This window comes from Corythoichthys intestinalis, chromosome 5, assembly GCF_030265065.1.
Source record: "Corythoichthys intestinalis isolate RoL2023-P3 chromosome 5, ASM3026506v1, whole genome shotgun sequence".
NCBI lineage: Eukaryota > Metazoa > Chordata > Actinopteri > Syngnathiformes > Syngnathidae > Corythoichthys > Corythoichthys intestinalis.
In genome coordinates, this window is record NC_080399.1 from 60,433,992 (window position 1) to 60,555,562 (window position 121,571).

General features: G+C 40.2%; 1 protein-coding gene across 2 annotated transcripts; it reads right to left on the bottom strand.

Annotated features, from left to right (window-relative positions):
• Window positions 1-5,055: 5,055 nt before the first annotated feature.
• On the bottom strand, window positions 5,056-105,226 carry plcg2 (phospholipase C, gamma 2). 2 transcript variants are annotated; one of them, XM_057836918.1, is made up of 34 exons: window positions 105,083-105,195; window positions 104,577-104,625; window positions 85,177-85,369; window positions 81,477-81,626; window positions 79,678-79,771; window positions 79,543-79,590; window positions 76,545-76,629; window positions 72,816-72,896; window positions 66,154-66,194; window positions 65,961-66,033; window positions 62,321-62,422; window positions 62,093-62,211; window positions 59,279-59,364; window positions 58,851-58,968; window positions 55,965-56,133; window positions 55,783-55,878; window positions 54,579-54,665; window positions 48,995-49,164; window positions 40,349-40,549; window positions 37,176-37,298; window positions 36,919-37,099; window positions 31,457-31,525; window positions 31,259-31,368; window positions 31,076-31,172; window positions 30,919-30,985; window positions 26,210-26,382; window positions 23,406-23,508; window positions 23,006-23,209; window positions 15,910-16,049; window positions 13,746-13,854; window positions 13,498-13,665; window positions 11,025-11,113; window positions 10,812-10,945; window positions 5,056-8,128 (listed from the first exon to the last, which is right to left on the bottom strand). In XM_057836918.1, the coding sequence occupies exons 3-34, from the start codon at window positions 85,358-85,360 to the stop codon at window positions 8,086-8,088; spliced, it is 3,714 nt and encodes a 1,237-aa protein (XP_057692901.1). In that variant the 5' UTR covers window positions 85,361-85,369; window positions 104,577-104,625; window positions 105,083-105,195; the 3' UTR covers window positions 5,056-8,085. The 2 variants fall into 2 exon arrangements, with proteins under 2 accessions (XP_057692901.1, XP_057692900.1); XM_057836917.1 differs by lacking the exon at window positions 104,577-104,625 and having other exon boundaries at window positions 105,083-105,226.
• Between the last annotated feature and the right edge of the window lie 16,345 nt (window positions 105,227-121,571).

A 121,571-nucleotide genomic window follows, 5' to 3' on the forward strand; every position in this document is an offset into this window, starting at 1 on the left:
ACGACCCGCGACGGAGCACAGGGCGGATACCCAGTCAGAGAAGAGAGGGGAAGGCGGAGGCAGGAGGACGCCGAGGAGCCGCCACGGGGCAACGCGAGATCGGAGCCCCGAACTCCCCCCACTCCCGCGGCTGGCAAGCAGGGGGGGAGGCTATGCCCCAGGAGCCGTGCCATAGAGAAAAAGTGTGGGACCCACCTACCACCCTATTACTGTGGCTGCCAGGTTCCCGGCTGGCAGCCATTACCCAGCTCCGTGATGGGATTGTGAGGGGAGGGTAGTGCAATGTATGCATTAAAATAGGAGAGCTTGGCTTGGGGCAGTGGGACCGCAGCATGGAATACTTTGTACTTGCTTTCTTGTGTAGCATCTTCAGAAGACGCTTCCTCCTGGGGTGACAGCCATGCCGACCAATTTGATCAAGAGTGCGGCATATGGTCTTTGCACTAACAGGCTTACCCCCCACCTCTTTAATCTCTGCAGCAATGCTGACAGCAATCCTGAAACCAGTCCCATGACACTTTGGAGGGAAAATGACAAGCAGTACTCAATTTGGACATTTAGGGATGTACGTAGTTACTATGCGGTGTACTCACTTTTGTTGCCAGGGGTTTAGATATTAATGGCTATATTTTGAGTTATTTTGAGGGGAAAATAAATTAACTCTATTATATAAGCTGCACACAGACTACTTTTCATTGTGTCAAAGTGTCATTTTGTTAGTGTTGTCCTATGAAAAGATATACTTAAATATCTGCAGAAATACAAGGGGTGTACTTACTTATGTGTTACACTGTATAACCATAGTTATGAGTGAGTTGTGTCAATTTTTCTCACCATGACCAAACCATAAAAATGGATGTGAACCGAAACCACCTCATCCAGGTGCTCTTGGCTCGACTGTTGTGTTCCGCATCCGAACATGGTTGCTGTGTTCAAATATGTTCAAACTAATCGATCTTTGGGTTTGTTTTAGAGCAAAAAAGAAAGGCAATGAAAGCACCCTTAAAATTTGTTCAGACCTGTCCAGTTTGGAGCAATTGTTTCAAAACAGGCAGTGTTTCCTCCTAAAATCGGTCCTTTGGGCTTAGGTGAACACAACAATTGCGCTCAGATATGGAAAAAAACAACAGCAGAAATCGCTTATAAGTCAGTGGTCTCTGGAACAGTTTGTTTCCGATAAAAGCAAAACCGACTCACCTGAAGTAACATGTTGGGAAGTGCGGACTGTGGAAATGACAGAAATGGGCACGTCTTCCTTTCATGAAGATCAGTTGGACACTATTTTCCTAGTGTGATTTGGATTGGCGAGAGAATTAGATTTTTTTTTTTTTTTTTTTTTTGACAAATCTTGTATGGTAGCCACAAAAACAGTGACGACACACTTACTTACAATGATCTTTTTTTCCCCCTAGACCTTTCCGTCACCAAAGAGAGTGCAGTTGGTTCGTGCATGGCATTTGTTTGCATTTTTAAGCCGGTACAGACAGCTGCCTTTTGGACAAAAATGCTCCAAATGAAAAAGGGGAATAACTGTATTGATTGAGCCCCAGAATCAGAACAAAACGAACGGACCACATATCTTCAAGCAGTTTTTCAGTCAAGTACAGTACCACTCCAACATACTACTTTGACACAAATTACTACTTTTATGTTACACAGAGCTTTCCGGCCATCTTGTGGCCGTTACAGAATGAGAACAAACCAATAGATAATAGTCTTGTTGATAGGGTCTGCAGGGAAAAAAATATATATATACAGTGGTATGAAAAAGTGAAGCTTTTGGAATTTCTCACATTTCTGCATAAAATCACCATCAAATGTGATCTGATCTTTGTCAGAATCACACAGATGTAAAAACAGTGTCTGCTTTAACTAAAACCACCCAACCAGAAACAGGTTTTCATATTTTTTATCAGGATAGTATGCAAACAATTACAAAAGGGGGGAAAATAAGTAAGTGAACCCTCTGCCTACGGAGACTTAAAGTGCCAATGACAGCAAAAAGCATGTTTTTTTCATATTTTCTGCGGTATTTTATGCTCCGGAATGAAGTGGACAGCTTGGATGTGTGTGGGCGCTGTGACGTGTACGGTAGAAGGAGTCCTCTTCACAGTCCAGTCACTGTTGTATGAGAAGGAATAAGGATTCAGCTGATTTTGCGGATTAATTCGTTTATTTTTCGCATCACGCTAGCCAAACGGCTGCAGAACATTTTGTCTGCACCAGGGAGAGGCGTGTGAGCCTTTTCGGGGTTTTAAAAGGTTCCCATTCACCAGTGGATATTGGCCAAAACAAGTCCTACTACTGTGGGACCATTGGACTTATGAGGAAGTGAGTAAACATCATGTTTTTTATTATGTCAAATACTGGGATCATTTTAATACGTAGGTGGCTTGCATTTTGTGGCTGACATGCTCCTTGTTGAATCGGCCGACGAAACCGGCGGCCTGTCGCACATCCCCCCGCCGGGAGAGCACTACACTGGGTTTAATGCCCTCTTCATGTGCCCGATGTTCTGTCAAATTTTTAACCCCATCAGAAATTGCAACTTTGTGTTAAAATGGCACCGAATACAGCGATTGCAAAGTAAACACTACAAATTTTTCTTTAAATATATTTGCTTACGTTTCATCATGGATGAGCAAGTAGAAAAGATCTCCTAAGACACAGTCTGTCTGTCATGTTAGCTGCACACAACAACTGCACGCCGCTCTTTGTTTACGTCATTGCCGTGTAGTAAAGCATTATTTTTCATTATATTCGTGTTGACCATGTGCCAGCTACGCGTTCCTTCGATGTCGGCTGGTTTGTCCGGTGGTACTCTCCAGCAGCTTCCCCGGCAAGCTCTCCTGTCCGTAGTAGCAGGGGAACGAGCTGTAACTTGCTCTCCGCCGGGCAGGTTGCCGATCGGCGAAGACAATCGACAACCCCGCGGCTGTGTGACATGAACAGGGCTAGTTTTGTGTGATTTTTCGCTTAGAAAGCGAAAATAAGATTTTGAGACATCACTCGGTTCGGGTTAGCATGTCGGCTAGCTGTCACACCTCTTGGTTTGTTTACATTCTCGGAAGCTGGGGGGCAGGTAAATGTAAAAAGCCTAACTACAGCGGCATAAAATAGTGTTCTGGAGGTGCGACAGTAAAGGTGAGGCGACATTTTTGACTATTATGGAGTAATTTTGCCATGTCGTATTGAATAAATGCATTTTTATTATTTCATATTCCATTTAGCACAAGATTGTTATTTGTCATTACCATACCATTTATTTAGCAGTTGGGAAAAATACTTCGATAAAAAGAATATCCATTAAAAATATTGGAGTACAGAGACTGAAACAATGACATTTTGCGGCTCTCTTCGTCGCATTTTCCTCGTTATGAAAAATTCCCCCTCAATAGGCTGCATACTAAATCAGATGAAACCATTCTCTTGCTGACGTCACCCACCTGTTGGGGACGCTAGAGCCCTATAATGGCAGGCATGGCTAGACGGCGGATTAAAACACTAATTTCTCCTCATCTGCACTTTGCCAAATTGTTGTATATAGTGGAATCGTCGCAAAATATGATTCTAATTCACATAATAATGCTATTTAAGACTTTTTTTATCCTGGCGTACGTATTTTTAAAAGGCAAATGAAACCATTTTTTACCAAACAATTTAAGTCAGGTGTGTGTGCCCAATCACTGATGAGTGGTTTAAAGCCGCCCTGCCCACTATAAAACACACAAATGTTAAGAATTGTCTTTATGAAAAGCATTGTCCGATGTGCATCATGGCTCAGTCAAAAGAGCTGTCTGAAGACCTGCGATCAAGGATTGTTGATTTGTATAAAGCTGGGAAAGGATGCAAAATCATCTCTAAAAGTCTGGATGTTCATCAGTCGACAGTCAGAGAAGTTGTTTACAAATGGAGAGAGTTTGGCTCTGTCGCTTCTCTCCCAAGGAGTGGCCTTCCACTACAGATGACGCTAAGAGTTCAACGCAGAATACTCAAAGAGATCAAAAAGAACCCTAGCGTCTGCTAAAGGCTTAAAGAGTACCTTGGATAGAATGACATGTAGTTCTTAAAAGATGTGTTAGTACGAGTTACAATAATTTGATATTAAAACCTCTCTTAATGTTTTCGTTTTAATAGAATTTGTAAAATTTTAAATTAAAAAATAAACTAGTAGCTCGCCATTGTTGTTGATGTCGCACGGCGGTTACGTCACATGGCCCCGCGGCCATACATCACAGTGTCACTTTAACTATGTAAGGTAGTGATTTAAATACACCACAAGGTGTCATTGGCGAGTTTTAAATTAATAAGAGCTCAAGACAATGACTGTTTTTTGACCTTCGACTGACGCTGTAGTAGTGAGTCACAACAAACAAAACTTCTGATAATGGCGCCCAGCATCATAGTTTGTATATTGTGACTAAATATTGCCATCCAGCGTATTTGTTGAGCTAAACGAGTTGGTAAAATGTTTAAATAGAATTTGACCGATCTCTGAGTAAGTTTTATGTGTATTATGCATATATATTTTGATTCTGAATTTGTGAATGCCAGTTCTCTGTGTATTGTTGTTTAGCTGTCTGAGAATAGGGCCTCATTAATACAGATTGAAGCACTTTTCTTTTTGTGAACATTATTTTTTGACAGATATGTATTATTTTTGTTGTATTTTCATTATATGATACTTATGTTTGTTGCGAAGGAGTTGTTGAAGCTTCTGCAAATAAAGGGGGCGGTCCGAGCGACAAATCTGAACGCCTGTGTACACTCTCCCTTCTCCTTGCCTCACACCCCCTTGTGCATTAAAGGAAAACTACAGCGTCAGTCAAGGGACATAACGCACTCATTGGCTTGATCTCTAATTAATTTAAAGCTTGTCATTGACACCTTGTGACGTATTTTAATCACTACCTTACATTATTAAAAAGTGATACGTTTTTTGTTTTGTGTGAAAAACATCAGCGTGGCGCAGTGACGTCACTGGCCCAGCGACGTTAACAACAATGGCGACCAACTGGTTAAAATAATTTTACAAATACTATTGAAACGAAAACATTAAGAGGGGTTTTCATATCATATTATTATAACTTGTGCTGACATTTATTTATTTACATGTCTTTCTATCCTTGGATCCCTTTAAAGAAATCACTGGCATAATCCAGTATCTCTGTGCACCCATCAACTATATGTAAAACTATTGCCAAGAATGGTTTTCATGGGTTGACTCCACGGAGGAAGCCACTGCTGTCTAAATATTAAAAAAAAAAAAAAAAAAATGTTGCTCGTTTAATGTTCGTAAAAAGGCACTTGGACACTCCACAGAGGTTTTGGCAAAATATTTTGTGGACTGATGAAACCAAAGTTGAATTGTTTGGGAGTAACACACAACGTCATGTGTGGAGGAAAAATAGAACAGCTCAGCAACATCAACATCTCATCCCCCCTGCGAAATTTTGTGTAGGGAGCATCATGATTTGGGGCTGTTTCGCTACCTCAGGGCCTTGACAACTTGCAATCATTAATGGAAGAATGAATTCAAAAGTTTATCAAGATGTTTTGCAGGAAAACCCTCTGTCAGACAGTTGAAGCTAAGAAGAGGATGGATGCTGCTACAAGACAATGATCCAAAACACAGAAGTAAATGAACTTCAGAACGGTTTCATAAGTACAATATACACGTTCCGGAGTGGTCAAGTCAAAATCCAGACGTGAACCTCATTGAGATGCTGTGCCATGACCTAAAGACAGCGACTCATGCCAGACACCCCAGGAATCTGACTGAACTACAGCAGTTTTGTAGAGAAGAATGGGCCAAGATTAGTCCTGATCAATGTGCCAGACTGATCTGCAGATAAAGGAAGTGTCTGGTTGAAGTTATTGCTGCCAAGAGAGGAGACACAAAATATCAAATGTGATAGTTCACTTTTTTTTTTTTTTTTACTTTTTACTTATTTTTTAGTTTGCATACTATTCTCATTAAAATATGAAAACCTATAAATGTTTGGGTGGTTTTAGTTAAAGCAGACACCTTTTTCATCTCAATATAATTTGTAAAGAAATGCACAGTGGACCCTCCTGATAGGAGCATCTCACCACAGGACTTTTTCACGATACGTCAATCGTTGAGCGAAAATGAGTCGCGTTATGCAAGAAACTTTTCAATATATTAGCGACGGGCAAAATTCAGTTGGCCTGTCCAAGTGCCTCGACATCCCACAAGGTGACCTGCCAGCTCTCTCTTGTGCTTGGACTCAACAATTGTGGCCTGCTAGAGAGTACACAAGCATCTCTCATCAACAGAATCCACCATCTGCCCCTCATCCTTGTTGTCTCCGGTGATAGAATTTCTTATCAAAGTGCCTCCAAATCATTTGTGCTTACAAGTGAACATTAACAATGGCCCCCAATTTACTGACACCTAAAATTTTGTTTGGTTCATGTTATGCTATCGTTTCCTTTAATGTTACGACATATGTACGGCCGCCGCCTGCTCCCTTTCCTCCTGGCTTGCACTTTCGTCACGTCGCTAAGCTTCAGCCCTCATAGTACCGTAATTTTCGGACTATAAGCCGCTACTTTTTTCCTTCATTTTGAATCCTCCATCTTATAGTCCAGTGCAGCTTATTTGTTGATTTATTTGGGTTCTTGTGACACTTTATTTCACAGTGGCGTCATAAGACCGTCATAAATGTGTCATGACATTATCATGGGCATTCAGTCATTAAGTGTCATCCGTCAAATTATGTCACTAACTCCATTTATGTCCAGCTCGGATCTTTTACACCCATTCAAAAGTGAGATAATTTGCCAGATAACACTAAATGACATGTTATAAGCATTCATTAATGCTCATGACTGTGTCATGTCATAATTATGATTGTCTAATGACAGTCTTATGGCGCCACTGTCAAATAAGGTGTTACCAAATACCATAACTAGCAATTAATGAAACAACTGGAACAGTAACTGAAGAAATAATTCGTACAGAACATGAATTTTGATAGTTATTTCCATCTGTAGCGCTGCAATGCATGCTCGGAGGCATGTTGGACAACAACAGTGTTGACAACAGGTGGCAGCAGAGGTTGACTGTCTCCCCCAAGGGAGCAATGATGGCCAAATGAAGCTTCTGTAAGCAATGAAGCTTTGCAGCCAGTTGGTTCAAAGCTTCATGATGGTTCATTTGGTCTTATGACAGTTGTATGATGCCGCTGTCAAATAAAGTGTTACCGGTTAATATCTTTTGGTGTAAATATCCCATAATACAGTGAAGACAGCTCCGGTTTATAGTCCAGTGCGGCTTATCAATGGACAAATATCGTTTTCGTGTCAAATTTGGTGGGTTGCGGCTTAAATAGTCAGGTGTGCCTTATAGTGCGAAAACTACGGTAAGTGCTTGTATATAAATAACTTTTTTTTTTTTTAACTTAATTTCATTTCCAGTTTATTTAGCCTTAAAATGATGTCTTGAATTGTTATTTGGGGGTAATATGTGTGGTCATGGAAAGTGTTGCATGTATTAACTGTACAGTTATTTCTAATGGAGAATATCTATTAATGATGCACATATTCATGTTAGCAGCCTGGTCGTGGACCAGTTTGTGCTCATATCATGAGGGTCCACATTAATTCACAATGGTGGCTTGATCATTTTGAGTGAAACTCTCTGAATATTGGCTGATAAACACATTTAATGAGATATTACAATTTCACCTTATTAAAAAAAAAAAATCTCCAGTGTCTTGTCTGCAACATGCTACAGTCAGAATGCACACAATACAAGCCAGAGTGAATGCAGATTGACCATCTTCTCTCAGTAACTAAAATCTAAAGATAAAATAAAAACGAAACAAGAAGTAACAAGAAAAAGTACACTTTAAGAGTTCTTGCAAGAAATTGCATTTAAAAAAAAAAAAAAAAAAAAAAAACTGACAGTTTGCCTGAGGCTTTTGAAAGTAAAGACAGGAGGCATTTTAAAAAAGTGTTTCCATTGAGATTTCTTGGAACTCAGACATCACAATTCTTTTTATTGTCAGTGTTTTTCCGGAAGTAACGTAGAAGGAGGAGGTGAGGTTCATCCACTCCTCAGGAATAGGATGCACTGTTTTTTACCTTCTTTTGTTTTGTGCTAAAAGATAAAAACAAAGAAGGGAGATCACGATAATGTCTTTACCCACTTGAGCAGGTAAAAGTGCTATAAACAATTACTATCATTATTGCATATTCATCCGATCTCAATGTTTTAGATCGAACCAGTTTTAATACTTCACAATAATAAGACTGGCCAATATACTAGTATTTTCTTTTTCTGTAACATGAGTGTTTTTTTTTTAAGTGATTCACACAATTTGTGGTTACTTCTCTGTATGCTTTAGTTTTTGTGTACATTTTTGTAATATTCTTATGTTATTGGTATTTTGTACTGATCCCTCATATATTTTTACTCAATACCAGTTTAATTATATTTATATGTTATATTTAATTACACTGCTGGCTAAAACTAGTGGCACCCCTTCAATTCTGTCAGACAATGCTCAATTCCTCCCAGAAAATTATTGCAATTACAAATGCTTTGGTTGTAATATCTTCATTTATTTTGCATGCAATGAAAAAACAAAAAAGAGAATGGATTTTTAAGAAATCTTTACCATTTTACACTAAACTCCAAAAATGGGCCGGACAAAAGTATTGGCACCCTCAGTGCTAATACTTGGTAGCACAACCTTTAGACAAAATAACTGCGCACAACCGCTTAAGGTATCCATCAATGAGTTTCTTACAATGCTCTGCTGGAATTTTAGACATTTCTTCTTTAGCCAACTGCTCCAGGTCTCAGATTTGAAGGGTGCCTTCACAAAACACTAAAAAAGGCACAAATAGCATTCAGTGTCAGGTCGTCAGCGTTCCAGCATACGCTAGCATGTTAACTGTCCATTACCGCTTGACCTGATTGTTTCCTTTGCCTGTCAACATCAATAAAGTACCGTGTATGCGATACGCAACTGGTTCCTCCGTCCCTTCGTGACACTTAGTGTGAGAAAGCTGGGTCTCCCTCAGAGGTCATGGGTCTTCCAGTAGGACAATGACCCAAAACACACTTTTAAAAAAACTAGAAAATGGTTTGAGAGAAAGCACTGGAGATTTCTAAAGTGGCCAGCAATTAGTCCAGAACTGAATCCCTTTGAGCGCCTGTGGAGAGATCTGAAAATGGCAGTTCTCAGTTGTTCTTTGTGACATATTAGGGAGCGCACAGTCCTTATGATGGAAACCTTTGTGATGCATGAGTGTGATGCGATATACTATCACATGAGCGCACGTTTAGCGCACGTGACACTAGGCCCTACAATATGCTGCAAATTTGTTGGTAGTCTTCAGACTTCATAATGCCATGCACACGGTCAAGCAATCCAGTGCCAGAGGCAGCAAAGCAACCCCAAAACATCAGGGAACCTCCGCCATGTTTTACTGTGGGGACCGTGTTCTTTTCTTTGAAGGCCTCGTTTTTTTCCCTGTAAACTCTATGTTGATGCCTTTTCCCAAAAAGCTCTACTTTTTTCTCATCTGACCAGATAACATAGGTTTTGGCAAACTCCAGCCTGGCTTTTTTTATGTCTCTGGGTAAGACGTGGGGTCTACCATAGAGTCCCTTTTCATTCAGACGCCAACAGATAGTACGTGTTGACACTGTTATACCCTCGGACTGCAGGACAGCTAGAACTTGTTTGGATGTTAGTTTAGGTTCTTTATCCACCATTCGCACAATCTTTCATTGAAATCTCTCGTCAATTTTTCTCTTCTGTCCACATCTAGGGAGGTTAGCTTAGGTTACTTATTGATGACACTGGACACGGTAGAAACAGGAGCATTCAGGTCTTTGGAGATGGACTTGTAACCTTGAGATTGCCCATGCTTCCTCACAATTTTGCTTCTCAAGTCCTCAGACAGTTCTTTGGTCTTTTTTCTTTTCTCCATGCTCAATGTGGTACACACAAGGACACGGGACAGAGGTTGCATCAACTTTAATCCACGTCACCTGGCTGCACGATTGATTTAGTTATTGCCACCACCTGTTATGTGCAACATGTCAGTAACAAGTGCAATTATTCATTCATTCATGCATTTTCCATGCCGCTTTTCCTCACGAGGAAAACAGAAACAGGAGCATTCAGGTCTTTGGAGATGGACTTGTAACCTTGAGATTGCCCATGCTTCCTCACAATTTTGCTTCTCAAGTCCTCAGACAGTTCTTTGGTCTTTTTTCTTTTCTCCATGCTCAATGTGGTACACACAAGGACACGGGACAGAGGTTGCGTCAACTTTAATCCACGCCACCTGGCTGCACGATTGATTTAGTTATTGCCACCACCTGTTATGTGCAACATGTCAGTAACAAGTGCAATTATTCATTCATTCATTCATTTTCCATGCCGCTTTTCCTCACGAGGGTGAGTGCAATTAATTACAGAAATTACAGAAGCATCACATGATTTTTCAAAGGGTGCCAATACTTTTGTCCAGCCCATTTTTGGAGTTTTGTGTAAAATGATAATGATTTTATTTTTTTTCCACTGTTTTGTGTTTTTTCATTGCAAGCAAAATAAATGAAGATATTACTACCAAAGCATTTGTAATGCAATCATTTTCTGGGAGAAATTGAGCATTATCTGACAGAATTGCAGGGGTGCCAATACTTTTGGCCAGCACTGTACATATTGACTGTAATACATTTGAGTGTGGTAAACTGAACACAGTACGAAGAGGGGAAACTACTTGGAACTACTGTACTTTTCTTCAATATGCGGAAGACTTACCTGTATTCACTTGTGTTTGTGGGTTCTTTAACAGACTGATTTAATGTGGAGGTGTACAGGAGTCCTTCACTGCTGTGCTCGACTTTATTCTTCTTCAGTTGACTGGAGGAAGAATAAAGCTCTTCTTCTGTGTTCTAAGACACAGGACATGAAAGCCAGTATTATAGGAAACAAATACACTCTTTGCATTACACTGTGATTCATTGTCCTCACCTCCGGCTGTAGTACTTTTATATCAACCAACAGAGAGGCTAATTCTAAGTTTTCATTGTAGCCGTTCTTCAAAGGCACAGAGCGGTAACCTTAAAAAGAAACCATTTAACGGTCAGACAAACACATGAAAACAAAGAATTCTTAAGCTTCATGACATCTACTAGTTTTTGATAAGGCGGAAAACACAGACAAGACTGAAAAAGCAGTTTCTGTTCTTGCACTCCTCTTTAAAATAAACTGCTGTATTTTAAGCCTAAAGAACTGCTGTGTTTGATAGAACAATATGTCTATATACTGCCATAGCAGATTCATGGCGCATTAAGCTCCTGAACTATTTTTAATTTGTCCGTTTTACCCCGGAAACCCCCGTTTACAGACGTCGCGCAACCACTTTTGTTTCAACCCAGCCATAAAACGAAGGTAATTAATTATATTTATTATTCAGAATGTCTGTTGTTTTTAGCTTAGAATCATCAAGTGATGCCTAATATTTTGTTAAAAAAATGACTTTAAAAAATTATTCACTCGCACATTTTAAACTTTTAAACAAATTACATCACAATGGAAAAAAATGGCGTCTGTAAAAAAGCCACGGATATCTACCTCATAACTATCGCTTAATTGTATTTTTTTTGGTACTGTCGCATTTTCTCCGATATGTTAAATGATAAATAAAATATATGCGTAACTGCCCGGTTTTTGGCTCTTTAAAGAAAGAATCGAGACAGCTTTACGTCCATATCTATAAAGAATTCAGTGATTGAAGCATTTACTTGCAAGAATTTTCTTCTTTGTTTACACATGGAGGCGGCTAAAAGAGGAGCAGCACATTAGCCATAATTACGTAAGATAAATGCTACCTGCATGGTTTCTTTTGCTTTTAACCAAGAATCAAGACTGTTTTACGTCCATATCTATGAAAAATTCAGGGATTTAAGCATTTATTAACAAGAATTTTAACCAGAAGAGCTCCTTTTACGCCAGGTGGCCGCTAGCCTCATTCGCTAATAGAGTAGGGTGACCAAACGTCCTCTTTTGCCCCGACAAGTCCTACTTTCACGCAGTATCCTCGTTGTCCGGGCGGGTTTTATAAATTCATAAAAATGTCCGGTTTTTATGATTTTTTTTACAGGACCAACTTGAAGAGAATTCCTCCGGCCGCTAGGGGGCAGCGCTTGCCTGCGTTGACGTTGCTCCTACTAGTAGGGGCGGGAGAAGGAGTACATCTTTTTCTTCTTTTTTGTTGGCAGTTCACCCTTTGTTTCATGGGGAATTACCACCATCTACTGACGGTTTGGCGAGAGCTCAGACTACAGTAAGGAGTTCAATAAGAAGTTCTAAAAGACGTGGCTCCATACACCTTTCTGTAAGTTTCTCCTGTTAATGTCGATCACGTGTCTTCTGTTGTACATAGGGTTATATGTGTACACAGAGATGCAGTATATTGTATGAGTCTTGTAATTGTTCTGCGTTAGTTAGTGGTTGAATGCCAGTATAGCTAAATAGCTGTGTTGCTTATGAGGTTTTTTTTTTACGATAAATACGTATATAATGGCAACTGTTGACTTCTGTCGGAGATTTGTACTGGTGTAATCTGTAAAATCCCATTTGTTGTCGCATCTTTGCGCTGCCGATGGTAGTAAACTTTTATAGCAAAGTCTTGATTTTGCCTTGGCTCCCGTATTCGCTAATAGGGTAGCAATCAGTGACCTCAGCTGCGCTAGGCATTATGGGCAATGTAGTTTTGAATTTGAACTGCTGCGTTTGGAAACATGCTGGTTGAATCGCTTGTCAGTTTATTTCAGTTACTGTTTGCGTACAATTTAGAACATTGTATGAGAATAAAAATTGAGTGGGAATAACATTTTGTCAACGACAATTGTCGTGATCGTAATTTTAAAAAATGTTGAGTTGGCACATAGCCAACTGTGTGTGTGTGTGTGTGTGTGTATTAACTGGACTACATTTCCATGAGTCTGCATTGTATTATTTTTTTAACAATTATTCTTTTTTTTTTTTTTTTTTTTTTTTTTTTTTTGTTTGTTTTTTATTTTTTATTTTTTGGAAGAATAAAGCCTGTTGAGTAAAAAAAAGTGGGAGATATACGCATCTTTGAGTGATCTTCGAGTAAAATTCAAGTATCTCGAGGCCGGGCCGAGTGTCCTCTTTTTTGGAAATCAAAATATGGTCACTCTATAATAGAGCAGCATTGTACTTCAACAACATACGTAAAATAAACACTAACTGCACGGTTTCTTTGCTTTTAACCAAGAATCCAGACTGATTTACGTCCACATCTATAAAGAATTTGGGAATTTAAGCATTTCTTTTTCGCCAGAAAAGCTGTTTCCGCTAGACTCATTCGGTAACAGTATATAGTATAATGTATATAATGTATAATGACATGTCTATATTGAATTTAGATGTTGAGAGAGAGGGGGAGAAAAAAAACAGGTGTACAGCTTGTTCTCACCTGAACAGATACCTTTAACTGGAAAGGTAGCTTGAGCAAGGAAGTTGGGATCTGAAAACATGTCTTCTTCATTGACCACAAAGCGCAGGAAAGTGAGTTCAGGTTCGTACACTTTAAAGCACACGGGCCGTGTCGTCGCTTTCCACACTGGATTCAGACCATTATCCCCTACAAATATCGGAAATACAAGTCGTCGTGTCACATTTTGTATGTCCTAATAGTAAGATATCCAATTTATTTTTGCCTACGATAGACCGTCGTCTTGGACTTTGCTTCGGTGTGACCACATAGTTCAATCTCCACAAAAGGACTAGAAATCGAGCGGCCAAGCTTCGGTAGGTGTCTGGCAGCAATGACCTGCAAAATACAGAGTAAAAGTCCAGGTGAAATGTTAAGTTAAACCGAGCTCAGTTGAACTTAATTTGAAAACAGCAAAAAATTAAAAAAAAGATTAATGCATTTTCTACACAACAGCTTTTAAATATAAGTCTACACGCCTCTATTCAAGTGCCTGGTTTTTGTGATGTGTGAAGAAAAACAAAGGCAAAGGTAAGTTTTTTTTTTTTTTTTTAAATCACTATGTGAGGCTGTAAAATTGTATTTGAATAAAAATAAATGTTTCTTGTGTAAAAGTCTAAATGAACCACTGAAATGACAAATGTGTGCATGTCCTCTTAAAACTAGGGATGTGCCAGTTTTCAGAATAAACGAATCCAACATCTAATACGTTTCAAAGTTCCTCTGGTTAACCCCAAATAAAGTTCAGATTTTCTAGTAGGCCTTTTCTGATATTTTTGTAGTCACAATTTATAGCACATTTCACTGTTCAAGTACACCATACATACAGTGGTATGAAAAAGTATCTGAACCTTTTGGAATTTCTCACATTTCTGCATAAAATAACCCTCAAATGTGATCTGATCTTTGTCAAAATCGCACAGATGAAAATACAGTGTCTACTTTAACTAAAACCACCCAAACATTTATAGGTTTTGATATTTTAATGAGGATAGCATGCATACAATGACAGAAGGGGGGAAAAAAATAAAATAGTGAACCCTCCACCTAAAGAGCAAATTTCAATTGCCTTAAAGAGCAACTGAAACCAAATTTTACCAAACATTTTAAGTCCGGTGTATGCCCAATCCCTGATGACTGGTTTAAAGCTGCCCTGCCTGCTATAAAACACACACCTGGTAAGAAATGTCTTGATGAGAAGCGTTGTCTGATGTGCATCATGGCTCGGTCAAAAGAGCTGTCTGAAGAGCTGCGATCAAGGATTGTTGATTTGTATAAAGCTAGGAAATGATACAAAACCATTTCTAAAAGTCTGGATGCTCATCAATCGACAGTCAGAAAAGTATACAAATGGAGAGAGTTTGGCACTGTTGCTTTCTCACAAGAAGTGGCCATCCACCAACAATGCCACCAAGAGTTCAGCGCAGAATACTCAGACAGGTAAAAAAAGAACCCTAGAGTGTCTGCTATAGACTTTCAGAAATCACTGGCACAGTCCAATATCTCTGTGCACACATCAAGTATATGTCAAACTATGGCCAAGAATGGTGTTCATGGGGGGACTCCACGAAGTAAATCAACTTCACAATGGTTTCAGGAGAACAAAATACACGTTCCCGAGTGGCCAAGTCAAAGTCCAGACTTGAAACCCCATTGAGAAGCTGTGGCATGGCCTAAAGACAGGGATTCATGCGAGACATCAGGAATCTGACTGAACTACAGCAGTTTTGTAGAGAAGAATGGCCCAAGATTAGTCCTGATTGATGTGCCAGACTGATCTGCAGCTACAGGAAGCGTCTGGTTGAAGTTATTGCTGCCAAAGGTGTGGCCACAAAATATTAAATGTGAAGGTTCACTTACTTATTTTCCCCCTTCTGTCATTGTTTGCATACTATTCTCATAAAAAATATAAAAAAACCTATAAATATTTGGGTGGTTTTAGTTAAAGCAGACAGTTTTTTCATCTGTGTGATTTTGGAAAAGATCAGATCACATTTGATGGTGATTTTATGCAGAAATGTGAAAAATTCCAAAAGGTTCAGATAAATTTCCATACCACAATATAGCATGACCATTAGCCCAACCCAAAGTATACATAAATCATCAAAAGGAGTGGTAAAATTACTCTTAGAAGTACATTTTTCTAAAAAAAAAAAACAACAACAACAAAAAAAATGTAACGGAGTAAATCTAGTGTGTTACTATCCACCTCTGCAAAATACCAATCAGCAATAGCGCAAAACCTGAAAGTTCCTATTCAAAAAGTCTATATGAGGAAAGCCTACTAAACATGCCAAAACCCATTATTTGGGGTGATTGGGTGCACAGAAATCTTTTTTGCATGAGTACGGAATTCTGTTGAAAGCATGTATTTGAGTATGTGACCAAACGTACCCTAATCACAATGTTGTACTTGACGTCTTTCTTCTGCTGGTGAGGGTCATAGCAATCAGAGCGCATAAGTTCTGGTTGCAAAACGTAGCCAGTACGTCCATTCATACTGAACAGGGCATGATTCAGCTGGGTGTATTTATCTGCAGGTAGTCAAAAAATACATTCATTTGTTTCCATTATAAATATGATTTTACATAGAGTATGTTTTGAATATACAGGAACAATTGTAGATATAATTCTCAATAAAACAAAAAGTTACGAAAATGATTCGAAACTTCTGTTTGGGAGAGTAAACTGTTGCTCTTGCGTAACAATATTTCTTAGCAATAGATCTTTTACTAATTGGAAACTTGTTTGATTCCCCTTTGGAACATGGTGTTACATTTGTGAGGAACATGTACTCGTTCCGAGGAGCCACAAAGCTCATGATGGGAATTTTTGTGTAAAATTGACCTTTCACAAAACCTCCACCCCTCCAGAGTTACTGTTATGGTCAGCTTTTCTACTCCAGCGGCACACGCCATTGCAGGCATACATACAGTATAACGAAGTGTTTTAGGTGATTGAATTTGGAGTAATACCAGTGCCACATCCCCCAGATTGAGGAAAAACTATTTACAATATGCAGCGGAGGGTTTATATTGAAAATAAATGTAGCAAGCTACTGAGGCAAAAGTATTCAAGTTTAACACTTACAGCAGAGCAAAGGGTGTGGATACCTACAGTGTATCTCAAACGTGAGTACACCCCTCGCATATCTGCAGACATTTAAGTATATCTTTTCTTGGGACAACACTGACAAAATGACCCTTTGACACCATGAAAAGTAGTCTGTGTTCAGCTTATATAATATAGAGTTAATTTACCGTATTGGCCCGAATATAAGACGGTGTTTTTTGCATTGAAATTAGACTGAAAAAGAGGGGGTCGTCTTATATTCTAGACATTATACCCATTCACGACACTAGATGGCGCCAGATATCAGTGAAGCGATGTTCTGTCATGACAGATCTCAGCTACTCTCAAGTTTAACCAGTTTGCATTATTTTATTGCATTGTTTTTCCTTATTCAGATTTGTTTCAAGACTACAGTTACAGTTAGACTTCACTTTGATGGTTAATGCAGTTATGGCAATTTTGTTGTTTTATCACAATAGATTGGTTTATTTACTTTTCAAAAACCAGAAGCCATTCATTTACGAATGTGATTGCACTTTAGTTTACATATTTAAATGTTCAGATATTAAGATTTGAATGAGGCAAAATAACATGCTTTTTCTCTCAAATGTATTGTTATAATCATTTGTTTCGGATGTACTGTAATTATTTACTGTATAAAAAATTAATTTGGTGTTCAAAAAGTATTTTTTCAAACTTGAGTCTTGAAAAAGAAGGGGTCGTCTTATATCCGGGCCAATACGGTATTTTCCCCTCAAAATAACTCAAAATATAACCACTAATATCCAAACCCCTGGCAACATAAGTGAGGACACCCCTTAGAAACTACATCTCTAAATGTCCAAATTGAGTACTGCTTGTCATTTTCCCTCCAAAATGTAATGTGACTCGTTAGTGTTACTAGGTCCAGGTGTGCATAGGGAGCAGGAGTGTTCAAATTTGTAGTGCAGCTCTCAAACTCTCTCATACTGGTCACTGAAAGTTCCAACACGGCACCACATGGCAAAGAACTCTCTGAGGATCTTAAAAGATTGAATTGTTGCGCACATGAAGATAGTCGAGGCTACAAGATTGCCAACACCCTGAAACTGAGCTGCAGCACAGTGGCTAAGATCATCCAGCGTTTTAAAAGAGCAGGGTCTACTCAGAACAGGCCTCGGGTTGGTCGTCCAAAGAAGCTGAGCGCACGTGCCGAGCATCACATCCGAATGCTTTCTTTGAAAGATCGTCGCAGGAGTGCTGTGCAGAAATTGAAGAAGTGGGGGGGGGGGGGTCAGCCTGTTAGTGCTCAGATCATACGCCGCACTCTACATCAAATTGGTGTGCATGGCTGTCACCCCAGGAGGAAGCCTCTTCTGAAGACGGTACACAAGAAAGCCCGCAAACAATTTGCTGAAGACATGTCAACAAAGCACATGGATTACTGGAACCATGTCCTATGGTCTGATGAGATGAAGATTAACTTATTTGGTTCCAATGGTCTCAAGCATGTGTGGCGGCAACCAGGTGAGGAGTACAAAGATAAGTGTGTCATGTCTACAGTCAAGCACGGTGGTGGAAATGTCATGGTCTAGGGCTGCATGAGTGCCGCAGGTGCTGGAGAGTTACATTCCATTGAGGGAAACATGAACTCCAACATGTACTGGGAAATACTGCAGCAGAGCATGATCCCCTAACTCTAGAAACTGGGTCACAGGGCAGTGTTCCAACACGACAATGACCCCAAACACAAACCCAAGATGACCACTGCTTTACTGAAGACGCTGAGGGTAAAGGTGATGGACTAGCCGAGCATGTCTCCAGACCTGAACCCAATAGAATATCTTTCTGGAATCCTCAAGCGGAAGGTGAAGGTGTGCAAAGTCTCAAATATCTGGCACCTCCGCAATGTTGTCATGGAGGAGTGGAAGAGCGTTCCAGTGGCAACCTGTGAAGCTCTGGTGAACTCCATGCCCCGGAGAGTAAAGGCAGTTCTGGATAATAGTGGTGGCCACACAAAATATTGACAATTGTCAAGTTGTGTATTAATATCATCAATTTTCACTAAGGAGTGTACTCACTTTTGTTGCCAGGGGTTTGGATATTAGTGGCTATATTTTGAGTTATTTTGAGGGGAAAATAAATTATATAAGCTGCACACAGAATACTTTTCACTGTGTCAAAGTGTCATTTTGTCAGTGTTGTCCCATGAAAAGATATACTTAAATATCTGCAGAAAGATGATGGGTGTACCCACTTTGTGATACACTGTAGGTGTCCATTCACACAAGTTTACAAGGAAAAATAATAATAATAATAATAATAATAAGTTGTATGTGCTTATTAGGCTGTTAAGTTTACATAAAGAGGAAGAATGGCTTTAATGTTAGTTCACTCATACCCCTTTCCCACTGGCCAAAAAACCCGTGTCAACCCACTAACAATCGGCTTTTGGTGGCAGTGGGAAAGGTGCAGCGACCCGCCTCGACCCATGTCAATCAACCCGCCAAGCGACCCGCATTAAAATCACCTCGGCTCTGATCGTCATGCAGTTTGAAAGCAAAACCCCGGGTCAACAGTCAACACGCTAATCTACGTGGTGACGTAGGCTCTTACGTGATGCGTCATAGCAACGTTCCAGTCGCCTCCCATTTAACACGCCTGTTACGGATGGAGAGTAATTTATCCTTTTGTTCAGGTATGTATGTTTTTTCCTTTCACTTTATACTGGTTTATGTTGGTTTTCACCTGTATTTTTCCTTTGCAGTAGTTTCCACCTGTGTGATCTCAGAAGGCCTCCACAGCTGGAACCACTTTCTCATTAGTTAATCATCCAATCATCTGTTCGTCCTGCCACTATATAAATTGAATTGTTTGCTTGGTTCAGGGGAGGCGGTGGCAGCTCTCAATTTTGGTTGTCTTGGTTTGTTGAAGCGTTATGTTTTGACTTTGATTTTGTTTGTGAAGTTTGCTTTCTGCCACTTGTTTATTAATGATCTCTTTTGTCTTTTTCTTTAGGTTGGCACAGAGCACAGAGGTAGGGACTTTAGTTAGACACCTGCAGGTATACATCGTGTCTCCCACCTCACGTAGGTACTAACTCTCTTTATTAGTCCATTAGATAGAGCAGCAACACCACCCATGTATTTTGGGGTACACTGGTGCCTGCCACGGTAGTGATTTAGTTTGGCAGTTGTTTTGGGTTCTAGGTTTAGTTGGGGGTTTTTGGAACTTTTATTTGGTGTTTGCTGCATCGTGCAGGGGGTTGGGTAAATGTTTGTGTGCTCTGTGTCCATTGCCTTTTTTTCCTGTTAAATAAACTTTTTATTTGCAATTTTGATTTGTCACTGCCTCCTCCTTGCACACCTGCCGTCTTATGTTACTCGCGGCCCCTGACCACCAGGGGTACTTGTAACAACGCCCCACAACCGTAGTTACGTCGATGCTCACAGCAAAGCTAGTAGAAGAATTCACGTCGCTTACGTTGCCTCAGCATAGAAGAGTGTTGATCCTTTGCTGCATTTCAACCATTTTGAGGGCAGTAAAATGCATGCAAACAGAGAAAACAAACGGAAAAGAGGCTTCCATTTTGCTCTGCATTGTTTACTTCCTTGAACTGAATGAATTCGGTCGCATTTGTCGACGCGCATCTTTGCGTGGTGACGTCACGTAACCTTACGCACGGCTGAGGGGTGGGTAGACGGGTGAAAAAAAAAAAAAAAAAAACACTGCTTTTTTTGTCAATGGGAAAGGTGCCAAATGCCAATTGCTTGTGGGTGCATTGGCTTGGAAAAAACGAGCGTTGACCCACTAGTTTCAGTGGGAAATGGGTATCATAGAAGTGACTGCAAACAAAGACTTAACAAAACAACTACTGTATTTAGACGTTATAGCGATGAGATCCTAGTAAGATATAATATTCCATAACAGTACGACTTTGATATCCAATTTTGATTCCTCTTGCCGCTATGTGCAAGTTCGGCAAGACAGCCAGCTAGTTAGCCTCTACCATTAGCTTAATCTTGCTTTAAGAGAGCACGTATATTTGCTTGTTTAGTTTGGAGAAATTTAGCTGGGAGTGACATCATACGTCCAAATTGATTAATCCATTGGAATCCAGTTTTTCTGCTTTAGGGAAGGGAAAGAACCACATTCATATTGTAATGTCTGTAACTAAGCGCCGGCCCTTTAAGAGGCGATCAGACTGGGAGCGGTGACGTAGCGGGACGCGAGTAGGGAGAATGGGGAGAAAGCGAAAGTTAGAGGTCATCCGTTAATGTTCATTCGAAATACTTGGAAACATTTATTTATTTTGGGTGTATTTTTTATTTTATTTTTAGAGAAAACATTTTTAGTAAAAGTCAACTAAAACTAGACTAAATTAGTCTTGAGTTTTCGTCAAAAAATCTAGACGAAGACAAACAGATTTTGTGATGACTAAAATATGACTCAGATTAATTATGATTAATTACTAACACTAAGACGAAATTTAAAAGGGCTACCAAAAACAACATTGGACTCCATAGGTCATATTTCAGCTCTCACCCTCCCTCTGATTGTCTGAGGGTGAGATCTTGTGTTGTCTTGCAATCAGCCAGTGGAACTATACTACGAAGCCGGTTTTCTGGCTTAGCAGGGTAACTTCGAGAGTAACTTTATCACGTGCGACGTAAGTTCGCGGCTATGCGAGACTACGAAAGGTGGATATGTTGGAACCGAGAAGTGTTGCCATGGCAACACACGCCACACGCCAAACCTGGTCGTGTCAGAGTTAGATCTTGCTTAACATCAGGATTCCAATTAACCACAAACAAACAGCACTCCTCCGCGGACGTGTCCTCCTGACAATGACAGCGTACTTGGACGACCCATACGACATTGGCGCGCGGATTGTGAGGGGCTCTCTCCGGAGGGCACGGGTATTTCGGGACCGCCAGAATCCGCTGGCGTACCCGGAAGATGTTCTCCATGAAAGATATAGATTTTCAGCTGAGGGAATTCTTTACCTGTGCCAACTGATCTAGGCAGACGTCACTAATGTAACCCGCCGAGTCAGGCCCTCACAACCGCGCAGATTGTGTGTGCCTGTCCGTGCGCTCTTTCGCCAGGGACAATATATGTATTCCATCGGTGATGCTGAATATCTGCGTAAGAACACTGTATGCCGTGCGATTCGGAGTGGGGTATGGAAACGCTTCAAATTGATGCATTTATAATAATCATAGAAATATGTAGACTATTTAAACATTGAGAAAACTTGCGTTTTTTTCTGCCAACTCGAGGAGATTAAATTAAATGTCAAATCCACTGATAGGACAGACGCACAGATATAAAAGATATAAATGTTTATTGAATATGCATCTTACAGTCTTGTTTAACTGTGAAAAATCGTTACAAAAGACGGGCTTTTATTTACGCAACAACGCATGGCATCCCCGCATTTCCTTCTTCTTCTGAGTCCTCACAAATATAACATAATTTTTGGGGGGGGGGGGCGGGGGGTGTTGTCGGGCTCGGGCCTGCAAATCAAGTTTATTGATCGGACTCGGGTCGGGTCGGGCTGGATTTTTTAGGCCCAAACTAAAAAAAGAACATACGTATTCGTACAGTCAAGGGGACTAAACATACAATCATCATGTTTCGTGTGGTGATGCGTGACAATTATTTCTTATTGTTAATGTACCAAATCTTATTTTATTGTCCTGACAGCAGGCTTTATTTCTTTTCATGGACATAAGAAACTGGCATATTGACGCATTCACAAATCACACGATCTGTAAATCCGCTGTCAACAGACCCGTTGCGCTCTACTCGCCGAAGCGGTGTTGGATTTCGCAGTGGGGGTGGATTTTAATTCCTCATAATTCCGCATGATCATCGCGCATTCCTCCTCCGTGAAGTAAGGTGCCCGTGCCATCGTCACAAGTAGTGTTTGACTCTGGTCACCGCCCCCTTTTATGTGAACGCGCAGTAACTCTGACTGGGTTGACACAGGTTCGACTAATCAACCTCATAATCAGCGTCGTAGCACCGATTGACCACAAACTAGACAACCAGGTTTTGTCAACTCCGGTTACCCGATGGTAAACTGGATCACTTCTGGGGAGGTTGAACTCGGTTCGTAGTATAGGCCACAGCTCTCCTATGATGAGTGTGCGTCTGGTAAGCATGAATTGTGCGCTTAGTGTATAATATGGGGATACATCTACATAGCTTCAAACCGTCGTCAAATATGCTCATTTTCTTAGACGTTTGACACGAAAAGGCAACGGCAATTAATTGACAAACCACACAGACACATACCTACAGTATATTTTGCATGCAACAGTGGAAAATCTAATCATTTTCATGGGCTTAATCAACATTCTAAATCATAAGGTTGGTGACCATTGCTTCTAAAATGAATCAATTTTCAGATAAACCGAGATACTATAATCACCTGCTGTCTGAAAGTTAAGAGCCACCATGTGACAGCCATTTGCCCAAAGAGGGTAGGGGTCATAGTTGGAGGACTCCACACGCTGGCCTTTAGGGTAAATCCGACTAAGAGCCTTGTGATTGTACTGCAGGAAACTCAAGGAAAGGCTCTTTCCTGGTGTCTTATTCTCTACAAAAGAACGAACTTCTTTGCAGTTGTAGTAGTCTGGAAAGACAGAGGGAAGTTTATGATCTTCACAAAGTACAGCAGTCTCATGAAAGAATACATTTTAATAAGTTGTTGTGCTTATTAACTGTTGTTTGTACTTTCCTACCTTGGTACGGCTGTATAATTTTCTAAAGCTACTAGACTAAGATGATTCACTATGTAATGAGTGACCACTTTAACAGCACGTATTTACCAAAACGGTCCTTGTCCTTGCTGCGTGGCTGACAGTATACCACAAGGTCTGACATCTCCATAGCAACCTCTGCTTTCTTCTCCACTTCCTCTTGCGCCTTCATCTGAGGTTGGACAAATATGTCACTACTTGTAGTGATGGTTGGATATCATCATTTGCAAAAGCTTCAATAAAAACACGTAAAAAGGAACGTTTCTTTAATCTGTAAATGCAAACTTAGTATACGAGTGTTATATTGTGGCTGTAAAATCTATTCAACTCACTTCAACATAAGAGGCATTTCAGCAAACTGATGCACTCGGATATACTGTACGACCCCAGTCTCGGACGAGCACTCACTCAGACATTTTATTATGTAGAACAAACTCAGATAAAAAGCTTGAAAAAAATAATGAATTAGTTCAAAAGTGCAACTCTTTAGCATTCAGAAACGCTAAAAGAAATGAATAAAAACATTGTGGTGGTGAGTAAATGTTACATTTATAGGGCAAGTGCCGGGAAATAAATGTAGACTCACTCCCTTCTGAAGAAAATATATGGAATCACTCCATTTTGAGTAGAAAATACAGACACACCCAGTCAATTTCCTTTCCTTAATTGGGCCCCGCCTCAGATTAGATGTGCTCGTTAGTCAGCAGTTAAAAACAGTGCAGTTATCAAACCTTGGAGGGCAGCTGGACCAAGTGGACTCACAAGAATCATGGCTCCAACAAGAGAGATGTCTCTTGAGACCAAGGAGAGGATTATCAAACTTCTTGAAGGTAACGCTACACGTATGGTTGCCGAAGATGTGGCCTCTTCACAGTCAGCTGTATCAAAAATCTGGACCAAGTACAAACAGCCTGGCAAGGCTGTTAAAGTTAAGCGTATTGGTAGTCCGAGGAAGACATCCAAACGTCATGACAAATAACTAAAGGCCATATGTCTTGAAAACAGAAGATGTACAACAAGACAAATGAAGAAGAAATGGGAGGAAGCTGGAGTCAAGGTATAGGACAGAACTGTGCAAAATCGCCAAAAGGAAATGGGATTTTCATACTTGAAAGCTAAAAGGAAACCATCATTGGTACTTAAACAGAAAAGAACAAGACTGCAATGGGCTAAGGAGAGTCAATCGTGGATTGTGAATGACTGGATAATGATCATTTTCAGTGATGAGTCAATCTACAAAGTGATGATGCTGGAACTTTTGTTTGGTGCCGTTCCAGTGAGATTTACAAAGATGACTGCATGAAGCGATCCTCAGTCCTTGATAATATGGGGCTGCATGTCAGGCAAAGGCACTGTGGTTAAATCTTCAATAAATGCACAAGTTTACATTGAAATTTTAGACAGCTTTCTTATCCCTTCAATTGAAAATATGTCATTTTCTAAGATGACAACTCATCATGCCACAGAGCTAAAGGTGTTAAAGCATTCCTTGGAGAAAGATTCATCTGGTCAATGTCATGGCCTGCAAATAGCCCACATCTCAATCCTATTGAAAACCTGTGGTGGAAATTGAAAAAAATGGTCCACAGCAAGGCTCCGACCTGCAAGGATGATCTGGCAACTGCAATCAAAGAGAGGTGGCACTCATCAAGTCCATGCCTCTGAGATTGCAAGCTGTCATAAAAGCCAGAGGTGGTACTACTAAATACTAGAGATGTATTTTGATTGTTATTTCTTTGTTTCTCATGATTCCATATATTATTCCTCAGAACGGAGTGATTCTATATTTATTTCCCTGTACTTGCTCTATAAAAGTAACATTTACTGACCACCACAATGTTTTTTATTAATTTCTTTTAGTGTTTCTGAATGCTGGAGTTGCACTTTTGGAAAATTTTCATTATTTTTTCAAGCTTTTTATCTGAGTTTGTTCTACATAATAAAAGGTCTGAGTGAGAGCTCATCCGAGAATGGTGATTCCATACTTTTTGCTCGTGGTTGTATAACGGCCATACGGTCCCGACCCCTATTGTCGAGGTTATCAAGAATATACTGCAAGCCTTTCCTGGAAGTAACACTACTGACTGTGTTTAGCTACTTGGCGAAGACAAATCGCACATGACACACATTTTCCCCCCAAATTATGATTTATAATAATAATTTTTTTCTTCATTATGATATATTTTTCAACAAGTGCGATTTATACTCCGGAGTAATTTATGGTCCGGAAAATACATTCAAAGTGCTAAGACATGGAGACTTTGTCAAAAAATGAAAACAAGTGCACTAACGTAATTTTACATGAAGAAAGAAAATTTGGAAAGAAAATTCTGCTTGTAACATCACAACCGGAATTGATGATCATGTCTTGTCTTCTAATGCTGCGCTAGACATATTGACAGAATTATAGAACGGTCACATGGCAACAAGAGAATAAAGGTAGCCTGCTAGCTGGCTTCATACAGCTGCAGTTTATTCTGGGTGTGATATCGTCTTTTGTTTGGAGATTTTTTTGTGGGAAGGGCCAAGGCAGCTGAGAAAGGAAGACTAATTAGGATCCAATTATTAAGCCTTATTCGGCCCATTTTGAATGTGTGTGTAGATTTGCTTGGTTTTAGTTAAAGCAGTCACTGTTTTTTTCATCTGTGTGATTTTGACAAAGATCAGATCACATTTGATGGTAATTTTATGCAGAAATGTGAGAAATTCCAAAAGGTTCAGATACTTTTACATATCACTGTATACATCTACCTTCCAGTATATGAGAAGCCTTGTGAGGAACGAAATTGCAATGCGGCTGAGGGGGCTAAGATTAAAACTAACAAAGAATATTTAACATTTCTCATCGAAATATTTAAGATGGAAATACTTGCCCCTTGCTGAATATTGAATTGCTTGCTCATCTCTCTTTGAGTGATGTTCCACAACACCATATACCATTCATAATACTCCTCCAAAGACTCTGCAGCCAAGTCAAAATACAGATTGTCGTCCTCCATGTTCTGCAGTGTCAGAACATTAAGCTTTCCATTTTTACAATTTTTCACTGAAAATAGAGAAGAATTAACAATGTTTGTTTTTATTTTATCTTACAAATTCATTTCCACAGTTGACCTTTCGCAAAAGCTCAGCCCTCCTTACTTACAGTTGCTGAGCCGACACTACAACGGAACAAGCCATTGCAAGCAGACGTATAAAGGAGTGTTTTACATGATTTATTTTGGGGCTATACCAGTGCAGATTGAGGCAAAAATCATTTGCGATATGCAGCGGAGAGTTATATTGAAAATATTAAAAAATGTAGCAAGCTATCAAGGCAAAAGCATATAAGTTCAACCAAGGGCGTAGGTTTGGTCTCAATATTGGTAGGGACGATATAACAGCATACCCTCCATGTACACCTTTTGTTTGAGATGGGACATTAATAAAACCAAGCAGATTGGGTGAACAGCAGTCAGGGCTACACTTCTCACCAATGTGAACCAAACTAATGGATAGGCTAAATTATCAATGCAAAATAAATCAATACAAATGTATTTAACTTCCGCACTGCAAATTTATAACGTCTTAATCTGACAATTTTTCTTAAATCTAGTCGAATAATTTTCTCGATCTTGTTGTGAGTGTTAAAGGCTGGTTAACAGATTAATGCGTCAGATTCTTCCGCTTACTTTAAGTAAATATTACAACAGTATTTGTTCTTATTAGGGCCATACAACTACAAGTTGGTCATTTTTCACCTAAATCAAGAAAAAAATGCTTTCAAATAATGTTTTGAACAATATCTATTCTTGAATTAAGAACATTTCTGACAAGGTTTTTTTTTTTTTTTTTTTTTTTTTTTTAAATATTAAATAATATAATTCGATTCAAACCTTTTTTTTTTAAATACTAAAGAAACATTTTAAATACTTCCAGAATATTAGCAAATTTAAATTGCAATATTTAAACGCATAGGTGGGTAGAGTAGCCAAAACTTTTTCTCAAGTAAGAGTAGCGTTACTTCGAAATAATATTGCTCAAGTAAGAGTAAAAGTAGCTGTGAACACGTGTCTGAATGTAGGGGGAGCCAAGTCATCAGCCAATCAAACTTGCGTTTGAGGGGGGAAACATTCAGCAAGGGAAGAGGGGTCAATGTAAGTCTGAACATATTAAAAGTACTGTAATTCACTTAATAATGGTAGGGTTAATTCTATCCTTACAACATGGGAAGATGAAGTCATTTCATATATAATTGAAGTCTTTATATAATGCAAATACGGTTGCGTAAAAGTTGGTGGGGACATTTTAAGCATCCTGAAAAGTTAGAAGTGTTATGTCCCTACAGTCCCTATGCAAACCGACGCCCTTGGGTTCAACACTGACAGCAAATAAAAAAAGGGTTGGGAAAACAAAGGTGTCCGTTCACAAAATGTTGTATGAAGGCGCTTATTAAGACGGTATGTTTATTTTGAAGGAGGAAACTTTGTTTTAATTATTCATGCATTGATAGAGTGGAATGTAAACGAAGACATAAAACTAACTGACTAGTTCATTAAACAGCTATACTAAGACATTATAGCTAGGACATCCTAGTAAGATATCATATTGGAAATCAGTAACTAGAACTTTGATATACACTTTAATAAATGTTTTTGACTCGACTAAACCATGTCATGCAAGGCAGCTCGCTAGTTAGCCTCTGGCGTTAACTTAATCTTACTTTAAGGCAACTCGTATGTTTGCTTGTTTAATTTTGAAGACATTTAGCTGGAAGTGAAACTGTTTAATCCATTAGAATTAAGTTTTTTTGGTTTTTTTTTTTGTTTTTTACACTGATAAATTCCTGGGTAAGTCGCAATGTTGTTTTCGTCAAAGATGACGATAAAGAAAATATTTCGTCAACGAACACTGTTATCATGACATGACAATCACAATAAAATGCTCCATCCCAACTCAATAACCACCTAATTACCAATGACATTTACGAGCAGTTTCAATCCGGTTTCCGCCCCCTCCATAGCACTGAAACAGCCTTACTTAAAATTGCAAACAACCTCCTCATAGCATCCGACTCTGGTCTATTATCAATCCTTGTCCTCCTCGATCTTACTAACGCCTTCGACACCATTTCCCACACAATCCTACTTGACCGACTCTCCTCTGTTGGTATCACCCACACACCCCTTTCCTGGTTCACTTCCCACCTGTCCGACAGCACACAATTTGTCAAATTCAGACCCCATTAATCCAATTCCCTCCCTATCTCGGCTGGTGTGCCCCAGGGTTCTGTCCTGGGGCCGCTCTTCTTTATCATTTAAATTCTCCCCCTAAATTCTATCTTTAGCAAACACAACATTCACTTCCACTGTTACGCGGATGACACCCAGCTCTACATTTCCTTAAAACCAACCGCCTTCCTTCCACCTTCCTCCCTCACCCTCTGCTTAGGTGACATTAACTCTTGGTTCTCCTCTAACTTCCTCCTACTCAACAGCTCAAAATTAGAAGCCCTCCTAATTGGAACCATTACCATCATCTATTACCATCAACAATGGACAGATCTCTCCTTCTGCTCAGGTTAAGAGTCTGGGTGTCATCCTCGACAGCACGCTCTCCTTCCGGTCAGATTTCAACGTATCACCAGATTAGCCTATTTCCACCTTCGCAATATTTCTTGTCTCCTCCCTTCTCTCACCCGCTATACCGCTTCCACCCTGGTCAGTAGTCTAAAAACCTCTCGGCTTGATTACTGTAACTCACTGCTCTTCGGTCTCCCAAACAAGTCCCTCCAAAAACAGCAGCTCAGACCCCCGCCACACACCACATCACCCCCATCCTCTATCAACTTCACTGGCTTCCCGTCAAACAAAGAATCAGTTACAAGATCCTCATCATTACCTTGAAAGCACTCCATGGCTTGGCCCCTCCCTACCTTTGCAATCTACTCTTTTTAAACAATTCACCCCGTCCACTTCGCTCTTCCACTATCCTCCCCCTTTCCGTCCCTTGAGTCCGTCTCTCCACCTTTAGTTCCAGAGCTTTTAAGCAGTGTGCCCCCCAGCTCTGGAAATCCCTGCCCCCTGATCTTTGCAGTATATCTACCCTTTCACTTTCCAAATCCAGACTCAAAACACACCTGTTCACTCTTTCTTACCCACCATTTTCCCCAGCTCTGTTATATCTTTACTTCTCTTTATTGTGCTTTTAACCATTTATCTTTTTAATATCGCCATCTCTCTTGTGAAGTGTCTTTGTGTGGCTTGAAAAGCGCTCAAGAAAATGTATTATCAGTATTATTATTATCATTATTATCATCGTAGCCTGTGTCTGGTTGTGTCACTCATGAGATGTGCTGCTGCTCTCCAGTTCCAACACATGCACACATGGTAATATTTGTTTGCTTATCTTTGCCAGAGAGAATATGCAATATTGCTTTAGCCTTTACAAGTCTGTGCTGAGTGATAATCACACACAAAATGTAACTCGTAGCATAGACTTCATAATGGTACTAACGGGACACGGGGCGCGGGCCAATTAATAGGGAGCCTGCATTGTTGGCATGGCCGTCAAAGCTGACCGAGTGGAATCACAGACAAAGAGCTTTTTTCGTTGAAAATTCTTGTGAATAAATGACTGATTGATTCCTGGTTAAAAGCAAAAAAAATTATGCAGTTAGCATTTATTTTTCATAAATATGTCGAAGTAAGATGCTAGACCGTCAGTCAATGTGGCGGCCGCCATATGTAAACAGAGCTTTTCCGGTGAAAATTATTGTGAATAAATGCTTAAAGCCCTGAATTCTTAATTGATATGGACGTAAAACAGTCTCGATTGTTGACAATGTGGCGGCAGCCTTGTAACAAAAAGTTTTTTACGTTAAAAATCCTTGTGAGAAAACCGAAAAATATAATAATTACATTGAATCCTCGAACAAATCATTCCTGAGACAATCCTTCCTGTTTGTATGCGGTACAGCTTTCGTACTTTTTCAACATAAATTCGGCATTGGATGGCTGCCTGTGTCGCTGGGACCGACTGCGAATAACAAACGGATGGTGGGATGGCCCCCTACTTGACGGTGTGGCGCAGTGACATTCAAATCTAAGCCGTCAATATGATTATGAAGTCTATGCTCGTAGCATTAGCGTTAGCATTAGGCTAATGCTAATGGCGAGCATCCTCTTAAACTCTTGGACAACTTTTTTTACATACAGTCCGCAGTGGTAAAATGTAGCGAAGTAAAAGTAATTCTATTACTACTACTACTACTACTACTACTACTACTACTACTTTTTTGAACGTGCGCGGCTTTGTGAGCTTTTTTGTCTTCAGCTGTAAAAATTTACGGTAGTTGATACAAAATCAATTCATTATGACAATGGGGCATCCGAGAGTTTGTCGGATCATGCTTTCTTAACAACGGTCTCGAAGGCATTCGATTGTTTGATTGCTGTTTAGGAGGCAGCGTTTGCGAAGGGTCAATTGATTACATTGGGTTTTAAACTCAGGTTTGATACAGTTTGTTTGTCTTCCACCATATTTATAAATTATTCCACATTAACGTGGTAAGGTATGAGACGGGAAAATAAATTCTACTCACAGATGTTGCACTTAGAGATATCCACCACGCCTTTACATAGTTCACCCAAAGGATTGTCTTCTATGTCCTGTTTTAATTTAGGTTACAAATGCATGTGACATTTTCATCTTTATACCTTCAAGCACTCACAGAAATAATTATGTTAAATGCCTTTCACCTGTTGTCCAAAATCAAGTTTTGGGTTGTAAGACACCTCCTCAACATAATTGGATGGGAAAAAGAGCTGTACATTTCCACCATGGTCCCCTTTCCACCTGGAATATTAGACGAATGTGAACATTTTTTTCTTTCTGGGTATATTTGCAATTGGTTATGTCAACCAAAAATAATGCAGACTCACCATCCATCATTGTCTTTTGATACATTATGTATCAGAGCCCCTTTACTGAAGGTGAGTTCATCGGGTCTCTCAGCTTGGTAGCGGTAAACAGCCCTAACAGTACTCTTTGGCTGAAAGAAGACAGACAAAAAAATGAAAATACAGTGACCCTACAGTGCACAAATCATGACACGCAATACGAGATATTAGCGTACTCACCAGTGATGATTCAATCTCGTTGGGTTCAACATACGTTTTCATTTGATAGAGTGAGGCAGCATCTTTATCCTGTCAAACAAAGGCCAAAGTCCAATCCAACTCATCTCAGTTTTTTTCCGACACAACCTTTTTGACCGAGAGAGCCAAAACACCCAACATATTCAACAATAGTGCCTAGGCCTGTCGCGGTAACAAATTTTATAAGTTGGTGCAAAAGATGAAATAGGTGAGAAACCCACCGTCATATTTTTTTTTTGTCAATTAGAGCCCATTAAACGTGTTAAATTGATTCATAATGACTATCATCTTGTCCAGCAAAGTGCGCATGCAACAAATTTGAAGCCAAATTATTATCATTTATGACATCATATTATCATTGCCAAACAGATTTTTCATAATAGGTATCATTTTAGATTTATTCTTAGTGTAGAATCTGAAGTATATGCGATTGCCTCCAGAAATCTGAACATGATATGCTTTTATTTTGAAATGTTCACCGGAAGTACGTTTGCGAAGCCACTAGCCGTAAGCTTTACACTCAGTCAAACGAAAAACAAAATGCACTTCTCTTTCGTCATGCATGTTGTATTAGTAATAGATTTTTTTTTCCTTTTGTTTGCTGTTGTTGCAAATTCTTTTAATCCAGCGAGTTTTCATGTTTGATGCGTCACCTTTTAACCGCTATTTTGCGTTGTGGAGAAGACTGTCAACCTTTTATAGCAGACTAAAATGGTTCGTATATTGTCTTTTTTCCATTACCCTCAATATAGCAATGCTAACATTTTACAGTGTTTAATATAGAAATATTACCTTATTTTGTATGTCTTGAACTTAGATGAACTTTAATTCGACGGCGTGTTGATGGCCAATAAACATCTGTGAAAGCTACTGGAGTCTCATATGGAAACAACATGCACGTGTGCCGAGTGCACGTAGCACACGAACGCACACATGTATGTACACACGCACGCGGCGATAAATCGCAGCCGGAAAATAACCGCCCTCATTTTTACTAACTGTGCGATAATTTGACTTACTGCATATCGCGACAGGCATAGTCAGGCGTAGTGCCTATAGTCATAAGAGCACTGGGGCCCGTGTCTCCCACACTGGAGAAGTGGCTCCAGCAAATACATAGAGAAACAACAGACACCTACATCCAGAAGAGCGCAGTCCGAGGAACAGCAAAAAATACTGCACAGGACCCTTAAACTCCCAGGCCTCTGGTAGAGGACCCGAGCTTGAGATGAACAGCCACCCAGCATACGAGGGGAAGGTTGAGGGAAGTTTTATTTATTTTGCTTTAGCTTGTCTGAGTCTGTTTTATGATTAGTTTTTTTTCCCCATGCGCTCATGGGAACGCATCATGCAGGAGCGAGAGTGAGGGCCCACTCGGCTTTTATGAGCAGTTGCCGAGTTGTGATTGAAATAAATCTTTAGAAAACCACAACTAACGTCTGACATCGTTACTTGGGATGTTACTATCGTTGCTCAGTTGCGCACTTACCACTTGGAAAATTTACAGTGTATCACAAAAGTGAGTACACCCCTCGCATTTCTGCAGATATTTTAAGTATATTTAAGACATTTAAGTATATATTTATATGGGACAACACTCACAAAATGACACTTTCACACACAATGAAAAGTAGTCTGTGTGCAGCTTATATAAGAGAGTTAATTTATTTTCCCCTCAAAATAACTCAAAATAAAGCCATTAATATCTAAACCCCTGGCAACAAAAGTGAGTGCTTTTGTGGTACACTGTATCTTGTTTCGAGTTGTAAAGGCTAGTTAACAGCTCAATGTGTCAGATTCTTCCACTTATTTTAAGTAAATATTACTACAGTACTGTATTTGTTCTTATTAAGGCCGTACATCTAAAAGCAGCAGGGCCGAGAACCAAAATTGGTATTTGTCATGTGGCAAAATGGATTTTGCCATGTGGCGTTTTTTTTTTTTTTTTTTTTTTTGCCGTGTGGCATTTTTTCTTTGCCAAGTGGCAAAATCAAAATGAATTTTGCCACACGGCAAAATCAGTTTTGCCACAAGGCAAATAACACTTTTGGTTCTCGATGTCTCTCTCTAAAAGCCATTTTTCACCTAAATCAAGAAAAAATGCTTTCAAATAATGTTTTGAACAATATTGTTGTATTAAGAACATTTCTGACAAACAAGTCTTTTAAGATGAAATTTAGGCCTACACACTTTTTGCTTAAAATAAGTGTGAAGCTTATTTTCAGCTTGCTATTTTTCTCATTTTAAGAAATCTAAGTTAGGAAAATTTACTTGAAGCACTAGAAGATAATTTCACTTATTTTTAGTAGATTTACACTGAAAACAAGGGAATTTAAGGTTTTTTTCTTTCTTTTTTCAGAAAAAGGAAAAAGAAAACTTGTTAATAATCTCTTAAGTATCTAGGAATGCAAAAAAAATAAACAGTTCTGCGCATAAGCGTAATGTTAAAAATGGCTGCGAATGCAGCGATTCCAAAGTGAACACTACAAACTTTCGATAAAAAACATATCTACTTACATTTGATCATGGACGGACATGTAGAAAAGTTCTCCTTTGACACATCCTGCCATTTGGCTGCACACAACTCAACTTCACGCCGCTCTCTTACTGTTAACATCTTCGCGGTGTCTTTAAGCATTTATTTATGCCAGATTCATGTTGCACGTGTATGTTTACGATGTACGATTATATTTATTTAGCACCTTTGAATAACATTGAGAGTCCAACTGAATGTAAAAGAGTGCTTATTCACTACCACAAAAGCTTCGGGAGCCAAATATTATCAGGGCAAAAATTTTGACAGGCTGTGTTCTGTCAAACGTGTGTGTGTGTGTGTGTGTGTGTGTGTGTGTGTGTGTGTGTGTGTGTGTGTGTGTGTGTGTGTGTGTGTGTGTGTGTGTGTGTGTGTGTGTGTGTGTGTGCGTGTAGGGAGCGAAGGGGTCAAGTCATCAGCCAATCAAACTTGCGTTTGAGGGCAAAAAAATGGACTAGCACATTCAGCAAGGGAAAAGGGGTCAATGTAAGTCTGAACATATTGAAAGTACTGAAATTCACTTAATAATGGTAGGGTTAATTCAATCCTTATAACATGGGAAGACAAGCTGAATTACCTATTTAATTGAAGTCATTATATAATGTAAATAAGGTTGCGTAAAAGTTGGTGGGGACAATTTGAGCATCCTAAAAAGTTATTAGTGTTATGTCCCTACAGTCCCTATGCAAACCTACGCCCTTAGGTACCACGCAGTTCACTTTCATGGTTTAATCTTTCCTCTACGCATTTTTAATATCATCCTGCACGGCATGTGTTGGAAGGGGCCAGCTTCGCTGCTGGCTGAGCAGAGTCTTGACACACGTGATGAGCTCTGTACCAACTCCCATCTCCTTGCCATCCGCGACGGGAGGGCCACCAATGGGCACTGAATTGAAGCATATTATTGCGACGTACATTTGAAGGTTCATGAAAAATGTGTGAATGGACCATCAGCTAATCACAGCCTGTTTACGGTTGTATGAAAAAGTATCTGAACATTTTGGAATTACATTTCTGCATAAAATCCCCATCAAATGTGATCTGATCTTTGTCAAAATCACACAGATGAAAAAAGAGTGTCTGCTTTAACTAAAACCAAGCAAATATTATAGGTTTTCATATTTTAATGAGGATAGTATGCAAACAATAACAGAAGGGGGAAAATAAGTAACTGAGCCATCACATTTAATATTTTGTGCCCCCCTCCCATCCCTTGTGGCAGCAATAACTTCAACCAGTAGCTGTAGCTTTCCTGTAGCTGCAGATCAGTCTGGCACATCGATCAGGAATAATCTTGGCCCATTCTTCTTTACAAAACTGTTGTAGTTCAGTTAGATTCCTGGGATGTCTGTCATGAATCGCTGTCTTTAAGTCTTGCCACAGCATCTCAATGGGGTTCAAGTCTGAACTTGAACCCCACTTGAAGCCACTCCAGAATGTGTAATTTGATCTTCTGAAACCATTCTGAAGTTGGATTACTTCTGTGTTTTGGATCATTGTCTTGTTGCAGCATTCATCCTCTTTTTAGCTTCAACTGTCTGATAGACGGCCTCAGGTTTTCCTGCAAAACATCCTGATAACTTTTGAAATCATTCTTCCATTACTGTATGCAAGTTGTCCAGGCCCTGAGGCAGCAAACAGCCCCAAATCATGATGCTCCCTCAATCATGCGAGTGGGGATGAGGTGTTGGTGTTGGTGAGCTGTTCCATTTTTCCTCCCCACATGACGTTGTGTGTTACTCCCAAACCAACTTTGGTTTCATCAGCCCACAAAATATTTTGCCAAAACTTCTGTGGAGTGTCCAAGTGCCTTTTTGCGAACATTAAACAAGCAATATTGTTTTTTTTAGAGGGCAGTGGCTTCCTCCGTGGAGTTCTCCCATGAACACCATTCTTGGCAATAGTTTTACATATAGCTGATGTGTGCACAGAGATATTGGACTGTGCCAGTAATTTCTTTTAAGTCTTTAGCAGACACGCTTAGCTTCTTTTTTACCTCTCTTGGTGTCATCTTTGGTGGACTGCCACTCCTTGGGGGAGAAGTAACAGTGCCAAAATCTCTCCATTTGAAGATAACTTCTCTGACTGTTGATTGATGAACATCCAGACTTTTAGAGATGGTTGTGTATCCTTTCATAGCTATATACAAATCAGCTATCCTTGATCGCAGGTCTTCAGACAGCTCTTTTGACCCAGCCATGAAGCACATCTGACAATGCTTCTCATCAAGACAATTCTTGCCAGGTGTGAGTTTTATAGTCGGCATGGCAGCTTTAAACCATTCATCAGTCGTTGGGCACACACCTGACTTAAATATTTTGGTAAAAATTGGTTTCAATTGCTCAAAGTCTCCTTAGGCAGAGGGTTCACTTACCTATTTTTCCCCATTCTGGCATTGTTTGCATACTGTATCCTCATTAAAATCTGAAAACCTATAAATGTTTGGGTGGTTTTAGTTAAAGCAGGCACTGTTTTTACATCTGTCTGATTTTGACAAAGATCAAGTCACATTTGATGGGGAGTTTATGCAGAAATGTGAGAAATTCCAAAAGGTTCAGACACTTTTTCATACCAATGTATGTCAAACAAGCTGGCCGGTTCCACATTTAAAATCACGGGTTGGGGAGAGCCAGATGGACTCTTCAAAAGAGCCAGATATAGCTTGTGAGACATAGGTTCCCTACTTCTGCTTTAAGGGTTATGATTATTTAGATTATTTAGAAATACATTTTATCTTAAGAAACGACTCTCCATTTTCTGGGCAAATATTAGGAAAATGTAACGATTCTCAGAATCTCAGAAAAAAATGGCATACTCCTGTGACTTATTCCCTACATACTGTGCAGCTGTACTGTAATCTTTGAAAATGTGTCTACAGACAGTATTTTTACCCATTTCCTTTTTAACTCACTGTGCTGAAGCGAGCCACAAGGTCAGGAGTGACTGGGTAGCGTAGCTTGGTCTTGCGATATAGTGGTTTCTTCTTAAAGTAGTTTACCATCTCCACGAGGCTTTCAAATTCGGTTGTTGTACCGAGCAGATAAACATTGCCTTCCTTCTGAATCCGACAGTGTTTCACCTTACCGTCGCCTCTGAAAGATGGAGAATTGGTATTTTTGTACAAAATCAATTCAATGAAGCAACCTAGGTATAAACACGCTGCTCGACCTGAACGTGATAGCAAAGGATTCAGGTTCTCCCTCCCTCTGTCGGATGAGGAATGCTCCATCTCTAGGGATTTTGAGCAAATATTCTTCAGCTTCACCTCTGCTCAGGTTTGGGTAGAACCACCTAAAACAAATACAATACAATCTTCAACCAATTGTTGATGTAAAACAAACAGTGCAGGCTTTTCACACCCTAATACAGGGAGTCATCAAGTTATGAATGAGTTCCGCTTCTACACCGTAACGTAACCCGAATTTCCGCCTTCGTTGGAGTTCACTGTTTAAGTCGAAATTAATGTGAAACTACTTCATAGAAAAAATACTGTAACAATTCAGATTGCATGTATTCTTCAGGTTGCAAAGTTGATGAATGGAGTTTTGTGTTTTCTAAGCTGTCCCTAAACGCACCACGTCACTGACTGAAGAGAGGAAGGGGTGGAAGGCTGTTGTTTTGTTTTCGTTTTTGATGGCGTTGGCTACAGGTAACAGTAGTCGTGCTCTGTGCTTCCGGTTGCAGATAAACCTTTGAAAACTCTCACAAAATTGGCGTTGTTCCTGTTGACGCTACAATTAAATAAAATGAATAAATAAGATGTACTTGACATTACTGCTGAGAGGTGAATGGAGAAGGAGGGGAAGCTGTGAGAGCTATTGGTGAGCAAGTGAGCAAGCATTTGTACCGACTTTTGACAACGCAAGGTCTGTGTGAACACAAACCTGGTTTTAGTGACAGGTTAGCATAGCGCGAGCAAGGCATTTTCTAGCGATGGCTTAACTTTGGTCTGAAGGCTGCATATCTTTAATGATGTTTTTATGATGTTAAAAGGAACCACGAATTTAAAGACTTGTAGGCTCTAATATTTTCCAGGAATGCAAAAATTAGATAAATAAATACGCAAATAAATAATTAAAAGTGTCATTAAAATGGAGGACCAGCAGTTCAAAAATTAATTAAATACGCAATTAAAATAATAATTAAAAGTGTCATTAAAATGCTTCTATTTCAATATTTATTTTATTTTAACATTTATTTCAATATTTGCTTATTTATTTTAATTTTTAAATATATTTATTTCAATTTTTATTTATCCATTTCAATTTTTATTTGTTTCACTTTATATTCATTTTTAACATATATTTCCATTTTTATTAATTTATTTCAACATTTATTTATTCATTCCAATATATATATATTTATTTCATTTTGTATTTATTTAAATTTGTATTTATTTATTTCCTTATTTATTTATTTATTTCAACATTTATGTATTTCACTTTTTATCTATTTCATTCTTGCACTCTTGTTCCCCCAGTGGCCGCATGAAATAATTTTATCTGTCATTGGCTCATCAAACTCGGTAGGCGGGCGTGAACTCGGCGGGGTTTGAGTTGAGCGAGTCAAGCTACATGGCTCTGGAGTCAAGATAGTGCTCCTTCCTTCCCAACATGGCAGCATGGCAGCCATTGCTGAGGTTTTGCATGAGCGCTCTCTCGCTATAAACCACTGTGTTTTCTAAGCCACGTGCTCAGGGTCCGAATTTCCTGCGTCAACGTGTTCTGCTAAGTCTAACATGTCCGTTATTAAATCCCGAGAAAGCCCATTTACAAATGATACTATTTATTACTGATGCACCGATACCGATAACAGTATCGCCGGGGGAGGACCGATCCGGTACTAAATGGCGGTATCGGTATCGGCAAGTACCAACAAACAGGGCGCCGATACCATTACCCGGTCCAGTATTATAACACTTGACCGCAGCCTTTTTCCTCCTGACGCTCATTACACTCTGTTTCTGTGTTGTGTGATGATACGTGATCACTTTGCATGCCAAGTAGCTATCATTATTGGCCTGCTCCAGACCAATGAGAGCGAGCCAATAGCCGCTCTTAACCGATGTCGGGACAGCTTTTTCATATGGAGGGAAAACAAACCAGGAGAAATGGCAGTGGTCTGGAAATATTTCTGCACAGAAATTCCGTTGATTACATTCAATGACTGCATGCAAGATTTGTGGCCTGAAAGTTTCGAGAGGTGGATTAAGATTGGCAACAGCAAGACTGCTGCCCAGAGGAAGGAGGCTGGACCGCAGCAACAATCCCTGGTCAGTTCACCGTCTACTTTACTTTTATTGTCTTTTACAGAAACAAATGCCGCAGTAATTTGAGACCTGTTCCCAAAGTAGGGTTACCACCTTTCAGAAAAGAAATAAGGGACGCCCCTTCCTGCCCAAAGCCCAACAGTCGACAAAAAAAGGCACATCCCCAAAACTCATAAAATGCATAGAAATGTATCTATTTATATATATTCTGTATTGGTTCAATACAGAACGCAACTTTTTAATTCCCAATTCGGAACGATTCCTTATTTCAAAGGACGGATGGCAAGCTTATTTAAAAGTGCTGTAGAAGTAAGCTAAGCTAAGGGGATAAGGTGATGAACAGAGAGGGAGGCTAACAGAGAGACAGGATGCTGTGGTCAAATATTATTACTTATAATTTCATGAAAGTTGCACTGTTTAGCCTTTGAGAGCAAAAACTCAGGGTTTAAAAAAAAAAAAATTCAGTTCATTTATTGTATTTCTTCTTTGTTTTACTGTTGGACTAGTATTATACATGTTTTAATTTCACAAATTTAGCATTATTTTGGCCTTTGAGAGCCAAAGGTTTATTCAACTATTGTTATCCATACCAGGTATGCAGTAAGAGGTTCTTTCAAAAGAGGTGGTATCGGTATGGTATCGGATGATACTGCACAGCCAGGTATCGGCATTGGGGCCAAAAAATGGTATCTATTTATAGTGGCGACAGAGTGTTGGGGAGGGCATGAAATGTTTACGTCTTCCTGGGGGGGTGGCGTAACAGAAAACAATTGAGAAGCACTGCTTTACACAATGAGTTTTCTTATGAAACAAGCAGTACCTGACTGCAATCAACTGATTACGTTTGTAAAACAGCAGATTGGTGAAAAGGTGTCCACTTGATCAGTTGAAATGAAAACCTTTACCCACTGCGCCCTTCGTGAAATCATTTTTGTCTTGCATTCTGTCTTTGCGCAATAACGATTACATAAGTTAGCCTGGAGAGTATCTTCAAAATGAGAGCTAAAAATAGGCAAAGTAATTCATGAATCATATTTTGGTTTTACTGAAATATGAGTTGACAGGGACAAACCGTTGTTGGAGATGTGGGTTGGGATGAGGTACAGCATCGGTGAGACGCAATTCAAAGTCTTGACAACGCAGTGGGTTCTCCCTATAGTGCTGTATAAGTGCATACACACTGGGAAACTGGAGGTTTGCAGTCAGGTAGTAGTATGTGCCTTGTCCCTCTGTACAAGAACGAATGCGACAATGCTGGACTCTCCCATTGCGCCTGATAAGATTAAAGACAATAGGTTAAAATATTTAACACCATAAAAGAAAAAAAGAGAGAACAAACATACATATTACACGTCCTTCTCAAAAAATTAGCATATTGTGATGAAGTTTATTATTTTCTGTAATGTACTGATAAACATTAGACTTTCACATATTTTAGATTTATTACACACAACTGAAGTAGTTCAAGCCTTTTATTGTTTTAATATTGATGATTTTGGCAAAAAAATTAAGAAAAACCAAAAACCCCAATCTCAAAAAATGTGCATACTGTATTTCATCCGACCAATACAAAAAAGTGTTTTTTAATACAAAAAAAGTCAACCTTCAATAAATTATATCAGCTATGCACTCTATACTTGGTCAGGAATCCTTTTGCAGAAAATACTGCTTCTTTGCAGCGTGGCATGGAGGCAATCAGCCTGTGGCACTGCTGAGGTCCTAAGGCCCAGAATGCTTCGATAGCGGCCTTAAGCTCATCCACAGTGTTGGATCTGGTGTCTCTCAACTTCCTCTTCACAATATCTCACAGATTCTCTATGGGGTTCAGGTCAGGAGAGTTGGCAGGCCAATTGAGCACAGTAATGCCTTGGTCAGTAAACCATTTACCAGTGGTTTTGGCACTGTGAGCAGGTGCCAGGTCGTGCTGAAAAATAAAATCTTAATCTCCATAAAGCTTTTCAGCAGATGGAAGCATGGAGTGCTCCAAAATCTCCTGATAGCTAGCTGCAATGACCCTGCCCTTGATAAAACACAGTAGACTAACACCAGTAACTGACACGGCACCCCAGATCATCACTGACTGTGGGTACTTGACACTGGACTACAGGCATTTTGGCATTTCCTTCTCCCCAGTCTTCCTCCAAACTCTGGCACCTTGATGTCCGAATGACATGCAAAATTTGCTTTCATCTGAAAAAAAGTACTTTGGACCACTGAGCAACAGTCCAGTGCTGCTTCTCTGTAGCCCAGGTCAGGCACTTCTGCCGCTGTTTCAGGTTCAATTCAAAAGTGGCTTGACCTGGGGAATGCGGCACCTGCAGCCCATTTCCAGCACACACCTGTGCACGGTGGCTCTGGATGTTTCTACTCCAAACTCAGTCCACTGTTTCTGCAGGTCCCCCAAGGTCTGGATTCTTCTCCACAATCTTTCTCAGGGTGCGGTCACCTCTTCTGGTTGTGCAGCATTTCCTGCCACACTTTTTCCTTCCCACAGACTTCCCACTGAGGTGCCTTGATACAGCACTCTGGGAACAGCCTATTCACTCAGAAATGTCTTTCTGTGTCTTAGCCTCTTGCTTGAGGGTGTCAATGATGGCCTTCTGGACAGCAGTCAGGTCAGCAGTCTTGCCCATGATTGCGGTTTTGAGTAATGAACCAGGCTGGGAGTTTTTAAAAGCCTCAGGAATCTTTCGCAGGTGTTTTGTGTTAACCCATTGATTCAGATGATTAGGTTAGTAGCTTTTTTAGAGTACCTTTTCATGATATGCTAATTTTTTGAGAAAGGGATTTTTGTTTTTTCTTAACTTTTTTGCCAAAATCATCAATATTAAAACAATAAAAGGCTTGAACTACTTCAGTTGTGTGTAATGAATCTAAAATATATGAAAGTCCTTTGTTTATCAGTACATTAGAGAAAATAATGAACTTTATCACAATATGCTAATTTTTAAGAAAGGGCCTATACAGTGGACACTAGTGATACGAGCACCTAATCAGGTTTTCAGGATACGAGCATCGCCACCAGAGAAATTGAGCCTCATCATGCGAGCCAATTTGTACTATACGGGTGACAAGCGGTATCCAGAAAAAGCCTCTCTTTCGCTTGGCGTGTCCGAGTGCTACGGCATCCCGCCAGGAGACATGCGAGCTCTCTCTTTCACTTTGTCTCTTCCAGTGTCTCTCTAGGTGGCGTATGAGCATCTCACATAAACAGAATCCCCCCTATCTTTGTTGTCTCCGGTGATAGAATTTTTGTAACAATATGCATCCGAATCATTTGTGCTGATGTTGTACATTGATGATGTACATTAACCATGTCTCCCAGTTTACTTACACCAAAAATGTTGTTTTGTCCATCTTATGCTATCATTTCCTTTAATGTTACGGAGTATGTATGGCTGCTAGGGTCCCACTCTTGTTACATCATTAGAAGACTTTGTAAGTAAGTAGTAAGTGTTTGTATATAAATACTAGAGCTGAAAAGAATACTCGAGCAACTCGAGTAACTTGAGTTTAAAAACTAGTCCGAGTAATTTTATTCACCTCGAGGAATCGTTTAATTTTGCCAGCTCTAAGCATCACGTTTTGCTCGGACTACTTTTAATGCCGGACAACACGCTGACGTCACGTGCGTAGAGGAAGAAGCAATTAAAAACAAAAAAAAACCTTATCGCAGCCGACAGCCGCTACAAACTACTCCGACGTTGCTAAAAACTACGCCCGCATGATGCTACGGTAGTAGAAGGTAGCGTGTGATGCATCTCATAGATATCACATCTATGTAGAACTAGATGCGAAAGGACAGACTGGGCGGCGTTAGTAAACAGCCGCCATCTTAAAGCAGCAGACTTCTCAGCGCTAATAAATAAGATGTCGCTCGCTGTTACTCGCTCACGTAACGTTAGCCCTACGGAGGGCTAGGTGTCTTTGGAGGTAGGTTTGTGTCTTTATTATTGAATCCAAAAAAAAGTTGCTTCAATCAAAAAAAGAAAAAAGTCGCTTCAATCAAAATATATATTTTCAATTTAAAAAAAAGTGACTTCATATTAAAAAAAAATGTGTTTGAATGCAATAATAATTTTGAAACTCAAAAAAATGCATTTGAAAACTATTTTTCTTTTGAATTTTTTTCTTTTGATTGAAGTCAAGTTTCAAGTCAAAGTAATGCAGTTTTACATTTGGGCCACATTTTGGTCTTTATTATTTAATCAAAAAATAAGTTGCTTCAAACAAAAAATATATATATTTTAAAAAGAAAAATAGCTTCAATCAAAAATTTAAAAAATTCAAACATAGAAGAAGGGTTTTTGAATACGAAAAATTATTTGAGACTCAGAAATTTGCATTTGAACACTTAATGTTTCATTTAAACCGTTTTCTTTGATGCAATCCTTTTTTTGTTTGGGCCATATTACAGGTAGGACATTTGTGTCTAAATCATTCAATCCCACAAAAAGTTGCTTCAATCAAAAAAATATATTTTTAAAGAGAATTATAATACTAAGGGGCTGTGAGATATCAATAGAATCGTTATGTGGCAATATAACAAATATTAATAAAGTTAACAAAAAAATAAATCACATTCATGAGCAATTATCGAACATAGATCGAAAATTATGAACATTTCCGAAAGTATTCCGGAAACAGCCGAATGGGGCTTTGACCTCACAGCCAGGAAACAAAAGGTCGAGGCAGGTGCCATCTTTGTTTATCGACAAGAGAGTTGTGTTTGTGTTTTATCAAAAAAAATCGCATTTGTCGCAATGTAGTACCCATGAGCTGGACGACGCAGACAATAAGTAAAGTTCGTCCGTGCAAAGAGGGCTAATTTTGCAGACCCAGCCTCCGGCACGGTTTTGTATGGTGCACATTTTACACTTGAAAGCTATTCGAACTATGGACAAATGAAATCAGGTTTTGCTAAGAAATTGCTGCTGAAAGCAGATGCGGTGCCCACCATACACGCGCAGCCACCTAAATGTCCCGAGATGTCAAGAAAGAGGACGATGACTGGCACTGATGAGACCACCCCACCACCCTAGGCTAAGCAAAAGAGGGGCGCAGCCAAGCTGAAATGGACAGAGTGAGTAATCTTTTATAATAAAAAACATATCACACATTGGATATAAGACTCAACACATGTGGAAATTATCGCTCGTAAAATATATAAAACAAATCCTCTAATCCCATTCATATTTGTGTCTGTTGGCAGAGCGAAAACCTATGATAGCACAATAAATGATAATTATTCTGTACATTACTTTATTTTGCGGTCACGGTGTATCAGTTTCACAAAAAGAAATGCAAAACAAACCATTCAGTGTTTCCCACACTATCCGGTGCCAGTGTTTCATCAGTGTGATTGCTCCCCTCAATAGTCGTTTCATTAGGCTGCATTGGCTTTCCTTTGGGCTCAAATTGATAACCCAAAACACCAAAGAAAGGTTCATAACTCTCCTCGTCACCATTAGAAGAACGTTCGTTACGTCGGATTCATCGCTGCAACTAGAAACAAAATTGTCCGCCATCATCGCCGCCATTCAATACTAAGCACTGAGCCGGGTGTTTCCTAGTTGTGACGTCACGCACACAATATGCTAGATTTCTGGGATCTCGGGCGCTGGTTGTTTTAGCTTGACAATCGATCCAAATTTCTATCATTTTTTGGTGTTGCGATGTGTGTAATTACACAAAGTGGCATGATATGAATCCAAAAGGCATGCGTTTATGGATAAATGATGGAATATTAGCATTTCCCCTTGTGTTTTCATACTCTTTAAGCAAAGAAAAAAATCATTTGCAAAAATAAAATTGCCCTTCCCTAAAAAAATATATACAGTGCCTTGCAAAAGTATTCGGGCCCCTTGAACCTTGCAACCTTTCGCCACATTTCAGGCTTCAAACATAAAGATATAAAATTTTAATTTTTTGTCAAGAATCAACAACAAGTGGGACACAATCGTGAAGTGGAACAAAATGTATTGGATAATTTAAACTTTTTTAACAAATAAAAAACTGAAAAGTGGTGTGTTCCTTGGTTTTCATAAGGCTCTCTGCACTTTAAACAGAACCCTGAGACTATCACAGAGCAGGTGCATTTATACGGAGACTTGATTACACACAGGTGTATTCTATTTATCATCATCGGTCAATTAGGACAACACTGGATCATTCAGAGATCCTCACTGAACTTCTGGAGTGAGTTTGCTGCTCTGAAAGTAAAGGGGCCGAATAATATTGCACGCCCCACTTTTCAGTTTTTTATTTGTTAAAAAAGTTTAAATTATCCAATAAATGTTGTTCCACTTCACGATTGTGTCCCACTTGTTGTTGATTCTTGACAAAAAAATTACATTTCATATCTTTATGTTTGAAGCCTGAAATGTGGCGAAAGGTTGCAAGATTCAAGGGGGCCGAATACTTTTGCAAGGCACTGTATATATTTTTTTCTGTAAGACCAGTGTCAGAGTTGGTCCGCATTGCCGGCAGTAAGTCGAATTCGTTTCCAGTGAGGGTTTTACTCAGCCAAGGCTGCCCTTTGTCACCGATTCTGTTCATAATTTTTATGGAAATAATTTCTAGCCGCAGCTGAAGCGTTGAGGGTTCCGGTTTGGTGACCTCAGTATTGCATCTTTGCTTTTTGCAGATGATGTGGTGCTTTTGTTATCATTGAGCCATGACCTCCAACTCTCACTGGAGCGGTTCGCAGCTGAACCAGTTGGGATGAAAATCAGCACCTCCAAATCTGAGACCATGGTCCTCAGTCGGAAAAGGGTGGAGTGCCCTTTCCGGGCCAGGGATGAGATCCTGCCCCAAGTGGAGGAGTTCAAGTACTTTGGGGTCTTGTTCGAGAGTGAGGGTAGGAGGGAACCGGAGATCGACAGGCGGATCAGTGATGTGTCAGCAGTAATGCGGACTCTGCACCGGTCCGTAGTGGTGAAGAAGAAGCCGAGCCGAAAGGCGAAGCTGTGGGTCGTGACCGATACAAGCGGCCGAAATGAGTTTTCTCCATAGGGTGTCCGGGCTCTCCCTTAGAGGTAGGGTGAGAAGGTCGGTCATCTGGGAGGGACTCGGCGTCGAGCCGCTACTCTCTTCCGCATTGAGAGGAGCCAGCTGAGGTGGCTTGGGCATCTGGTTAGGATGCCTCCTGGACGCCTCCCCGGAGAGGTGTTCCGGGCATGTCTCACCGGCAGGAGGCCCTGTGGAAGACCCAGGACAAGCTGGAGAAACTATGGCTACGTTCATACTACAGGTCTTAATGCACGAATCCGATTTTTTCGTGTTTTTCCGACTCGAGTGAGGCATTAACTTGACGGTCTGAACGTGACAAGTCGTATAGAACTGGACCATTTCAAATCCGATCTGGGTCACTTTCGTATGTGGTTCAAATCCGATCTGGGCCACATTTTTCCAGACTGTCGCGGCGGTCTGTACTGTCCAGTCTCTCAAATCGGAATTCATGCAGCAATTACGTCATCAAAAAGCGAGAAAGACGCCATGGTGCGGTGCAGCTGTGCGTCATTAGCACCTTGCTTGCATGGACACGGCTTTTTAGGAAGGGTCGGACTTGACAACAGCCATATAAAAAATAAAAATGGGTTGAGGATAAGCCTGTGAATGATCGGTTTTCTGTCTGCTCCATATAAGCAATATTTCAACATTGCTTACACGGCCGAGAGTCGGGGCAAACTGCTCGTATGTGTGTGTGACATGCACGGACAGTGCGTGCATGCTATCAATCCATATACTTTGAATATAAATCTAAACTGGGATTATTTATGTCTGGTATTTGTGTCTTCTTTTTAAAAAGCAAAATATGATATCCCTGGAATGACGGATGACAGCCAGCATGTGTGGTCATTTGTTTTGATGCTTCCGCGCATGCGGGTCATCTTGCTCAGCGCTTGTCGGACTGCGAATTAGTGCGCATGTGTAATACTTGAATGGTCTCAATGGACAAAGGCAGTCTGAATGGGCACGCCAAAAAAACAGATATGACAAAAAATCGGATTCGTGCATTAAGACCTGTAGTATGAACGTAGCCTATGTCTCTCGGCTGGCCTGGGAATGCCTTGGGATCCCGCCGGAGGAAGCGGAAGAGGTATAGTATAGTATGGTATGGCGTGTCGTGGCAGTTTGACAATAACAAATTAATAAATGTCACTTGTAAGAAGAACTATGGTGTGGTCGATGTTACATTGGGGAAGAAATGTGTCATGTCTTATCTATGTTGTTTTTCACTTTATTTTATTAGTATGATGTATAATACATGTTTTTGGATAGTTATTTTGAGATTTACTGGGTATTTAGGGGTACTCGGATTGTGCTCGTACCATGAGGCTCCACTGTATTTGTTGACAACATGCCTCCTTAAAAGAAATCAAAATGTGGTGTTTTACCAAATTTGCCCTAAATGAAACAAAATGCCCTAAATACTGTGCCAAATTTTGATATTGAAAATGTGGAAAAACCTATGTGAGCATATCATGTATGAAGTACATTAGCAAACGCAAAGACCTCGTTATTGAATCCTTGATCTCAGAACTGCGAGGTGATGTGCTCAGCAGTCACAGACCATGCCGCAACCATGAAATGCATTATTTTCTCATTGGATTTGAACATTGTGAAAATAGAATAACTAATCCAAATGGATTATATGTATATTCACCATTGTTCAATTCAGTTGTTGTAGTCATCAAGGGACACTGTCACTGTGACAGTCAGAGGTGGGTAGTATTGCATTACATTTCCCTGAGTAACTTTTTGTGAAAAATGTACTTCTAAGAGTAGTTTTACCACACCATACTTTACTTGAGTAGATTTGTGAAGAAGGAACTCTACTCTTAGTCCGCTACTTTGGGCTACAAAGAGTAGTCGCATTTTTCGCCTTTATTCTATATAATAGATTTTACATAGATTTTTGCCAGAGATGCCCACAGTGGCTCTACCAGTTTCACCAATGGGAAACCGCAACAATAATCACATGACTCCATTATACCAATCATATGTAACAATACAGTCACATGACCAGAGACAAGATTGTAGCCGGAAGTCCTATGATCATGTCAGCCTGTTCAATTACGTGGTGTCTTGGAAGCGCTGGAAAATATAAACTATTTCACATAAAGCACTGCCGCCAAAATTACTTGAAAGTGTGGATTTTAGGCTCTCAACCAGTTTTTATTTGGCACCAATAGATCACGCAAAACCTGAGATATAATCGCTTTAATTTCATAGTAGGAAATATGTCTTCTCTACTAGAGGCTACTCATGCTCTTTGAGCGGGTGATGTTTCACTTCTGTAGAGTTTCTCCGTTGGACTTGAATTATTTTGGGGTATTTTTTCTCCTAATATGGTCATGTAAAAGGTTATAGTACAGTGTAATTATATACTGTAACAGTTCATATAGATCAAGTTGTGCTGATACAAAAAAAAACATATATACAGTATATACCATTGCTTAAAATAAAAATCTGACATTTCAGCAGTTACTCACAACTCACAACTTATTCTTTTCACCAAATATTTTTTTACTTGCACTTGACTATTTCAACTATTTAAACTACATTTAAACTTTTTGGCTACTCTACCCACCTCCGGTGACAGTATATGGAGCCTTCTAGAAACATCCGAAGGCTACAGCATTTCAAAAAGGTTGGATGTTATCACAAAAACAATATTCTCAAAATTATAACGTTTTCATCAAGTTAACACTACCAGAAAGAAAGGGTGATATCCGTGGGAACACGATCACTCTGTCGGACCAAGAAAGTGCCATCTCTTCCTCTCGTCTCAGTACAGTAATCATGAATCAGTTGCTCCGCCATCAGTCGTCCCTCTTTTATGCCACCGTGAAACCATGTTTCAGAGAAATGCAAATCCTGGTACTGGAAAACACAAAACAGTGACTCTTTGTTTGTCATTTATTTATTTAACAAATAACATTATGCAAACCAGGAAAAAGTTCCAAATCGGACCACATTTCAGGGGCTTTTCAAACATCGCTTCCTGCAGTATTGTTAAATGATTTAATGTTTGTTCTGTTTTGCCCTTTTACCTAATAATTACCGAATATGAACTTTGGACGAGTTCGTCAAAACAACCATGTCATTTTTAACGCGTAACTGATGATAATTTGCGTTTTTTTAAGTTTTGTGCACTCCGTTAATAGTCTCTTCCCGAATCCGGGAAAAGACGTAAATTCCCCAACCCAACAGAAGGCTATCCACAGCGATCATAACAGCAACAACGATATCAGTGACATTTCCACCAAAAGTAACCATTCAGGATTGATCTTTCGTGACACTAACAATGGCAAAGGCTTCCAGGAAAGATGATCTACAATTAATCCTTACATGTTTGAACCTGATGCGTCTGATAATGACAATATATTTGGCACAGCAGACAGTGGTGATGACACCGGTTGGGAGCGTGACACTCATCACGATAGAGTGGTAGGCTTCTAGCATCGTGATTTCTCTCTGAACCTTTCTTTACCCAGTCATTGTGTGATATAATTATCAATAACTGCAAAAAAAGACGGGTAGTTATTTGGATCTAGTAATAAATTAAGACATTAAGAGACAACCTGTCAGCTGTCTTATGATAGGCAAGCAACAACAACAACAACACCAAACAGGTCGCGATCAAGTAATAAAGGTATCAAATTGTCAGTAAGGGTCTACTTACGTTGTATCCTCCTAGACTAGTCTGTTAGGGCTCCCTGATTGCAGGCTGGAGGCCAGACGGGAACAATGACAGCTGCGACCCATCACAATCAGCCGCCTTCATAAGCCTGCTTGTCGCCAGACCAACACTTTCGGCATACCCGTCAGTCACATCCAGCATTCAGGTATTTCTCATATTGTATCACACCCGGCTAATTTGACTTCTTGTTCCATCCCAGAATTCCCCATGCCTGATCCTGAGCTGTACCGTCGCCTGATTGACCGCCAGTGTTGTCACTGATTACTTAAAAAAGTAATTTAACTACTGATTACTGATTACACCTCAAAAAAGTAATCTAGTTACTTTACTGATTACCTTATTATCAAAGTAACTAAGTTACTTTAACAGTAACTTATCAGTTACTTTAACCAATTTTTTTCCCTTTTGATGCCTTAACATAAAAATAACAAAAAAATGTCATCACGTGTAATTTGCTGAGTTTTTCACATAAGGCTTCATCTTTGAGTTAGCGGGGGTTTAATTAGTCGACCACCATTGACTCGCACTAGCTTAGCCATTCCGGAGCCCTAAAACTAACAAATAACTGACAAACTGCACAAAATTTGTTTAAATCAATTCCAACGACTAATTAAACCCCCGCTGACTCCAAGATAAAGCCTAATGTATAAAATTTGGAACTTCCCCTTTGAAATAAAGACCTAGCCGTTAAAATGTTGTCTCTAAAAGTTGTAAAGCAATAAAACAAACAACAAAAATTAATGAAATGAACAAAAATCCTACAACGTAAAGTTTTCATAATGAGTCAAAATCATTTTTCGAACAGATCATGTGACTAGCACCTTGGAGACTATCCTTTGCTTAGCCAAAACTACACCAGAGGAGGCAAGATGGATATTTAGAATTTCTTTAAACCTAAGCTTTCAAATGCTGCCAACAACAACTTGAACAGTTGATTGAACTCTAACATTGTCATGATATATATATATATACAGTATTGGCCAAAAGTTTGGAAACACCTCAAAGGTGGATACTTTGAAGAATGTAGAACACAAAACCTGTTTTCAGTTATTTCACTTTTTTTGCCATTCCACATGTTCGTTCATAGTTCTGATGTTTTCAGTGAGAATATACAATAGTAGTGAAAATATATAAAACGCAAAAATTATGAAGTGTGTCCAAACATTTGACTTTCGTTTCAGTCTTCAACATGCTTCTCCCCCCAGTCCCATAAATGTAAAACTCCGCCTATGATTACAAACTCTAACTATAAAATGTACATAATTATACATATTATAAAGCCTGATTACAAACTGTAGAAGTGCTGGCTGTCTCGTTACCTGACGGCTTTGTTTCGAGTTTTTTTCGCGTTGTGCTGTAATTCCAAGTGCTTCCTTGTTGAATTGGATGTCGAGTTTTTAGCGGTCGACAGTCTATCTGAGCCAGCGCAGTTTGCAACGCACGGGGATATTTTTGTCATCTTTACTGGACGGATATGTGAAGTAATGGCTGTATCTCCAGTGAGCAAATGCAGCCGTTTGTTGTATCTCTCCGGCTCCTTTACTGTTAGCCTGGCTAGTCGCTACCTATCAGGATGCTATGTTGTTGACCGCCGTGGCAGACAGCGCGCGCACAGGCAGCATGGTAAAACACGTGACCTGTTTTTTTCCCCCTGATGAGAAAACATGAGATGTGATGTCACTCTCAAACTCAAGTGCAGTATTTTCTTTTCAAATGATCCTCGTACATGATTACAATATTTTTCATTCTACATACAGTATGAGGCAACAACAAAATAGTAACGCACAGGCATCGAGGAAACTAATTTTAATCAGATTACTGGCTTGGAAGAATGAACGCGTTAGATTGCTCGTTACTGAAAGAAAGTAATCAGATTACAGTAACGCGTTACTGACAACACTGTTGACCGCCCATCAACTTTTGACAGCTACGACCCGGTGTGTGCGTGCGCTGCTCCGAGCCTATAAACCTTGCATACTAGCACAGTAATTGTTAGGTTTTGTGTTGGTTCCATCCTAGTGTTTCCCTGTGATTGCCCATTGATTTTACCTGTTGTACCTGCTCCTAGTGTATCCGACAACCTGCATCCTTCTGTGTCACCCATCTGTTCCTCATTGTCATGTTACCCCTTGTCTCTGTGTGTATATAAGCTCCCAGTTTCTTTTCACTCCTTGTTGCGTCATTGTCAAAGTCGATGTCCTGTCCAAGCCCTCGTGTACTAGTCCCTCAAATAAAGTAAGTTTTGTTTGAACATTGCCTTTTTGATCCCCAGTGCTTTTGGTTGTACTTTGTGTTTTTGTTAGTTATTATTAAAACGATTTTTGAGTTCACCGCCACCTGCCTTGCCGCGTTTTGTTTCCCTGCATTTGGGTCCACACCACCAGCATGCCCGTGTATCCCTGACAGTTATTTTGTTTGTCTGCTTTGGGGTCCGTTTCCAGCACACCCTAACATTGTCGCTGAAATTTAAACAAAGACGCGATCGAGGACCCGGGGACAAGTTCTTCCACTTAACTCTCACAAAATATGTCCAAATCCTTGAAGAAGGGTTTTTTGGGCAACTCATAGTCTCGTGCCTTCATGGGAGCAATTCATTGCATCACATCGAGATGGAATGACGAATCTCACGAGTAAAACCAGAAAATAGTTGCAATATATGACGGGATAGCATTCGAATTGGAGTGCTGGCAAGGTCTTGGGGAAATTGCGTGTTCACACACACCTAGCATTTGGCTTAGGTCAACTCGAATGCAAGCCACTCTCTCAATGTTGAGCATTTACTTACGTCGTATTCATGTTGCGCAAGTATGTTTATGATGTAAGGTGTTTATTAAGCTCCTTTGGCTAATATTGATGATCCGACTGAATGTACAGTGGGATGGAAAAAGTATCTGAATTTGTGAAATTTCTCACATTTCTGCATAAAATGACCATCAAATGTGATCTGATCTTTGTCAAAATCACACAGATGTAAAAACACTGTCTGCTTTAACTAAAACCTTTAACTTTAACCTTAAACTTGATAGATTTTCATATTTTAATCAAGATAGCATGCAAACAATGACAGAGGGGGGAAAATAAGTATGTGAACCATCTGCCTAAGGAGACTCAAGAGCAATTGAAACCAATTTTTACCAAACAATTTAAGTCAGGTGTGTGCCCAATCACTGATGAGTGGTTTAAAGCTGTCCTGCCCACTATGACACACACACCTGGTAAGATTGTGTTGATGAGAAGCATTGTGTGATATGCATCATGGCTCTGTCAAAAGAGCTGTCTGAAGACCTACGATCGAGGATTTGATTTGTATAAGGCTGGGAAAGGATACAAAACCATCTCTAAAAATCTGGAAGTTCATCAATCGACAGTCATAGAAGTTGTCTACAACTGGAGAGAGTTTGGCACTGTTGCTTGTCTCCTAAAGAGTGGCCATCCACCAAAGATAACGCCAAGAGTTCAGTGCAGAATACTCAGAGAGTTTAAAAAAATGAACCCTAGATTGTCTGCGAAAGACTTACAGCAATCACTGGCACAGTCCAATATCTCTGTGCACATATCAACTAGATGTAAAACTATGGCCAAGAATGGTGTTCATGGCAGGACTCCACAGAGGAAGCCATTGATGTCTAAAAAAAAAACTAACATTGTTGCTCGTTTAATATTCGCCAAAATGCACTTGGACACTCCACAGAAGTTTTGGCAAAATATTTTGTACATTGATGAAACCAAAGTTGAATTGTTTGGGAGTAAAACACAACGTCATGTGAGGAGGAAAAATGGAACAGATCACCAACAGCAACACCTCATCCCCACCATGAAGCATGGTGGAGGGAGCATCAGGATTTGGGGCTGTTTTGCTACCTCAGGGCGTGGACAACTTGCAACCATTAATGGAAGAATTCATTCAAAAGTTCATCAAGATGTTTAGCAGGAAAACCTGAGGCCACCTGTCAGACAGTTAAGGCTAAAAAGAGAATGGATTCTGCAAGAAGACATGATCCAAAAAACAGAAGTAAATACAACTTGAGATTGCTGCCATGGGGGGGGACCAAAATAAATGTGATGGCTGACTTACTTATCCCCCCCCCCCCCTTCTGTCATTGTTTATATACTATTATTAAAATATGAAAACCGATAAATGTTTGGGTGGTTTTAGTTAAAGTAGACACTGTTTTTACATCTCTATGATTTTGCCAAAGTCAAATCATATTTGATGGTGATTTTATGCAGAAATGTGAGAAATTCCAAAAGGTTCAGATACTTTTTCATACCACTGTATTGATATAAAAAAATACAATTCCAGCTAAAAAGTCTCGTTTATTTCCCCCAAGAAATACAAGGACTTTTAGTAAAGTCAAATCTACTATTACACAAAAACTTAATGTTTAGTATTACTGTTAAACTGGTTATTTTTCTCTAAATCAAGGTTGTCCGCAGGTTGTTAGTTTTTAGTAGTAATCTTAAAGTCAGTTAACTACCGGTAGATCAGTTGTCTGTTCAAGGTATTGAGGCAACACTGTTGTGCATTGGATCTTTTTTTTGTTTTGTTTTGTTTACGTTCAGATGTTTTCAAAAATAACTATTACTCCTTTACCTTCCTGAGATCTTCTTTTTCCTCCTCGTACTCCTCTGCGTAGTACAGCATGTCATCAGAAATCACACAGTAGTGTTTGTTCCAGCGCTGAAAAAATCATATGCAAAAGTGTGTTGATAACTTAATGCACTAATGTTGATTGTATTGATAATGAGTTTACAACAGTCCTTAAAGCAATGCGTCCTGTGGTGTAGAGAATAAATGAAGTAATTTACTGCAACAAGAATCAGAGCTGAGATCTTCTGCTGCATTTATCTACAACTCCTAGCAAAAAGTATGGAATCACCAGTCTCGGATGAGCACTCACTCAGACATTTTATCATGTAAAACAAACTCAGATAAAAAGCTTGAAAAAATAATGAATTAGTTAAAAAATGCAACTCTTTAGCATTCAGAAACACTAAAAGAAATGAATAAAAAACATGGTGGTCAGTAAATGTTACTTTTATAGAGCAAGTGCAGGGAAATATATATGGAATCACTCCATTCTGAGGAAAAAAATATGGAATAAACAAAGAAATAACAATCAAAACACATCTCTAGTATTTAATAGCACCACCTTTTATGACAGCTTGCAGTCTCTTAGGCATGGACTTGATGAGTATTTTTCATCAATTTGGTGCCAACTCTCTTTGATTGCAGTTGACAGATCATCCTTGCAGGTCGGAGCCTTGCTGTGGACCTTTTTTTTTTTTTTTTTTTTTTTTTTCAATTTCTAACACAGGTTTTCAATAGGGTTGAGATCTGGGCTATTTGCAGGCCATGACATTGACTGGATGAGTCTTTCTCCAAGGAATGCTTTAACAGTTTTAGCTCTGTGGCATGATGCATTGTCATCTCGGAAAATGACAAATATATTTTCAAATGAAGGGATAAGGAAGCTGTCTAAAATTTCAAAGTAAACTTGTGCATTTATTGAAGATTTAACCACATCCATCTCCTCAATGCCTTTTCCTGACATGCAGCCCCATCTTGTCCAATGTGGATTCTTGTCTTGAGTTGCACTTTTGAACTAATTCATTATTTTTTTCAAGCTTTTTATCTGAGTTTGTTCTACATGATAAAATGTCTGAGTGAGTGCTCTTCCAAGACTGGTGATTCCATACTTTTTGCCAGGGGTTGTATTATTGTTTTACACCTACAAATCCCTCTCGTGATAACAGCATAGTGCATTTTAGAGCCGTTTGATAGAATTCAGAAGTACCTGGTTGACAGGGTCCCACATCTCTAAGTCTCCCTGTTTCTGCCACGTATTGAAGTCTTTGCTGGTTTCTACGCTATCAACACTGAGCTTCTTGTGCTGCACATGGAAAATTAGCAGCATGGTATCATCATGAAAAAAATACTTAGAAAACCCTCAAACACTCTCACGCACACACACTTTACTTTAAGAATAATTTTGCCCTTCAGGTGCGTGGGTGATGGTAGCTGCTCGGCCATGTGCTCCACTGGCTCAAGAAGTAGTTTTTCACCAAACACTTCTCGAAAGACGCGGGCCATATGACGTTGCTGCTCAACTGGGCAATGCTCTTCTATAGACAGGATAACCGGGAACCTGGGGAAAAGCGTCATGTAAATCACCATTGAAAGTCACACCTATTTGAAAACAACATATTTGAAAAGGACAACGATGTGACGTAAGGGTCATTATGTCGTTATGCAACTACATCATACCACCCACTCATTTTAGGAGAGCTGACTGATTAACAACATGTCGTCATTCATTTGCAAAGTGTTATGCCATCTAGCCATCCATTATCTACTGCTTAATTTGGGGTGAGGTCGCGGAGGCAGCAGCCCAGACTTCCCTCTCCCCAGCCACTTCAACTAGCTCCTCCGGTGGGATCCCAAAGCTTTCCGATGCCCGCCGACAGACATAGTCTCTCCAGCATGTTCCGGGTCGTCCCCGGGGCCTCCCGCCGGTGGAACATGCCCGGAACCCCTCTCCAGGGACGGACCCAGGTGGCATCCGAACCAGATGCCCGAGCCACCTCAGCTGGCTCCTCTCAATGAGTAGTACCAGCTTGACCCTGAGTCTCTCCCGGATGACTGAGCTTCTCACCCTTTCTCTAAGAGAGATTCCGGAAATCCTTCGGCGGAAACTCGTTTCGGCCTCTTGTATACGGTATCTTGTTCTTTTGGTTATGGCCCACAGCTCATGAGCATAGGTGAGGGGTAGGAACTTATATCGACTGGTAAATTGAGAGCTTCGTGTCTTGAATCAGCTCCCTTTTCACCACAACGGACCGGTACAGCATCCGCATCACTGGAGACGCTTCACCAATCTCCAGCTTCTTCATGCCCTCACTTGTGAACAAAACCCCAAAATACTTAAACTCCTCCACTTGGGGCAGGATCTCATCCCCGAACCGAAGACGGCACGCCACCCTTTTTCGACAGAGGACTGTGGTCTTGGATTTGGAGGTGCTGATCTTCATCCCAACCTCTTCACACTCGGCTGTGAACCGCTCCAGTGAGGGTTGTAGATAACGGCTTGATGAAGCCAGCAGCACCACATCATCTGCAAAAATGAGATGCAATGCTGAGGCCACCCAACCGGACCCCCTCAACACCTTGCCTGCGCCTAGAAATTCTTTCCATAAAAGTTATGAACAGAATCGGTGACAAAGGGCAACCTTGGCACAGCCCAACCCTCACTGGGAATGAATCTGACCTACTTCCGGCAATGCAGACCAAACTCTGACACCGGTCGTATAGGGACCGAACAGCCCTTACCACGCACTTCCGAAGCACCCTCCACAGGACTCCCCCAAAGTGTTATGTCACTTGCCAAAAACACAAGAGATTATAAATCACTAAATTTTATTTCGGGAGAAATCAATTATTATTTCGGAACCAGTATTATGCCATGTTTGGGCCAGGTATGTGATGACTAAAAACGTGAACAGGAGTTTTTGCATAAATGTATTAAAATATATATGTTGAAGGAATCTGATCTCTTAGCCAGACTGCCGGAACCACGCCAGCCGAAACGCCGGACCCGCGCTGGTGCAGTTCCAATGACCCGGTATACCGGCAACCCAGCCAAAAGGTCAAACTCCGCACGTTCACCTTAGTCTTAACCCCTGGTACTGACTCCATTTTGAAAGCTAGAAGAAGGCTTCGAAACAGAAGTTCACAATTCATTCACCTCGACATCAACCAAACAGCAAGGCAAACAGCGACAGACTCAGGCGAGGACGCAGACTCAGTGTCACCATATCACAAGTCAACAAAAGGTTTTCGGAAAAAATGACAATGATTAGTTAAACACTCTGTCTTTTTGAAGGCTTTCGCGAGGCGGGCTGTGGGAAGGAAGAAGGGTGTGTTTGGGCGTTGTTTAGGATTATCTTCTATTGCAGTTTGGGCTGTTTAGTTCATGCGTCACAGTTTCTGAGTCACCATTACTGAGGTAAACGAAGTGGGAGATTTTGCCCGCTTCAGCGTCAAAGGGGCGATTGGAGTCTTATCAGTCGTGTTATCAGTTGGATATCAGGCCGGTGTGCCTTTTTGGACAGGACGTCCCGCCATTTGTTCTGGACTGTCCTGAAGAACTGATTGCAGGTTTTTTTGTGTTGCAGACGTGGGCTTGTAGATGTCTTGCCTGTCACCTGGTTTTTAGTGTCACTCTTGCTCAGTCAGTCGCATGACGAACGCCTTGGGTTTCCGTGATCAGAAGGTGTCATATATCTCTTAATCCCTATGTCAAATATATTCTGCTTGTTTTCCTTAAACTACGATATAAATGCTATTTATTTTATATTGGGTACGTTAGATACAAACAGTCAAATGAAAAAAGATACTATTCCCTGATTGATTATATTAAGTGTGTTAAAGGAATACAAACAGTCGAACGGTACATACAAGAAAAGATACTATTCCCCTCAATGTATAGATTTGGATGTGGGTTATTGTTTCCCTCCAATACACTGCCAAGGTATCATATTCGGACTATTTATCAGCAGATCCTCAAAACCAGGTGACTCGAACACGGGTACAGTAATATGTGATTGGGACATTTCTGTTATAAATGCTTGCCCTCGGAGATCTTGCCAAAGACCACTCAGAGCAAAGTATTGTCCTATATTGACATTTGATTCAATCAGAGCAAAGCTTGACAAAGTCCGTAGCCAACTACAATAGCTAGGGGGAATAAGGACAATCTGGGCATTTTCAAGGCAAATTATCATGGAAACATGATAAAAGGACTTTAAAGAGGATAAGAAATAATGTTAATAAAAATTGATGTTTGGTTTGGTTATCCAGACTTACTCTGAAGTTACAAAAGCGTGCTCATTGATGGCTTTAACCACATCTTCAAACTTTATTTTGGTCGTCCTGGTCCAACCATGGTAGATAATTGGTTCTCCTGGTCCTTCCCAGCAATCCACTGTGTTTCACACAAACACATATCAAAATCTTAAAGTAATCTTTAGGTGCAAGAGGACATCCATGGTCAAAGTACAGAAGAGGGGTAACCAACTCCGGTCCTCGAGAGCCCCTATCCAGATTGTTTTCCATGTCTACCTCCTCCAAAACACCTGCCTCAAAAAATCAGGATCATTATCAGGCTCCCGAAGAGCTTGCTGATGAACTGATCGTTTTATTCAGCCGTCTTAAAGGAGGGAGACATGGCGAACAAGCTGAATAGGGGCTCTCGAGGACCAGAGTTGGATACCCCTGGCATGGAAAGTACTGACATTCAACACAGCGGCATCCCAGGCGCAGACACCGTACATAAGCCTCAGTAGATGACTCGCTACGAAGCTGATCACCTGTCAGGTATCTATGAGAAACACAAGAAAAAAAAACTGTAGTCTTAGTACTTTAATAATAACATCCCCCAAAAATAATTTCAATAGGAATTCAAGTAGCCTGGAACTACAGACTCAAAGCTGTTCCAGCTATAAAGTCTGGCGACTGTTCGGCGGATCTAATTCCCAGGGTGGAGCAAGCCACAGCAAACAGACAGCGTAGTGAACCAATCAGCGACGGGCGGACATGATGTTGGTAAAGCAATAAGAAACTCTAGCGCGAGGACGTAAACATACAAGAGCGGAGAACGAAGAAGTTTATTCAACATGGCTAGCGCGAGACAGACTGTTGGTTTTAGCGACTCAATGTGTTTTTGTTCATTTAAAACTGAATTTACCGCAGATAGGAACATATTCTCGGCTCTCCCGTTCGCCATCTGTGTTGTTGTGGAGACGACTTCCGACGCGCAAGAGTGACGTTGCTCGTTAAGAACACGTCACGTAGATAAACATATCTGAATGCACGGACGATTTCGTTCGAGCTCAAGAGGCCAATAAGGAGCTAGGTCCCAGACTCTATAGCTCGAACAGTGGTGAGTCTGGAGTTCCAGGCTAGAATTAAAGAAGCATGTTTTTTGGAAATACAGTAGTTCTTACAGTTTTAGTTCTAATACAGCTCTCAATAGTTAAACCAGGAGTTCCCATTTTAAAAGTCGCTTGTCAGCTCATAGATGTTGTTACTGTTTTGATTCTGTGTTTACAACTGATGTCCCGCACCCCACCTATGAGCCAATTATGAGATAGGTTCTTTGTCTTCGTCCAGGTTGCCGGAGCTCAGTAGGCTACGTAAACTAAGGTTGCAGAAAAGGCAACTGTATCCATATATGCCGTGCACTTGTGCTACACTAAAAGATTGTGTACTGAATTGTGTTCAACTATTGTTATTTCTGCTACAAGTACTGTACTCACGAGTGCTTGTAATACAAGCATGTGTGCTTGCCATTTTCACTTGCTGAATGTGCCCGTCCATTTTTTTTCCTCAAACGCATGTTTCATTGACTGATGACTTGAACGCATGTCCCACCCCCCTAACTCCCATCCCCCAATGGCAACACAGGCACATTCACACAGCCCCGACAGATCTATTTTGACAACATGCCGCCTCCCCCTTCGAAGCTGAGGGATAATAGTTTTTCAGCCAGCAGCAACGACTGTAAGTATTGTAAAAAGACGTCAATGTTGAGGAGGTGTGGGAAACACCGCTAATTTTGCTACTGAAAATCCGACTTACATCAGCGGTACCATAAAAATAAACTGTTTGAACTCAGGCCAGCCTCCACTAAGAACAATGAAGTCAAGCCAGCCGTGCCTCATTAGAATTATTGTTTCCATTCTTACAATACGTAATGCAACGCGGTGGCTCCAGAGTGCAAGTCCCTTTATTTTAAAAAAAAAAAAAAAATGGGGAGCTATCCAAGAATGGGTCCACTTCAGGAGGACACTGACATGAACATGATCTGACATGAAAAGAAAAATCTGTGAAATGAAATCACACAGAATTTCATGAAAGTACTTTGTTTCGAGTCTTGAGGTAGTCTAGTTCAGATGCTGATCAATCCTTGGATATCTCAGATTTTTTTTCATTATTTTTTTCCCAAATCTCTTTTATATTACAATACTTTAGTGTGACACTCGGGGTGCTCCAGTGTCCCCCAGAAGTGGACCTATTCTTGGATAGCACCCCATTTTTTTTTTTGTCTTTTTTTAACAAAGGGACTTGCACTTCAAAATGTTTCTTTGGTTGATTTTGAAAACAAAGATTTGAATCGAATGTTGTAGGATGTGTGTATTTAAAAAAAAATCATTAGTTGCAGCCCTAATTAAATCAAATGTTCACATTCTTTTTCCACCCAAGCACTGTGACATTTATGTTATGTTCAGTAAGAACATGGAAACTTGAAATGTTTCACATATTTTACCAATAAGCTCTACAAAGCCAGTATCTTTACGTCTGAACACATTTAATATGATATATTATTAAAGACAGTAGCCACGTTTACATGCTGACTTTTATTCATACCGATTCAAATCATTCCGAATGGAAATTTCAGATCAGCTGTTTACATGTCACTTCATCTATTCCGATCCAGCGTTTACATGTGACTGCCTTTATTCCGAAAGGACGTTTGACAACTGCCGTCTGACATGCGCAGATTAATCAAAACAAAGCGTCACGTTGCAAAACATGGAGATCGATCGTCAGATCAGCTGCTGTTTTAACTTTTCGAGTGGAAACAAAACTTCAGAATGATACGCCGTTCATTTAAAAAGTTGTGTGGGTGCGCTGTGCGTGTGCTTGGAAGCCATGTTGCAAGTGACGTTACTTACGTCACCGAGTGACGTCACCACGTCAGTACGGAGCATGCGCAGAAAGAACGCAACCAGACACCATTCCGCTTCCCTGTTTACATGATATAATTTTACTTCTAATCGGTTTGGGAAAAGGAATATTCTACCCCTGTGAATCGGAATGAAATTCCATTCGGTTTGGGCCTGTTCATTCCGAATGAGGTGTTTATATGGAGCACATTTATTCGGTTTGAACAAATATTCCGATTGTAATTGGAATATTTGGCTCCATGTAAACGTGGCAAGTGTGTTCAATTGAAACCAATTCTAAAACTTACTAGGCAGCGGAAATGCAAGAAAACATAAATGAAATCTCTTTTGTCAGTCGATTCGTGAGAGTGTCATACTGACGTGTTGTGTGATGAATTGATCCAGTAGTGGGACAAAGGGTTCTTCATGTCTTGGTTGTTGATCTCTGACAATTTCTCATCCCACAGACTATTCTCTTTGGAGAACAGGAAGCTAAGGAACTAGAAAAGACATTGAGACATGCAAGACTTAATGCACGTTGCATTTCAGAAATGAAATCCTAAAAATAAGTGAAACTATTGCTGATTTTCTTCACCAAATATACAATACCTCACTGACAGTGAACTCAGGGTCGTTGGTTTTTCTCATGGTGTCATCAATGAAAGTGGTCATCAACTCTCTAACCTTATTGAGGTCACTAGCCCATGACTCCTTTAGGAATAGAGAGCAAACACACATACTGTTCATTCCATTTCAGATGTCATTCAGCTAAGTTCAGTCTTCATGACAGAATTCGCATTAATTCGATGCGTCCGTTCGCCCCACACTCAACTCTTCTCTCCTCCTCTGCTTGGGGAACGGTTCTCATTCTCAACCCTTTTTAATGAACACCATGGTCTCTGATCTGAAAGTGCTGACTCTTGTTACAACATTCGTACACGGCCTGCGAACAACTCCGGTAAGAGTTGAAGGTCACGACTTGATGAAGACATTACAGTAGTTTCTTAAAGGTGACAGGTAATATTTAATTGTTTGAAAACAAATAAAAATAATAATAACAAGAAAAAGTCTCTTGGATCCATATCTCAAACCCAGCAGGAAATCAGGTATTTTGAATTGAATGTGAAAAAAATAGAAACAAGTGAAAATTTAGGCGATTTACAGGGTGCACATTTGAAACCTTGGCACCTTGGGATTTATTTGGACCCTCTTCAAAATTAGTGAGACTGTTCATGAGACATACGAGATCTAAAGTTATCAAAATGGTGACTTTTCATTCATAGGCCTGACCTGGACAGGGTGTTTTCCCTTTTTTTTTTTGGCAACATGCCAAATTCAGTAAGTGACTAATAACTCTCTGATCCACGATTCGGTTGTTTTCATTTCTGGCTTGTATGAGAGGTATCCCAGCCTGAACACAACTGCACTGAAATATTACCCATTAGGCCTGGCGCCCCCTGCTGGGAAAAAGAAATGCCCTTTTTTACAAGACAAGCTCCTCCTCCAAGGACATTAATTAACCTCAAACCTGCATCAGAGGAGCCTTAAGGCATGTGTTCAAGTGCCTGTTGAAAAATATTGGTTTGGTTGAAGCAGAGAGGAATATAAAACAGGAAAGTGAAAATCACCGCCGTCATTTTGTCTTACCACAAATTTTGAACAGTCATAACTTGGCAGATAGACAACACATTAGCACCAAACGTCCCATGCTTGCTTAAAGTTGTACCCTGAAGGGTCCGGTAGGGGTCATTTGCATAAGCCCTACAGCGCCAACTAGTGGCAACAGAAAGTCACTCATTTTACTTATACATGTCCAGTTCCTTTTAGGTTGGTCAGAATAGTCATAAGTCATACAGGTAGCCCCCAGTTTCCCGTTTTATTTGGGGGTTTGGGGGGCTATACAAAAAGACCAGAAAGGTGTCAAATGACCCCGATACCAAACTGACTATTTGGCTTTGTCAAACAATAGACCGCTCAAACAAGCAATCAAGCAGACAACCCCCTACACACTTCTGTATGGTCGCTACCTGGAAAGCTGCAATTAGCATCTTGAATATTTGCAAATCCAGGGCTCCCATAGCTTTATCAAACACGGAGGAACATGAAGATGGCCAGTCGCCGTGTTCTACAATATGATTGACGTGGCAGCACTGCATGCATATATGTTGTATAAGGCATGCAAAGGCAGGCAAGAGAGACGGGTGGACTTCTTGGTGGGTCTTGAAAAGGAATTGGCTCACTCTCATGTGGGCGCAAAGAAGGCGCAAGCAACCACCAACACCTAGCCCCGGGAAAGGGCGAAGTGTCATATGTCACCACATAAAAAATGTTTTGTTTTATTTTTTTATTACACTGTCCCTTGTAGTATATACAGTATTTTCTTTTGTTGTCTTTTTTGACCGTCTGACATGCATTATACATTATACATTTATTGAATAAAAAGCGTTTTTGTGCAAACAATAACTTGTGCATCATCAGCCATCCATCATCAGCAATATGACAATTATAGCTTCATATATACAAGAAACAGTGCAACTAAATATTCAGAGAGATTGAGACAGCTGTTCTTTCGCAATGCTGTAATGTCAGACAGTCCTCCGCAAACAGGCAGCCCTGCCCTGCAAACACTCAAGACGCTAATCGGAGCAATTCAACACTATGGTTTTGCGTGTGTGAATGGAAATGACTAATGAGGACCTCAATGCTCACAAAAGATATGCTGATTGGAGTCAGCTGATACTTCTCTGGATACAAAAGTGATTTGTATCAACTGATCCACCCTTGGTAGTTCTAGTTAAATGCATCAAAACACCCTCTAAATTAAAATATATATACTGTACATCCAAAAACATATATTATACGTCATTGTACTGTCCACGCCAAGATGTTGGTGCTAAGCCCCAGCTAAACAGTAAAACTCCGAGATGATAATGTCAGACATCTGTGTGGTTTGCTGACATTGTTCAGCTGCTCATGATGCCAACGCTTGCAAAATGAAACTAAAATAAAATGAAATTAAATCAGTCCTATCTTCAATAACAGCATCTCAAATTTGCGTTTACAAGTACCTGCTGATACAGCAATAACAAACGATTAGCATGCATCAGTTAGCGTCCACACATCATAAAAAACAATCACAAAAACTCGCCCCAAGTGTTCGACCGCAATTGAAAACGCACAATAAACAGTACAAAATGGGTTATATACAGCCATCGCTTCTGGATGCAACAAGCAACAAAGTTTTAAATAGCTTATTCGGAGTGTCCCTTTCATGCATCTTGTCAGATGAACTGCTTGTATATATGACCATGTTCTTGTGTGTACCATGATACGATGTGTGAATAAACTAAACTAAACTAAAATTTAATTTTTAAAATTCAATTTAAATAAATGTACTTGGCTGTCACCTCTGTCAGTCAGCTGATCTGTGTGTGCGTGTGTGGGGTGGGCTGGCGCATCAGTATGTACACTTCCTGCGCCAAAATAAAAGAATGCATCACAAAACAAAAGCCAGCATTTAAAAAAAACAAAAAACAACAAGACTTAGGCGTAGTAAAGTCAAAATTGCGTAAGTCGTGTCAGTGGTAACCCGAGGACTACCTGTACTACATTTTGAGGACCAAATCCACATGTCTTTGTCTGTTGCCATGACGATTTTGCTCGCCGTTAACAGAAGGTAGATTTCTTCAAGGACTTAGGCAGCCTATTGAGCCACGAAATTTGGCACACTTGGTCAAACTGGCCCAATTAGAAGATTAATTTTGGTTTTGAATAAGGGCGTGGCTGCACAGATCCCTACCAGAAAGTTGGCATTCCACAACTTCTGTAGTCAGGGTCCATTGGGTAAAGGCCCAGAAACCAGGCACTCATTATTTACTCCATCTAAAACTTTTTTTTTTTTTTTTTTTTTTTTAAACCTGTCCTGTTCAGCTGTTTGACACGGAGAATGGAAGTCTAAGTGTCCAGTTGGTCTGAACAGTTTCAATGTTTCACATTGAGAGTATGACATACTCCCATCTTAAAGTTTGTTCTTGAAAAGTGTCTTTTGCATCACGTTTTCAATTTCAAACCATTGCCATATTCACTTCATGTCTGCTACTTATCCAGTGCACTATACAGAATATAGATTATTGTGTCTTGCTTAAATCTATAAAGCAGGAGAAATTTCTTGTAAAAATTAAAAAGTAACAGTTTGATTAGAGCAAAAAAAAAATCTGCTGGAATCAATGTAAATTTTCAGATTGCATACCTTCTGCTGGTAGATAAGAAATCGTTGGAAGTCATGGAGCAAAACCACAGAAGCATCAGGTTTATCTGTATTACTGTATGATGGAAGAGAGAGTACATAGTCTAACAGAGAATACACATCGATAAGGCCGTGTGCCTTTTTATTGTATGTGCAAGATAAAAGTTACTTTCCAAAAGTGAAAAGAGGATCTTACCCCAAAATAAATGAGCAATCCTTCTTGAACTCTTCCAGAATCTAAGTGAAAATGAAATCAAAATACAGCATAAATACAATCACAATTCCTATAAAGTTGGAACGTTGTGTAAAAAATACAATGAATTGCAATTCATGTTGTACTTATATTTAATTGAATACACTACTAAGACAAGATATTCAATGTTCAAACTGATAAAAGTCATTACTTATCGCAAATAATCATTAAATTTTATGCTTGTAACATGTTTACCACTGTGTCACATCTTATTTTATGGACAACATTCAGTTAACATTTTAAACTGAGGAAACTAATTGTTTAGAGTGCCTGCGACAGAAAAAAAAAAAAAAAAAAATCTTAAATAGCATTATTATGTGAATTAGAATCATATTTTGAGACGATTCGACTATATACAACAATTTGGCAAAGTGTAGATGATGAGAAATTAGTCTTTTAATCTGCCGTTTAGCCCCGCCTGTCATTATAGCACTCTAGCGTCCCCAGCTGAAGGATGACATCGGCAGTATCACGATTTCATCTGATTTAGAATTTAGCCCAATGAGGGGGGAAGATTCAGAACGAGGAAAATGCGAAGAAGAGAGCCGCAAAATGTCATTGTTTCAATCTCTCTACTCCAATATTTTTACAGGATATTCTTTTTATCGAAGTATTTTTCTCCAATTGCTAAATAAATAGTATGGTCACGACAAATAACAGTATTGTGCTAAATGGAATATGAAATATTAAAAATGCATTTATTCTGTACGACAGATCAAAATTACTGCATAATGGTCAAAACTGGCAACTTCTTCCTCTCACAAACTGTATTTTATGCCACCAGAGTTAGTCCGACTTTTGTCATTTCCCTGCCCCGGCTTTGGATACGGAGGAAAGAGCGTTGTTCTGCTGCGGTCACGGCAGTGCTCGTCACCGGGAACGAACGGCGGAAATAGCCCATTCTCGGTGGACAAACTGGCCGACGTCGGAGCAGGGTGTTGCTCGTGGCCAAGCCGAGGAAAGCGCATTCTCGACAGGCACACAAACAGGACCGAGCGGGCTGGATTGGCCAGCCAAACCGGCTGACGTCTGAGCAGGGTGCTGCTCGAGGCCAAGCCGAGAAAAGCGCTATCTCAGCGGGCATTCCTTTATCGGCCGGCGACCATGGTGTGGGACAAGCTGCCGGTCGTCGGCTTTGTGGCCTTCTCGGTGGACAGTGAGTATGTTCAGTTCACCTACAAAATGCAAGCTACCTCCTTATTAAAACGTGTCCCATGATCCCAGTATTGGGACATAACATAAAACGCGTAGCTTACTTATCTCACAATGGTCCCAGAGTTGTCGGACTTGTTTTGGCCATTATCCAAGGTGAATGGGAACTTTGCTGTCTTAGGCACTTTAAGCTTTGTGACTAAAATTCTTCCCCATTCTTGCTTAATGTTCAACAGCTCAGTCATATTTCACGGGTTGAAGAAGAATAATGTTAATGTTCTATTCACACAAGTTCTTTATTTCTCTTAATGAACATGAGATGACGACACACGATTCATGAACAATAAGAAAGCAGTCAATACCTAAGCTAAATACATTCAGTTAGAAAAGAACAATTTAAAGCTGGCCGGCGAGGACAAATGTCCTTGAGTGCCCCAGGTGCCTTTGAAAAGATCGACCTTTACCTTCCAACGCATACACTTTTTGTTATGCCAAATTAGAGCTGCAACTAATGATTACTTTTAATAATCGATTAATCGGACGATTAATTAAACGATTAAACGCTTAATCGGATAAATGTACTTTTTTGTAAGCCATGTTGTAAGTAACAACGAACACAAAATGGATGACTATTTCCTTCACAAACAATATTTTATTAGAACTTCCTGACTACGCTGTACTCTACCACTGTACTGTTTTAAGTACATAAAACTTGTTAAAGTATTTAATCAAGGTTCCGAGTATAAAAAATAAAAAAATTCTTAGTCCGCAAATTAGACAAAAGTCCTGGACATTTAAATCAAAAAAGTGCTGCTGACTGACATTTTTTTTTCTTGTGTGCCAAACGCTGATACAAATTGTGTCAATGACTTTTTTTTTTTAAACAAACTAAACAACAAAATCAAATGAGGAGTAGACTGTAATAAATCAGTTTCTATTTATCAAACAGTTGTTCATAAATACAATCCAAATCCTATTTCAAACCACAGTCTCTTATATGACAAGTTACAGTTTTAATGGGAGTTTGTGTTGAAATGCGACACTAAGCTATATAAGGTGTGTTATGTGTGTGGTTTCTTTATACAAAGAAATGACACTTTACCATCTAACAAGAACTCAAGTGCTAATATGCTTTCCAAAAACACAATACAAATGGACACTTAAAATACTGATTAGCATAAACGCTAACTAGCTTAGCGCCCCATGCAAGGTAGTAACGTCTCATCAACAAAGAATACAAACAATCCAATTAGCATCATTTACTCAGCTCTGACGGAGGCACAACAACACAAAAGACAATCTAAATCTCAACGCTTCTTAATATTTATTCAGCAACCCAACTTCAGTGGCAGTGAACTCACTCTCTCTTGCCCTAATCACAGGAGGGCGCGCAGCCTCACATGACACACAAACAAGGACCCAAATGCGACTGCTCATAGCACATTGTTAATCGATTCGTGACAGTTTCCTACTGACGTGTTGTGTGATGAATTGAATTGATCCGCTGATGGGACAAAGGGTTGCCTGTGTTAATACTGTATCATTTAATACTGACATCTGCTGGACATCAACAATCCCTGCAGGCAACCCACTTGACAGACTGACACAGATTTGATGACTTAGTAGAGGGGTCAGCAACCTGCGTCTCCGGAGCCGCATGCGGCTCTTTGAACGCTCTGATGCGGCTCAGTTCTATATTAAATAAATAAATGACTATTTGATATTATTATCTTCCCTTTAGTAGGTAGATTAAGTCAGGCTCACTATTTTCTGTGTTTGGCAACAGAACATTCAGGTCATGCCATTTACAGGCGAAAAGACTTGTAGGTACGCCTCCTGAGTTGCAACCGTGACTTTACATATTTGGTGAATTCATGACCTGCGAGATGTTCTCTGAATAGAACTAGGGATGTCCCGACCCAGGTTTTTGCACTTCCGTTCAGATCTCGATATTGTTTTGCACTTCCGATCCGATACCGATACTGGCGATACCGATACCAGCCTATCTGAACATGTGTTAAAGTTTAAAGTTATTTAGCCTCCTTACTTAGTTGTCAGACTCATGTTGAAAAAGGTTTTAGTACTCTTGATAACAACTAGCCAGCTGAATTAGGTGAGTATGAATAACACACAACGGTTGGTAACAAGAAACTGAACTGTTTATTCAGTGACAAACACAAAACATTATAAATAACAAACAGAAATGGCATAGTCAGTCAGTAAAACGTGCAAATAATATTGTAAACTGTCTTAAAAAAGCAAAACACACAAACAACCTCAGTGGAAAATCCCACAAACCCCCCAAGCTATTAGATGCTTTTAATGTTTCGTGCATTATTTACAAAAATTGTATAAAAAGCCTCTCAGGTTTAAATAAACAACTATTTCAGGATCAAGTTAACATTTTAAAACAGTAAATAAAATACTCAAGTCTCCATTTTGTATCACCAGCTTTAAACTACATTCAATTCATTTAATTTTGCGAATCAACTATTAAAGTTATTAAAATTGCTCCCGTTATTCCATAATTTCCCTTCTGTCTACTTTCGACATGTGAAAGTTTTAAAACTGTTTTGAAGATAGATTCAAGTCATGATTTTGCCGATTTAGGAGTATTTTAGTTAATTAGGTTCGCTTGGAAGGTTCACAACAGCCTAGTAGGGAAGTCTCCTGCTTTAAGACGGCGGCTGTTTACTAACGCAACTAGTTTTCAATACTTCAGTGTTGCTAACGCCGTTGAGTCTGTCATTGTGCATCTAGTTCTATATTCATATGGTATCTATTATCTACAGTAAAATGATGTTGACATAGTTTATAGCGGCTGTCAGCAGCAGTCAGGTATTCTTGTGTTTTTTATCCAGCGGCATGAGTTGAGCTAAAGCCGTAAGTTGAGCATTGCCATTACCCGGGTCTATGATAAGCATGATGTTTACTCTCGGGACGCAATGCGGTCCGTTTCTCATTGCGTCCCGAAGACCGCACTGTGTATTAGTTCCGCTTTACTTGACATTTTTCAATCATCGGAATTTGGATGTTTGTGAATTGTTCTCGAGTCTTCCATGGCCGAATCACTCAAGGATGTAATGACGGCTGGGCATGTTGTACCATGGTTCCAAGTGATGGATGGTGCGTCTTTACTCACAAGAGATAATGGCTCGTCATCCAGAATGAATTCTTCGGCAATGACTCTTGTTATTCCCTGGGCTTTGGGACTGTCGAGTGCCAGTTTGTCACGCATTGCAAAAGTTTCTGCCAGTGTTAGTTGCGTAGGACCTTTCTTTTTGTCTTCGGTTTTCTTAACATACTTCTTATATTGTTTGTGGTGGTATTTCGCTAAATGCTTGATTAGGTTGGTTGTATTAAAACTTCTTCCAGCTTTACCACCACGCTTGACTTTATTGTGGCATATGTTGCACTCAGCCTCTTCGTCTTCTTTGTCTTTTAAGGTGAAATGATCCCACACAGCTAACATTTTTACCGATAAAGTCTCTCGGTAAAGTGGGAGACGGTAATGTAAATGTAGTGTGTTGAAGGTGTGCCGTAAAATGCGGAGTGGATTTTAGGGAAACCGAAGCAAAAACTGGAATGGATTATGTAAATTGGTGTGCTGGAAAACCCGGACCGGACTTTAAAAAAACTGGATCAGAAGTCTGGATCGGAATTTTTCCGTGTTGGCCGATCCGATACCGATGCACATTTTTTTGCCCATATCGGCGTCCGATCCGATCCAAATATCGGATCGGGACATCTCTAAATAAAACTGTAAAAAGTGAGTACTTATTCTGCTTACTAAAATGAGGCAAAACTCGATAAGTGAAATATGGAATACAGAATATACTGTATATATATATGTATACTTATATATAGTTTATTTATACATATACAGTAGGAATGTGCCGCTTACAGGGTTTACCGTGGTATGAAAAAGGCAGGGTTTCAAAACCACTAAAATTTTCCGTCATACCGAGTACGGTATTCACTATTATACACTTCCCAAAATGCAACCAGAAGTGTCTTGGAGTGGTAGAGCTCACCCCTCCCTCTCCCGTTGTCGCTGTGTGTGTCAGCGACGCTATTTTGCTATACAGCCAGCGAACCAAAAAAGAAACACTCCGAACAGTTTTCTTGAATTTATGGACGTCTCAAATCATGGTAACTGAAATAAACAAAACAAATACATTTAAAATGTTGTACAATAATATTTTTACACGTGTGAGTAGCTTCATTAGCACAAACACAGCAGAATGTGAGGAAGTCATATCCATGAACACCATGAAAAAGTTCGCCAAAAACAAAAGACACATTTTCCTCTCAAATTCAAAATACAAAAAAAACTAAAAACTTACAAAGACGAATGTTAGCTTAGTCTTAGCCGCGAGACCAACTTCGTCGAGGTTATTAACCTCACGGCCACTGAGAAAGTGATAACATCAAAGATCGCTAATTGCGACAGATGATCTTGTTCTAAGTACAAATGCACGTTCGCTGGTCAAGGAGAGGTCTCACTCCCAATGTTTCTTTAGATGAAACCTTTACACAACAATATTTACATTTTAACTAAGTTATATCTTTTTAACACAAAGGCATGACATGTTGACTAGAGTTGACACAGTGGCTGAAAATGGCGAAACTTCACTTGAGCTTTTTGCCCCCTTAAAAAAAAAAAGTCGTACAGTAGATATATTTTAATTTTATTTAAAAGTGTTTTTACTTTTTTATAGCAATTATTTTTGTTCTTGCTCTAATCTTGAGCAACCTGAGATGTGGCTGTGGGTAGTCTAAAAGTTCTATTGATTTTAATTTTATTTAAAATATATATTTTTAAATTCATTTTAACATTATATTCATGTTCTAATTTGCAAATATGTTCTGAAAAATAAAAAAAATCCCATAAAAATGTTTTTTTTTTTTTTTCAACCCATACATCTCAAAATACAATAAAATCCTGTTCAATTGAATTTTTTTTACCCATACATCTCAAAATACAATAAAATCCTGTTCAATGGAATTTTTTTTTTTTTTTTAAATACATCTAAATATAACACATTTTGGAGCTATAATTGCAATACCGTGATACCCTGAAACCGCGGTACTTTTCCTCAAGGTTATCGTACCGTCAAAATCTCATACTGGCACATGCCTAGTATACAGTAAAGCTGATCATTGCATGTGTCAATATGTGCGTGCGGCTCCCAGTGTTTTCATTTCTGTGGAAACATGGTCGAAATGGCACTTTGAGTATTAAAGGTTGCCGACCCCTGACCTAGAATGTACAATAAGTATAGTTTAACATTAAAATATCTTGGCTTTGTACCCTATTCATTTAAATATAGGTTACAAGATTTGCAAATCATTGTATTCTGTTTTTATTTATGTTTAACACAACGTCCCAACATCATTGGAATTAGGGTTGTATACTGTACATGTCACACAACAAAATGGATAATACTTACCTCATTCTGTTCAAACATTATAAGGTTGTACAATTTATGAAACTGCTCAAAGTCCAGCCGATCATTTTTTGCTCCTACCTCCTGTGAGGGGGAAAAAAAACACAAATAAGCACTTGTGACATCACCATCCATTGGTCTTCTGTATCACTCGTCCTCATTGGGCTCGCAGGTGTGCTGGAGGAGCATTTGCCAGATGGCTTTGGCTAAGAGTCGGGTTCTTCCTTAAAGTTGTTGATATTTCACGAGGGACATACGAGACAAACCCAAGAAGAGAAAATTTGGGGGGAGTCCTTGCTTATAACCAGCAAGGGCTGTTATCTTCACGAGCTCTCTGAGTATTCTGCACTGAACTCTTGGCGTCAACTTGGGAAACTTTTATGCATATATATATTTTGATCATGGTTTTTAAGCACTTTAAATGTAATAATTATTACATGTTTTAAGCATCTTACTGTCCCACCAAATAATCTTCAAACAACAATAAAGTACAAAAAATGCTTGGCTTTATTAAATGCTTCATTGAGTGAGTCCACGCAAATCTGCTCAAGCTGCTCACTTATACACAATGAGTTGCCACAGCAACTGTTTAACAAGTTGAAGAATGATTGACGCATGCAGCGCTTTGAAGTTTGAGTCTCTGGCAATATCAAACCTTAACCATCTGTCAATTATCGTTAACTTTAATAAGCAACTCCAGTGCAGTGCCTGACCAACAAAGGGAGGGAGGGAGGGAGAGAGAGACTACGCGATCTGCTAGGGACAGGTAATCTATATTTATTTATTTTTTAATTAATTGAAAAAAATCTGTGATGGACTGAGGGCGCGAAGTTTAAAACGCAAAGTAGCGAGGGATCACTGTACCAGGGAAATGAAGCTTAATATTATATAAAGAACGGAGAAAGGAGATACACCAACAAACATTTAGAAAGATAGGCAGCGTTCAGAACAAAGTTTGACCATCGCATGAAAACGCTTTGCCTTGCTCGTCGCCAAATGTGGTTTTGTGCATATAAGGGGCCGGTGGTCGGAAATGTCATTGCTTTGCTATATATGAATTTAAAATTAAGTCTTTGCCGGTAAAATGTTGTCTATAAAAGTTGTAAAGCAATAAAACAAAGAACAAAAAGGAATGAAATGAACAAAAAAAAATATTTTTATAATGGGTCAAAATGATTTTATGAACACATCATGTGACTAGCACCTTAGAGGCGGCCATTTGCTTTGCTTTGCCGCAGAGCTGACAGACGTCTTCACCGGCATTTTCAATACCTCACTGTCCTGCTCACTGGTCCCTGCCTGCTTTAAAGCAGCCACAATTGTCCCTCTCCCAAAACAGTCCAATGTCACATGTCTCAATGATTACAGACCTGTGGCTCTCACCTCCATCCCTGCCAAATGTCTGGAGAGACTGGTCATCAAACACATCAGAGCTGCCTTACCGCCTTCACTGGACCCACACCAATTTGCATACAAAGAGAATCGTTCAACTGAGGACGCCATCGCCACGGTGCTGCACACACTTTTAGTGCACCTGGAGCATAAAAACACCTATGCACGGCTCCTCTTTGTGGACTACAGTTCGGCATTTAACACCATCCGGCCGTTCAAACTCCGGTCCAAACTCCACCTACTGGGCCTCAACACAGCCCTGTGCAATTGGACTGTGGACTTTTTAACCAACCACACACAGAGTGTCAGAGTGGGCAAAAACACCTCCTCCACTCTCACCATCAACACCGGGGCCCCTCAAGGGTGTGTTCTGAGCCCTCTGCTTTACACACTGTACACTCATGACTGCTCCGCCTCCTCTGAATCAACCTCATCGTCAAGTTTGCCGACGACACCACAGTGCTCGGACTCATCTCCAACAACGACGAAACAGATTACAGAAGAGAGGTGCAACATCTGGAGTCATGGTGTCACAACAACAACTTGGCTCTAAACACCAAAAAGACCAAGGAGATTGTGGTGGATTTCCGTAAAGGGAGTCACATCACCCATCAGCCTCTCTCTATCGGCAACGACGTGGTGGAGAGGGTGAGAAGTTTTAAATTCTTGGGGGTCACGGTGACTGAGGACCTGTCCTGGGGGGATCACATTTCCGCAGCGGTGGGTAAGGCACAACAACGCCTCTACTACTTGAGGAAGCTGAGGAGCACTCACATCCACAGACCTCTGATGGAGAACTTTTACAACTGTGCCATCAGCAGTGTACTGTCATATGGACTTCTAGTGTGGTTTTCAAGCTGCACCAAGTCTGACCAGTAGGCGCTCCAGCGCGTGGTGAAAGCTGGCGGGAGAATCATTGGAATGACTCTCCCTGAGATCAGCACCATCTACTCCACTCGCTGTTTAAGAAGAGTGCACAACATACTGCGGGACCAGCACCATCCTGCTCACCACCTTTTCCACCTGCTGCCCTCAGGGAGAAGGTACAGGTCCATACAGGCCAGAACATCAAGACTGGCCAACAGTCTGTATCCACAGGCTGTGAGGCTACTGAATTCTGCCCCTCTCCCCTCTCTGCCCCCCCTTTTTTACCGACAATAACTCACATCCACCAACAACAATAACTCTGAACTGGTTTGCATTGTTGCAGTATGTCACTACCCACTACTTCCTCCTCCCTTACCCTTGCCTATTGGTTGACAACCAGTATACTTGATTATCTACTTGATTAACTCATCTGGTTTTGCACTGACTTATAACTGTTCTTATCAGGTATATTTTTGCTCTGCACTTTAGCACTGACATGACTTTATGCTGCTGTGAAATCTTTTTTGTACTTATGTCTAATACTGTGTCAATGTTTACACTTGGTACTTAAGGGTATTTATTATATGGGTTTTGCACTTTACCAACTTGGTTGTATGGATGCTCCAAACAAAGTTTCGTTGTGCTTTTTGCAACAATGACAATAAATATTCTGAATCTGAATCTCTTAGCCAAAGCCACTTCTGCCTGGAATATTCAGTCTAAAGGATGCGGCGCCTACTTCTCCACTAGGTAAGACAGTAAAATGGGCGCACTTACACACGCACACACACACAGGTGGGATGCCAGTACGTACGAGTATGGGCTAAGCTACTATCCAACCATAAGTTAATTTTATTGCTGACACTGCGTTTTGGGGTCATCATCCCCCCCCGCCACAAAAGTCAAAATGGTTTTGTGTTAACACAGACTTTAAGTTCTTAGCAGTCAAAGTCATACAGCTTCCCGTTCAAGTAATGTAAAAATATTAACAGTAATGTAATGAATCCAGTTGCATTTATGCTTCAGGTTGCAATGTTGATATGTTGAATGTTGTCTTTTCTGGGCTGTCCCTAAACGCACCGCATATCTGACTGGAGTCAGGGTGAGAAGGGTGGAAGTCTTTTTCTTTTTTTTTTGTCTTGTTGGCATCGTATATGACCTACAGGAGTGGTGTTATGTGCTTTCAGTTGCAAATGAACCACTGAAAACCGTAACGAAGTTGTCCTTGTAGACGCTACAGTGATCTAACGACTCAGAAGCATAAATCAGCCTTAAACCTGTCGGACATCTAGTATGTTGGCATTTTTCAAACTAACAAGCCTGGATTCACCCTTTATCCTTGTTATTTCTTTTAGGATGCTAGAAATGTCTGTTATGCCCTAAGAATAAGTCAAATTTTCACAGCAGTGTTTGTGTAAAAATATCAAAGAATGAACGCCAACCAAACCAAAAAAGAAAAAAAAAAAAAAATACCAGGAATTTGTCTTTCAGGGACCGAGCACTGGGGGGCTTGTAGTTGAGAAAAGGAAGAAGAGTCTTCAGCTCCTTAATGGTTATGCTGTAAAAATCAAACAGAAGATATACTAGTATAAAAACAAAATGTTCAGTCAAATGCAACTGGCTACTCTTTGTACTGTATATCTACCAGAGGTGGGTAATAAAGCGTTAAATTTACTCACATTTAAGTGAATAACTTTTTGAGAAAATGTACTTCTTAGAGTCACACCTTACTTTTACTTGAGTAGATTTGTGAAAGAGTAACACTACTCTTCACTACTTGGGCTACAGTTACAATTTACCCCTATATTCAACATTTACAATTTTTTTGCCAGAGATGCCCACAGTGGCTCTACCAGTTTCACCAATTAGACGTGGCAGCTATAATCACATGACCGCATTATACCAGTCACATGACCACACACAAGCTTGCAGTCAGAAGTCCTATGATCACGCCAACATGTTCAATCATGAAGGCGTCTGACGTGCCGGAAAAAATAAACTATTTAACATTGAGCACTCCCGTCAACATTACTTAAAAGCATTAATTTCAACCTCTATCCCAGTTTTTATTTGCCACCAAGAAACCATGGAAAACCAGAGATATGGTTGTTTTAATTCATGGTAGGAAATATTTTCTCCACTAGAGGGATGTTTCATTTCTTTACACTGCAAAAACACACCTCATTAAAACTAATTACATTCCCTTGTTTTCAGTTTAAGTCTACCAGACATACAGTGGTATGAAAAAGTATCTGAACCTTTTGGTATTTCTCACATTTGTGCAGAAAATCACCATCAAATGTGATCAGATTTTTGTCAAAATCACACAAATAAAAATACAGTGTCTGCTTTATTTAAAACCCCCCAGAGGTTTTCATATTGTAATGAGGATAGCATGCAAACAATGACAGAAGGTGGAAAAATAAGTAAGTGAACCCTCTGCCTAAGGAGACTTAAAGAGCAATTGAAACCAATTTTTACCAAACAATTTAAGTCAGGTGTGAGCCCAATCACTGATGAGTCATTTAAAGCTGCCCTGCCCACTATAAAACACACACCTGGTAAGTATTGTCTTTATGAGAAGCATTGTCTGATGTGCATCATGGCTCAGTCAAATGAGCTCTCAGAAGACCTGCGATCAAGGATTGTTAATTTGTATGAAGCTGGGAAAGGACCACCTCTTAAAGTCTGGATCAAACGACAGTCAGAGAAGTTGTTTACAAATGAAGAGAGTTATGCATTGTTGCTTCTCTCCCACGGAGTGGCTGTCCACCATTGATGATGCCAAGAGTTCAGTGCAGAATACTCAGAGAGGTGAAAAAGAACCCTACAGTGTCTGCTAAAGACTTACAGAAAGAATGGTGTTTATGGGAGAACTCCACGGAGGAAGCCACTGCTGTCAAAAAAAAAAAAACATTGTTTCTCGTTTAATGTTCGCAAAAAGACACTTGGACACTCCACAGAAGTTTTGGCAAAATATTTTGTGGACTGATGAAATCAAAGTTTAATTGTTTGGGAGTAACACATAACATCAACGTCACAACATCAGCAGCTCATCCCCACCGTGAAGCATGTTGGAGGGAGCATCATCAGTTGGAGCTGTTTTGCTGCCTCAGGGCCTGGACAACTTGCAATTATTAGTGGAAGAATTAATTCAAAAGTTTATCAGGATGTTTTGCTAAAAAGAGGATGGATGCTGCAATAAGACAATGATCCAAAACACCGAAGTAAATAAACTTCAGAATGGTTTCAGAAGAATAAAATACACATTCTGGAGTGGCCAAGTCAAAGTCCAGACTTGAGATGCTGTGGCATGACCCAAAGACAGCAATTCAGACATCCCAGAAATCTGACTGAACTACAGCAGATTTGTTGAAGAGAATGGGCCAAGATTAGTCCCGGTCGATGTGCCAGACTGAGCTACAGGGAGCGTCTGGTTGAAGTTACTGCTGCCAAAGGTGGGGCCACAAAATATTAAATGCAATAGTTCACTTACTTATTTTCCCCCTTCTGTCATTGTTTGCATACATTGCTCATTAAAATTGGAAAACCTATAAATGTTTGGGTGGTTTTAGTTCAAGCAGAAACAGGTTTTTCATCTGTGTGATTTTGACAAAGATCAGATCTCATTTGATGGTGATTTTATGCAGAAATGTGAGAAATTCCAAAAGGTCCAGATAAATTTTCATACCACTGTAAGTGAAATTATCTGCCAGTGCTTCAAATAATTTTACTCACTAAGATTTCTTGAAATAAGAGAAATAGCTAGCTGAAAAAAGGCTAAACAGACTTATTTTAAGCAATTAGTATTTTTTCAATTAGTATTTTTTATCTTAAAAAAAGCTTGTTCGTCAGAATTCTTTATTCAAGATATTGTTCAAATCATTATTTGAAAGAAAAGATTTCTTGATTTAGGTGAAAAATGGTCAACCTTTAGATGTATGGGCTTTATAAGAAAAATTATAACTATTTACTTAAAGTAAATGCAATAATCTGACGCATTAATCTGTTAACCTGTCTTTAACACTCAAAACAAGATGGAGAAAATAATTTCACAAGAATTAAGAAAAATAATCTACTGTAGATTAAGACGATAGAATTTTGCAGGGTAGGGTTGTCTAGTCGGAATTCGATGATTTTTGTGTGTTTGTTTGGCCTAATATGTTAATAGGTTACAGTACAGTATAGTAATAGAAACAGTTCAATGGATGACATTGTGTTAAGAAAACATATATATATATAAAAAAACAATTAAAAAAACCATTGTACGCAGTTACTCATTGCCTGAGTATTCTTTTCACCGAATACGTTTGAGTAATTTTTTTTTGTATGACAACTTTTACTTGAGTACTATTATTTTGAATTAACGCTACTCTTGCTTGATTAAAATGTTTGGCAACTCTACCCACCTCTGATAACTACAGTGTGACTGAGTAAACAGATAAACAAATGAAAAGCCTGTAAAATGTACCTGTTTGTTTTTGTCTGGTTGACAGAATACATCTTCTTTCTGAGCCAGCTTGAAGCAAAATGAAACCTTTCTTGATCAGCCATTACTCTCCTGTATTTACACATACTTTACATATATGGCTGTGTGGTGTATTACCTCTCAATAAGAACTGGAGTTGGAGCAATCAGTGTTTCTTGGACTAACAGTTCAAGTCCAATCAGCCATTTAGATGCATCCTCCATAGAGTCAGCTGGGGAGGGAAGCATACCCAGATGTATCAATAGTAGCGGTTGTGTGCTGCATCATATACTGTATACCGTAATTTTCGCACTATAAGGCGCACCTGACTATAAGCCGCTACCCACCAAATTTGACACGAAAACGGCATTTGTTCATAGATAAGCCGCAGCTGTCCTCACTGTATTATGGGATATTTACACCAAAAGATATTAACCAGTAACATTTTATGTGACAGCGGCAATACAACTGTCATAAGACCAAATGAACCACCATGAATCTTTAAACCAATTGGCTGCAATGCTTCATTGCTTTAAGAAGCTTCATTTAGCCGTCACTGCTTCCTTGGAGGAAACATTCAACCTCTGCTGCCAACTGCTGTCAACACTGTTGTTGTCCAACAAGCCTCCAAACATGCATTCAGCTCTACATATGTAAATAACAGTCAAAATTCATGTTATGTGCTAATTATTTCTTCAGTTACTGTTCCAGTGATACATGCTACATGGAGTTTTTGGATCGAAACAAGGTACTGTAAGTACGCCATAATATCTCGATAAAGTCATGGCGTCTGTAATTCTGCTCTCGCGTGCTCTCACCTCCAGATAGGGTTTTGCTGTTTGAAAAAAAAAAAAGCATTAAAAAAAAAAAATGCCCTCCTGTTCAAAATTTTTCTTCCCACAGAAAAATAAGATTTTAAGCTTTTCAATGATGTATGTCTCGCCCACCTAACAAGCTCGGGTCCTCTACCAGAGGCCTGGGAGCATGAGGGTTCTGCGCAGGATCTTAGCTGTCCCTAGGATTGCGGTCTTCTGAACGGAGACGTCGGGGTTGTTCCTGGTATCTGTTGGAGCCATGCACCCAGCTTGGGGGTTACTGCCCCTAGTGTCTGGATCACTACTGGCACCACTGTTGCCTTTATTATATATTTAGTGCTACTACACCTTAAGTTCCGCTCTGGCCAACTTTCAAAATTGTCCTATATGCATGTGTGATACATCATTGGAAAGCTTAAAATCTCTATTTACTGGGGGAAGTAAATTTTTGAACAGGAGGGGATTTTTTTTTTTTTTTTTTTAAACAGCAAAACCCTATCTGGAGGTGACAGCACGCGAGAGCATAATTAAAGACGGCATGATTTTAACGAGATATTATGTGGCTTTCTGAGTTGGATTGACTGGCGCAAATCCCCTAAAATGCACGGATGAAGTATATACTGTAAATGCTTTGGATGACAAACATTTTGGTGTGTTTATTTATTTAACCTATTTTTTTTTACTGTTTGGGGAATTTCATTTTATAAGTAATATTAAACCAACTACAACAAATGTTATATTAAAATGTACACGTTTGTTAAGTATATGAAACAAAGATATATAAAATAAAATACAAGATTGTACCAAAAAAATAAAATGGAAACTCCACATAGAACCTGTGCTTTGAACCTTTTACCTCAGAACTGTGAGCAGATATGCTTTTATTTATTTATGTTTTGGGGGGAAATGATTGTTTAATTCTTTATTATAAATGAAAGTTGCCCAACACATTTTTTTCGAATGAGACTTGAGTTTGAATTATGTAAGGTAAGCAACTCCAGATCAACTCCTAAGCTAATAGGTGTATGTTTAAAATTTATAATATATAATCATTATTGCATTTCTGTGAGCAGGAATTATCCATTATATCCATACAATAATATGGGGTCTTTAAATACCCACCTCCCAGGCTCAAGGTGTTGAGAACAAACTGTGAGCCGTAGAAGATTGTAAAGCAGGTATTGTCGTCATGCTTATCTCTGCCATCTTTGAACCGCTCAAAGTCTTTTGAATTTCTCCCTGGACGGACCTCGCGGATCTCAAACAGATCCACTGAAACACAGAAGCACACATTTCCAGAAGAATTATTAGAGTCAATACAATTGTGTTACATGAGGAGTGACATTTTATCACTCAAAATCACAAAGAGTTTATGTAATGCTGCTGGTGAGTAATAAAACATATTTGTCATCCAGACTTTCATTCATTGATGGAGCCTTGTAAAACTGCACTTCCCTCTAGGGCCTTGCATGAATACTACATCGTTTTCATCGTTCGAATGGAGACGGAACCAAGACGGAACCATGTAAATGCAAACAGGAAATGTGTCGTGTTCTTGGAGCGTCACCATGTAAACAGCCCCTTAATGACCTAAACTGCCTTTAATATACAGTATATATGATGTTGCATATTACTATGGATGGGACAGGTCACTCATGATAAACTCACAATACCATGCATATAAACAGTCATGTGAAAACATTAAGACACCCCATTAAATATTCCGTTCTTTATTAGGAAATGTTCAGATATCCATGTCTTCTTTTTGTTTGTCTCTGGTCAATTGGAGGTAAAGTGGGGCAAACTTTCTTCAGACAGATGTCAAAGACTGGTAGATGGCTACAAAAAGCGTCTCACTGAAGTTAAGGGGGTAAAAGTGGGTAACACCAGCCACTAGGTTGTAGGGTGTCTTAACATTTTTTGGAATATGCATTTTTGTTCATATATTTGGTTCCATGAGTAAAACAATGTTCATTTTTGTTGTTTACCTGCAATTAAATCACTTTATTTTCCAGAGATAAGAAAAACAAGATCAGACATTGATATGTGTGCATTTCTTAAGAAAGAACCAGCATATTCAATGGGGTGTCCTAATTTTTTCACATGAGATATATGCCAGGGTCACAATATGATGCGCCATGAACCAAAAACAAAAACGGTAAAAATAAGTAAATAAATAAAAACTATAGAATTAAAACTTGCAACTTCAGGACAGACTACAGTATAAAGTGGCCGCAAAACGCAATGGCGATCACCTGTCATCTCACATTTTGCGGATTTCGTGCTGTGAAAATTTGTTATCTAGAGCCAAAGACTGTGGCAACGTTATTATTTCTAAATAAAAATGAATTCAAAATTATCTTTATTACACTTGTTACATTTTGTCCATATAGTTAGACAAGTACATTCATATATTTTTTTTGAACAAATAGCCATAGAATTCTATAAAAGACCGCTTAAGAGAAAATGAACCCACATGCAGAAGCTTCTTGTAGCCATCACTACTCAACTCTGGTACCACCTCCTGTTAACACTGTTGTTGTTCCAAAATATTACAACTCTTGTTTCATGCCTCCCAGCATGCAATGGAGCACTGAGGCTATAAAAAAACGTTCAAAGTTCATGTTTTATGCTAATTATTTCCTAATTTACTCTTCCAGTTGTTTCATTAATTGCTAGTTATGCGATGTAGTTTGTTGTTGAGCAAAGATACTGTTGTAAGAAAGCAAAGTAGCTGAATTTCTTGGTCCAGACATACAAGTTTAACTGTTGAAAGTAACCCTTCCTTCCAAAACCACCAAATGTTGTCAAAAGTAGCCCAAATTTGATCAACCCGCCAAATTCATTTTTCTCCCGCCCCAAGTCTTTGAGATAGCCCAATGGACTTATCCCAAAACCTCACCCCCAAATCACAAAAGTCGGAGACCTACCCTTAGAGTTGCATTGTATTCCCATGTGGTCGTGACTTTAAAATAGCAAAAACCCGATGGTTTAATGCTGTGCTAGGGGTACCTGTCATACCGACACCAGGTACCCTGATAGATTGGGAGGGAGAATTTTTTTCTGCGCCTTTCTCAAAGCTTAAAAGAAGGCTCGCCAAATCCACTCTATGGATAAGGCTGAATGTCAATACAATGACCCAAGGACACTTATGTTATTTCAAAGGTAATTTAATGATTGATTTGTAGTGCTGCAACGATTAATCGATTAACTCGAGTATTCGATTAGAAAAAAATATTCAAATTAAATTTTGCTGCTTCGAGTATTCGTTTAATTAAAGTTGTGTTTTAATGGTTTGTTTAGAAAGTGTTTGCATTTAGTTTTATTGATTTGGGTGGATACACTGCCCTCTAGTCTGCCTCATTTCACATGGCTGAATCCAGCTGCTCCCTGTTAAGACCAACATAAGCTTTTTTAAACATAAGGTTTTTTTAACTAATGTTTTTTTTTGTAATTTATACGTGTATTTGGCTCTTTTTTGTGGGAAAATGTGTCTAAACCATTTGTTAAGAGCATTGTAAAAATAAATAAATAAATAAATAACGTTAGCATTTTATAGCATTTGAGCTCGCTAACTTTTGCTATGTAAGTTAGCGAATTGTTCTTTTGATGTACAAAGATCCTCATTTACTGTATTTATTTTTTATACCGTTTGAGACTCAGCTCAGGTATTTTAATTTTTTTATGTTCCTTATTCGATTACTCGATTATTCGAACTAACTAGTTAATCGATTAATCGACGACTAAAATGATCGATAGCTGCAGCCCTATTGATTTGTAAAACAAAATAATAATAATAACAATAATAATTTTTGATAGCATATACAGTGGTACCCTTTACATACAAAGTTAATTCGTTCCAACACCCTGTTTGTAAGATGAAATGGTCGTATGTCGAGCAGGATTTTCCCATAGGAATACATAATAATTCCATTAATTCGTTCCACAGCCCAAAAACCTACACTAAATCCTTAATAAATACTGTTGGTACTGTTACAAATAGTGATTACACATAGGAAAACAAATAAATTATAAAGAAAAATCGGAATACTAAAAAAATAATAATTCCTGTAATAATGTAATGAATCGGGTTCTAATGTGGCGGATATTATTTGCTGTACCTGAACGCACCGCATGGCTGACGTGACAGAGAGAGGGAGCGGTGAGCTTGAGTTTAATTTCGTTTTCAATGTTTTCTTGAGAACACCATCAACTGCGGTAGGCCTTTTGTGTTGGATAATTGTGAAATAAATGATAAAGACGTGACGAAGCTGGCGATTTCTTTCTTGGTCAGGCAGTGCACTAGAGTTGCTTATTAAAGCTAACAATGATGGACAGACGTTGAGGTTTGATCTTGCCAGAGACGCATGCAACTCGAAACTTCAAAGCGCCGCATGCGTCAATCATCGTTTAAGTTGTTAAACGGTTGCTGTGTCAACTCATTGTGTGTAAGTGAGCAGCATGAGCTGATTTGAGTGGAATCACTCAATGAAGCATTTAATAAAGCCAAGCATTTTACTACTTTATTCTTGTTTATAAATAATTTGGTGGGGGCAGTAACATGTTTATAACTTATCATAATTATTACATTTTAAGTGCTCAAAAAACATTTATTAAAACATATACAGTATATACCTAAAAGTTTTTTTTTTTAATTATACTTCTAGGGAAAAAAGTGAAAAAAAACATGTCTTATATGTTTCTCTTTCCAATGCTAAATCAGTTTTTCACTTAGCGCGGCGGGTTCTGGTCCCCATCAACGCAATAAAAGAGGGATCACTGTACATTAGTATAACTTAACACAGTCGCATAAAGTACTTACAGACACCATCAGTCTTTTCAGCAGTGCGTGTCCAAGCAACCTGACGTGTTTCCATGATGACTTGAACAGTGAGCCTCTCCGCCTTTTGCCGGAAGACTGTCATGACCATACCCATCTCCATTTCCCGTTTGATCATATTCTTCCTGTACTCCGTCATCTCTCCCTGCTGCACCCAATGCGCCATCTCTCGAACCTTGGTGGAACATGGGGGAAATGAATGTACATTTGATGACAGCAGATGACAAAGATTCAGATTTTTTTTTTTTTTTTCATTATTGGCAGGAATTCATGTGTTTTAGAGTATATTGCTTACTAGATACTGGTGGTTGGAGTAATTATTTTTTTTTTCTTTCATTATTGGCAGGAATTCATGTGTTTTAGAGTATATTGCTTACTAGATACTGGTGATTGGAGTAATTATATTTTTTTTCTTTCATTATTGACAGGAATTCATGTGTTTTACAGTATATTGCTTACTAGATACTGGTGGTTAGAGTAAAACAGTGGTACCCCGATATACGAAAGCTTTGGTACACAAAACTTTTTTCACTTATTATTCAGATGAGATATTAATTTCGAGTGATGTCATGACTCGCAGCCCCTCATTTACTGCAAAATGGACCCAAAGAGGTGCCATTCATTTGTGCCTCCATTGTGCAAGTTGATAGAACACCCATCTGAGAGTTGGTACGCTCCGTCAATCGCGACGGAGGTGCTACGATTGACGTCATCAATCCAAATGAATATCTCAATATCTATAAAACAAGAGCAGCACAAATGAATTTTTTAACAGCACATAAGAGCAGAAGCATAGCATAAACAAATGGCACCATTTTGGGTCCATTTTGCAATAAATGGGGGTCTGCATGGCGTCATCACTCGATAATAATTTCTCAAAAATGATTTCAGCACAAATGAAAATTTTGCGACACAAAACGACACATAAACGATTGAAACCATTTTTAGCCATTTTTAATCAAAATGGTGGGCTGGTTGACCTAAGATTGACCTATAAAGGAATTGTAAATATCTCAAAAACTATAGGCAAGGCAAGGCTAGGCAAATTTATTTATATAGCACAATTCAACACAAGGCAATTCAAAGTGCTTTACATCACATGAAGATCATAAAAATCACATTTAAATCAACACAACGTAGAAACGAAGACAAAAGATCACATTTAATCACAGAATAAAAGTAAATAAATAAAACAAAAACTACTACTACTAATAATAATTGAAATCAGCAATGGAGATAAAAACAAGAGGAATAGAAAGCAGGTAGATTGAAATATATAGACAGTTATAGATATGCAGTGCTAAACAAAAGCGTTTTTAGCCCTGATTTAAAAGAGCTAACAGTTTGAGCATACTTCAGACGTTCGGGTAACTTGTTCCAGAGGTGAGGAGCATAATAACTAAATGCTGCCTCACCCTGCTTGGTTCTTGTTCTTGGAACATGCAGAAGACCGGTTCCAGACAACCTTAGGGGTCTAGATGTCTCATAGGACTCTAACAAGTCAAGCATGTATTTTGGTCAAAGGCCATTAAGTGTTTTGCAGACGAGCAGTAGTATTTTATAGTCTATCCTTTGACTTACTGGAAGCCAGTGTAGCGATTTCAAAACTGGTGTAATGTGGTCCAGCTTCCTTGTATTTGTGAGGACTCTGGCTGCAGCATTCTGTACCAGCTGCAACTTCCTGACTGATTTTTTATCAAGACCTGTAAATATACCGTTGCAATAGTCCAATCTGCTGAAAATGAATGCATGCATAAGTTTTTCCATGTCTTGTTGAGTCAGAAGCCCCTGAATTCTGGTTATATTTTTTAGGTGGTAATAAGCGGATTTAGTGACGGACTTTAAATGGCTATCAAATTTTAGGTCTGAGTCAATAATTACGCCAAGGTTTCTGACTTGATTTGTAGCTGTAAGTGACATTGTGCTAAGTTGGCTGCTTATCTTTGACCTTTCCTTTTTTGGCCCAAAAATGATCACCTCTGTCTTCTGCACATTTACAGTGCCTTGCAAAAGTATTCGGCCCCCTTGAACCTTGCAACCTTTCGCCACATTTCAGGCTTCAAACATAAAGGTATAAAATTTTAATTTTTTGTCAAGAATCAACAACAAGTGGGACACAATCGTGAAGTGGAACAAAATTTATTGGATAATTTAAACTTTTTTAACAAATAAAAAACTGAAAAGTGGGGCGTGCATTATTATTCGGCCCCCTTGCGTTAATGCTTTGTAGCGCCACCTTTTGCTCCAATTACAGCTGCAAGTCGCTTGGGGTATGTTTCTACCAGTTTTGCACATCGAGAGACTGACATTCTTGCCCATTCTTCCTTGCAAAACAGCTCGAGCTCAGTGAGGTTGGATGGAGAGTGTTTGTGAACAGCAGTCTTCAGCTCTTTCCACAGATTCTCGATTGGATTCAGGTCTGGACTTTGACTTCGCCATTCTAACACCTGGATACGTTTATTTTTGAACCATTCCATTGTAGATTTGGCTTTATGTTTAGGATCATTGTCCTGTTGGAAGATAAATCTCCGTCCCAGTCTCAGGTCTTGTGCAGATACCAACAGGTTTTCTTACAGAATGTTCCTGTATTTGGCTTTATCCATCTTCCCGTCAATTTTAACCATCTTCCCTGTCCCTGCTGAAGAAAAGCAGGCCCAAACCATGATGCTGCCACCACCATGTTTGACAGTGGGGATGGTGTGTTCAGGGTTATGAGCTGTGTTGCGTTTTGCATTGTGGCCAAAAAGTTCAATTTTGGTTTCATCTGACCAGAGCACCTTCTTCCACATGTTTGGTGTGTCTCCCAGGTGGCTTGTGGCAAACTGTAAACGAGACTTTTTATGGATATCTTTGAGAAATGGCTTTCTTCTTGCCACTCTTCCATAAAGGCCAGATTTGTGAAGTGTACGACTGATTGTTGTCCTATGGACAGACTCTCCCACCTCAGCTGTAGATCTCTGCAGTTGATCCAGAGTGATCATGGGCCTCTTGGCTGCATCTCTGATCAGTTTTCTCCTTGTTTGAGAAGAAAGTTTGGAAGGACGGCCGGGTCTTGGTAGATTTGCAGTGGTCTGATGCTCCTTCCATTTCAATATGATGGCTTGCACAGTGCTCCTTGAGATGTTTAAAGCTTGGGAAATCTTTTTGTATCCAAATCCGGCTTTAAACTTCTCCACAACAGTATCTCGGACCTGCCTGGTGTGTTCCTTGGTTTTCATAATGCTCTCTGCACTTTAAACAGAACCCTGAGACTATCACAGAGCAGGTGCATTTATACGGAGACTTGATTACACACAAGTGTATTCTATTTATCATCATCGGTCATTTAGGACAACATTGGATCATTCAGAGATCCTCACTGAACTTCTGGAGTGAGTTTGCTGCACTGAAAGTAAAGGGGCCAAATAATATGGCACGCCCCACTTTTCAGTTTTTTATTTGTTAAAAAAGTTTAAATTATCCAATAAATGTTGTTCCACTTCACGATTGTGTCCCACTTGTTGTTGATTCTTGACAAAAAAAAAAAAATTTCATATCTTTATGTTTGAAGCCTGAAATGTGGCGAAAGGTTGCAAGATTCAAGGGGGCCGAATGCTTTTGCAAGGCACTGTAACTGGAGAAAATTCTGGCACATCCATTCATTGATTTGATGAATGCATTTGCTCAGGGTGACTAAGGGACTATAATCATGTGGGGACACAGAAATGTACAGTTGTGTGTCATCTGCATAGGCGTGATAGGAGATGTCATACTGTTCCATTATCTGAGCTAACGGAAGCATATAGATGTTAAATAAGAGTGGTCCAAGAATTGACCCTTGAGGGACTCCACACGTGAATTTGGTTCGTTCTGACTGATGGTTTCCGATTGACACAAAGAAATCCCTATCATGTAAATAGGATGTGAACCACTGAAGAATAGTGTCAGTAAGCCCTACCCACTGTTCCAATCTGCTGAGTAGTATGTTGTGATCAACCGTGTCAAATGCGGCGCTGAGATCCAAAAGTAGCAGAACAGATTATTTGCCTGCATCGGTATTCCGACGAATATCATTTAGGACTTTGATAAGCACAGTCTCGGTGCTGTGTTGTGGTCGAAATCCAGACTGAAATGAGTTAAAAAGATTGTTTTGCATCATATAATTCTGGATCTGTTCGAACACAACCCTTTCGATAATTTTCCCCAGGAATGTCAGATTTGATATTGGCCTGTAATTACTAATGGTTGAGGCATCCAGATTAGGTTTTTTTAGGAGAGGTTTTATTACTGCAGTTTTTAAAGTCTGACGAAACTCTCCTGTTTGGAGAGAAGTATTTATAATCTGAAGTATGTCTGGGGCTATGCAATGAAAAACAGTTTTGAAAAAGTTTGAAGGAAGGATGTCAAGGCAGCATGTTGTGGGCTTTAATTTCGACACAATTTCTGTTAAAGTGGCATAGTCCAAGAGGCTAAACTGTCTAAGATTGACGTGGGGGACGTTTTGGGAGGCATTTAGTGTAACATTTGTTAATCTGGAGTTGCACACAGTCTGTCTAATCTTTAGTACTTTGTGTGTAAAGAATGCTGCGAAATTATTACAGGACACCTCAGATGCCAATTCCTGAGGTATTGATGCTTGTGGGTTTGTCAGTTTGTCAACAACAGAAAATAATGTGCGGGTATTGTTAGTGTTTCTACTAATGATCTCTGAAAAATATGACTGTCTAGCATTTTTCAGTTCCTGGTTGTATTTGCGAAGACTCTCTTTGTAGATATCATAAAAAACTAGGAGTTTGTTTTTTCGCCATCTGCGTTCTGCTCGTCTACAAACTTGCTTTTGTTTTATAGCTAGTATGGCATTTCTCCAGGGTGACCTCTTCTTTCTTGACAAAGATTTTGTCTTAATCGGGGCAATAGTGTCAATTACAGTCATCACACTGGAACTGAAACTATTTACAAGTTCTTCCACTGGAGCTATTGTAGGGGTTAATGGTGAGGCATAGGCCTGTGTGAATAACGCACAAGTGTTATCACTTATGTAACGCTTCCTAATCACCTCTGTTTCCCTTTTCAGAGGATGGACAGGGGTGGTCATTTTAAACATAATGCAGTAGTGATCAGACAGAGCAACATCATTCACTGTGACCTCAGAGATGTTAAGACCTTTGGATATTATTAAATCCAGTATGTGCCCTCTGTTATGTGTTGGAACTGTGACATGCTGAGATAAACCAAATGTATCCAAAATATTTAAAAGCTCTATAGCACATCCTTCTTCAGGATTATCAACATGAATGTTAAAGTAACCCACTAGAACAACACAATCAAAGTCCATGCAGACAGAAGACAGCATTTTGGTAAACTCATCAAAAAACATTGTGTTATACTTTGGTGGTCTGTAAAGTGTGACCAAGGCAGCTCTGCAAGGGCTTTTTAGCTGAATGACAATATATTCAAAGGAATCAAACTGACCACATGAAATATTTGTGCATTGTAAACTGTCCCTGATCAGACTGGCAACCCCACCTCCTTTCTTATGGGTTCTTGGCGCACTAAAGAAATTGAAGTTTGTGGGGGTTGCCTCAATCAGAACTGTCGAGCTCTTATCTTTATCTAACCAAGTTTCTGTTAGGAACATCATGTCAAGGTTATGTTTGCTGATAAAATCATTAATTAAGAAAGATTTGCCAGCTAAAGATCTTATATTTAGCAGAGCCAATTGGAGATGCCAGACTGGATTCACTGGTGAGTTTTGGGAATGACATACTATGCTTAACAGGTTGGCAGAGTTAATTGAATGTTTTTTATTTCTCACCAATCTAGCCCTTTTTGTGTTGTTTATCACCACTGGGATTGTTGAGCATACAGACTGTACTCCATAGGGCCCCGGCTTTTGCTGGGACAGAACAGTCTTTGTAATGTTGTCACAGCCTGGACCCGGTGCATATCATATTGGTGTCGCTAACATGGCTTCCTCCATAGAAGGATAATACCGTGTAGTTCCAGAGTTGTAGTGCTTTGGCTTTGCCCCGAGAGAATTCCAGGGGAGGCTGGTTGGTTTATTGCCATCTTCCCCTGGCACCTGTCGGGTGTGACAGGTACAGGGTGGAAGCGAAGACATGAACTTGAGGAGATCAAGAGACTGGTTAACCTTGCTATTTAGATCCATGGAGTCCAGACCAGGTTGACTCATTATTCCATCCAAACTAAGTCGTCGGCGGGGTGGCTTCCGGGACTGTGGGGATTTAGGCCTTGATGAGGCCTTAGCCTGACTGAGTCGGCGGAGTGGTGGCGTCTTGGAGTGTGAGGATTTGGTGCTGGATGGGGCCTTATCCTGGAGTCGGCGGCGTAGTGGCGTCTTGGAGTGTGAGGATTTGGGGCTGGATGGGGCCTTATCCTGGAGTCGGCGGCGTGTTGGCGTCTTGGAGTGTGAGGATTTGGGGCTGGATGGGGCTTTAGCTTGGAGTCGGCGGCGTGTTGGCGTCTTGGAGTGTGAGGATTTGAGGCTGGATGGGGCCTCGTCAGCAGAGGATTGCACGGTCAGGTGGTTCTCCTCCTGTTGAGCTGATGGAGCCGCTTCTTGGGTCTCGTCTGAAGGAGGTCGATCACCTGCTACCAGGGTCTCCTCCCGTTGAGGCAGTGGAGCCTCAGCAGAGGGTTGGTCACAGCCTGGCAGGGCTGGCTTAGTCACTTCTCCTTCAGCGATTGTAGGCTCAATTTTTGGAGGAGACGATCCTGCGTGCTCACCAGCCTCAATGTTTATCAGATGTTTTGGGACAGCTTGCCTCCTTTCCTCGAGATAAGCAGACTGTCTGTGCCTCAAGACATAAAACATGCTGCTGCTTAGTAACCGCACTCCTGACTTATTTAGGTGAAGGCCATCGTTTTTAAAGAGATGCCTGCGCCCTGAAAATATGTTGAAATTGTCAATGAAGTACATCGATTGTCCAGCGCATGTAGCTTTGAGCCATTTGTTGAGCATCATCACTCTGCTGAAACTTTCATCCCCCAGCCTGGGCACGGGTATGGGTCCACTGAAAAACACCTCGGTATTTAAAGTACTGACTTTGTTTATCAGTTCAGTGAAGTCTTGCTTTAAAAGCTCTGATTTTTGCTTCGCAATATCGAGTGCTCCTGTGTGTATTATCAGAGTAGTGGCTGTTGGATGCTGAGCAGCAATGCTCAGGATACTAGCTCTGATATCAGACACAGTTGCTTTATTAAAACAACATACTTTGGTATTGTTCCTACAAAAGTGTTTTATCCCATTCACAGCAATGTCGCCCACTATCAGAGTGCGGGGCCCAGTGGGTCGCTTTCTCTGTAGCCTGTTAGCACATGCATTAGCCTCGTACCTCTCTTTCGAGCTGGGTGTTCCAACTTTCACGGGTTCAGGAGTCTCGGAGAGTGGCGTAAATCTATTTTCCAGTAGAATTCCAGCAGCTTGAGGCACTTTGCTTTGACCCTTTGTTGTTGCCTTGATCTGTGATAATTTCTTTTCTGGTGCCGGAGTAGATGACGCAGTCTTCTGCAGAGGTGGCCATTCCTTTTCATCGTAAATCTGCCAGGGCTGGGTTCTGCCAGGGTCCCGTTGAGTCTCGATGGTGTTTGTTTGCATTCTGTGGGTCCGCTCCCACTCGCTGTTTTGGGAGATCGGCAGAGTGGTTTCATTCCGGAGCTGTCCATTTACCTCCATATTCACTTCAAGCCGGTAGATTTTTGTTTCCAGTACTGCTATCTTCTGGAGCAGTTTGTGGTAATCATCCATTGACAGGGGAGGCATGTTGCTACTTAGCTTCCGTTAGCCGAATTCCTCAGTTCCAGTCGCGATAAGGCAGACTTGTGTTCCAGTAACGACAAAAAAGCCATTTAAAAGGCTCAAAAATGCTCAAAAAGCCTTTGTTTAAATATAAACAAGATTAAAAGAAAATCCCAAGACTTGCTGAGTAATTTAGAGGTGATTAAAAATGATTAAAAAGATGATTGAAGCTTGAGAAGCAGGAGCAAAGCAGAGAGACGTCTGCACAGTAGCGAAGCAGCAGGAGGAGCCATCATATAGCATAGCAAACCAACCATTTTATAGCACTAACGTACCTCAAATGAATGACATCATTTTTATATAAATTTACGACTGATAGAGGGCCAACAAGAGGGCTGGGGTCCTCGTGTCCGATTTAGATATTCCATAGGCACATCGCTTCTAGCCTGGTATACCAGACTCACCGCTGTTCCAGTGGATCAAATTCCCAGGGCGGAGCAAGCCACAGCAAACAGACAGCGGAGTGGACCAATCAGCGACGGGCGGACGTTAGTAAAGGGACGAGGGACTTGCGCGCGGAAGTAGACATACGAGGAGAGCGGAGTTTATTCAACATGGCTAGCGCGAGACAGACTGTTGTCAGTGACTTGTGTCGATGTATTTTTGGTAAATTAATACTGATTTTACCGTGGATTGGAACATATTCTCGGCTCTCCCATTCACCATCCGTGTTCTTGTGGAGACGACTTCAGGAATGACGTTGCTCGTTAAGAACACGTCACGCAAATAAACAAATCTGATTTGACAATTGATTTTGTACTTGCTCGAGAGGCCGTTAATGGGCTGGGTCCCAGACTATTCCCTCAGTGTTTGAAAAATACAGGGAGAACAGTCTGGCCGTGCCAGGCAACATCGCTTCACCATGTTGGATGTCCAAAGCTTGTTGATCCTTTTCATCTTCCATAAAGTTTTGTGGCAGTTGGCGAACTCCAAACTGCCAAATAAATCAATTCAATCAATCCCTGTGCAACTACACAGTAACTGAGCACTAGAGGCAGCACCACGAGTAGGCAAGATTAGCCAGGTGAACAAGATATTGACCAATAAAGTCCACCCCACTCTTGTACAGTAGGTGGCGGTATGCACTTGATGGTTTCTTGCAATCCGCCATTAAGCTCAATTTTGAGCTTGTTAAGCTTCTGTTTACAGTACAGTCAATTTTATTGGTTGTTTTTTCCATTCTGCAAAGTTTTAAAGAAAACTGAGCAGTCAATGGATTTTCTGCTTCTTTCTTTGAATATTGACTCAGATCTCTCTAAGGTGTATGTATTAGGCTTGGACGATAATGGAAAAAACTCTCATTGCGATTTTTGGGAGGTTCGTAATATTGTGATATTAAAACTAGAAGAATTTTCACAAGATAAATTGAATAGCTCTGTTTGGGATAGGCCTGAACAATATTAGACAAAATGAACATCGCGATATATGTTGCCATGGCTCCACACTTATTGCATAGGTTGCACTTGTTGCACCTACCTTTTTCTTAAGGTGCACCAGCATAAAATGTAGGCACACCCACATTTTTCATTGCATCACCTTTAACGCCATACTTTTGATCACTCTTCATAATATTAATATAATTCCGTCATTCATTCATCTTCTGAACCGCTTATCCTTACGAAGGTCGCGGGGGTGCTGGAGCTTAAAACAGCTAACTCCAGGCAGAATGCAACTTGAACAGGTGGCCAGCCAGTCGCAGGGCACATATAGGCACACAACCATTCACGCACACACTCTTACCTACGGATGTTTTTTTTAGATGTGACACGAGCACAAAGAAAACACACGCAGATATGGAAAGAACGTGCAAACTCCAAACGGGAAGGCCCGACCCAGACTTGTACCCACGATCCCGGAACTATGAAGTGGACTGTCCCACTGTGCCACCTTCATAATGTGAATTATTTTTAAACAAGAATAAAGTAGAAAAATGCTTTGTATGTATTAAATGCTTAATTGAGTGAGTCCACTCAAATTCACTCATGCTGCCGAGAACGGTCTCTCACACAATGGATGAGTTGGCACAGCACACTTCAGACTGGGCAGTCTAACGATGATTAACACATTTGTGTCTTTGATTGTAGAGCTACTGAGGCTTCTCAGAACAGATCAAAACTACAAACCTGTCAATCATCATTATCAATAACTACCAAACGCCAGTTGCATTGGTGAACAAGAAAAATAGTTTGGTCGCATTCCCGAGCAGGAGGGAGGGTGAGACGCTGTGGCGCTGTACGAGGATGAAGCAGATAAACATGAATATAGTTTTTAGATTAAAAACCTGATCCTTTTCACCCGATTCCTATCCTCTGAAAAATGACGCGATCTGACCGATTTTTTCTTTATGGGCCATGTTCCGCACCTCCATTGTTGAGGCGGCCGATCAGAGCTGTGGCCGTAAGGTGGTTGGTGCCTGTCGTGGCGGCAATCCCCGAACCCGCTGGTGGACACCAGCGGTAAGGGAGGCCGTCAAGCTGAAGAAGGAGGCCTATCGGGCCTTTTTGGCCTGTGGGACTCCGGAGGCAGCTGACAGGTACCGGCTGGCCAAGCGGACTGCGGCTTCGGCGGTCGCCGAGGCAAAAACTCGGACATGGGAGGAGTTCGGTGAGGCCATGGAAAACGACTTCCGGACGGCTTCGAGGAAATTCTGGTCCACCATCCGGCGTCTGAGGAGAGGAAAGCAGCGCACTATTAACACTGTGTATAGTGAAGATGCTGCACTGCTGACCTCGACTTGGGACGTCGTGAGTCGGTGGAGAGAATACTTCGAAGCCCTCCTCAATTCCACCGACACGCCTTCCTTTGAGGAAGCAGAGTCTGGGGACTCTGAGGTGGGCTCTTCGATCTCTGGGGTTGAAGTCACTGAGGCGGTTGGTAAGCTCCTCGGTGGCAAGGCCCCGGGGGTGGATGAGATCCGCCCAGAGTTCCTAAAGGCTCTGGATGTTGTAGGGCTGTCATGGCTGACACGCCTCTACAACATCGCGTGGACATCGGGGACAGTGCCTCTTGATTGGCAGACCGGAGGGTGTGTTCCAATTATAGAGGAATCAAACTCCTCAGCCTCCCCGATAAAGTCTATTCAGGGGTGCTGGAGAGGAGGGTCCGTCGGGAAGTCGAATCTTGGATTCAGGAGGAGCAGTGTGGTTTTCGTCCCGGCCGTGGAACAGTGGACCAGCTCTACACCCTCAGCAGGGTCCTCGAGGGTGCATGTGAGTTCGCCCACCCAGTCTACATGTGTTTTGTGGATTTGGAGAAGGCGTTCGACCGTGTGCCTAGGGGAATCCTGTGGAGGGTGCTCCGGGAGTACGGGGTACCGATCCCCTTGGTAAGGGCTGTTCGGTCCCTGTACGACCGGTGTCAGAGTCTGGTCCGCATTGCCGGCAGTAAGTCGAATTCGTTCCCAGTGAGGATTGGACTCCGCCAAGGCTGCCCTTTGTCACCGATTCTGTTCATAATTTTTATGGACAGAATTTCTAGGCGCAGCCGAAGCGTTGAGGGTTTCCGGTTTGGTGACCTCAGCATTGCATCTCTGCTTTTTGCAGATGATTTGGTGCTGTTGGCTTCATCAAGCCATGACCTCAAACTCTCACTGGGAAGGTTCGCAGCCGAGTGTGAAGCGGTTGGGATGAAGATCAGCACCTCCAAATCCGAGACCATGGTCCTCAGCCGGAAAAGGGTGGCATGCCCTCTCCGGGTCGGGGATGAGATCCTGCCCCAAGTGGAGGAGTTCAAGTATCTTGGGGTCTTGTTCACGAGTGAGGGTGGGAGGGAGCGGGAGATTGACAGGCGGATCGGTGCAGCGTCTGCAGTGATGCAGACTCTGCACCGGTCCGTTGTGGTGAAGAAGGAGCTGAGCCAAAAGGCGAAGCTCTCGATTTACCAGTCGATCTATGTTACTACCCTCACCTATGGTCACGAGCTGTGGGTCTTGACCGAAAGAACAAGATCCCGGATACAAGCGGCCGAAATGAGTTTCCTCCGCAGGGTGTCCGGGCTCTCCCTTAGAGACAGGGTGAGAAGCTCGGTCATCCGGGAGGGGCTTGGTGTCGAGCCGCTACTCCTCCGCGTTGAGAGGAGCCAGTTGAGGTGGCTCGGGCATCTGGTTCGGATGCCTCCTGGACGCCTCCCTGGAGAGGTGTTCCGGGCATGTCCCACCGGCAGGAGGCCCCGGGGTCGACCCAGGACACGCTGGAGACACTATGTCACTCGGCTGGACTGGGAACGCCTTGGAATCCCGCCGGAGGAGCTGGCTGAAGTGGCTGGGGAGAGGGAAGTCTGGGCTTCCCTGCTAAAGCTGCTGCCATCGCAACCCGACCCCGGACTAAGCGGAAGATAATGGATGGATGGATGACCGATTTCCAATCACGTGATCGGATCGGGGACATCCCTAAAGTATGTAATGCCATTTAATCCAGGCTTGCTGTATTTAAAGGGATTCCGGATCTGCACACTTGCTGTTTTTATGAAGTAAAACAAAAGTTAACATGTTAAAAAACTGACCCAAACAACTATTTTCCTCCCGATTAGTCAGCAGACTTTTTTTAACGATTAGTCAACTAATCTGGTAATTCATTATTTATTCATTGACAATCAGATTTTTCATAAAGGGTATCTTTTTAAAGCTATTTTTACCGTAGAATCTGAATTCTGAAGTATGTGAGATGAACTCCCGAAATCATTATTTATGGTATGTTGAACATTACGTGTTTTTATTTTGAAATGATCACCGGAAGTACGTTCGTTAAACCGCTAATCGCAAGCTTTATATTCTGAAAAAAAAGTGCACTTTTCGTCATTGCAAGTGGAGTCAATAATGGATTTTTTTTTTTTTCCTTTTGCAAATGCTGTTAACCAAAGATTTTTTGTGTTTGAAGTGTCACCTTTTAACTGCAAGTTTGCGCTTTGGAGAAGACTGCCAAGTAGGTTGCTTAATGTCTTTTTTCCCCATTAGCCTCAATGTAGCAATGCTAATGTGTACAGTGTTTATTATGGATGTGTTTGCTTATTTTGTATGTCTGAACTTTAATTCTACGGCGTGTTGATGACCAATAAACATCTGTAAAAAGGAACTGGAGTCTAATATGCCACCAACATGCACATTTACATTAGGGTGGGGAATCTCTGGCATGAAGCCGATTCGATATGCATCTAGATACACAGGTTACGATTCGATTAAAAAACAATACATTTTTAATAGGACTGTCAAACGATTAAAATTTTTAATCGAGTTAATCACAGCTTAAAAATTAATTAATCGTAATTAATCGTAAGTCAAACCATCTCTAAAATATACCATATTTTCCTGTAAATTATTGTTGGAATGGAAAGATAAGACAAGACGGATATATACATTCAACATACTGTACATAAGCACTGTATTTGTTTATTATAACAATAAATCCACAAGATGGCATTAACATTATTAACATTCTTTCTGTGAAAGGGATCCACGGATAGAAAGACTTCTAATCCTTAAAAAGATCAATGTGAGTACAAGTTATAGTAATTTTATAGTAAAACCCCTTTTGTATGTTTTCGTTTTAATAAAATTTGTAAAATTTTCAATCAAAAAATAAAATAATAGCTTGCCATTGTGGAGGGTGGTGACTGAAATACACCACAAGGTGTCAAGGGCGGATTTTAAATTAATTAGAGATCCAGCCAAGTTTTTCTAGTGCATTTTGCCCCTCGACTGACGCCGTAGTTTCCGGGTTCATTGTACCTTACGTTCATTTGAGTGTTGACTTCACAACGTACGAGACCGCTGATAGTTTGTATATTGTGACTAAATATTGCCATCTAGTGTATTTGTTGAGCTAAACGAAATGTTTGAATAGAGTTTGACCAAAGTCTGAGTATTATTTTGCATAGCTATTTGGATTGGGAATGCCAGTTCTCTTTGCATTAAGCGCTTTTCTTTTTGTGAATTTTTTTTTTTTGAGAGATAGGAATACTATTTTTGTTGTGCTTTCAGTAAATGATACTGTAGGGACTCAACTGTTCCGCCCGAATGCATGATGGGAGGTTGGGCAACCATGACTGTCAGTGGTGGCTCCAAATGTTATATCTTCTCTGCGTTGTGTTCAATACAGGGTGTTAAGCTCGCCACAAAAGTTATAATTGTTGTGGAAGAGATGCCAAAGCTTATGCCAACAAATAGAGCAGCCCCAATGAATGCCTGTGTCCACTTCACTCGCTTGTCTCTGCCTCTTAGCTCTCAATATACATACAACTGCACCATAGTAGTCTGTTTGCGGCAATACATGAGTGGGTCATTCCGCGCAAGCGTCAAATGCGTTAAATATTTTAACGTGATTAATTTTAAAAAATTGATTACTGCCTGTTAACGCAATAAATTTGACAGCCCTTAATTTTTAAGGGCGAGCGATACAATTTGATACAGTTTAAGAACGATACGGTTCGATAAAATGTGAAAACGATACGATAGTAAACATTTGTTTTGTCTGTTCTTACAGCTTTTTAAACATATAACAAAAACATTTCTAATAGCAAAATTAAACAACAAAATTTCATACCAATGCATGTTTTTTTTTTTTTTTATGAAAAAAAAAATAAGGCTTACTAAATGACTATCATTTTGTTGGATGGGATTGATAATAAAATAAAACTCCAGTGACAGACAACAATGAAGTGCAGTAATTCAATCACTATTTCCTGGTGTTTTGAACACAAGGGGTACAACTTTCAACGTAAACATCTTACAAACTAAATATAATAATTATATGCAGCAGCTTTAGGAAAAATTAATCAAACCTGCTAGTGTTATCATCATAAATAATTAATAAATTATGCTTTACCACTAGTATAATTGGGGGAGTAAAAACATGGCATTTTAGACAGACAGGTCAATAATCATTACTTTAACCTAATTCATAGCAAAGTCATACTTATGCCTGTGCTTCCACATTTTTTTATTCGTCATCACTGTCCATATCTTTTTTGAAGGCCAGATTTTTCTTGAGGAAGATCCACATGTTCATGTTTAAGTAGACTGCGTTTCGTGGAAACAAAATCTCCAGCGGGTCGTGCTGCCCTTTCCACCATTGTAGTGGGTTATTTTTCAGGGTTAAAAACTCACGATCTCTGTACCGCTTCACACTTCACACTAAATCAGTCCCATACAGATCTGGGTGCCTTCCTCACTTCAAAGTCCGACTTTTGTTTTCCTGGTGCATTGAAAATCAATCGCTGCACGTCACTGGCGTCGGTGCTCAAACTGTCCATTGTTTTAGCATGTTGCTTCGTTGCCACTACTAGTTTAGCTTTGGGCTGTGAAGAAAATGCTACGGAGCATGCGTTACTCATTTCATTAGCTCTCGCGTTGCTTGGACACGCCCATGATGATCGGGTACTGACGGCGACTCTGATTTTTCTCTGATAGAGTGATTGGAACAGATACTTCTTTGTCACAAAAAAATATTCATGAAGTTTGGTTATTTTATAACTTTATTATTGGTGAAAAGAAAAAAGCGATCAAATCTGCTGGGTCAAAAATATACATACAGCAGCACTAATATTTGGTAACATGTCCCTTGGCCATTTTCACTTCAATTAGGCGCTTTTGGTAGCCATTCACAAGCTTCTGGCAAGCTTCTGGTTGAATCTTTGACCATTCCTCTTGACAGAATTGGTGCAGTTCAGTTAAATTTGATGGCTTTCTGACATGGACTTGTTTCTTCAGCATTGTCCACAAGTTCTCAATGGGGTTTAAGTCAGGACTTTGGGAAGGCCATTCAAAAACCTTAATTCTAGCCTGATTTAGCCATTCCATTACCACTTTTGATGTGTGTTTGGGGTCATTGTCCTGTTGGAACACCCAACTGCGCCCAAGACCCAATCTTCGGGCTGATGACGTTAGGTTATCTTGAAGAATTTGAAGGTAATCCTCTTTCTTCATGATCCCATTTACTTTTAAAGGCCTCACCTTTTCTCCTCCAAACATATTGCTGGGCATTGTGGCCAAACAGCTCAATTTTTGTTTTGTCTGACCACAGAACTTTCCTCCAGAAGGTCTTATCTTTATCCAAGTGATCAGCAGCAAACTTCAGTCGAGCCTTAAGGTGCCGCTTTTGGAGCAAGGGCTTCCTTCTTGCACGGCAGCCTCTCAGTCCATGGAGATGCAAAACACGCTTGACTGTGGACACTGACACCTGTGTTCCAGCAGCTTCTAATTCTCGGCAAATCTGCTTTTTGGTGATTCTCGGTTGAATCTTCACCCTTCTGACCAATTTTCTCTCAGCAGCCGGTGATAGCTTACGTTTTCTTCCTGATCGTGGCAGTGACAAAACAGTGCCATGCACTTTATACTTACAAACAATTGTTTGCACTGTTGCTCTTGGGACCTGCATCTGCTTTGAAATGGCTCCAAGTGACTTTCCTGACTTGTTCAAGTCAATGATTCGCTTTTTCAGATCCATGTATGTATATTTTTGACCCAGCAGATTTGAACTTTTTCTGTTAACCCATAATAAAGTCATAAAAGAACCAAACTTCATGAATGTTTTTTGTGACGAAGAAGTATCTGTTCCAATCACTCTATCGGAGAAAAATCAGAGTTGTAGAAATAACTGGAAACGCAAGAGAGCCATGACATTATGTTCTTCACGAGTGTATGTAAACTTTCGACCACAACTGTATGTACATACATACATACATACATACATACATACATACATATGTATACATACATATATTTATGTACATACATACATACATACATACGTATAGATAGATAGATAGATAGATAGATAGATAGATAGATAGATAGATAGATAGATAGATAGATAGATAGATAGATAGATAGATAGATAGATAGATAGATAGATAGATAGATAGATAGATAGATAGATAGATAGATAGATAGATAGATAGATAGATAGATATGTATATACATACATATATATGTGTGTATGTAGGGGTATCTAGGGCTTTCAAATGATTAAAATTTTTAATCGAGTTAATCACAGCTTAAAAATTAATCGCAATTCAAACCATCTATAAAATATGCCATATTTTTCTGTAAATTATTGTTGGAATGGAAAGATAAGACACAAGACAGATATATACATTCAACATACTGTACATAAGTACTGTATTTGTTTATTATAACAATAAATCAACAAGATGGCATTAACATTAAAATTCTGTTAAAGTGATCCATGGATAGAAAGACTTGTAGTTCTTAAAAGATAAGCGTTAGTGCAAGTTATAGAAATTTTATATTAAAACCCCACTAAATGTTTTCGTTTTGATAAAATTTGTAAAATTTTCAATCAAAAAATAAACTAGTAGCTTGCCATTGTTGATGTCAATAATTACATGACATCAGTGCTTCTCAGTTATTTTCTGTTACGCCCCCCCAAGCAAGACGTAAATGTTTCGCGCCCCCCCCAAACTCTCTGCCGCCACTGTAAATAGTATTATTTGTCTATAAAATTACTATTATAAATACGCATCTGCCTAACATTGTGTCCTTTTTTTCTAATAAAGAAAAAAAGTAACAGATCAACTTATAATAAAGTATAACTTTATTAACATTGTTTTGTTTGTAACAGAGAAGACTTGACGTGCATCAATTTGCCTGAATTAAAAAAAAAAAAAGTCACATTCAAACTGTGAAAATACACTCAAGGTACATTTTTGACCATTTGATACAGAAAAATAAAATGTAATAAAATCCGTAAATAATAACAAATTCAAATTGATTAGAAAAATTTACTCATGAGGACAATATGCCAAACAATTTGACCGAAAAAACAAAAATGAATAAAGGAAAAAAAGAGTGTCCTTGGACAGAAGGACAGTTTTTATTTTTGCTGCTCACACTCAGTATTACCTCCTTTGCAATGGTGTGGAGTCATTTTGCAATGAGCATGCTAACAATGCTCACTGGTTTACTGATATAACACTGACAAAGCAGGACTATTGTTGGCAATATTCGGCACGTTTTCGCTGAAAAACAATCAAGCGGCTTATCAATGAGATTGGGGTCGAATGTCTTTAAGTGGCGTCTTAATTGATTTGGCTTCTGGCAGTCCGCTATTATTATTTTCAGACACAGTAAACAGTAGTCTTTCCTCATCATCCCACTGTGCTAAAAGTCAAAGCTAGAAGGCAAACGGCACGAAAAAAAACGCATTCTCGGCGGCCGAGGTAGAACCGGAGGCGAGGGTGGTCGTCGTGACGATCCAAAGCCAAAAATGGCACTTCTCGGGCGGCGACGTGAGAACCGGACAAGACAGTGGGTCGCTGCGTGAGTGAGTCCGGTCGGAAAACGGCTTTCGAAAACGGCGGCGGCGCACTGCTCTTCGTATCTGTTTTCTGTGTGCTGACTCTGAGTGCTCTTCCTTAGTTCAAAAATACTGCACGCACTCTGAAATGAGAGCGCCACTGCCACCCACTGGGTGGATGTGCAAGTACACTTTATTCCAGTCCGGCAAAAAAAAAAAAAAAAAGCATGTTCCCCGAGGACACATGCGCCCCCCCTGGCATCGCTCTGCGCCCCCCCAGGGGGGCGCGCCCCACTATTTGAGAAGTACTGCATTACATTATGGTGCTTAAACCCATAAAATCCGTTGCACCAAAGCGCCAGCAGAGGGAGACAAAAAACACAAGTAACAAGTGGACATGACACTGTTGTGTCATTTTAATCTGTTTGAGAAGGGCATGTGCGTTAATTGCATCAAATATTTTAATGTGATTAATTTTAAAAATTAATTACCGCCCGTTAACGCGATAATGTTCACAGCCCTAGTATATACACATATTTTTTTATACTTTGGGGGAAAAAAAGTGAAAAAACATGTCTTACATGTATCTCTTTCCAATGTTAAATCTGAATGAATACATTGAACACACAATTTTATTTTTTTCCTTCAATGGTGGGAAAAAGTTCAGGAGTTTCACCTTCTCCAGCCATCATGTAGCAGAGCCAACTGACTCTGAGCTACAACCAGTTGGGGAGGGTTGAACCTTGCAGCTGCAAGCGAGGGGATTTTTCCCTGCATTTATGGTACACAAAGAATAGCTAATATCTTAGGGACGGAATGACAGAATGTTTTTGAGGTTTTAAAACCTTGACGTTTTCATACCACGGTATACCTTGAAACCAGTTATCGGCACATGCCTAGTCGGGACACCTTTAGATGGCAATGTTCAAATGACATATTATGCAGGCCTAGTATCTAATTATGTGTTATTTATGTATATATTACATTTTTGCATCAGGAGAAAATACTTTTTTTTTTATACTTGTAAATTTTAAAGCAAGTACTTTTACTTGAGTACATTTTTTTCTTGGATACTTGTACTTTTACTTAAGTAATTTTTTTGCACTTGTATCTGTACTTTTACTTAAGTATTAAAAGATAAATAATTAAATAAATAAAAAGTTTTTAAAAAGAATACACTACTTTTTCAACCGCGGTTAACAACGGTTTCTTGGACATATGATTGGTTGATGGCCGTTTAGGAGGCAGAGTTTGCAAAATGTCAATTATGTTCACTAGTACAGGTAGTTTTTGTTTACACGCCACTGCTTGTATATGTGTCATTTAGTACATACTTCCACATGAGTCTTTTACACCTCCAGCCTTTCTCTGCTGTTGCTCTCCCTGTTTCAACAAAATAATAATTTGTTCATTATATAAATATTCTTTTGTGCCATTCTTTGTAGATTTTAGAATTCTTATTTATGCTGAGTAACAAAGCCGGCTTTCACATCTAGACTGCTGAAGCAGGAAATGCAAATAACTTAATGAGACATTGCCGAGTTGGACGGGGCCCAGTGACGTTAAATGATGACATTGCGCAAGCTTTGAAAATATGCGTCGCATATATTTTTGTCCTTTTCGCCATCTGCAGACCTTGCATTGATAGAATTGCCACATGAAAAGCTTGCTGTGGCTAAAAGCAAAAGCAGCCTTGTTTATTACTCAAGGTCATTGCTGTCAGCTTTATCATATTGTCTCACCCGAGAGGGAAAAAATACTTCCTCTCGCTATTTAAAGTATAGTATACTTTGCAGCTCGCAAAAATAAAAGGCATTTTAATTGGAACGACTTCACCTACCTTCCACGTCGAAGCGATCCTACAACCGCCCCACAGTAGCCAATTTTGAAATGATTCTTATCATTTGATCATGCCTTCAGCAGTGCCGAACGGAGACAAAGTCGATAAGAGTGTTGACCGTAACAGCCACAAAGCTTTTATAGTTCCTCTATCTGGCTATACAAGGAAGTGAAGTCAACTTGCAGTATGTTTAAGCCTGAATGTTTAAAAAGAAGAAAAAAAAAAAGGAGAAAAAAAAGTCCGGAAGGAAAGGCGATATGTATGAAAACTAACTAAAGAGATGCTTCGGACCACAGTGTGCAGTGTGTTAATGCGCAGGTGTAATTGTACAGTACATACAATTTCAATTCAGTAAGAAAATGTGGTAAAATATTAACACATTTTCTTGTGAACAGTTCAGAACAGAAAACAGTACATTGTGGCCAAATATATATATATATATATATATATATATATATATATATATATATATATATATATATATATATATATATATATATATATATATATATATATATATATATATATATATATATATATATATATATATATATATATTAATCTTATGCTGGGACAGGCAATTATTTGAAACCTGGCGCCATATGAAAAATATTTACTGTGATCAGGGGTCGGATCAACAATAACTTAAACTCTTTTTATAGTCATAATTTTATTCAGTAGTTTATATATATTTTATTTATTTATATATTTTAATTACATGATACTTGGGTTATTTTATAGGCCATTTGTGTCCCAAATAACTAATATAAATTGAAAATAATAAATAATAAACATAATTGTTATACTTTTATTGTCCTGGATAAACCACCTATAATCATGTGTTGTTTTTGAATTAAAATATATGATATAAATTAACCCCCAGATGCAAATATGGGTCAATAATGACCCATGAATTAATTGGTTCTGGAAGTAGTTTTGTAACCTGAAAAATCTGTAAGTAGAGACACGTTTTCCATGTAGGCTAAATGCCTGAATCCGTTCCAAGACCCCCCAAAATTCAAACATAAGTCTTTTCTAATGCATAAAAATGCATTAAACCATGTAACAAATACATGTCACGATTATTGCACACTAAACATAAAGTCAGTTGTGCATAATGCATAAAAAAAACAATCATGGTTAGGTCAAAAGAGCTGTCTGAAGACCTGCGATCAAGGATTGTTAATATGTATAAAGCTGGGAAAGGATACAAAAGCATCTCTAAAAGTCTGGATGTTCATCAATCGACCGTCAGAGATGTTGTCTACAAATGGAGACAGTTGGCCGTCTACCAAAGATGACGCCAAGAGTTCAGCGAAGAATAGTCAGAGAGGTAAAAAAGAACCATAGAGTGTCTGCTAAAGACTTACAGAAATCACTGTCGCAGTCTAATATCTCTATGCACTCATCAACTATATGTAAAACTATGGACAAGAATGGTGTTCATGTGAGGATTCCACTGAGGAAGCCACTGCTGTCTGAAAAAAACATTGTTGCTCGTTTAATGTTTGCAAAAAGGCACTTGGACACTCCACAGACGTTTGGGCAAAATATTTTGTGGAATGATGAAACCAAAGTTGAATTGTTTGGGAGTAACACACAACGTCATGTGTGGAGGAAAAATGGAATAGCTCACTAACATCAACACCTAATATCCACTGTGAAGTGTGGTGGAGGGAGCATCATAATTTGGGGCTGTTTTGCTGCCTCAGGGCTTGGATGACTTGCAATCAGTAATGGAAGAATGAATTCAAAAGTTTATCAGGATGTTTCGCAGGAAAACCTGAGGCCGTCTGTCAGACAGTTGAAGCTAAAAAGAGGATGGATGCTGCAACAAGACAATGATCCAAAACACAGAAGTAAATCAACTTCAGAATGATTTCAAAAGAACAAAATACACGTTCTGGAGTGGCCAAGTCAAAGTCCAGACTTAAACCCTGTTGAGATGCTGTGGCATGACCTAAATACAGCGATTCATGCCAGACATCCCAGGAATCTGACTGAACTACAGCAGTTCTGTAGGAAAAAAATGGGGCAAGATTAGTCCTGATCTATATGCCAGACTAATCTGCAGCTGCATTAAGTGTTTGGTTGAAGTTATTGCTGCCAGAGGGGGTCCACAAAATATTAAATGTGATAGTTCACCCCCTCCGTGAGTCATCACCTTATCGTGGTGGAGGGGTTTGCGTGTCCCAATGATCCTAGGAGCTATGTTGTCTGGGGCTTTAAGCCCCTGGCAGGGTCACCCATGGCCATGGTCCTAGGTGAGGGGCCAGACAAAGCATGGCTCAAAAAGACCCCTATGATGAGTAAAACAAATGAGCTCAAGTTTCCCTTGCCCAGACGCGGGTTACCGGGGCCCCCCTCTGGAGCCAGGCCTGGAGGTGGGGCTCGAAGGCAAGCGTCTGGTAGCGTCTGTCCCCATGGGGCCCGGCCAGGCACAGCCCAAAAAGGCAACATGGGTTCCCCTTTCCATGGACTCACCACCTGTGGGATGGGCCATAGGGGTCGGGTGCGTATGGAGTTGGGCGCCAGCCAAAGGCGGGGGCCTTGGCGGTCCGACCCCCAGCTGCAGAAGCTAACTCATGGGACATGGAATGTCACCTCTCTGGCAGGGAAGGAGCCCGAGCTGGTGTGCGAAGCAGAGAAGTTCCGACTAGATATAGTCAGACACTCCTCCACACACAGCTTGGGTTCTGGTACCAATCCTCTCGAGAGGGGTTGGACTCTCTTTCACTCTGGAGTTGCCCACGGTGAGAGGCGCCGAGCAGGTATGGGCATACTTATTGCCCCCCGGCTTGGCGAGAGGGTAGCTTTCCTCCGCCTTCGGGTGAGGGGACGGGTTCTGACTGTGGTTTGTGCTTACGCACCAAACAGCAGTCCAGAGTACCCACCCTTTTTAGAGTCCTTGGAGGGTGTGCTGGAGAGCGCCCCCTCTGGGGACTCCCTCGTTCTTCTGGGGGACTTCAACCCTCACGTGGGCAATGACAGTGAGACCTGGAGGGGCGTAATTGGGAGGAACGGCCCCCCCGATCCGAACCCGAGTGGTGTTTTGTTATTGGACTTCTGTGCTCGTCACAGTTTGTCCATAACAAACACCATGTTCAAACATAACGGGGTCCATATGTGTACTTGGCACCAGGACACCCTAGGCCGCAGTTCGATGATCGACTTTGCAATTGTATCATCGGACTTGCGGCCGCATATTTTGGACACTCGGGTGAAGAGATCGGCGGAGCTGTCAACTGATCACCACCTGGTGGTGTGTTGGCTCCGATGGCGGGGGAAGATGCTGGCCAGACATGGCAGGCCCAAACGTATTGTGAGGGTCTGCTGGGAACGTCTGGCAGAATCCCCTGTCAGAAAGAGCTTTAACACCCACCTCCGGCAGAACTTCTCCCTTGTCCTGGGGGAGGTGGGGGACATTGAGTCCGAGTGGGCCATGTTCCGCACCTCCATTGTTGAGGCGGCCGATCGGAGTTGTGGCCGTAAGGTAGTTGGTGCCTGTCGTGGCGGCAATCCCCGAACCCGCTGGTGGACACCAGCGGCATGGGATGCTGTCAAGCTGAAGAAGGAGGCCTACCGGGCCTTTTTGGCCTGTGGGACTCCGGAGGCAGCTGACATGTACCGGCTGGCCAATTCAATTCAATTCAATTCAATTCAATTTGTATAGCCCTCAATCACAACAGAGGTCTCAAAGGGCTTTACAGAGGCAATATGATACACAATTAGAAATGAAGCAACAAAGATGAATAGATACAGTTCAAGTCCTGGGTATCCCCCAAGCGGATTGCAGCTTCGGCGGTCGCCGAGGCAAAAACTCGGACATGGGAGGAGTTTGGCGAGGCCATGGAAAAAGACTTCCGGACGGCTTCGAGGAAATTCTGGTCCACCATCCGGCGTCTGAGGAGAGGAAAGCAGTGCACCATTAGCACTGTGTATAGTGAAGATGGGGTACTGCTGACCTCGACTCGGGATGTCGTGAGTCGGTGGGGAAAATACTTCGAAGACCTCCTCAATTCCACCGACACGCCTCTCTTGGAGGGACCAGAGTCTGGGAACTCCGAGGTGGGCTCTCCAATCCATTGGGTTGAAGTCACAGAGGTTGTTGGAAAGCTCCTTGGTGGCAAGGCCCCGGGGGTCCATGAGATCCGCCCGGAGTTCCTAAAGGCTCTGGATGTTGTGGGGCTGTCATGGATGACACGCCTCTACAACATCGCGTGGACATCGGGGACAGTGCCTCTGGATTGGCAGACCGGGGTGGTGGTCAGGGGGACCGGAGGGTGTGTTCCAATTATAGAGGGATCACACTCTTCAGCCTCCCTGGTAAAGTCTATTCAGGGGTGCTGGAGAGGAGGGTCCGTCGGGTAGTCGAATCTCGGATTCAGGAGGAGCAGTGTGGTTTTTGTCCCGGCCGTGGAACAGTGGACCAGCTCTACACCCTCAGCAGGGTCCTCGAGGGTGCACGGGAGTTCGCCCAACCAGTCTACATGTGTTTTGTGGATTTGGAGAAGGCGTTCGACCGTGTGCCTAGGGGAGTCCTGTGGAGGGTGCTCCGGGAGTACGGGGTACCGAGCCCCTTGGTAAGGGCTGTTCGGTCCTTATACGACCGGTGTCAGAGTCTGGTCCGCATTGCCGGCAGTAAGTCGAATTCGTTCCCAGTGAGGATTGGACTCCGCCAAGGCTGCCCTTTGTCACCGATTCTGTTCATAATTTTTATGGACAGAATTTCTAGGCGCAGCCAAAGCGTTGAGGGTGTCCGGTTTGGTGGCCTCAGCATTGCATCTCTGCTTTTTGCAGATGATGTGGTGCTGTTGGCTTCATCAAGCCGCGACCTCCAACTTTTACTGGGGCGGTTCGCAGCCGAGTGTGAAGCGGTTGAGATGAAGATCAGCACCTCCAAATCCGAGACCATGGTCCTCAGCAGGAAAAGGGTGGCATGCCCTCTCCGGGTCGGGGATGAGATCCTGCCCCAAGTGGAGGAGTTCAAGTATCTTGGGGTCTTGTTCACGAGTGAGGGTAGGACGGAGCGAGAGATTGACAGGTGGATCGGTGCAGCGTCTGCAGTGATGCGGACTCTGCACCGGTCCGTTGTGGTGAAGAAGGGGCTGAGCAAAAAGGCGAAGCTCTCGATTAACCGGTCGATCTACGTTCCTACCCTCACCTATGGTCACAAGCTGTGGGTCCTGACCGAAAGAACAAGATCCCGGATACAAGCGGCCGAAATGAGTTTCCTCCTCAGGGTGTCCGGGCTCTCCCTTAGAGATAGGGTGAAAAGCCCGGTCATCCGGGAGGGGCTTGGTGTCGAGCCGTTACTCCTCCGCGTTGAGAGGAGCCAGTTGAGGTGGCTGGGGCATCTGGTTCAGATGCCTCATGGACGCCTCCCTGGAGAGGTGTTCCGGGCATGTCCCACCGGCGGGAGGCCCCAGTGTCGACCCAGGACACGCTGGTGAGACTATGTCGCTCGGCTGGCCTGGGAACGCCTTGGAATCCCGCCGGAGGAGCTGGCTGAAGTGGCTGGGGAGAGGGAAGTCTGGTCTTCCCTGCTAAAGCTGCTGCCCCCGTGACCCGACCCTGGACTAAGCGGAAGATAATGGCTGGATGGATGGATGGTGATAGTTCACTTACTTATTTTTTCCCCGTTCTGTCATTGTTTGCATACTATCCTAATTTAAAATATGAAAACCTATAAATGTTTGGGTGGTTTTAGTTAAAGCAGACAGTCTTTTTTCTTCTGTGTTATTTTGACAAAGATCAGATCACATTTTATGGTGATTTTTGCAGATATGTGAGAAATTCCAAAAGGTTTAGATACTTTTCCATACCACTATATTCCTGAAAAAACATTTTTTTATATAGTGCCATTCAGTTTTTAAGTTTTAATACATTTAAAGAAATTGTAATGTTTGTATTACTACCCCAAGTTTACATAAATAGGTAAAAAATTACCCACATGCATTTTCTATTGGCTGTCAGATATAAATTAACTGTGGACCACACAAACTATGTATATAAAGAAAGTGCCCCCCCAGGAAGATTACGGTATTGGCCCGAATATAAGACGGTGTTTTTTGCATTGAAATAAGACTGAAAAAGTGGGGGTCGTCTTATATTCGCGGTCTAGACGTTATACCCATTCACGACGCCAGATGGCGCCAGATATCATTGAAGTGATGTTCTTTCATGACAGATCTCAGCTACTCTCAAGTTTAACCAGTTTGCATTATTTTATTGCAATGTTTTTCCTTATTCAGATTTGTTTCAAGACTACAGTTACAGTTAGACGTAACTTTGATGGTTAATGCAGTAATTGCAATTTTGTTGTTTTATCACAATACATTGTTTTATTTACATTTCAAAAACCAGAAGCCATTCATTTACGAATGTGATTGCACTTTAGTTTACATATATAAATGTTCAGATATTAAGATTTGAATTTGGCAAAATAACATGCTTTTTCACTCAAATATGTTGTTGTAATCATTTGTTTCAGATGTACTGTAATTATTTTCTGCATAAAATTTAATTTGGTGTTCAAAAAGTCTTCTTTCAAACTTGAGTCTTGAAAAAGATCGTCTTATAATCAGGACCGTCTTATATTCAGGCCAATACGGTATTTTACACTGCAAGAGCAGATACATGTATAGTATTTTGTGTGTGTGTGCCTTTCATGACTGTTGTTAATATTATTTATCAACAAATTAGCCTACTTCATAGCTTGCCAGCTAAGTTAGCCAACATTACTGTATATGTAGTGTATTTATTTACTATATAGCTACATACTGATTTATTGGAAACGTTGCTCTTATGTTTACTTATCTAAAAGGTCATGGCGTATACATACACAGCTTGAATGATCCTGCAGATGCTGGATGATGGAGAGGCCGTAATGGGGTCGGACTGGAGTCCAAAATTTCTGATGATGAGGACCAGGTGGCAGTGGCAATCCAACTGAACAGGATCTATGTGACTCATAAGATTTCATTTTTGTGTACACTGAAGAAGAAAGTGTCCAAATCATGGCCACCAGAGTGAGTCGGTAGGGCTCTTACTGGAGCAAATTACCACCCACCGAGGGCCAAACACAGAGCCACAATATCCTCAGAAGGCAGTCAGGGCCTGCACAAGGAATTAGCACCACTGTCTTACCAAAAAGATCCATGGGAGCTGTTCATCTTTGATAATATGATACAAGAGGGGATAAACTTTATTACTGTTCTGTGGATTGGTTGGTTGGTTGGTTGGTTTGTTTGTTTGTTTGTTTGTTTGTTTGTTTGTTTGTTTGTTTGTTTGTTTGTTTGTTTGTTTGTTTGTTTGTTTGTTTGTTTGTTTGTTTGTTTGTTTGTTTGTTTGTTTGTTTGTTTGTTTGTTTGTTTGTTTTTTACAAAAATGTTAAGTGAAAAATTTCAAACATGAAATCATTCTTGTGTGGCCCTAAATATAACACTAGAAATTATTCAAGTCATTATTTTTCACCAAAATAGCATAAAAACACATTGATTTTAGACAAGTTGCCGAGGTACTTCCGCATTTCTGCTCGCGACTTCCATTTTACACTTTCTTCATCCGAAACAACAGTGGAGCTGGCGTGGAATTACACATCAAAATCCCTCAAAACAACAATTTAGAAATGCCGCATCCATCTGCCATCATCGTGACATGTGAGGACAACATGAAGAAATGGCTTACAGTCGCCACAACCAAAATAGTTTTGTATTTTATTGATTTAATGGCAGTGTATGGAAACGCAATCACGGTATCAGTCTTCACCCCATGTTAACACAGGCTGCACAGATTGTTAGAGTTTTGTCCACGAACGATTAACGAAGTGATAAAAACAAACATACAATCTTTTAGGTAGCACCTTAGATTTAAAGCACATCCTTAACTTATTGTCTACTCTATTTAAGGCGTATGGCGAGGTAGATCCACACTGGTGCTTTGAAGCTGGATGCTGTTCAAAACATTCCACATCCAAGCATTTACAACTCCTGGCAAAAAATATGGAATCACCAGTCTCGAAGGAGTACTCACTCAGACATTTTGTCATTGATTGAAAAAATAATGAATTAGTTCAAAAGTGCAACTCTTTAGCATTCAGAAACACAAAAGAAATGAATAAAAACATTGTGGTGGTCAGGAAATGTTAATTTTATAGAGCAAGTGCTGGGAAATATATATGGAATCGCTCCATTCTGAAGAAAAAAATATAGAATCATGAGAAACAAACAAAGAAATAACAATCAAAACACATCTCTAGTAATTAGTAGCACCACCTCTGACTTTTATGACAGCTTGCAGTCATGGAAATGATGAGTAGTCTTCATTAATTTGATGCCAATTCTCTTTGATTACAGTTGCCGGATCATTCTTGCAGGTCTGAGCCTTGCTGTGGACCACTATTTTCAATTTCCACCACGGGTTATCAATAGGGTTGAGATCTGGGCTATTTGCAGGCCATGACATTGACTGAATGAGTCTTTCTCCAAGGAATGCTTTAACAGTTTTAGGTCTGGCATGATGCATTGTCATCTTGGAAAATGACAAACACATTTTCAATTGAAGGGAGGAAAAAGCTGTCTAAAGTTTCAATGTAAACTTGTGCATTTATTGAAGATTTAACCAAAGCCATCTCCCCTGTGCCTTTGCCTGACATGCAGCCCCATATCACCAAGGACTGAGAGAATTTTGATGTTTTCTTCATGCAGTCATCTTTGTAAATCTCACTGGAACAGCACCTAACAAAAGTTCCAGCATCATCACCTTGTCCGATGCAGATTCTTGACTCTTGACACCTTGTCCAATGCAGATTCCTGACTCTTGACAAGGTGATGATGGTGGAAGAGTCTAGGATCCAGTCACTTGTGCATAAGAGTCAATGTTCATCTCCAGTGTCATTGTCCACTGTGTTGTGTTAATGTCCCCAAGAAAAATCCCTATTTATTATTATCAGTCTTCTCTTGTGCAATAATATCACACCTGCACCTGTAGTGATAAATTGCACTGTGGTAAGCAATTATATTTGTTATTAATTTAAAAAAAGAAAACATGTTTTGCAGTTGTATGAAGTACTCCGAGTGGTTGATCATCACGTGTCGAACTCAGTTAAAATCAGGTATCCTTTCAGATATTAGGATAGCAAAGCTAGGCTGAGGCCTAACTTTAGCACAAAATGTCCCCTCTTTTAGCAGTGATGAAATGTAATGAAATAAAAGTACCTCGTTACTGTACTGAAGTACATTTTTGTGTATCTGTAATTTACGTGAGAATAAATATGAAATGGCACTTTTTAATTTTACTTCACTACATCTGATAGCAACTATCTGTAATTTTTACTCCCCTACTTTTTCAAATTGTCGCCTGCATTACACGTTACTTTTGTTTGTTTATTCTCATTGTGAATTGATAGTTTCATTTTCATGCCTCCGGTGCAATAGATAAGCCCAGTGTAACTATACCGTAATTGAGTACTAGAGGCGGCAACACGAGTACAAGCAAGATTTGGCAGGTGAACAAGATATTGACCAATAAAAACCAACAGTGAGAGCAGCACGCCATCAGATGGGTTCTGCACACACAAACTTGTGCAGTACGTAGCAGTACGCACCTGTTAGTTGCTTGCAATCCACACAAAAAAGCTATGTTTTGGAGTTCTTTTTTAGACATGTTTATAGTGTAGTCAATTGTATTGCTTGTTTTTTCCATTCCTCACAGTTTTAGATAAAACCGAGCAATCAATAAATTTTCTTGTTCTTTCTTTGAATATTGGCTCAGATGTCATGTACTGTATGTATGTATGTATGTATGTATGTATGTATGTATGTATGTATGTATGTATGTATGTATGTATGTATGTATGTATGTATGTATGTATGTATGTATGTATGTATGTATGTATGTATGTATGTATGTATGTATGTATGTTACCTTCCCCCATCTTCCTCTAGTAGGGTGAGTGGCTATTCATCTCAAGCTCAGGTCCTATACCAGAGGCCTGGGAGCTTGTGGGTCCTGTGCAGTATCTCTGCTGTTCCTAGGACTGTGTTCTTCTGGACGGAGGTGTCTGTTGTTTGTTCAGGTGTATGCTGGATCCACTTCTACAGTGAGGGGAACACAGCACCCTACGACCACAGGCACTACTGTCACTTTCACCATCCAGGTTCTCTCCAGCTCTTCCTTTAGCCCTTGGTATTTCTCTAGTTTCTCGTGTTCCTTTTTCCTGATATTGCCATCCTTGGGGATGGCTACATTGATCACAACGGCTGTCCTCTGCTCGAGATTATACTGTATATGTGTTTGTGTCTGTTTGTGTCAGGCGGAGATGACGAGGCAGACTCAGCTGCGGAGTTCGGGAAAAACTTTTCACAAAAACAAAAAATTGGGAAAAACTTCTAACACAAAGCGCTCCAGTTGGAGGAAAAAAACAAGATGACAGTGAAAATTAAGAAACATGACCGACATGGGTGTGAAAACAGATTGACACAAGACAAGGGAGATGCCCACAATTTATACACAAAAGGTAATGGGGAACTGGTAGAAACAATAGACGATTAGGTGACATGTGGAAGGGCAAGTAGCCAGACACGAGGAGGGTGATGCGTACAAAATAAAATAGGAACTGACACGACACACCCCACCATGATGTGACGATAATTTTTTTTTCTTTTTCTTTTAATCTTTCCTCACCCTTCCTCCCATCTCCCCTGGTAGGGTGAGAGGTTGTTCATCTCAAGCTCGGATTCTCTACCAGAGGCCTTGTAGCTTGAGGGTCCAGCGCAGTATCTTTGCTGTTTCAAGACTGCGCTCTTCTGGACGGAGATGTCTGATATTTTTCCAGGTATCTGCTGGAGCCACTTCTCCAGTGTGGGGGACACGGCCCCCAGTGCTCCTATGAACACGAGTACCACTGTTGCTTTCACCTTCCAGGCGCTCTACAGCTCTTCCTTGAGCCCTCATTTTACCCTCTCTCCAGGTGACTTGAAGTTCCGCTCTGAGAACCCCAATGTGGCCAACTTTCAAAATTGTCCGATATGCATGTGTGTGTGATACATCATTGGAAAGCCTAAAATCTCAATTTTCTGGGGGAAGAAAAATTTTGAAAAGGAGGGCATTTAAAAAAAAAAAAATTTTAAACAGCGAAACCCTATCTGGATGTGAGAGCACGCGAGAGCAGAATTAAAGACGCCATGATTTTAACGAGATATTATCGCGTACTTACCTTGTTTCGATCAAAAAACTCCATGTACGTAACAAATTCAGGGATTTAAGCATTTATTCACAAGAATTTTCACATTTTTTACATAAGGCGGCCACTAGCTACATTCACTAACACAGTATTTTTCAACCTTTTCTGAGTCACGCCACGTTTTTACATTACAAAAATCTCCCGGCACACCACAAACCAAAAATGTCCCAAAATTATTTTCTGTACAGTATTTTTAATTATAAAATAATTTCTAAATATTTATACTTACTCACTGTGAAACTGGAGCCTGTTTAGATGAACACAAAGCCGATTTCCTGGCAGGAAATCTTCTCCAACAGCTTTCAGTCTCGCTCTGTTTTTATTTTTTTTTAGAGCAGTTAGGCTTGAAAAGCTCAGATTCCTCAAACAGGCATAACATTAAGCAATGTCTTTAACCGCATTAGGGCCAAGCATCTTGCTGACAATGGCTCTGTAGGCAGGTAGTGTTAATGTGTCTTCCACAGTGTGAGACTTTTGGGATTTAGCAAAAACTTCAGCAACAAGCTAACTGTCTTTGAGTGCTTTCTTATTTACTTTTGTCGTTTTTCTCAAAAACGTTATCAGTTTATCTGTTTTCATTTTACGTAAAATAAATGCCAACTGCACTTTTTTTTTTTTTTTGTTGCTTTTAACCAAGAATCGAGACTGTGTTCTCTAAAGAATTCAGGGATTTAAGCATTTATTCAAAAGAATTCCCAATGAAAAAAAGCTCTTTGACTGTGATACCACTAGGTCAGCTTTGACGGCCTCGCCAACAATGCAGGCCCCTATTTATAGGCCCGCGCCTCATCAATACATGATGGAGTCTCTGCTCCAGTTTTGTCGCAAAGGGTCTAATTATGAAGTCATGAGCAAGGTTATGAACGCTGCTCACCGCTAGAATGAGCACGTTCACAGTAACGTTCATGAGACAGAAATGCAATGCGTTCAATTCACTTTCGCCTAAAATATAAACATGTTATGAACGATAGTTCATTGTTCATGCACAACACTGCGTGTGTGTCTGTGTGGCGGAAAGGGGTTGGGGGGGGTCAAGTCATCAGCCAATTAAACGTATATTTGAGGGGGGGAAATGGACCAGCACATTCAGCAAGTGAAGAGGGATAAAATTGTACTGTACATAATGATTTTCAGACTCATTCTTCACTTAATAATGTGAGGTTCAGACAAGGACTGCAGCTATCGAATATTTTCGTAATCGAGTAATCGACTGAAAATTCTATCGAGTAAACGGATAAAACTTTTTTTTTTTTAAGGTAAAGAGCAATTATAAATATACATGAGAAAAACATCTAATATTGAACCATTTTCAGTCAATCAATGTCTTTATTTTCGAATTACATTGTTGAAAACAGCCAACAATTGCATCACGGATGTGACTAGAATAAAGAAAAAAGACTAATTCACTAATTTCACTCAAACAACTTATAGATCTTATTTTAAAAAAGAAATTATTTCTTACCTAAAAATGTCATTACGCTTTATAACACACATCACTTAAAAGTTAAGTGTTTTTCCCACGTGTTTCAATTGTCAGTTAGTCTAAATTGTAAGTCCTGATAGGATTTTGAGTTTTTGCAGTGTTAAAAATAAATGTATGATACCTGCTGTATTGGAGCACATTAAGGACCAGTGCTACTTTGTGTTTTATCCAGCAATGACGACTGAGGTAAAATTGACAGTTAGCATTATTACGTTTTTATTTTACACCCTAATCACTTTACAGCGCTATATTTTCACAGATTAAATAAATGAGTTAGCCAGGCATCGAAAGTGGTCATGTTTAAAAGAAACCTAGCCCCCTGCAGGGCTAACGTTACGTGAGCAACTGACAGTAACGTTAATCTTACTTATTAGCGCTGAGAAGTCTACTGCTTTAAAATGGCGGCTGTTTAACGCCGCCGAGTCGGGTCATTTCGCATATAGTTCTACGTACAAATGATATCTACGAGAGGCATCAAACGCTACCTGCCACCACCGTACCACCATGCGGGCATAGTTTTTAGCAACGTCGGCGTAGTTTGTAGCGTCTGTCGGCTGCAATAAGGTATTTTATTGCTTCTTCCTTTACGCACGTGACGTCAGCGTGTTGTCCCGTATTAAAAGTAGTCTGGGCAAAACGTGATGCTTAGAGCTGGCAAAATTAAACGATTGCTCGAGGTGAATAAAATTACCGGTACTTGGATCAGTTTTCAAGCTTGAGTTACTCGAGTTGCCAGAGTATTCATTTCAGCTCTAGGTCAGACTTATTACTTACTTAATAACGGTAGGGTCTATTCTATCCTTACAACATATGGGAAGACAATCGGAATTACCTATACTGTATAAATGAAGTCATTATATCATGCAATAAGGATGCTTAAAAGTTGTCGGGGACAAGCGTCCTGAAAAGTTAGGAGTGTTTATGTCCCTACAGTTCCTATGCAAACCTACGCCCTTGCTGCAGCTGACAATTATCCACACCCGAATACTGAAAGTACATTTCTAAAACAACAGGTTAATCATGTAACATAGCAATAAAGTTCATGTATGTCATGCAACCTCTGTTATTAACCACTAGCTTGCAATTGCATGCTTAAACCATTAAAATTTTTTAAAAAAAGTTTGTTTGTTTTCATCACAACAAACCTCCTTTTTAATTCTGAAATTCGATCCAAGAGACTTATTTTAAATATGATAAAATGTTGTTGAGCCAGACAGCTCGTGTCACTTAGAGCAATAATTACAGATGACAGCAGGCTAAAAATAGCTCCAGATATAGCTGTGGGGGGTGAGTGAGATGGGGACTGTCACAAAAATACTTCAGGAAACAGTGTAGGAAACGGACAGAAAACCACTTTAGAAAATTGATTTCATCATTACTTAATCACTTATGACTACATGTACTGTTTTACTTTTGCTTTGTCTTTTTGTATAAAGTTTTTGATACTGTAAATAACCAAATATTAGTTTAACATTTTTTACTACTTACTACTACTTACCTAGTACTTTTGTGCACCCCTAGCATCTGCCTCAGGGTTCTTGCACCCTTATAAAAGTCAAATTTAATGCTTACTGAGACAGTTTTAAGACCTTAGAAATATAATTCAAGATCAAAACATACACTGCTGGCCAAATGTATTGGCACCCCTGCAATTCTGTTTGATAATGCTCAATTTCTCCCAGAAAATGCTTGCAATTACAAATGCTTTAGTAGTAATACCTTCATTTATTTTGCTTGCAATGAAAAAACACAAAATCATTATCATTTTTACACAAAACTCCAAAAATGGGCCGGACAAAAGTATTGGCACCCTCAGCCTAATATTTGGTAGCACAACCTTTAGACAAAATGACTGCGAACAACCACTTTCGGTATCCATCAATGAGTTTCTTACAATACTCTGCCGGAAATTTTTTTATTTTTGGAGCCAACTGCTCCAGGTGTCTGAAATTTGAAGGATGCCTTCTCCAAACTGCCATAATCAGATCTCTCCACAGGTGTTCTATGGGATTCAGGTCTGGACTCATTGCTGGCCACTTTAGAAGTCTCCAGTGCTTTCTCTCAAACCATTTTCATGTGCTTTTTGAAGTGTGTTTTGGGTCATTGTCCTGCTGGAAGACCCATGACATCTCACCTATCTGACCCAGCTTTCTCACACTGGGGCCTACATTATGCTGCAAAATGTGTTGGTAGTCTTCAGACTTCATAATGCCATGCACACGGTCAAGCAGTCAAATGCCAGATGCAGCAAAGCAACCCCAAAACATCAGGGAACCTCCGCCATGTTTGACTGTGGGGACCGTGTTCTTTTCTTTGAAGGCCTCAGTTTTTTTCCTGTAAACTCTAATTTGATGCCTTTTCCCAAAAAGCTCTACTTTTGTCTCAACTGACCAGAGAACATTCTTCCAAAACGTTTTCGGCTTTCTCAGGTTAGTTTTGGCAAACTCCAGCCTGGCTTTTTTATGTGTCTTTGTCAGAAGAGGGGTCTTCCTGGGTATCCTACCATATTAGTCCCTTTTCATTCAGATGCAGACGGATAGTACGGGTTGACACTGTTGTGCCCTCGAACTGCAGGATATCTTGAACTTATTTGGATGTTAGTCGAGGTTCTTTGTCCACCATCCGCACAATCTTTGGTTGAAATCTCTCGTCATTTTTCTTTTCCGTCCACATCTAGGGAAGTTAGCCACAGTGCCATGGGCTTTATACTTATTGATGACACAGCAAACGGTAGACACAGGAACATCCAGGTCTTTGGAGATGGACTTGTAGCCTTGAGATTGCCCATACTGCCTCAAAATTTTGCTTCTGAAGTCCTCAGACTTGGTTTTCTTTCTTTTCTCCATGCTCAATGTGGTACACACAAGGACACAGGACTGAGGTTGAGTCAATGTTAATCTATTTTAACTGGCTGCAAGTGTGATTTAGTTATTGCCGCCACCTGTTATGTGCCACAGGTAAGTAACCCGTGCTGTTAATTACACAAATTACAGAAGCATCACATGATTTTTTAAAGGGTGCCAATGCTTTTGTCCGGCCCATTTTTGGAGTTTTGTGTAAAATGATAATGATTTAATGTTTTTTTTTCATTGTCTTTTGCGTTTTTATCATTGCAAGCAAAATGAATGAATGTATTACTACCAAAGCATTTGTAACTGCAATCATTTTCTGGGAGAAATTAAGCATTATCAGACAGAATTGCAGGGGTGCCAATACTTTTGGCCAGCAGTGTAGCGCAACAATTTCTGATGAAGAAAAAAAACATTTTATTTCATTGCAACTGGTGTTTTTCTCCTCTCATGTGCGACTCAACGGCTTTGACCCCCATTTCCCTAAAGAAAAAAAAATTTTTTTTTCAAGACTTTGTACTAGGGGTGGGAACCTCATGATACGATACAATTTGCAATGCAAGGCTCACGATAACGATGATCACACGATATGGCGATAAAACAATTATTGGGGTCAGGTAACCGTACAACAAATAAGCAGAAAAATGAGCTTTTTTCTTCCATTTGCAGTGAATTTATCACACTAAACGTCCAATCCATTCGAAGTGGGAGGGTGGCAGCGAATGGACAAATGTTCAAACGGATTGGACATCTATGGCCATCAGCGGTAGCCAATGCCAAACAAGATCATTTTGAGGCATTTCACATCATTTCCTGTAGATTTCTGGTCAACTCCTTATCCTGTTGATGCATTTACGAGTCACTTAGTCTTGATTTTAGGTGACTCATAATCAAGTCATCATTCAATCCCCA

Bases quoted from the DNA above. Each gene is read 5' to 3' on its own strand.
- plcg2 (XM_057836917.1), bottom strand. From the start codon at position 85,360: ATGGCGCATTGGGTGCAGCAGGGAGAGATGACGGAGTACAGGAAGAAT. The intron at 62,423-65,960 runs GTATGCAATCTG...CTATTCCTAAAG, and splicing joins TTCTTATCTACCAGCAGAAG to GAGTCATGGGCTAGTGACCT. The intron at 31,369-31,456 runs GTGAGTACGCTA...GTCTTCTTTCAG, and splicing joins ACGAGATTGAATCATCACTG to CCAAAGAGTACTGTTAGGGC.